This window comes from Malaclemys terrapin, chromosome 1 (assembly GCF_027887155.1).
Source record: "Malaclemys terrapin pileata isolate rMalTer1 chromosome 1, rMalTer1.hap1, whole genome shotgun sequence".
Classification (NCBI taxonomy): domain Eukaryota; kingdom Metazoa; phylum Chordata; order Testudines; family Emydidae; genus Malaclemys; species Malaclemys terrapin.
Window position 1 is genome coordinate 195,843,561 of NC_071505.1, and position 134,614 is coordinate 195,978,174.

At 42.2% G+C, this 134,614-nt stretch overlaps 1 protein-coding gene across 1 annotated transcript; it reads left to right on the forward strand.

Annotated features, from left to right (window-relative positions):
* The first annotated feature begins 27,472 nt into the window (after positions 1 to 27,472).
* On the forward strand, positions 27,473 to 97,402 carry UMODL1 (uromodulin like 1). The gene is made up of 23 exons (XM_054004838.1): positions 27,473 to 27,513; positions 29,765 to 29,985; positions 34,467 to 34,709; positions 43,605 to 43,766; positions 44,169 to 44,284; positions 45,793 to 45,985; positions 47,342 to 47,482; positions 49,669 to 49,923; positions 52,201 to 52,313; positions 55,893 to 56,112; positions 60,103 to 60,240; positions 60,834 to 61,607; positions 64,628 to 64,885; positions 65,384 to 65,496; positions 73,948 to 74,161; positions 76,295 to 76,432; positions 78,195 to 78,652; positions 79,982 to 80,124; positions 81,254 to 81,490; positions 83,082 to 83,241; positions 90,909 to 90,993; positions 92,224 to 92,431; positions 94,423 to 97,402. Exons 1-22 carry the CDS (start codon positions 27,473 to 27,475, stop codon positions 92,409 to 92,411), a joined length of 4,611 nt encoding a protein of 1,536 aa, XP_053860813.1. The 3' UTR covers positions 92,412 to 92,431; positions 94,423 to 97,402.
* Positions 97,403 to 134,614: the final 37,212 nt, after the last annotated feature.

Here is a 134,614-nt window from a genome sequence, read left to right on the forward strand (position 1 = left end):
TACCTCTAGTACTGTATATTTAGCACCTTTAAGGTGTGATCTGGAGCTCATTGAAATTAGTGGAAAGATTCATATTTGCTTTGGATCAGGATTGTAGTGAACATTGAATGACAGCAACAAAAAATAGGTGCTAGTCCATGTAATATAATAAAATAATGGCCTAGAAAATTACATCTGATAAAATGTGCACTATTATCTTGGTTTTTTGACTAAAATCAAGCCATTTCATAAGGCCCACTGCCTGCTTCTACACAATATACTATACATCAGTGTTTTGTCATTATGTTTACATCATTTTAATTTACACAAGTGTGTAAATAGACACTACTGTATATAGAAACAGCCTAACTAAATACATACAAAACAAGCTGAACTTAAAATATAAATCAATACAGGTGACTTTAAATCTTATTAAAATATGTAAAAAGAACACTGAGTATCTGTGGCACCTTAGAGACTAACAAATTTATTTGGGCATAAACTCTAAGGTGCCACAGGTACTCCTCATTCTTTTTGCTGATACAGACTAATATGGCTACCACCCTGAAACCTATTAACATATGTAGAATTTGTCTGGCCCACACAAGATTGTGCTTAGGTTTATGTAAAAAGAACAGGAGTACTTGTGGCACCTTAGAGACTAACAAATTTATTAGAGCATAAGCTTTCGTGGACTACAGCCCACTTCTTAGGTTTATGTGGCTCTCCTGTGTAATAAGGTTGGGCACCACTAGGTGCCTAACTGAAGGTATCCAAGTTGAACAAAGCCAAACTAACTAAAGTTATATCCATCTTCCATAGCTTTCAATGAGAGCAAGATCTGGCCCTTTGTCACTTCTAACACTAATAAGTAATACAGAAGCTGCAGGTAGAAAGATATCTAGTCCACATACATGTTTTAGCTTAACATACCCTCCGTAATTATTAGTATTGATACTTTTTCTAGGTGGCAAATGTTCTTAACTAGATATTGGGATCTTAGTAATTCATAAATAGTTTGGTGTTGCTCCAAAAGAACAAATTATTTCAGAAAGCTATACTACTGTAGCTTCTAGTTTACTTTGCTGTTATTCATTAGATATGAATATGGATCCAGTGGTTTCCATTTTAATAGTGAGATTAGGACTACCACAGTGGAGCCCTTGATAGTGGCATGCATGGAATCAGCAAGTTTGTTTTCTGTTTTTATCTTTCTTGGGTGGATTAGGTACTTATTTAGCTATACCAATTTGAAATATGATTCTTATAGATTTGATTGTTTAAAATAGGACTATGTGCAGCTAAATACTTTAGCATGAAAATAGTCTCATTGAGTTAGCTGGAATTGCTCAGATACTTAAGTATTTTGCTGACTTAGAGACATAATGTGATCATTTTTGTTGATGCTAACAAAACTGAGGCAAGTGATTGTAACACTTTTTTTGGTTTTTAAATTGTTCTTGGGTGCATCCATTTTCTCAAATTCATTCATTATTCAAAATTGTTTGAATAATTTCTCAGTTCTTGCTTTGTAACTTTTTTGTGAACAGTTTTGCAAATATTTAAAATGTAAGATATTTTGGTGGGATTCTTGTTTGTATTTCACATGTTTCATTGTATAGGGTCCAGACCTGCACTCCTAACTTGTCAACTGGAGTTTTTCCCTTCAACTAACTTATAATAATGTAGTCTACTTCTATTCCTATAACACAGATTTACTGGTTTCACCTTGGTTGTACACCAAAAAAATCAGACAATACATATATTGTGAAATACACAAAATCCATAGTACTGGAATGGGGGTAACAAATATTAACTAGGACTATCAAGCGATTTGCACTGTTAATAATAGAATACCATTTATTTAAATATTTTTGGATTTTTTCTACATTTTCAAATATATTGATTTAAATTACACCACAGAACTCAAAGTGTACAGTGCTCACTTTATATTATAAATATTTTTCAATTCACCTAATACAAGTACTGTAATTCTATCTCTTTATCATGAAAGTTGAACTTAAAAATGTAGAATTATGTTAAAAAACCCTGCATTCAAAAATAAAACATTGTAAAACTTTAGATCCTACAAGTCCAATCAGTCCAACTTCTTGTTCAGCCAATTGCTCAAACAAGTTTGTTTACATTTGCAGAAGATAATGCTGCCTGCTTCTTGTTTACAATGTCACCTGAAAGTGAGACCAGGTGTTTGCATGATACTTGTAGTCGGAGTCACAAGATACTTACATGCCAAATGCGCTAAAGATTCATATGTCCCTTGATGCTTCAAGCACCATTCCAGAGGACATGCATCCATGCTGATGACTGGTTCTGCTCAATAACTGTGCAAAGCAGCGTGGACTGATGCATGTTCATTTTCATCATCTGAGTCAGATGCCACCAGCAGAAGGTTGATTTTCTTTTTTGGTGGTTTGGGTTCTATAGTTTCTGCGTCAGAGTGTTGCTCTTTTAAGACTTCTGAAAGCATGTTCCACATCTCATCCCTCTCAGATTTTGGAAGGCACTTCAGATTCTTAAATCCTCGGTCGAGTACCGTAGTTATCTTTAGAAACCTCACATTGGTATCTTCTTTGCATTTTGTCAAATTTGCAAATTTGGGCAGCATTATCTCCCGTAAATGTAAACAAACTTGTTTCTCTTTCCAATTGGCTGAACAAGAAGTAAGACTGAGTGGACTTGTAGGCTCTAAAACAGGGGTTGGCAACCTTTCAGAAGTGGTTTGCTGAGTCTTCATTTATTCACTCGAATTTAAGGTTTCGCATGCCAGTAATACATTAACATTTTTAGAAGGTCTCTTTCTATAAGTCTATAATATATAACTAAACTATTGTCGTATGTAAAGTAAATAAGGTTTTTAAAATATTTAAGACGCTTCATTAAAAATTAAATTAAAATGCAGAGCGCCCTGGACCAGTGGCCAGGACCCGGGCAGTGTGAGTGTCACTGAAAATCAGCTCGCATGCTGCCTTCAGCACGTGTGCCAGAGGTTGCCTACCCCTGCTCTAAAGTTTTGCATTGTTTTGTTTGAGTTATGTAACAAAAAAAAAAAAACCTATTTGTAAGTTGCACTTTCATGATGAAGAGATTGCATTACAGTACTTGTATGAGGTGAATTGAAAAATGTGATTTCTTTTGTTTCTCATTTTTACAGTGCAAATATTTGTAATAAAAATAATAAAGTGAGCACTGTACACTTTATATTCTGTGTTGTAATTTAAACCAATATATTTGAAAATGTAGAAAATCCAAAAATTTAATAAATTTCAATTGGTATTCTACTGTTTAACAGTGCGATTAATCACGATTAATTTTTTAGAATTAATTGCCCGGGTTACTGCGATTAATCGACAGCCCTAATATTAACCTCCCTCTGTTTCTATAACAGGCGATGAAATATTCAGACTCTGTAATAATTCCTAGAAAGGGTACTGTCAGGATTTTCAGTTAGGCCACTATTTCAAGAAGTTAAGCAGCTGAACCAGAATTTTAAGGGCATGTCTAGTGTGGGAGGGGAAGAGGGGGGAACTGGATCTGATGTTTTTATTTTAAATGTCCACTTTGCTGGTTGCTGTTGCATTTATTAACAGTCTTCATAGGATATAAAACAACTTTAAAGCTCTCATACAGTATTTATACAGAGGTCAAAACCAGTGAAATTATTTTAATGTCAGGATGTTTGATGAAGATTAGTTTTGACGGACTAGTAATTACTTAAATCTCCATTTGCTATCCAAAAATATCTTCTAAATGTAGCCTGATTAGTACTTGTGGTTTGTAAGAAACAGTACAAATAGAGGGTGATTCAAGATTCGTTAAAATTATATCGAGTTAAATTTAGATGGACAAAACAGTGTGGAATAATTGAGTGATCTGAGCACAAGACTGGGAACTCAGAACTCTTGAATTCTAATCTTGGCTCTGACATTGATTCTTTCTGTGTTACACAAGTAATTTGCCTCTTTTCTCACCTTTTAAATGGGGATAGTTATACCTAGCTCAGAGTGTTATAAAGATGTATATTTGTAAACATTTTAAAGATGAAAAGTGGATATATAATTGCATTTTCAATACATGATGATATGAAATTTAACAAAATCACAGATCCAGAATGCCTCCTCCTGCAGGAAAACTTGTGTCAGAAGGCCCAAAGGGAGAGAAGAAAAATCAGCCAGGGGAATTTCATGGATTCTTCCCTGAACTGCTCCTACTTCTGTAAAGGTCTTTGTGGACCATGATATTGGAGTTCTCACCCTATTATTGGATTTCCTGTGGATTGTTGGGTATGTGTGAGGAAGAGAGCCCCCTTCTGCACATAGAAGCCATCCTGGAGGGATGGCTGCTGCTGCTCTGTTGCATCCTCTATCCCCAGTGGTACAACTTGTCAATTGACAGAGTCCACGTACGGCTATATAGTAGTAAAAAATGTAGGATACATGTTTTGCACTGAAATCAATGGAGTCATTACTGAATTACCCTGGTGTGAATTCAGAATTAGACTGCAGCGGGAGGTAATTTGGTGATACCTACTGTGTGGATTGTCAGAAATCAAGGATATGAGCAGATGATGGTTCTGCAGTGCACAGCACCTCTGCTACTTCACCCCCCTCAAATCCCCACCTCTGAACTCCAAAGAAGTGAAATGGAATGCCTGGACATCAGTGAAGATGACTGAAGTAATCTCTACTTTCAGAGTGTCAGGTTAATGCAGAAATAAATATTTCAGGGAATACTGAAAACATTTTAATGGTTATTTCCAATATCTGAGAAGTCACTCCTTGCCAAAATTATGTAGCTTATCACTTGCCAAAACATATGGAAATACTCTTGGGTCACCCATTGCTGATACAGCTATCTATGAGAAAAAGGAAGCCCGTTTGGTTTGTATAAAGTACACTCTAAATAAATTTAAGACATATCTACTAATGACTGATACTAGGTGAAATAGCTAGGGACATATATGCCATGAACAGAAAACATAATTACTAGTGTTACTATAACTATTGTAATGAATGCAGAGAGGATTTTAATTGTTCAGCCTTATACACTGTATTGTGACAAGACAGAATTTGTATCTGAATTATGTTTGTGTTTTTTTTCTGAATTGTCATAAGTGTTCAATTCCCACAGCCCCTATTAATGTCAGCTGGAGTTTGATTTCTGAGCTCTTAAGAAAATAAGGCTCAAGGTATTTTGGTTGTAGTATAAGCATAATAATAAAGACAAAAAATAAATTGTGGCATGGATTTTCCAGATACAAATGTGTACATCTTGGCTCTTTGAAATATAGAAAAAGCAAAGTAAAAAGACAATAAATTGTTAGCATAGCATAACCATAAATGAGTGAGTAAAGGCAAAGCAAGATGAGGAGGCACTGGCATCTCATTCAGAGAATATACTGATTATAAATAAGTAGCTCTCAGATACTTTAGATTAACTTTAGCTGACATTCAAAAAACTCACTTTCAAGAAAGATAGATTCATTAGAATCTTTGCTTTAGTACAATAATTAGGTTTATTTTCCTGTAAACAAGGCTTTGGAGATTACATTTCTTGGCAGAAACTACTGCTAGTGGAGCCTTAATTCTCTAGAAGGTTTATATAAGTGGATATGAGAAAGCTCCAAAGAGCTATTAGCGTTGCAGAATATTTAAAAAGTCAATGAGACATCTTCATCATTCCTTAATAACCATACATTTTGGTCTCAAAAGCATTTTGGTGTCAGAGATTCCTGAGAATTGTTATCCACTTCTGTGTAATGTAGCAAATGCATTTGTTTGAGCGAGGTTAATATACTGAAAAATGTGCAGTATGCAGTGCTTTCCCTTAGGAAGCAAAATTTTTTTTTTCCTGGAAAGATTGTGTCTGAATTTTTAGTCAAAGTGGTTTATGATACCTTCTCATCAAATAAAGAATACACGTGTTAGAAAAAAATGCAGTTAAATCATGTTTTTTCCTTATAGCGTTACACACAAAAATACCTGTGTGTTTTTAGTTAATTTCTTACCAAATAATGTCAGAAGCATTGTCATTTTTATTTAAAGTTTCACAGTTCAGAAACTAACCATGCTACATATGTACCATGGTTAGTGAATGTTGTTTTACCATTCACTCACTTCATAGATTATATTTGTTTTAGTATGAAGACTACAAAGTAGTTATTTTTAAATAAAGATTGATTACAAGTTTAGACAGTACTTCTGTTCTACATAAAAGTACGACACTGAAAAAATCAGGAACTGAAGCTTGCTGCAATGAGGTTACTGCAGAAATACTGCTCTGTAACAAGTCAAATTCTGCAATTGTGAGGCCTGTGCAGTCTCATTGTCAGCTGAGAATTTAGTCCAATGTGTTAATTGTTATTAAGTGGAAAATTCAAGTAGTATAGTAAAAATAACAGATGCCTAATTATTGATCGTTTTCTCTATATGTCACTGGCCTAATTTCTTCAGTACATTGGACAAATGATTTTGTTTGCTACCTGAATATAGAAAACCCAAAATACACCAGAAAACCCACACACAAAAATGGGGCATACAGGATGTAAATTGTCTGTCCCAATTCTGACTCCCTAAAAATTTGTACAGAGACTACATTGTAGGTCTTCTCCAAAAGGAGCTGTGTAAGGGTGTTTGAGGCAGGACTAGTGCCATGATCTGCATTTTTGTGCATCTAAAACCTTCCCCTTCATTCCCCCAGTTCTTGGCAGTAATACACAGGCACATACCCACAGATTATTTGTGCTCCCAATATAAATAATCTGCATGAGGCACCGAGGGTGCTACCAAACAGGCACACATTAATAATGATTTTTCAGCATATATCAGCCATTTTTGGAGGCCACTTACTGTATGTGAGGAGGTAGAATTTGAAATAGCTGCCTACAATTTCACCACATTAGTGATGCTGGCAGGGATAATAGCATTGGACCATGTGCTACCAAGATAACCAGAATATCTATTTGAGAACCACAGCATATACTCAGGACAAGTGGTTTTGGTTTTAAATTCAAATGTTAAAGTTTTTTATTTAAATTGCACAATTTTGGTCTCCAGGCTCCTCACAAACTGACTTCTTACACAGTTTTCCTTACCCCACTGCCATGGAACATCCTGAAATGCTTCCCTGTAGACTCCTTAGAGTAGACCCTTCCCATAGGGCCACATAGTTTAACTTCACAGGCTTTTAACTCAAGCAGATTCTGCTTCATACTAGCCACTCCAAGGCTCTACCAGCACAGGCGTATGTTGGAGCTGACTGGTGGCAAGGTTGGAGTGTGAGGTGTGCTGGCAGAAAAGTCTCTAGGGAGATCTAACCTGCAGTCTCTCCTTCTACATATATAATGCTAATCTGGAAGTGGTACAATTAGAGGAAATTCTGACATTCATCCCGCCATGACATGATAAATTACCCTTCAGAGATGATGAACTAGTCTTTGAGTAACAGTGTGTCTTTTACTGCAGTGTCACTTTTGGAGATTGGCTGACATATGTAGACTATTGTGTGTAGATTAGTTTTGAAGTGCAAGAGCTGCAGAAGAGCAGACCTGCCTATTTACATATTTTAAGTTAGAGCCTGGGAAAGGGGAATGTTGGAAACTGCTTAGGATCTAATAGAATCCAGTGCCAAAACCCTATATGTTCATGTTGCTGCTGATTCAGAAGAAAGGAAAGAAAGAAGAAAAATATCTGAATGAGCTACATTTTCTGAAGGTGTTCATATCAGATCCATGGGCCTGATTCTCCACTGCATTACCCAGTTCTGTACTGGTGTTGCTCCATTCATTCAGTGAAGCTACATCAGCATGAAATTGGAATAACATGGTGAATCAGAAATTCTGTGGGTAGAGCTGGTTGACCCTCTGAAATATTCTTGAAATATGGATTCAATCTGGAATCATTTTAATGTCCAAAATAATTCTCTCATCTTCCCTTTTCTCTTTCAGTGTTCTCTATATTAGGTTAGATGATTCAGCCCTTTGTTATTGTTTCCGCCTTTCCATTGCCTTAATTGGCTCTTTGAGACATTACATATCATATGTGATTGACAAATGCTATTTCTAGCAACATTGAGTTTGTCTATTCCTTCCCTTCCTTCCTTTTCTATATTTTCACTCCTGTTTTTTCTCCTACTTCCTTCTAATTGTTTGTCTTTTTACCCCATACTTCTTCAATTTATGATAAAATGGTAGCTCTTGGGTTTGATTTGCCCCTGTACCAAGGTCTGTGTCATCCCCTGTACCAGTGGGGGCTGCTCCAATCCCAAAGTGAGATTCACTATCATGCTTCAGCAAGGATGGCAGTTTTAAGTTACAATTGTGTATCTGCAGGAACCCTGCTGGCAGAGGATGCCCAAGGATGTATTGAATCAGCATATATGTTAGGTGCCTGGGACCCACCCCCACACCAGTTAGTGGTGCTCATTTTTCAGGTGCACTATGCAGCTGTAGGCCTGTGACGGTTTACACCCCTCATCACAGGGCAGCACAGCCTAGTGGCCAGAGTCCAGGAAATTAGCCCTTGGTTACAGGGCAGTACAGCCTACTGGCCAAAGTCCATTAGGACAAGCCCTTGGTTACAGGGCAGTGGGACCTTACTACTGGCTCAGCAGGGGTGGTCCTACCGAAACACACTGAGGCTTACCAGGGGCAAGGTACCAATCTGTCACACACACCCCCACCCGGGTCGGTTCCTACCAGCTTGGGAGTTGGGGTCACCCACGAATCCCAGGGTCCTCCGTGGGTCTCCGGGGCCATTGCTTCCCTTGGTGCCTACCCCAGTAGGGGTTTGTGCCGTCCGGAAGAAGCCTCCGTTCCAAGCAGCTCTGAGAGCATCGGCTAGTTCTCTGCAGGATCTGCCCGGTTAGGTCCTTCCCCTTCAGCCACCAGCTCAGAGTGAGCTGCGTTCCCTCCTTTTATACTCACTGAGCATTTGGAGCATGCCCAGTAAGGCCGGGGCGGGACTTCCCCTGACAGAGCTACTTGTCTGTCACTGCAGGGGCTAATGTGGGTCGGGACTGCCCCATCACAAGGCCCCTTGATGGAGTGGGTATTGTTACTTTTTCCCCACTGTCGCACCCCCCTCAAAAGTTGACTTTCCACCACTGAGGATATTCCATCTGATGCTGTACCAGCACAGATCAACAGACATTACAGCGTGCCTTGATCAAAAACTAGGCTCAACCTCATCACATCACCACCTGCCAGCTGACTGCAATTATGGTATGTAACTGCAGAGACACAGTAACCTTATAATGTGAACAGTAAAGCTTTAGCATTTAAAAATATTGTTTATGATCCCAAATCATTAACAGACCTTTGTGTAGATTTAAATATGACAAATACTTTTATATTTAAAGGAAAATATTTGAAAATCAGTTCATCCTCCCTCTATTATCTGCCCTCAATTCTGTGTTTGGGGCGGGTTCATACATTTTAAGGCAGGAAGGGACTATTATGATAGTCTGGTCTCCTGCATAACACAGGCCACAGAAGCTCTCAGAGTAATTTCTGCATCAATTCCATAACTTCTGGTTGAGCTAGAGCATATCTTTTAGAAAGATATCTAGTCTTGAGTTAAAGACTTCAAGTGATGGAGAAGCCACCACAACCCTAGGTAAATTGTTCTAATGATTAATTACCCTCACTTAAAAAATGTGCCTTACTTTTGCCTGAACTTTGACTAGCTTCATCTTCCAAACAATGGGTCTCATTATGCCTTTGTCTGTTGGAGTAAATTCAGTACCTTTTCTGCAACAGTTGATAATATTTAAAAAAAAATCAGAGGAAATGCCCCTTTCTTTTGAATATTATAATTAAGGCGGGGACAGTTTCCAGCACTGAGTAGAGAACTGGCAATTTATTCTATACAGAAAAAATGTGTTTACAATTTTCCACCAATATTCTACCCAAGAAGAGACCATATTACATATTGAGAATGCAAATGTTAATTGTATTTTTCCATTCATGTTGGCAAATTTATGGTTATGTCTCTGTTCCCACTTCTGTAATAATCATGGCTTATGTTTCCCTATATATTTGTTGAAAGATATATTTTCCCAAAATTATTTTTTAGTGGAAGTTTGTTTTGAACTTCCCCTAAATGTTTGTTACTGTAAAATTTCTTTATCTTATTTATTTTAAATACCCCTTTTCAGTTTCCATATCTTCAAATGGCTCGCAATGAACTCCTACGTTTTAGTCAACATATATTAAGAATTTTACTAGTATATCCCAACATTTTGTAGCATTTAGTATTTATATACATTCATTTAAAAATAAAAGTTTACAAGTAGTATTTGTTTGTACATACACCTCTACCTCGATATAACGCTGTCCTCGGGAGTAAAAAAATCTTACTGTGTTATAGGTGAAACCGCGTTATATTGCACTTGGTTTGATCCACTGGAGTGCGCAACCTCCCCCGCCCCCCGGAGCACTGCTTTACCGCGTTATATCCGAATTGGTGTTATATTGGGTCGTGTTATATTGGGGTAGAGGTGTATGTCTTCTTTGAGAGACAAATGTGAAGGCCCCAATTCTGCAATTGACTGCACACGGATGGACTGCTGTACCTGTGCAAAGCTCCATTGAACAACAGTCTGCCTGTGCTCTCAGCTGAAGATTGGGGCCTGGTTGTTGGTGAATTCAACAATAATGAAACTCTTTAATTTAACAGCTTTGTCCTTCCTGTGGATATATTAGCGAGAGATGGACAAGGGCCTTGTTGGTTCCTTGGACTGCACCTTTGGCATGTTTGCCCTCATTTACATTCAGATAATTCCTGCAACATTTATTGAGAATATATAGCTTAGTACTGGAAACAGTCCTTGCAGTGACCGGATGAAAATAATCATGATATAAAAAAATGCGGAGCCGTTCTGATGACTGCCACAGTGGGCATAGTATGCATTTTAAAAAATTACACACATCCTACAATGAAATGCTTCAAATAGTGATGTGTTTTGTTTTGTTTAGTCCATTTGATAACAGTAAAACCCCACATTTCCTTTTATGGTAAATTCTGTTACACTGGATCTTGCTGTTGATAGGAGAGCTGATGAAATTCAAGCTTAGCTGCTGATGAGCTCAACAGAGCCAGTCAGATTTCATTCTGTTTTTTGTTTGTTTGTTTACATGGTAACTGTCTCTTTCCCTCTCCCATACAAGCAAAGGCCATGTAGTGCAGCTGAATTTTTGCCTTTTATCTCCAAAACAAGGTGCTAATAACAGCATGAGTAGACACCAAAATTTGAAAACAAGAATTTAGAAAGCAGAGGATAATAATAGACTGCAGGATCAGCCCACTGAGATGTCAAAAGCAGCCTTTTTCTTTTGAAGTCTAAAAATATAAAGGGATTCAAATTTGCTCTTCTGCGCCTGCAAGTGAAATGAACAATTCACCCAAATGACCAAATTAGGTTATTAACTTTCAGGCTGAATTGCAGATTTCTTATACTGCCCTCTTCTATTTAAACATAACCATAGAACAGTAATTTTTTTTTTTACAGGCATAGATAAATATTTCAAACATCAAACTGTTTATAAATGTACCTTTCAAATGCCCCTTTAAAGAGAAACACTTTATATTGATCCTTAAAAATGTCAAAACAAAATAAATGTCACTGTTTTCATAACTACTATTTGTGCAATATGATTTATCTTTAATGCAGATAGCTGGAAAGAATAAACAAGTTAATAAGGAGCTGTGGGACCTGCCTTTTCACTGTGCATACAAAGGCTTGTTAAAGGCAGAGGCTTGAATGGTACTGGTAGAGAAAAGGTTTAAAGAGAGTTTACAAAAATCCAGTCCCATAACACAATGCACAGTGAGCCATTTCTACTCTCACTGACATGATTGTCCAAGAATGAAACTCAGCCCATTACTTTTATTTTATTTTATTCCCCTCCTTCCTGTCTCTTCTACCTCATTCCAGAGTTGGTTCTTCCTTATCTCAAGCTGTTAGTACTAGTCAAGGCAGTGACTTGTAATGTTTTAGGACTAAAATCAAGGTTGAAATTTAGCATTTATTAAAAAAAAAAATAAAAGCTTTGATAAGTGAAGACCAATATCATTCTATTACTTTTATTTTGAATATTAACACTTTTTTTAACCAAATCAAGGTCTCCCCGGAGTATTTATATTGTGCTATTGCATCTGAACTTGGCAGTGATATTGACAAGAAACAAACTATAAGCAAAAGTGATACTGACTAATCTATTTTTATTGTTCAAGCTAAGAGAAATGCAGAATGGGAAACTCAGCATAAGGAACTAAAAGAACATTGGATTTAAAAAAAATCTTTCAGCTCTTGTCACTTGTACTGTAACATATGTAAGACTGTCGATCAAAACATACAAAATGTGATTGTCTGTAGATTGTTAGAAACAAATTACAAAGATGACATGCTTGGGTATAAAATTTTTATCAGGTTCTATGGAATATTGTATGTACCGAAATGTATACTGGGATCTAGAGAGTCACCTGGTATTATTATTATTGTGCTCTTATAGTAGGGTCTAAGATCTGGGCCCCATTGTGCTAGGCACTGTACGAGCAATTAAGAAAGAAGATAGTTCCTGCTCCAGAGAGCTTGCAATCTAGGTCTCAAACAGGATAGAGAAAACAGACAAATGTGCATGTTTAACCAGAAGCAGGCATTCGGTTTTAAGGAGGGATTTAAAAGAGGATAATTTTGATGGGGAGTTTTCTCCATATATAAGATCAGCATGGAAGGAAACACAGAAAGTTTCTCTAGTAGCAACTGCTCTTGTGAAGGGTGATCTCTAACCAAAAAAGGAGGGTTTTAAAAAAATATAAAGTAACTGAAATTCTTTCAGTTTTGTTTGTGTTCTGTGAATCTAAATAAATAATAAATAAAAATGCGCATTCTATTAGTTATTGCCTCATCTTTTCTCCCATCAGAATACTTAGAAACTAGTTTGAGACCCCTGTAAAAATGTACCTCTAAGTGTCCAACTTCAAAAAGAGCATCACTTTCTTCCCATGCATGTCTCATTACTTCTCTTTTTTCTTGATCAAGTATGCATCATAGGCAACTCAAGGAAAGTCCTACTGTCCATTTCATTTGGTACTTTCCTATGTTTCTTTTATGGGGTACCTGCCCGTGATGCAATACAGGGTGTCATTCCAAACCAGCATTTAGTGTTTTTAAACATCTCTTTTCAACACTCTCTAGTATCATAGAGAAACTGCTTTTTTTGTGGCAGCAGTTCACCCTTTTGGGAACTGGGATAGACGTTACTTGCTTTGGGATCTGGAGAGCCAGGGGGTGGTACCTAGCTCAGGCAATGGCTCTGTGTAGCAGAGGGTGTGGAGACAGCCGCACAGCTTTCCTGGCATCAGAAGTGGAAATATGAGTACAGAGTAGATTGTGTTGAAACAGAAGGATAGTTCACCCACACTAGCGTGAAAATCATGTTCCAGTGCCGTGTATGCCAATGGAAGCTTCTTCCTTGTTGCTGAAAGTAATGCAAAGTGTACATTTTGTATGAAGTCTATAGGTTACAATTAGTAGGATGTGTGCTGTTCCATTACCTAATTGAAAATGGTCCCTATTTGAAATCTATTCTCAGATACCTGGTGAAATGAATCCTGCTTGCAGGCTAAAATGTGGTTGTGTAGTTAGGAGTGGTTTTTTTTTTTTTTTTTTTTTTTTTTTTTTTTTTTTTTAAATGCTTTGAAGTCAATGGACCCTTTATATAGGGTGACCAGATAGCAAGTGTGAAAAATCGGGATGGGGTGGGGGGTAATAAGAGCCTATATAAGAAAAAGGCCCAAATATCAGGACTGTCCCTATAAAATCAGGACATCTGGTCACCTTACCTTCATATTACAGAAGTCACCTGGTGGCAGAATGAAAGAGTGGTAGTGCCTTCTGACCAAGTCTGAATTACTCAGTTTTGGCCCTTTGGGAACACCTACTGCTATGGTTCACAAAGCGGATTAATGTAAACTTTAGAGAGGTGGAGGGCGAGGAGCAGAGAAGCCACAAAGTGTTTGGCTTTTCCATTCTAATTATGTAATCTGAATCTGAAAATGAGTGTAATTTAAAAAAAACATTTCATAAACAAATATGATTGAGCATCCAAATGCTTTTTGTAAAATAAAGAAAAATCAGTCTTTCAGATCCAGAAACGAGAACCATGGAGCTACTGGCAAATTCTCAGTGTGTTCAAATTCACGCAAAGAAATAAGTTTCTGTTTGTAGCTTGTCTGATTATTATTATTATTTTTGGCATGCAATTTATTTCTCTCTCTTCTTGCAGCTGAGGGATTTTGTTTGGTTGTTTCATTTTTATTAAAAAAAAACCCTCCCTCCTTGGTACACTAGCAATCCAGCCTTTGTCTGGGAGGGTTACAATGCCAAGGTGTTAAAAAAAGACACCCCTCTACATACTTTCCTGTAAATTGATCCAATTAATTCTCTGGAACTACTACTGGAAAAACTCTGCTGGTTTCCTTCTAACCCTCAGAAGCACTGAGACAGATCCTGTTGTCCTTAGTCATTACTCAGGCAAACCCTTCCTGAAGCTAACTGGGCTGTTGGCATGAGTAAGAAGTGAGTGCGGAGATCGGAATTTGATCCAGCCTTAATGTGCTTACCTCCATCCAGTGCTGCAGATTCTGGATGATCCTTCTTTATAAGTCTGTCTGTCATTTATTGACACTGACACTAGAGCACACAGAAAACATTTTCTTGGTAAACAGTGTGGTAGTAAAGCTTTTTGAATAATAAAGACTTTTCATACCCACCTATAGCTTGGGACAATCTGAACCTAAAGGGATTTTGAAAAATTCCCTTGGGTCTATAATATAGAACATTTTCTGCAATTAAAAAAAAATCCCTAGGTGTTAAGCTTGCTTTATTTTATTTTATTATTTAGACATTCCTTAGTTGTAAACTAGGGTCAATTGATCAAAACTGCGTGGAGGGGAATCAAGAAGTCTGGTTGTTGCATACTTTGCTTCTTATATCTTAATGGTCAGGGCAGGATTCAATGGGCCAGGTTAGGAGGACAAAAAGTGGGCTGAAAAGGAGCAGTATGTACCCTTAGCTATCATGTGTTAGAGACTATGCCACAGCAGTAGTTTGGTCACATCGCCTAGCTGCCATGGTCCTGTTGCCGTTTGGAAGGGTCTGCCACTCTTGAGCACTATGGCCCTGATTCAGCAAGGTATTTAAGCACATGCCTAACTTTAAGCATGTAAGTAGTCTCATTGACATCAAGTATGGGTGTATTTAAATGTAGGCACATGCTTAAATAGTTTGCTGAATCAAGCCCTAAATTAGAATCTGGTCCTGCACAACGGTAGGGGCAGAGTGAGGAGGGAAGTTGGGATTTAGTTGGGAATTGGTCCTGCTTTGAGCAGGGGGTTGGACTAGATGACCTCTTGAGGTCCCTTCCAACCCTGATATTCTATGATTCTAAGGCCGCTCTAGTGCCCTCTTGCCTCACTAGTGAACCTGCATAGCAGCAGGCAGGCTCTGTCCCTTGGATTGCTTTCATATTAAGAACTCTGTTGTTTTTTATCGAGAGCAAACAAAAAAGTAACAGCACTATTTCTTGTATAAGAACTTTTCAAAAGGATGTCTTCTTTCCTGCAGTATTTCCTAAGTACAGTGTGAGGTCTGAGCAATAGTCTTATTCTGCTATTAGGTTTTGTAAGGTCTGCATTTTGAGCAGGATTGTACCATCAAAGAACTACAGAAAATGAGCGCTTCAATGACCCCCAAATTACACAATCTTGGTTCACTCAGAGATATAAGATCAGTCAGATGTTCAGCATGACCTGCTCCTGACTCATGGGATTTTTTTTCTGCTGCTACCAATAAGAACTTTTTTCCTCATGAATCATTTTTATACAGCTGAGCATATTAGAGGAAAAACAAAACAACTTGCCTATGGAAATGTGGGTTGGTTTAAAAAAAGAGCAAGTAATTTAATACAGTAAGAGACTGTTCTATATGAGAGAACTTTTCTGGGTATATCACTGTCTGTCAGTTACTTCAGTCCCATTTCTGTAGTATCTGAGCACTTCAATTTCTATTGTACTTATCCTCACAACACTCCAGTCAGGTAGGTCAGTGCTATTATCCTCATTTTGCAGATGGGGAGCTGAGGCACAACAGGATTAAGGCCAGATCCGCAGTAGAAAAGGTTTGCAAGTATAACTATATCGATGTAACTATACCAGCAAACCATCCATCCTAGCGTAGACACAGCTTATACTGGCAAACAAGTGCTTTTGACGGTGTAACTTATACTGGTTCCCCGAGCAAACTAAATTATAACAGCAAAAGCACTTTTATGCCAGTATAACAAAGGCATCTGTTGGTATTGAAATGTTGCAAACAAATCACACCCCTAAATGACACTACACAGGCAAAAGGTCTAGCGTAGACTGGGCCCAAGGTCACACAGGATGTCTGTGGCAGAAGTGGGAAATGAACACAGGTCTTCCAAGTCCCAAGCTAGTGCCCTAACTCTGGGGAATGAGTGTGAAGAAGGATTCTGGAAACTTACATTTCACTGCTTATGAAATTAGGCAAAGATGTCAGGTATAAAAATTGATTTTCTGAAACAGGAAAGGAAATGGAGCAGGTCTGAATCTTGAATGATAGGCATGATTTTTTTTACTGTGGGAAGTTTACTTGTAGAAGATTAGCTTATTTATATCAACTAGCAAGATTTACTAAGCACATTAATCTCTGGTGTAATTCTGTTGACTTCAGTGGAGTTACACTACAACGGAATGACCCCAAAGGTCTGATAGTGATAATGTGCATTAAAAAGTTGGGCCCAAATTTGCAATGATATGCATCCTGTGCTATCTTATTAAAGTAAATAGAGTTGCAGAGCATATAAGTCACTCCAGCATTTGACTCTGCTGTGGTGAGTAATGGTATGTGTGGGAATACACTGTTAGCCTTTGTTTACCTCTGGCTTTTTTAAGGCCATAGGGAGGTAAAGCAGTATTGTATATTAAAAATAAGCACATATCATCTTCCTTCCATACCTGGCTTACAAAAGGAGAAAGGTTTAATTTTTCAGATGTTAACTTTGATTATTATAGATCATATTTGGTAGCATTATGCTCCTGTGAGTGACACTGCAAAGAATAAAAAAATCCACCACTTCCTGCTAAGGGTCTGATGCTGCTCCCATTGAAGTAAATAACAAAATTCAAATTGACCTCACTGGTGCAGGATGGGGTCCTACTGCTGCAGCCAAATATATTTGGTAAATTCAAACATATTTATCATTGAATAATGTCAGGCTGCTCTTGATGAAAACAAGTTCTTCCACTAGTTTTGGCTTCTCACTGGAGCTGTGTGATATTAAACTAAAAATAGAATTGAGAAGCCAGAGATGGGAAAAGAGTTATTTGGCCATTTCTCTGCCAATTTATGATTATTCCCTAGAGTACACTCACTAGTTCTTTTTGCAGGCTAATTTTTAAATGTCATCCCACAGCCTAACAGACTCCATTGTTGGAAAGGGTTTCCTGACAGTTATTTCCCTTTCTTAGTTTTGTCCTGTTACCCCATTATATTGGTCTAATTAATTCTCATTCCTTGGTGTTTACACCAGTTGGGAGTGGGGGGTGGGAAAAGGGACAAGGTGGAGGGAGGGAGGTGCTTGGTGTGGGGGTCTAAAAGAGCTTCAGAGGAGTCAGGGTAAGGGGGGCAGAGGGGAACAGGCAAGTGCAATGGGTTAATAAGTGGAGCTATTGCAAAGAGGAACAGGAAGTAGTGGAGAGAGGGAAGAAGGCACTCAGCAGTAGTTGGGACAGTAAGGACCAGGGTGCTCCCAGGACAGGTGCGAGAGGGAAAACAGAAGGAGTCAGCACCAGTATTGTCAACCCCAAGTGTCCAAAAGACATTAGATTGGCTTTAAAATGACAAGATTTAAAAAATAATAATGTGGGGGTTCTCTCCATTCACTTTCTGGTTTTGGAACCTTTAGGGGTCACATTTTTAAGCTTTCCCCCCCACAACCCTTAAGGGCTAGCAACTTACTTTTTCACACAAGGAAACCAGAGAGCCTGCTGAAATCACATAACTCCAGGAGCTGTGGTTTTAAGAAAACCACCACATACAGGAGAGCTGGCAATGTTAAAACAACGTCAAGGAGAGGAGGCAGCAAGGCTGCGGCATTCACGAAGTTAAGGGTGCAGCAGTGGAAAGGAGAGTTTCTGGGTAGGGAGAGGGAGAGAGAACACAGTCCCTCGCTAAGCTGCAGGGAGAAGACGGGTTTAACTTGAAGAGGTTGCAGGAGGATTCCCTGGTGCAGAAGGGTGACTAAAGTATTGCTGCCTCTGGTAGGGTTACCATATTTCAGCAAGAAAAAAAGAGGACGGGAGGAGCCCTGCCCTAGCCCCGCCCCTGCCCCTCCCACTTCCCGCCCCCCCCAGAACCCCCAACCCTCCCCCCGTTCCTTGTCCCCTGACTGCCCCCTCCTGGGACCCCTGCCCCTAACTGCCCCCCAGGACTCCACTCCCTATCTAAGCCTCCCTGCCTCTTGTCCCCTGACTGCCCCAACCCTTATCCACACCCCCACCCCCAGACAGACCCCTGGGACTCCCACGCCCCATCCAACCACTCCCCACCCCCTGACAGCCCCCCCCCAGAACTCCCAACCCATCTAAACCCCTCTGCTCCCTGTCCCCTGACTGCTCCGATCCATCTCCCCACCCCTGCCACCTGACAGCCCCCCCCCAGAACTCCCAAACACTCCCCCCCTGCTCCTTGTCCCCTGACTGCCCCCTCCTGGGACCCCTGCTCCTAACTGCCCTCCAGAACCCCACCCCCTACCTAAGACTCCCTGTTCCTTGTCCCCTAACTGCCCCCTCCTAAGACCCCCCCAACTGCCCCCCAGGACCCTACCCCCTACCTGTACCCTGACTGCCCAAAACTTTCTCCACTCCCCCCAAAAAGCCCCCCCCGTTTCTTGACTGCCACCTCCAGAACCTTCCTGCCCCCTGACCTCCTTACCCTGCTGCTCAGAACAGGGTGTTGGGCTCTGTGCAGCCGAGCCGGACACGTGGCTGAGCTCCCCAGCACAACAAAACCCGGTCCCTGGCCCTGCACAACAAAACCCGGTCCCTGGCCCTGCACAGTGCTGCCGGACTGGGCTGCAAGGGAGCTGCCGGCTCAGAATGCAGGGCGGATCCGGCTCCTCTACAGCTGCTCCTGAGTCCAGCCCGGGACTTCCCTGCAGCCCTCCCAGCCGCTCGCTCTGCTCTGCGGGGGGGGGGAAATCCCGGACATTGTGAGTGCTTTACAAATTCCCCCCCGACGCTATTTTTAGCACAAAAAGGAGGACATGTCCGAGTAAATCCGGACGAATGGTAACCCTACCTCTGGTCATATCTTTACCACATGGGGCTTCTGGACAGTAGTGGGTCCTGGAGGTATTTGGGGAAACTAGATTTTTAGCTTTAGTTCCTGTCTGCACTAGAACTTTTAACTAAGTTTGTGAACAGTTGCTGGCTGTAAACATGGTGTGTGTAGCCATGGCAGCTAAACAAGTGTCACCCTTGGCAGAGGCTTCAGCTGGTATGTGGTTGTCTTTGTGTGACCAGTTTGTAACACTGTTATTTCACTGTGTGGGCAGGACTCTCTCACCATGCCTTGAAAGAGCACTTTAACCATGGGCCACAGTAATATGGTGTGGTGGGCTGTGGTCCTAAAGTTCTGGGGGCTGTAGGGAATGGTGTGGTGCTTGCTGTACATCTATGATATAACACTGTTAATGCACCTATTAAGTTTGTGGTGCTCTCTGTACATTATAATTATTATGCTGTGTTTGTCACTGATCCTATGAGTTCTGGAGCTCTGCACAAGAACAAGTAGTGGAGGTTGGCAGCAGTGCTAGGTATTCTGCAGCATACGTTGTGAAGTCATAACGATGAATTATTTTCCAACAAAACAGATTTTAGTGCATACCAAAACCAGTGCAAAAATCCTCTCTGCAATTAAAAAACAAATACAGTAAAAACTTCTGAAATAAATGAGTGGAACAGACCTTAACAAGGGGAAAGAACATTCATGTCTATTTCAGCTATACATAAACACTAACCGTGGCTCTCACAGGTCAGTGTATGTGAAGCTGTGATTCCTAACTATCCCCCTGTGTGGAGGGATAGGAGTAGGAATGTGGCCCCTGATGCCCCATTAATTGTTGTGGGATGCAGGGAGCTGCTAAAATGGAGTTCTCCACTGATTGCAAAGGGTGGCGAGCCTGTGCTTATTGAACCTGTAGGTCAACCACAGTCTGCAACATCTGTGTTTTCTGTTGGAGAAGCCCCATTATATCCTGGTGCATCTCCTGCTCCTATTCCTCTGGAACTGCTGGGTCTTTCTCCTGTCTGCTCTTGCCCTATCTGGGCTGACTGAAATGTTCACCATCCAGGCCCTCTGTTCATGGTCAGATGCAGCACTGCCTTGTGAGATACTGGAGAACATGTCCTCCTGAGTCCTCTTCCTCTTTCTCCTCCTTATCATAGTTTGGTATTCAGTGTGTGTGGAGGGGAATGCCTCAAGGCCACAGCAGCTACAGCTAAAACACACAGAGGTATCATTGGATTTATGGTCATAATGGAAAGTAGAAGTGAAGTTTCAGAACATCCTTCCCTTGTTCTCCTAAAGTTTTAAACAAGAGATGCTTATTGAAACTTCAGCTTTGGAGCATGCAGTACTATTCTCCAGTCCCAGCTATGGTGAGTTTGGCCCACCAGAGGCAGGAGAGGAGAGGGAGAATGAGGAAGGAGCTGTTCGGCTGCATGAAACAATACAGTTTAAGCCCCTATTTCTATGGATACAAGTATAAGGCAATGATACTGAATACTGGCACTATTTTCCATAGGCGGTGGTGATTTCAGTTGATATTTCACTCCAGAGGGCAACAAAGACATAGAGACCACAGCTGCTGCTGGTGTCCGGAAGCCACCTGGGCCTATATGCCACTAACTTGTTTACAGCAAAGGTGCCTGCTAAAGTCATCACAGAGTGGTGTGGGAAAGTGTCCTAGCACAGAGGAGGAAATAAGGCTGTGTAGTGAGTCGGTGTGGTGCCCTGGCTCCCCAGAGGGGGAAGAGCCCATCTGGAGGCCGCAGTGGGCGGAGCCAGGGAGCTCTGAGCGGGCCCGGCGGCTGCCCTGGGCTGCAGAGGTTTCCCAGCCCCGAGTTCGGCTGGAGACGTCTGGTCTCTTCAGTGGCAGGGGCCTGACTGAGTTCTGAGGGCCAGCCTTTATACTTCCGGGTTGCCGCCTGACCCCAGCAGGGGCTGGCTCAGAGCTCCCTGGCTCCGCCCACTGCGGCCTCCGGATGGGCTCTTCCCTCTCTGGGGCGCCGGGGCACCACACCGACTCACTACAGGCTGCCAGCCCTAGAAATCTTCTGGGGAGGATTACAGAGTGCCTCCATGGAAGTTTCATTGAGATCTCTCAGGAGGATTTCAAGGTACATCCCTATGTAGGTAAACAAACTGCTCTGCTTACCCTGTAGGGGAATGAAAAGCAGATCACACCAATATCTCTGTTTGTTGTACCGCTACTTCTTCCAGTTGAAGACATTGATGAAAAATCTATACTTGTGTCCCGCTAAGCTGGGGATCAGGCGCCATCTGTACGTTTAAACATTGTAATGGAAAATGCATTCACACATTTACCTGATGTTCCTTCCCCAGCATCAGGCTCAACCATATTCAACTGCTGGGACTGACCAGACTGCAGTGGAATCCTGGCTTATGGAACTACATTCTCCTCCTCCTCGGTGTTCATGGAAGGTGTCTCTGCCTTGGGCTTCTGGGAGGTATGTATAATACTCTGCCAAGTGCTGATGGGGTCTCCTCCAAATATGGCATGAATCTCATTGTAAAAGGGGCAGGTCTGCAGCTCACCACCAGTTAGACGGTTGGGCCCCCCCATGCCTTCTGGTATTCCTGACGCAATTCCTTCACTTTCACACAGCCCTGCTGCTGATCCCTGTTGTAGCCCTTCTCCTGATTCCCCCATGCAATCTGCTATTAGACGTCCACATTTCTATTACTGGTCCATTGTTGTGCTTGCACAGCCTCGTCTCCCCAGAGACCCAGGAGATCCAGTATCTCCGGTCTATTCCAGTCAGGAGCTCATCTGGAGCACGTAGCCAGCATTGTCAGCTAGGCAGTTGCACACAACAATGGAGAGCTGCTAGGTGTGCTCACCAGGCTGGGAAATTAGGAAAAGGCACTTCAGAAATACACAGGGGTTTTAAAAGGGGTGGTGTGCCTTCCCATCTCTCTGACCCCTGGGCAGTGGAGTTCACAACTGTGATCAGAGCTGTCAGTTGTCAGACATTGTGGGAGAGCTACTGAAGGACTGGCAGGGTTGACACAGGTAACGGAGTGTCTACACTCACACTGTGTCAACCACAGTTTGTCGACCATTGCTCAATGCCACTCGGAGGTGGTGTTACTGCGTTGCTGTAACAGGGTGCTTATGTTGGCAGGAGGCAAATCTGAGTATAGACACATGCATCAATAGATTGACGCAAGGCAACTTACACTGACATAACTTTGTAGGATAAAACAGGCCTTACTCTCATGAAAGGAAGATCACAGCGAAGCCTGGCTGAAAAGTGCTGCAAGGATTTTGGGTAAGCCAAACTCTGCGAGACATGAGAGTATCTCATTAATTAACACTCATTCAAGAGCTGAGACTTATGACTTTCTTTTATATGTAACCATTTGTTTCCAATACTACTTCTTGCTCTTACTTTGAATCTCTGTGAGTTGTTAAACTTATTCTTGATTTCACTATAAGCAAATCTCAGTGCCGTGTGTGTTTGGCAGAGCGGTGATCTGAGGTGGAACTGGTAAGCTGGAGTGTGCTGCTCCCCTGGGAGCAGTGAATCAGCAAATACTGAGAGTGTCCAGTGGGCCAGAGACTGGACACTCCAGGGAGACACTTGGAGAGCTTGAGGATTGGAGCGTGCCTGTTGCTAACCTTGTAGAATGACAGCAGGGCCTGCAATGCTTAGAGGGGAGTGCTTGTGTTGTGCATGGCTGGTGGAGTTGGGGAGCTGACCTCTGGCAGGTGCTGACAAGGCTTCCTCACACATAGGGCAGGTGATAGTGACCTACCTCACAACCCTGAGTTACCCCCCAGGAAGCATCACATGCTGTCACATAGTGGCTGGATCTTTACGAGGAGATGAACCTCAGCCTCAGCTGTGACACAATTAGCTAGCCTCTGCAGGTGGTGAAAAACAGCAAGGTCACATGACTTGCAGTCAAGTGGTTTAAGTAGGCCTCTTAAGAAAGATATGAGGGCCTAGAGAGGCTATTTTTCCTCTAGGGGAGGAGGAGGAAGACTCTAGGAAGGAAGCCCTGGGAATTGTTGCTGAGCAAAGGAGAAGGGAGCAACCCAAAGGAGCCGGGGCGGGGGTGGGAGATTGAAAAGAGCCTGTAAAAGGTTGAAAACTGAGCTAGAGGGCTTTGTGAAGTGTGTCTTGGTGGAAGACAGACCTGCTCCTCAGGATGGAAGGGCTGGGCCCAGCTTGAGGCTGGGGGTGTAGACTCTTGATTTTTTTTGTGTTTCTCTTTTTGGACAGGTGTACACCCAAAAGGTGCACTCTTTGTTAAATGACTTAACTGGAGGGCCAAGACACTGTAACAGCGAAACCTGGCTATGGAGTCTTTCAAGGAGCCCCCAAAAGGGGAAACTGGGGCAGGGGTGGTGCAGAGATACCCCATCTAATGAAGGGGGTACTCTGTGTGTAGGCAGTGACCTTGTTACAGACACAATTCAACCCAGTTTGTACTAACTGGGTTAGTGAAGGGTAGATCAAAAGTCAAAATTTTCATTCCATTGGAAATTCTGAATAATTTTGGAACAAAAAAGAGAAAATTCAAAGCTTCTCTCAAAAGGGAAAATCTGAAATTATTTCATTACAAAATAATTGAAATAGTTTGTTTAAAGCCATTCAAACCAAAATTGAGCCTGGGAGCCCAAGCTCCAAGATTCCCAGCTCAGCTGTGACTTTCAGGGCTTCCAGGCTCCCAGCTTCATGGCAGTTAGCCTGGAAGCCCTGGGGTCTTTGATCCTCAGAGAGTCTACATGATGGGACAGCTGCAGACCCTGGGAATCTTGTGGTCCACAGTTCACAGGCGGTCTTCAGAATGGGGCCAATGGCTCCTAGGAACCCAGGCTCCTCAGCAGCTCTCCAGCTGAGCTAGCAAGAAACCAGTTTTGTCAGAAGTTAATTGAAATTGATACACTTCCACAAAACATTTTGGTTTCAATGAATTGGCATTTTATGATGAAAAACTGTTTAGTTTGAAAATTTCCTACCAGCTCTAGCAGTGGCTGGAGCCCCGGGCCCTTTAAATTGCCACCAGAGCCCTGGTGCCGGAGCCCTGGGGAAGCGGCGGCGGGGCTGCAGTGGTTATTTAAAGGATCCAGGGCTCCAGTAGCCGCTACCACCCCGGGCCCTTTAAATCATCCCGGGAGCCTGCTGGAGCCCTGGGGTAGCAGCAGCGGGGCTCAGGCGGTGATTTAAAGGGCCGGGGCTCAGCCGCCGCTACTGCCCCGGGCCCTTTAACTTTCCACTGGAGACCTGCCGCCACTACCCCAGAGCTCTGGCAGCAGGGCTCCGGGGACGATTTAAAGGGCCTGGGGTGGTAGCGGCAGATGGAGCCCCGGGCCCTTTAAATCACCGCCCGAGCTCCCGGCTACTGCTGCTACCCCGGGGCTCCGGCAGCAGGGCTCAGGTGGTGATTTAAAGGGCTCGGGGCTCCCACTGCTGCTACCCTCCAGGGTCCTTTAAATCGCCGCCTGAGCCCCGCTGCTGGAGCCCTGGGGTAGCGGCGGCAGGGCTCTGGTGGTGATTTAAAGGGCCAGGGGCTCCCGGCTGCCACTACTGCAGTGGAGCCCAGGGCCCTTTAAAGCTCTGCCAGAGGCCGGGGCCTCCTCTGATGGTGATTTAAAGGGCCCAGAGCTCCAGCTGCTGGAGCCCCGGGCCCTTTAAATCACCCCCAGGACTCCCAGCCGCCTCTGCAGCTGGTAGCTCTGGGGGTGATTTAAAGGGCCGGGGGCTCCCAGCTGCTGCTACCACAGCCCCAGCCCTGGGCCCTTTAAATTCTGATTTAAAGTGCCTGGGGATTTAAAGCCCCCGCCTCTTCCAGTAGAGGCCACGCCTCTTCTGGTACAGGCCCCGCCCCCTCACAAGGATTCCGGATTACCGGTAAATCCTTTAAGTTACTTTCACCCCTGCCCAGGTCTGAACACAAAATCTATAAATGCTTGTCAACTTTTAAATATTTTTATAAACAATCTTCCAAATGGTGGATGAATGTGCTTAACTTACCTCTATTAACTCACTCTCTATTGACTTGTTGCCACTAAATCAAGCACGACTCACTATAAAAACTGCAGCAATACAAAGCACACATGCTGCCTAAGGTGACCATATTTCCCAAAGGGAAAACAGGACACCGAGCAGGCTGGTTCGAGCCCCCCTGTTCATGGGGAAGGCCCCATTTGCTTGCCTGAGCCCTCCTCCCCCTTGGGGCTGTCCCCAGCTGCTTGGCCAAGGCACCTCCCCCAGGCTCTCACTGGTCACTCAAACCTTGCCGCCCCCCCCCCCCCCCCCCCCGTTAGAGGCTGTCACTATTCACTGATCACTCATACCCTGCTGGCCCCCACTCAAGGTTGTCACTGGTCACTCAAACCTTGCTGGCCCCCGGCTGGAGGCTGTCACTGGAACCCTGCCGTCCCCCCTCCGCCACTTGAACCCTTCCTCCTCTCCCCCCAGCCCAGTCCCCTCCCTGCACAGGGCTGGCATCTCCGCTCGCCCCCCACATGTTCCTCCACACTGGACCTCACTTTTTTGGCAAAAATGGGCATTTGTCCCATTTGTTCTTGCCAACTTGATCAACTTGCCTCCTGGGATAGGAAGAATCTTTGTAAAGGTAACACAGTCACCAAGCGCCATGGGAATCTCTGCAAAAAGACTTTTGAAAGATTTGTAATTGGATGCCTATTCTCAGGACATTTTTCATTTAAAATGCTAAACTACGCACAGTTCATACCCTTTGGGTAATAGACTAGATGTCCTAGCAGGTCTTTCTCAATCTCTTGATTCTAGCCACAGTTCATCAAGTACATGTCTAGCATTTAAGCATGTGAGTAGCCCTGTTGGCTTCTAAATGGTGATTCACATGCTTAACATTAGACTCGTACTTAAGTATCTTACAGGGCCTCTGTGATCTCCATAGCTGTGTTTAGGCATTATTGAAAATAGAAGTTGTATGTGTCTAAACAGTAATATCACATAAGAAACACTGGAAATGTGAACCACAGGTCCCCAGAACAAGCTATAGGACAAATCCTGGAGTCCATGTTCAGTTTGTATTAATTTTCAGGCAAAACTTCCGTTGACTTTAATGGGAATTTTGTCAGGTAAGGACTTCAGGATGGATTGGTGTCTGCTTATTTATCCTGGAGTCATTTCATCCACCACTGACATGCTGTTGTAACACACTGTTAAGTGCCTGGCCCACAGAGGACATCAGCCTTCTACTGCTGCCAGCAAGAGGCTTGAGCTGTGATCCTGAAAAGTCTTACCCGTATGCTCAACTTTAGGCATGTGAGTAACCCCAGTCAATGTGCTTACTCAATACTCATAAGCTTAAATTCAAGCATGGGCATAAATCTTTTCAGAATTGGGAGCATTAGTTCTCTACTGCAAGATGCAGAGGCTCATGCTTTAGCTACAGAAATTCTAGGTTCAGAAGTCAGAGATGGATAAGGTGACAGTTGTTACGCAGCCAACTCTGGAATACTGTGGTTGTTTAAAGCAACACTATACAACAGGGGTCTCAAACTCAATTTACCTTAGGGCCAGTGCCAGTCCTCAAATCCTCCCAGCAGGCCAATAATGTCACTGAAGATGGTGTTCACGCCACCTCCCAGCCCGTTTCCCACCCTTTTCCCTCACTCCCTTGGTCTCATGCCACCCCTGCTGACTCTACCTGGTGACTAGTGATGCTGACTCTGCCCAGCAATTAATGATGCTGCCTCCATGGCTGACTCTGCCCAGCAACTAGTGATGGTATCTCTGTCCCTCTCCCCTAGCCAATGGGAGCTGCGGGGGGCGCAGCCTGCAGCAGACAGCTGGCAGCGTGGCTGCATGGGTCTCTCCTCTGCGGCTCCACCAGCAACAGCAGGGATAGGGAACCGCTTGCAGGGAGCTGAGCTGCCTGAGGTGAATGACACGTTGCTGAGTGCAACCCTTGGGAGGGTCCCAGGAGCAGCAGGATGGAACAACGTTGGGGGGAGGGGCATGTGACTCTCTCCTGCCCGCTCCCCCGCTGCCCCTCAGCCAGCAGCCATGAGGGCCGGATGAAAGAACTTAATTAAAAGTTTCTGCAGGCTGCAGTGGGGAGGTTCTCAGGTCGCAGATGGCCCATGGGCCGGGACTTTGAGACTCCTGCTATACAACAATCTAGGTTAGTAAGTGAGGAATACCACATGTACTTGAAACTTCAGTGGAAATATGGGTTGGCAGAATGTAATTACCTACATTTGAATCTTTCCAGGCATTGCAGAACATTCTCTGTTCTTCCAAAAGTACTATGGAGTTTTTAATGACTAAGTCAGGACTTAGTTTTATTAGGGTTAGTTAAAAATTTTCTGTCAACATTTTTTTTGACAGAAAATTGAGCTTTTGGCAAAACAAATTTTTTCACGAAGAATCTACTTTCAGCAGGAAATGTTGGCTTTTTAGTGAAAAAACACCCCAATCCCAAAATATTTCTATTTGGAAATTATGCCTAATGGAAGTTGTAGTTCAGTTGCTTCATGTCCTCTTTCTCCTCTGTGGGCTGGGCTGGGCTGAGCTTCCTGGCCAGACTACCATGATGTATGGTGCTGAGGGACTCTCATAATGCACTGCCTCCTGTCTCTAAGAGGAGATACCATAGTGCATCATGGGAGGTGTTGTCCAACTAGGGATCCTGGCCTACAGAGAAGAATGGGAGCATGAGGCACCCAAACTACAACTCCCATGAGCCTTTCCAACTCAAAAGTTTTTTTTTTTTGGCTGATTTTTTTTTTATATTTGAGTTTCCACTAAAAAACTAAATTTTCAGTGGGAAGTTTAGATGAAAATGATTTTTTTTTCATTTTTGTCTCAATTTTCTAGGGAATTTTTTCCCCAGCCTGGTCTAAGTTTTTAAATCTCATGCATCAAGACAGATGGGTAGCACCAACAGCAGCTAGGTGTCCTCAATACTATGCTGGAGCTCTGGCTCAGTACTGACTCAGAGGAAATAAACTACTTATTGAATCACTCATTGCCCTTGCGTGTTCCCTGGAGGCCTACACCGATTTAACTTGAGGGGTCTAACAAGGTAATTGTTCAAAGATGTATGGTTACATTGTTGTGGCTGAGATTTAAAAACACACACATAGGAAAATTCACAGTTGTGGTCACCAAAGAAACTTTACCTGGTTCTCTTAAGCACTGGTAGTAATTGGTACTATTGCTATATGGCATTACAGTAGAACCTCCGAGTTACGAACACCTTGGGAATGGAGGTTGTTCGGAGCTCTGAAATGTTCATAACGCTGAACAAAACGTTATGGTTGTTCTTTAAATAGTTAACTGAACATTGACTTAATGCAGCTTTGAAACTTACTATGCAGATGAAAAATGCTGCTTTTAACCATCTTAATTTAAATGAAACAAGCATAGAAACAGTTTCTTTACCTTGTCAAGTCTTTTTTTCTTTTAAACTTTCCCTTTATTTTTTTATAGTTTACACAGTACTGTACTGCATTTGCTTTTTTCCCCCTCTGCTGCTGCCTGATTATATACTTCTGGTTCCAAATGAGGGGCGTGGTTGACCGGTCAGTTGGTAACTCTGGTGTTCGTAACTCTGGTGTTCTACTGTATTTATGTATTAATATATTTGTGTGGTGTAGGCATACCATAACCATAACAAACTTTCCAGGCTTCATTTTGAAATCTCAGTTATAACATTTCATTAGTGAGGATTTGTGGGGTTTTTTTTGTTTTGTTTCTTTGTTTTTTCAATAAAAGAGAACAATTTCTATGCTTGCTCATTGTGTTTGAACAGTGTGGATCCATTTGTCTTTGCAATTTATATTCCTGTTTTAGATAGTGAACAGAAAGGGGTTGTGGATGCCCGAATTTGCTTATATACAACCTGATCCTGCCCTATCGCTGCCCAGCCCTATTCTAGCTCTCACTCGGGCAGCAACATGGGTGACAGTGCGGTCACAATAAAATGAGGGAGGCACTAAAGCAGCCAGTGAGCAAGCTTAAAGTTGGGAGGGAAGCATTATTTTAACATATACAGTTATTTTTAATAACTTTGACTTCAAGAGGTAGAATTTCTGAGGCCAATAATTTCCAGGTGTGAACTATAATATAACATCAGCTCTGATTTGGCCAGAGTCAAAATTGAGTTTAAAATGAATGCTGAGGTACAGTCAACTGTGTGAGATATCGTTCCTGCCTGTCTGTTGTTCAAGGCACAAAAGGGGATTAGTGCTCAGAAGGATAGATGCGGACCAGTGCAGCAGTTTTTCTAACATCTTGTTTTGTAAATGACTACATTGGATGGTTCAAGCTGTGCACTGGTAGGCTTGGTAATTGAGATGCAAGGGTTCCATGGGGAAAGCATTAATGAGACTACACAGGTGAAATACCCATTGGATTTTCTCTTTGTTCAGAAGCCAGTTGTCATCACCCATCTGCAAAGGAGAAAAACAGAGGAAAATTTTTCCTTATTCCAAAAATCTGGATGCAATAACAACTGAGTTTTTGTTCTGTGAGAAAAAAGAAATTAGAAGAACGATGCCAATCTTTGCTGGTACAATGACCAGGATCATTGTTATTTCTTTCTTCATTCTCTGGACAGCCACAGGGCAAGGGAAAGGAAATGTCTTCACAGGTGAGTAATACACAACGCAGCTGAGAAATGTTGGGTATTTTAGTTTGGATATGATGAGATGTCTCTTTATGCTAAATGAACCAGTGATTGTTTCTGCTCTCCAGACACCCAGCTGTGTCTCATTGACCACATAAGAATCCCCCAATTAAAAAAACCTGCCATTTCCCTTTTGCCAGAAAAGAGAGGCTCAAACTGCAGCTTTATACTCAGTCATGTGCCGATTTTGATGAAAAATCCTTTCCCTTGTCTTGAGGAGTGTCTACAAATTAAAACTAGCAAACTTCTAGAGATGTATGAGGTGGCAAAGGCAAGAGTGTAGATGGCACATCTTTAACTCTCACATTCAGTTATCGGCTATGAATGGGAATAAGCCAGCCAAATAACCATGCAAATTTCTGGCTTTGGTGCACCAGTTTTAATTCCTAGTTTACTCTTAATTTCTAGACTAATTCATTATTTATTTAGATTTGAACAGCTTTTAATTTTTGGCTGGGGTTTTGTTGTTGTATTTTTTAAAAATTGCCTCGGTGGCTTTGAAATTCTCAACCAAAATATATAACCTATTTCTTAAACATAGGGTGACCAGATGTCCTGATTTTATAGGGACAGTCTTGCTATTTGGGGCTTTTTCTTATAGAGGCTCCTATTACCCACCACCCCCGTCCCGATTTTTCACACTTGCTGTCTGATCACTCTACTTAAACATGGATTTTTCTCAATAACGCTACCAAAAATCACATTTTAAATAATCCCCCTACAGAAGGGGGGACAGGCAGAAGATACAGAGATCTTTTTGTGCTTGCTTCAAAAAAATGTTTGAGGTTTTCAGATATGAGAGCCTAGAAAACAGAACCTTTAATTCAAATCTTTTCAAATTTTGGAGACAGAGCAGTTGTTTGAATCCCCTGGATGAGGACCCACCCCCTTGGGTTTAATTGTAGGTCAAATCAAAGCAATTAAGGACTTTGTCTCTGGTTCGTGTTTGGATTTAGATCTCAAGCATTCTTGCAAATTTCAGCCCAACATGACAGCAGCTGATCTTGTGAGATTTCCATAATTTGGGATGAAAATCTAGCATGAAGAACTCAGAAGTTTTTGTCACTGGTAAATTTGACAATGATCCCATATACCAGGCCTGATTTGGTCTTGACCTTGAAATCCAAACACAGCCTATTCCTAATTCAGAGTCTGAGCTGAATATTGAATAACCAACGCAGCTCCTCTTATAATAATAGTCACACAGGTGCTTTTGTTATTCTTGCTTTAGTATAATAGCTTTGTACTTTGCCTGCCCATGCTTGAGGTTGCTAAAATGAAAGCTGAAATGCTCAAAGATGACAGACCTAATGTAACAGAAGTAACTTCAGATGATTATCTGCTTTGCTAGTAATTTCAATTGAGAGTTGGTGGAAACACGTCCAGTACACTTTAATTCCTGCTGATTGGGAGCTAATGAGCAGAGAATGCCAATTTGCTGAACAGACCAAATTGTGCTAAGCCACAGTGCTCAGGAGAAACTGCTGTCCCCAGAGAACCGAGCTCTCATAGTAACAAGCCTTATTTTAAATAAGACTGCACTGTGGGCCTGAACTAGCTTCAGAGAAGGAGAAGCTGGAACTGTGCTTGCTTCTGTTAGCTTTGGTTCAGTCTCTTTAGAAGTGCATCTTTCTACACTCTCATGGGAATCCCTCAAACCTGCTTTCTTGGTTGTGGCAGTTTCAACCCGTGCCTAGTGAAATAGCCATAAAATTGAATTGCATATATCTGGCCTGACATCAGTGCTTCTTAATTATATACTTACACTTGGTTTTCACACATCTGTACCATTTTACTTTCTAGATTTCATATCCGTATATATGTTGAATGTTGCTACAAATCCAAAGCTGGTTTCGGTTGCCCTGGAAGCTTTAGATTTGTGATGATATCTTTAGACTGTCTTTTCAGCTCTGGATGTGAGGATATGTATCTTTAACCTTCCTCTTATCTCATTGTGCTATTCTGTTCAGGTTCTTATACCACACTCATTGCAGTGGGATCTGAGCACTGTTGTCGTGGCGATGGGGGTGGTTGGGGGCATGCAGAACAGCCCACACAAGCCTAACATTTTAAATTGTAACACTGCAATTCTTGAATATCACAATTTTGATCTATAAAACCCAGGAGCAGACTCTGTCTATCTATATGTATGGCCCCCTCCATCCCCGTAAAATCTGAATGCTATAATTAATTTATGCTCACAGCACCCCAGTCAGGTAGCATTATCCCTTTTTTATAGCTGGAGAACTGAGGCAGAGAGAGAGATTAAATCACAATCACACAAGTGGTCTGTGGCCAGATCCTCCACAGATGTAAGTCAATGGAGCTCCATTGAATTCTGTGAAAATACACTAACTTAAACTAGCTGAGGATCTGGCCCTGGGTTCCAACTTTCCAAAGAGACCTCTTAAAAACGAACCCACCAAATTTTCAATTACACATTTATGTGCGCACAAATACAGGACACCATTTGCTTACAAATGTGGTGAGCATGTTTTTTGGGGGGCATGTGTGTTTGAAAATGTGATGTATAAGGACCAGCATCTAAAATTTTTACACTGAATTAGTTTATCTATATTTTTTGTCATCTTTGAATCATTTGTACTGTACATATTTTGATTACATGCTTCTCTTGCTTCATTCTCTCTGTTTGGCTGCCCACAGTTCTCCGAGAGCCCCGAAAGGTGTCGTCCCACCACACTTTGATTTCTGTATCCACTTCACATTTAACTTATTAAAAGCCCCTTCCATCTTTTTCTGTGTGTAAAGTTATACCAATATAGATGTGTTTATCTGATTAGTCTTTTCACATTTCCAAACCTCACCCCTTCCATTTTTATAAAATCTCAAGAGGAAATCATGTTATCTATCACACAACCCTAAATAAAATTACTTACAATTTTACTCTAATTAAATACTATATTTCATTTGACTTGCTAGTCTACCTTTTTTTAATGCTCCATCTTGATACTTTCATTTTGGTGCATGTGATTGGGATTCACCTATTAAACTTTTCAGATAAGTCAGTTGTTTTTATTATCAAATGAAGTATTTGAATGTTTAAAATGGTTTTCTCATAATCTGAAATAAATCTGCTGAAAATACAATAGATACCAATTCCATCCTCAGGAAAGCCCTGATCCTGCCAGCATTTCTGAATGTGCAGAACTTTACTCTCATGAGTAGTCCCATTGCGTGTGTAAAGGTAAGCACATTCATAAGGGTTTTTCAGGATTGAGGACTGAAATGATCCTGTTTTATAAAATGATGTGTAATACACTGACACATATTATCATTGTATCCTTCATAACTTCTTCTTTAATATAACAAAGACTTTAGCCAAGCATCACCACTAAGCCTTTACTTGAGACAGCATAAAAACAAAACACTTCTCTCTCAAGTTATCTGTCCCTCTGATTATCAGCAAATTTTGGGTTGTGTTATTAAGGAAAACTTGTCTTTCGTTTTGTGGATCCCTCATCCAATGCAATTCATCAGCAACCTCCCACTAATCCGTGCTAGCTCACCTCTATTGCTTTCCTTCTACAGCAGGCCTGTTTAAGATTTTGAAGATGTCTGCTAAGATCAAGGCCAGGGCCTAAGCAGCAGAGATTTGAGGCTAAACTTAACACATGCCTTTATGGAGGCCATTTTACCCCGGTTAAATCTAACCTCATCTAAACTGATTTCAGGTCTCAAAAGATATGGGATCAGATTTTAGGCCTCGGTATAAATTGGCATAGCTTCACTGAAATCAGTGGAGCCGTGCAAATTTATAACAGCTGAAGGCTGATCCATAGGATTTACACTGATCCACTAAAAAATTAGAAGGGTAAAACAGAAAGTCCAGTGACATGGTCTTCTGGGAATGCTTGTCAGCGGAAAGATGTCTCCAAATGTTGTGGGGTCACTATACTCTTGTCTTCTAGTATAGTCTATCAAAGGATGTTGTTGAGGCATTGAAAATAAGATGGGATGAAGCACACAAGAGAAAAATAAAAAACCTAATGAGCTTCTCCCACCTCTGATTTCTATGTTTCCAGACACTATGAACTGTTTTTTTCCTCAGAAAATCATAGAAGTTCCGAGTCCCTTAACTCACATGTGAATTTTAGACTAATTTTGTTAATGTCCATAAAATTTATCCAAGTTATATTGCCATTGTTCTGCCCAATCTCTCAAGGCATTTATGTTTATCTGGAGCTTCTCACAAACTGCATAGTTTTTACTAACCAAAACAACTCCCACTACTAATTGCCATCAGCAAACTTCATCTGTCCACTTTCTCCAGTAACATTCTTCCTAATAATTGCCTTTCTGAGAATTAATCATTCATTAAATGGCTTTTTTTTCTAGATCATAGCCCAATTTACATCTAAACATTGAAGGAAACTCATTCTGTAGTGCTAGCCATTAACCCTGATTTTTTTTTTTTAATTTTTTAGAAAAAGGCCTCTCCTTGCTAGGCTACCATCTGTGCAACTATAGCATGACTAAAACGGTGTCTAAAATGGTTGCCTACCAAAAGTCATATGAGAAACACACTTCTTGTGGAGGATGGATTCCATGGATGGTTTGTCCTAAGACATCTTATAAAATGCAGTATCGCATCGTTGAAGTCCCTGAGATTATGAATTTTACAGATTGCTGTGAAGAGTATGAACAAGTTGGGTTCTATTGCACTTTATGTAAGAATTATAATAATTATTTAAATAAATATTCCTTTTGTTAGGTGATTCACTGTAGATCTTGACTCAAAAGGCCAAGTTCACTGCTGGTGTCAGTCCATTGAAACTGCTGCGTTGGCATAGGTCATCGGTAAATTTGGTTCAAAATGTCCATTTTGGAAACGCATTACTTTGCCACCCCTACAGCTTGTCTTTGTGTGTGTCAGGGTGGATGCACATTAGTAGAGCAGTGTGAAGTAGCTTGCCTAGTCATTGCCTGGTGCTATACCTGTTCTGTGGATGACTTCATTTTACAGGGCTATCAGTTAGGACTGCTGGAAACACGCCGATTTAATTTTACAAGGACTTATTTTAATATTTGCTTGAGTTTGGAGCGATGGCACTTCATGGCCATCTTCAAGTTGTGCTTTGAATTTTGAGTTCAAATGAACCTAAAAATTCAAAGGAAAACTTATGCAATGGCTGCCTGATGTCATGACTTCTTCACAAATCCACAAGTTGTCCCAGGTTTGCTTGAAAAGTTGGAAAATGCAGTGAACCTTTCATTGAATCTGATCAGACTTTCTGGTTTATAACAAAACTCCAAATCTGATAAGTTTCACCTGCCGGCAGACCACGTTGAACATTTTGCACAAGGCTGCTTGTTGTCAACAATAAATCCACATTTTAAAAAGCTCCCAAAGGTTACAGATACACTGAGTTTCTTAGAGACAGTGGGTGGGATTTTCAAAAGTACTTAAGGGTATGTCTACAATGCAACCTCCCAGCTCGGGAAGACAGATGTGCACTAGCAGGGCTTGAGTTAGTGTGCTAAAAGTAGCAGTGCAGATTTTGCAGCATGGGCTAGCTACCTGAGTACGGACCCAGGTGTCTGGGTGGGCTTTTACTCAGGTGGCTAGCCCAAACCGATGCCTCTGCCACAACATCCACACTGCTATTTTTAACATGCTAGATCAAAGAGAGAGCATGTCTGTCTAGCCGGGCTAGAAGGCATGCTCCCAGCTGCAGTGTAGACATACCTCTGTGACTTGAGAGCACAAGTACCATTGACTTTCAGTGGGACTTTGAAGACACAAGAAAGAACTGGTATAACTTAAGGTGTGACTTTCCTATATAGTTAAACCAGTGCAAAAGTTTGTATGGGCACTAAGTTTGGTGATAAAAGTGGCTTATTTCAGTCTAATTAACCTGTTCCTAATTGACTTTAAGTTAATTAAACTGAAATAAGCCACTTTAATACCGAAATGTGTCCACACAGCCTTTTACACTGGTTTAATTATATTGGTTTAAAAGATGATTCAGGTTCGCTTCTCGGCTCTCTATGAGCTGAAGGGTGAAAACATTATCTACTTTCTTGTGTATACAAGCCCCTATGTCTTATGTCACTTAGGTGCATTTGAAAATCCATCCCATAACATCATACATTATGCAAGTTGTTGATCATTTATTGCTTATTAAATCACTCTTTGGCAATGTAAGATTTCAGTGGAAATGACTGAAACATAAAAGTGGTGTCTGTTTTTGTTAACCCATCTTTTTCTCAAAATAATCTAAGGGAAAAAAAGCATAGTGAGACATAAATTCTGCCCTGACTTATTCCTTCATGCAATTCTGTTGACTTCAGTGTTTTGCACAGGGTGTAAATCAATGCAGAATTTGGCCACAGACTGCAATATTTCCAGACAGTATCTTCAGGCTGGTGGAAAACTACTGTTGGTTATACAAAATTTCCAGGCAGTAACTTCAGGTTGGTGGAAAACTACTGTAGATCAAATCCCTCCTTCAAGAACCACTTCTACAGTGTAAAAAATTAACCAAATAATGGCAAGGTGAAATAGCAGTCAAGGATAGTTGCTATTTATTTATATAGCACAAACCAACAAAAATCAATTTTGGCCAAGAGTTTGAAAAGTGACTAGTGATTTTTGGGTGCCTCTGTTTTGGGATGGATGCACATTTCTGAAAATCAGGCCCTTTTAAAGAGCCTCAGTTGGACGTTCCAAAATGTAGGCACCCAAAATCGCTAGTCTCTTTTGAAAAATATCTTGTGTAATTGATGTATATTTTTAAAACAAAAAGCTTCTTTAATGAACAGTTCAGATGCTGCAGTGTTAGTGCAAACATCTACCATGATATACTTAATTTTAAAAACAAAACCAATATTAAAATATATGGAAAATGCCTGCACTGGTTAGCTATACAAATTCTCAAACTTACCTTTAATTAGCACCGCGCCATTAATTAGCACACCTATACTCTGGAAATGTTTACTTATGGCATGCTATAATTTTGACTATTCTTTTTAAAGTTAATTTGGGAGTATTTTAAACTGATAACAAATTTGCATAATTTCTAGATGATTTCTGGCATTAGAATATTCAGGCATCTTACTTTGCTTTTCAGGGCATTAGTCATAAGTTCTATGAATGGTAATGCACTGTCTAGACAAAGTCTTAAATAAATGATGAAAGGAGGACATTTGGAACTGCTGGAATTACTGCACTGCATGCCATTGGACTATTGTTTTTCCCCCTGATGTTATCCACAGTGGCTTTCTCTATGTGCTTAGCCTTGGAGTGAAACCTATTCCTGGCCATTTCCCCATCTTTACTTTTTAGAAGCAATCAAAACCCTTTGCCTGGGAAGGCAGGCCTAGAGGCTTTCTCTGTTTAACATTTGGGTGGAGGGCGGGGTTAAGAGTACATGACTAGTATAGTTTCTTCAGTAACTCCTTCTCATGTTAATTGCACCCTTGTGATAATATTATACACCCAAGAAAAGATGTTAAAAGAACATTAATACGGTGGCAAAGTCAAGAACTCAGAAGTTAGGAAATGCCAGAATGAAACTTGCCTGTGCAATCTATGTTTGGCTCCCTTGTGGGTATGAGTTATAAAACAGTCTTTAATTACATGATCACTTACTATTTTTTCCGCAGAACTCCTGCCTCATTTAGTACACAAGATGGACCAGCTCTGGAGAAGAATCAGAGTTGTGTAGTAAAATAAACTGTCGTCTATGGGACTTCTGCTTTATTTGTCATTATAGAAGTTGGAAGGTGTGTAGTGAACGAGGCAAGGGACTGTGGGAAGAGAAAGGATAGTTTCATGGTTCAAGCAGTTGAATGTTGCCCTGAAGAATTGGATTCTATCCCTTCCTGTGCTGCACAGTTCCCATGAGATGCTGAGCAAGCCACTTAAGCCAGACTTTTCAAAGGTGGTCACAAATAGTGTGTTCCTTATTTTCTGGGTGCTTGACTTGAGACCCTGGGATCTGATTTATAGAAGAGCTGAATACTCAGCGCTGCAACTGTAGTCAATGGGAGCTGCGCTTTGAACGTAAGAAGTGCTGTGTAATGCTACATACTCTGAAAAATCAGGTCCTAGGCCTCTCAAATTGGGCACCCAAAAGTAGTGGATACTTTTGACTTTAATCTCTCTTTGACTTAAGTTTCCCATTTGTAAAATGGGGATATTAATATCCCACCCACCTCACAAGGGTGTTGCAAAAGTAAATTAATTAATATTTGTGATGCACTCCTGCTATAGTAATGAGCGCCATAGAAAAGCCCCTGAGGAAATCAATAGTTCTGTCTTCAGAGCAGTGTAAATAGTGTGCAGTAAATAAGCCACACATTGAACAATGACGGTAGAAGAAAACCCTGAACAGCTGCTCATTAAGTGAGTGAGCCCTATCCACTCTGTGTACTGACTGAGGCAGGAGTCCCGTGGAAAAATATTATATGGTCATGTAATTAAAGACTGTATCAGAATAGATAAATAGGCCCAAAGGGGCCGCATTAAGATTGCTCAGGCAACCTTTCTGATTTTTAAGATTGCAGCAGACTTCCACCTCCCTGGCTCCCAGTTCCCATCTCCTTGCTCAGCCAGAACCATTCCCCATCCTCAGGCCCCAATTCCCTTCCCGCCCTCCTCAAAACTCCAGTCCTAGTTTCTCCCCATGGCTCCTTATCTAATCTTCTCCTTCCACCCTGGTCTAGCTCTTGTCCTCTGGATTTGCATCAGGCAGCTTTCTCCTTCATACTTCTTGGAGGATTGGGGTGGGGTGTCACTGAAAGTACTGGATAGAGCAGGAAGGTTTGACCTGGCATGGCCCATAGCAGCCTAGAGTAGCAATTGCAGGGAAAGTCCTGCACAGCCTTGTGCTGGAGCATGCTCTTGTGCAGATGGAACCTTCAGAGACACTAGCTGTGACTCTCTACAAGTCTCTAGTGAACATGTGCAAAGTGCATTTTTCTTCAGAGGCTTACAACTTGGCCAAATTTGAGCTTTTTCCAGGGATGTCAAAAGGCACATTCCTGACACAAAGGCCCCCTGCCAAACGTCAAGTCCCTGCTCCAAAGCATGGAGGTGCTAGTCCTTCTCAAAGAAAATGTTGCCAGAATTTTTTAACATGGGAAAAGCAATGTATTTTTCCCTAACCTCATTCTCAGGAGTTACTGATCTATTTTGGCTAAAATCCCCCTCACCCCACCCCCTGCGCAAAAAACAAAAACAAAAAAAAAAACAAAAAATCAGCCCAAGGCAGACACCTGGTATGAAAATTTCATCCCAAATATTTAAAGTATGGCAAAGTCATAAGTAACTGAAAACACAGCGTCTTATAATGGAAAGTGTTGGCAACTTTAATAACAGATAATGCCAGCAGCCCTGCCTATAATAATCTGTCTTTGTTAGTCCACATTTGGGTCCCTGTGACAGTTGCAGTACTTTGATCTTATGCTATACCACCACCTCAAGCCAACTCAGGATGATAGGGTAAGGGAAGTTTTGGAGAAAACTGTATATTATGAGTCCTGATCAGGTAGAAAGACAGAGGGAGGTTAATGCTAAGCTAATTATGTCCCTTAGCATCTCTATCCCAGAGGATTCTCCTGCCTAACTAGAAATTGTGGTTATTATATGCAATAAGCTTGTAACTAAGCTTTTGGTTGCTAGGCAATGGAAACAGCATTTCTACTTTATTATTTGTGTAAAGTTATAGAAGAAGAAAAGACTATACATAATTCTATTGATGGGAGACTATTGGTTTGCTCCCGGATAGTATGATGTTGTTTTGCAGATGGCTTAGTTCTGGGTGACTGTTCCCATGATAGTTACAGTAGAGAGAATAAATTGATTTTAAAGTGTGTCTTATATGATTAGGCAGAAATGTGATGTGAGTCCATCTTTGTTTCTCTGCTGATGTAAAAATTATGACCTTTAGATTCTAGATTAATGGATGATATGGCTTTCAGCCAGAACTCAATGGCATTCCCTTTGCTTGCACATGACTCATTAATGGTTTATGCTGCAGTTTCACATGCTAAAAAAAGAACGGTGTGAAATAGCTATATTGAACCTCAGACTTGTTTAAAATGAGCCTTGGTTTCAGGATTTGATGGGTTCATAATTCTGAGTCCAAGCTCAGAAAAGTTCAATAAACATTGGCTTGTAGTAGTTTGCAGAATTGGGAAGCTTATTATTATTTGTATTACTGTAGCATATAGCACAATAGGTCCCTGTAATGGGGTGTATTGGCCTGTTAAGCTCAGAGGGAGCCTGAAAACCATGTTCCTGGAACACTGGAGTGAGCAAAGGTGCAGGAAATGGCCAAAGCCAGAAGAGAGGAAGCAGTCCTGGGGAGTTAATAGTTGGATGAAGAAAACCCAGGACACTGTTTCTTTAAGGGTGTGGGATCAGGAATTCTGTAGTGTAGGGTGGGGCAGGGCTGTGTGTCCCCTATCTCTCAGCCACTTGGGAGGAGCTCTCAGAAGGAGAGCAGTTTAATATGTTGTCTTCTCCCTCCGAACAGGGAAGACATTGGCAGGAGAAGGAAGCCAGAGCTAGAAGGTTGAGCTCCTGCTAGGAAAGGCTGGGAGTGACGTTTTGGCAAGGACACAGACTGAAACACGGGAAGAGCTCTGCATTTGGTAGAAGAGCCAGACAGGAGTATGAACTTTTGGGTTGTGGTGCAGGGATTTATTTTGCGGAGTGTTGAAGACTGTTTCTGTTATTAAGCAAACTCCGCGGGCAGGGGGACATGGTGTTAGTCACAAAAAGGACTGGGTAAAGTTCACAAAGGGCATGGAAGAGGGGAAAGAGACACAATGCTGGGAAGCCACATCTGCCCAAGAGGAGGTGCTTGGGAGGTGGCCGACCAGAGGCCAGTCCCCAGCTTTGATTGGGGGAGCTATTGTGTTACTCTCTGTACAAACGCACTGTGAGAGAGAGTCCCTGCTTCAAAGAGCTTACAATTCAAATAGGCCAGGCAGAAAAAGGTGAAAGAAAGGCTCCTTTTTCACAGATGGGGAACTGAAGTGCTTTGTCCCTGATTACACAGGAAGTCTGTGGCAGAGCTGGGAGTTAGTTCTGTAGCTCATGAGTCCCAGTACAGTGTTTTAACCAATCCTTTCTCTCAAGCTGGCAAACCTCTCTCCTCTGAGCCAGCCTCTCTCCAAAATATCTGCCCCTCCCTTGCAAAACTCCCAGTGCACTCTCTGAAGACACATGAACTAAAGCAACCCAATATTTATTGGGGGAGTAGGGCTGCTGGGGTTCACCTTGGAGGTTCGCCTTTGTTGAAGACTAATTTTCAATTGAAATGTTAAGAGTTGGTTCCCTGCCAGCCGTTTTGGAGCAAACTATAGAACTAAATCCATGTAGCTATTTCCCAGGTTGCATACAGCTGTACTAAAACACCCAAATATTTATTTTGTACATATTGAGAACAAAATACCATTAAAAAAGTCTAAGGAATTCTGGGCTCAAATCTTCAAAACTGCATGTGCAAATAACTTGCATGCCAGTTACTTGGACTGTGTAGGTAACTGAATGTATAAATGACCAGTTTGAAGTCTAAGGCCATCTCTACACTATCCCCTATATTGGCAAAACTTATGCTGCTGGGGGTGTGAAAAAAACATAAGTTTCGCCCGCAGAAGTGGTAGTGTGCACAGCGCTATGTCGGCAGGAGAGCTACTGCTGCTTGTGGAGGTGGTTTTGTTATGTCGATGGGAGAGAGCTCTCTTCTGTCGGCACAGAGTGGCTACATGGGCGATCTTATAGCGGCGCAGCTACATCGGTACAACTGTGCTGCTGTGAGTTCACTAGTGTAGACATGGCCATAGCTGGTAATATCTTTAAGCAATTACTATGACTGCACGGCCAGTTGCAGAAATTGTGCTGCAAATGATGTATGTGTAATTTTGCACATGTATGATGGACACTATCACCAACACACTGTGGGTGGAACTGGGGTCCTCCAGACCTAAAAGTCTGAGCTGCTGCAGCTTGAGCTAAAAAGCCATGTCTCCTTAGCTGTGGTTAGGCTCCTATTCTCTGTGGATTAACAAGGAGGCGGACCTGTAACACCCATCCACCAGTAGCTTACATATGTTCACTTTAAATCTTGATTAATAAAGATCACTAGCCTGTTAAAGGAGTATATTTAGTGGAGTCACAAAATCTCATTCAATATTACAGCCCACTTGACAGAAAAATCAAAATTTTACTTTTAATCGGCACACTGGGATACGAGAAATTGAAACCCCATTAAAAATTGGCAGTGTCCATTTAATTCCCTAGAAGTTCAATTATGGTGAATGTATTTTTCATCACTTGAACATCTTTGGCTACAATCACAGGAATCATTTTCATTTTCTTCTTGGCTGAAGTAAATTGTCCATGCAGTAGAATGGGACTTAATGAGACCAAAAAACATTGGGCACAGTGAATGGAGAAGAAAAGAGAAACCATAGGACCCAACATGGAAAGACTAGTGGAGATGAGCAGCAGTTGGGCCTATGTCTGACAGGAGTGTATGAAGGGAAGCAGGGCCGGCTCCAGGTACCAGCCTGGCAAGCAGGTGCTTGGGGCGGCCGCTCCGGAGAGGGGTGGCACGTCCAGGTATTCGGCGGCAATTCGGCGGACGGTTCCTCGCTCCCGCTGGGAGCAAAGGACCTCCTGCCGAATTGCCACCGCAGATCGCAATCGCAGGGTTTTTTTTTTTTTTTTTTTTTTTTTTTTTTTTTTTTTGGCTGCTTGGGGCGGCCAAAACCCTGGAGCCGGCCCTGAAGGGAAGGCTCAGAGAAGCCTGATATTAAATCATAGAAAATATTTTCAGTCTTCCTCAGAGTGGAACCAATTATTGGCATGAAGCCAGGAAAATCATGTGCATTTTACCTAGGAAGTGGTAATATTCTTCCTTAGCCACCCTCTTCTTGGCTAAATCTGTTTTAGAATTGCAACCTCATGTAACTCCCAGAAATTAAATGGTTACAAATCATGGTCTGAATTCTGCTCTCCTTTCTTAGTGTGTAACCCTATAGCTTTCAGTTGCATGGCTGTGGTGTAACTGAGAGCAGAATTTATCCCCATGAAAACTCCCATTTCCATCCCTGTGTAATATTTTAGATTATAAAAACTGAAGGAGCTGGTGGGGGTAAAACCCAGAATGTCTCACCTTTCTGCTGTTTATTGACCCTTATATTTCATTCTGTTTGGACTAGAGCTGGTCAAAAAACAGGAAAGTGACCTCATGAAAATTTCCAAGTTATTTCTGTTTTGCTGGAAATGTTCCATTTTCCATATTTTATGCAATGTTTTATTTTTTTTTCCATTTACTGCAACCTGTCTTTTCTAGTAACTCAAAATTTTGATAAAAATGTCATGGAAAAAGTCACAAAAATCAGAAAATGTTGATGATGCTGACAGTTTTTTACAGAACACTTCTTGTCTTAAGTTGCTATTCTCCCCCCCCTTTCCCTCAGGACAACCCCATAAAGAGACCCTCACCCAGGACTATGAGGAGATGTATCCCTTAGATTCAATATCACAATGTTAAAGAAACCAAATATCACATGCAATTTTGCTGTTAAATGTTTTTATTACACAGCATTGAACAGATCCAGTGAATTTGCCTCAAGACCTGGTGTTTGTCCAGAGGAGGAAATGGATTCATTAAACTATTCATGCACACTTGATACTGACTGTCCAGGACTTAAAAAATGCTGTAACTTGTCCAAAGGAACAGGCTGTGTGGATCCTATACCAGAAGGTATGTTATTGACAAATTCTAAACTCCCTCCAAAAGAAGTAAGCTTTACCTTTTCTGTTGAAGATGAGGACAAACAAAGCAATTGTTATTGTGTATCTTCATAACATAATACATTAACCTGATTTCCATCAATTCAAGGATGATTGGTTTCAATATTGAATCTGTGAGCCCCTGAAAACTGGCTTTGAAGATTTGGTGGAACCTTCTTGCTCTAATTCTTCTCCCGTCCAGTTCTGTTGTCTGGATTACATGAGAAATACCTTGATATATGATAGCTGTACATAGTACATTCACAGATACTGAGTCAAAGCCCACTACATTCAATGGGAGCCTTTCTATTGACTCCAATTTGTTCTGGATCAGACCCCAAATGCTTTTATATTTTAATTTGTTCAATTTCAGAGAGAAACCTGAAAAAATATTGGTTTAATGTAACGGTCCTTGTGAAAATGGATTTTAATGAATTAAGCAGAGTGGATCCAAGACTTTTGAATCATTCACGCCTTTTGCACGCCATGGTACGTATAGATACAAAGAACTGAAAGCTCTTATGTTCTTATTTCTCTCATTGCATTGACATTGATACTCAGTGCCAACACAGCCAAGCTACATTGGGCTGGAAAGGTTCTTGGTGCTAGGCAGGACTTTATTATCCAGCCACTTCCCCGTATCATAGCAGGATAGATTTAATTTTTCCTAATGCATTCTCAATGGGTGAATGCCAGTTTTACTCTTGCATATCTCAAGTAACAGCAATTTCACAGCTTCCTTTGACATTTCTTAAGACACTGAAAGGGAATTTAAAGTTCTTATGTTATAGGATCTAATTTTTCTTCTACTTCAGTGACATCTGCTCTGCCTCTAAGCCCCACTTAAAAGCAGAGATGGACTTGAGAGACACAATTTAGACCTGGATTTAAAGAACTCCAAAGTTGGGTGTTTTCAGATCTGGGGTTTTGGCTTGACTCGTTCTAGAAACAAGGGCCAGCTGTGAAACTGGGATCTAGAGATCAGTCAGATTCTGAATCCCCCAAATGTTGATAGTTGAACTCCAGGAGTAAACAGCAGTTGCTGTTAGAGGGAAAGATCCAATGAGCTTCTGAACAAGCTCAGTCGCTTTGTTAGGATGGTGCATGTGCAGTCGTGTCCTCACTAGGAGCTGTGAAGGACTGGAGCATGCCCAGGACATATGGAATCTTCTGATGTGTTAGCTGCTAAGCTCTAACAAGTCTCTACTGAGCATGTACAAACAGATTTTTAAGAGGTTTATAACTTGTTCAAATTTGGGTGGATTTTCACAGGGGGAACAAAAGGCATCCCTGATGCAAAAATCACCCCATTGCTAAATTTCAAGTCACTGCTCCAAAGCAAAGGGGCAATACTACTTCTCAAAGAAAAGGTTGTTAACATTTTCTTAACAGTGCGAAACAATGTTTTCCCCCTAGCCTCATCCTTGGAAACAGCTGAACCATTCTGGCAGAAACATTTAAAAAAAATCATCCTGAGGCAGATACCCAGTGTGGAAAATTTCAGCCCAAATGTTGAATTTTGGCAGAGTCATAAGACTCTGTTTTCAGTTGCTTATAAGGGAAGTATTGGGTCCTTTTAATAATAGGCAGTGCTACCAGCCCTGCCTGTAATAAGGATTTTGTTATTGAGGCTCTGTTGTTAAGTACTACACTCAAAAAGGACCTGTCTTAACAACCAGACCTTCCTTTTCTTATGTGTTCCTGGCAAATCTTTTAGGTCTGACAAAGAGTTCAACTCCTTCATTAGTCTAGCAGTTATCACACTGCATCCTTTTCTATGCAATAAGAGAAATAGAAATGTTCACTCTACACAAATTCAAACTAAAATACTGCTTGTTTTTCCTGTTTTTGAATTCTGAATTAATGCTTGTTCTGTTCTGTTCAGTTTAGTATTAATTTTTTTTAGTATAATAATCACTAGATAGGTTATACCTCATTGGTGTATAGTTGTATTGCTAAACAAATCAGATATAAAAGTTTATTCACCTCTTTTACAGATGACTGGTGCATTATGGCCCTTAAATTCCTCAGTGTACCATATCCAGACTACTCAGGCAGAAACATATGCTGGGACATTAGCATCTCAGGTTCTGATTGGATTACATCAGCCAGCTCCACTAATGAAAGTTTCTTCTTTGTTGAAAGGCATTGTGAAGCGTGTGTATGAAGTTATCAACATAGATGTTCAAGGTTTTTATTTTTTATGGTTGTCTCTCGGGGAAACTTTTTCAGTCACTCAGAATTTTAGCCCTATGATTCTCCATTGACCGTGGGAAATATAAAGTAAAACTTTGTAAATTTGGGTGTCTAAGATACCCACTCTGTGGCAAATGAAGTTTCTAGTTAGTAGTTATTTGGAAAACTGCATTTTGGTGGGGGATTCCCTTGGTCACTCAAGAAGAAATATACTTTCATAATGTAGCATATCTTTAGACTTAAAAGAAAAGCATGCCTGAATTTGTGGCACAGTAGAAGGAATTTTAAATAGGTAATAGTCTTAATGAAAACTTTCATGGGGCACTTTGAAACCAAGAATGCTTTGTATTTTGGAAACTTGTTGCAAGTGTTACTGCAGATAACTCGTATGATCAAATAAGAATATGATTTGTCTAGGTATTTGGAGTGCACACATCCCTGTGGTATATGAGCCCCTATATTTAGGCCACTTTCTTAGAGTCACCTAAATCTGATCTATCTACCAAAACATTACTATTTAAGTATTTGAAGATTTGAAACTCCAAAAATGCAGTGCGAAACACTACTTGGCATAAAAACGCAGTTTGAAAAATAATGCTTTAAAGACTCAATCCAGCTCCCTCTGAAGTCAATGGAAAGACTTCCATTGACTTCAGTGGGTTTTGGCTCATGCCCTAAAATAGTAAGAAAGTCAAAATAATTTTGGAAATCGTATCTTAAAAATAAATTATGGGAGAGTTATAATTGGATCAAAGCTGGTTCAAGGGAGGTGGTAACACTGCTGTCCCAAGTGGTATTCCCACACTCCTCTCTGTGGCCAAAATGCAGGGGCTGGGAGAGGTAACAATAAAATACATATTTTTCTTTCAAGGCAATGAGCTGGAAAGGGTGAGAGTGACAGAGACTTCATGAAGAGGGTTGTTGTGGGATGAACTCTCTTGGTGGGGAGACAGAACAGAGGAGCAGCACTGAGGAAACTAGCATTCTTGTATGACTTTTTTTGCATTTCCTTGAAAAATGCATAAAACTGATACTGGGTTGGTCCCAGTCCATGAACTGCTTCCAAAGTCAAACTACTTTCCATAATTTACATATGCAATTGCTTCATTGTGGCATTAGCTTTGAGAATAGCAAATCATTCTTTCTACAGTAAGTGCTTTGAAATTGCTTGCTGGCCAGATTTTGATCTCAGTTGTGTTGGTGCAAATCCAGAGTAACTCCGATGGATTTACATTGCTGTAATTGTGTACATAGTCTGGCCTTACCTGTGCTATAGACTGCAGGTAAAGTCCTGTGCTGCTTTCAAGATACTTGTAAGTTCTGTCCTAAAAACTGTGTTCCTCTCCTTAGATGTAAATGAATGTTCCCACGCTGAACTCAAAGCTTGTTCCAGATCAGAGCTTTGCATAAATTTAGAAGGTTATTATAACTGCACCTGTGAACATGAACATGTGGACAGGGATTCTAGGCAGCCACAGGAAGAATTTAAAGGTAGGAAGCATGGGCCTGATTTTCAGAAGTCTGAGGAATGTTCTCTAATCTACTTTAAATGGCTGTGTGTCAGCAAAGGAGTTCTGGAGCACAGTGTGCTCTCTGCCCTTTATGATGGAGTTGGGAGTGGAAGATGGCATAGGATCGGCCTGTTAACTGTTTCCCTGCTGATCATTTTAGCAAAACCATCCATGTACTTTATCCCACAATACCAAACCATTTCCCATACCAAGCCAATTGCCCAAAAGCCCCCAAATCCATCTGCCAAAGCCTCAGCTTCAACCTGCGATAACTTCTTTGATCCAGTCATGCATTATCAATACATATCTGCGGGGTCCTCGGGAAATGCAAATATGTGTAAGTACATTCTGCATACTTAAAGTCCATTTGCAGTTTCAGCTGCATACAGTATTTGTTACGGTCCTCAACTGTTGTGTAATGTTAAGCTTAAGCTGTTAAACTGTTGCTATGTAGCTGATGGGTGAAATTATTCCTTATGGCACAATTCAGAAAAGAATTTAAACATGCTTAGATCCCACTGACTTCAATGGGACTACTCATGTGCTTAAAGATAAGCACGTTGGTTAGTGTCTGTAGGATCAGGGCCTTAGCAAATTTTCTGATTTGTGTTTCCACTTATATTACTTACATTGCACTGATTTAGTCTTATGAGCTGTTGAAAATGTGGATGATGTTTAATTTGGATTTGTTTTGCTAGGAATGTCTACTTGCTTAACAATGCCCTTTTTTCCTTAATATGATACACTTTACTCCAAGTTCACTACACGATCCAGTTAGTACTAGCAATAGTTCTAGCGCTATAAGTAAATCAACAGCTAATAAATCTACTGATTCAGAATGCTATAAGAAACCTTGGATGTTAATCAATATTTCTTGATTTTAAGTTCATCACCAATTCAATTTCCTCTGTCCTGAAGGCTGTTTGAGTTACAATGTCTACAGTGCCAGCTGAGGGATAGTACTAAGAATGACCCCCAATAGATTAGCCTTTCTATTACCCAGTTTAATTCCTTCACTTGAGCAGTATTACAATCCCATTAACTATCTCCCCCTCTTTTTCTTTACAGAGGGGAAAGTTTTAAGAGGTGACCTTTTGTCTAGTTCATTGAGACTATCAGTTATTATGACTTTGACCCTCATATTTGTCCTCCACTTGAAATTTAACATAAAGTGACAGAAATTAAATCAGTCATTTTAGAGCAATAGGCGTTATGTCTTTGGCCTCTAGGATTTGTAAAAATATCTGTCTGATGGGCCACTGGCTTGAATGATTGGGAACAAGTCCTTTCCATTGAAATAGGCACCCACATTGTTTGGTTTGAAAAAAACTTTGATTCCCTTTTCCTTAGGAAGTTCAATCAATATAAAAAGAACTGAAATTGTGACTGACTGATGCCACAGTCTTCCATTCTATGTTGAGTGTCTGCATGAAAACTAGGATCCAAGCTCTGCTCTGATTTACACTGCCCTGATGGGTAGCATTTGGCTGAGGAAGTGTATTGGGAGAGCAAACTATAAAATAAATAAAGAGTACATGCATATAGAGAGACGAGGTGGGTGAGGTGATATCTTTTATGGGACCAGCTTCTGTTGGCGAGAAAGACAAACTTTTGGGCTTACACAGAGCTCTTCTTCAGGTCCTTTGTTAGCTCGAAGTTGGTCCAGTGAAGGATATTACCTCACCCACTTTTTCTCTCTAATATCCTGAGACCAACATGGCTACAATAACATGTATGCATATAGTATATATGATAATTATTCCAAAGGTATTGAATTCAGTTATTGATTCCTAATTCTGCAACCCTTATTCAAGTTGAGTGGTATTCTACTCTATGAGTAGTACTATTGAGATTGCATTTACATCTGTCATTCAAGCCAGTGTCTTATTGGACAGATATCTGTATTTATATAGATCAGTCACAAATCCTGGAGACAAAAAAAGGAAAACAAATTGTAAATGTATAGCTAATGGCTCCAGTGGGGCTACTTGTTCGAGTACGATATTACTCAATCTAAAAATGGCAGAATCTGGTCGTTTATTTTGCAATGAGCAATTTTCACTGTATTGATCAAAACAGTATATGTATATAATGGATTTGGAGTACATCATCTCTTAGAAAAAAAGTTCCTTTCACTTTTGATGATGCTCTCCTGTGCTATCATAGGCCTCTCTTCAATTGGAAACCACCGAATCGTCAGTGTTACCAGCAGCAGTTTTGAAGTATCTTGGAGTGTAAATTCTACTCTGAACCACACGTTCCAAGTACAAGTGTACAAGGGCAAAGAGTTGCTCAGAAATATGGAGACTACAGAAATGAAAATGGATGTGTCCGGGCTGGAAGCAGGTATAAAATACACAGTGAAGATCAGCTATGAATCTTGTGGAAAGAACATTGTCTCCTATCAAAATGTCAAAACTGGTAAATATCACCTTAGAAATGTTGCATTTCTCACAACATCTCTATCCTGTGATGATTCCCCATGATACCTTCAGGACCCTACCTTTAGCTTTCTTCCACTCACACATGCTCTCTTCCCCTTACCCCAATGCTAGTGTAATTCAGATAACCAGCCAGCAGGGGTTGTGTGGAGCTATGTGGCTCTTTTGTTACGCAGCTGGTAAAGGGAAGCACTTGCTTCCTGACTCAGGCAATTAGAGACATAAATCTAACCTAGAATGTGGTGTTGCCAGTTGGGCAGTGCAATCAGCTGCCATTGCTGCACTGCCCTTTTTTTCCAGTAAAGATAAATTGTGGGGGAGGTCCTGCTTTTGTCTGATTTAGAGCTGAGTTGAGAGAGGAACAAGGAAGTGAAGTGATTTACTTAGGTATAAATCAGAGGCTTCTCTGAGAATATTATAACTGACACACCTGCTTGAGTGAAGGCCAGATTTTGGTGAGCTAGTTTGCAACAGATCAGGATTGACGTACATTGGCAAGAGCTGTATAAAGAACCTTGCAGAGGCTCTGCTATATTACAGCTAGTTCCATCCACTCAGCCAATGCTGCTACCCCCTTGCTTTCATGTGCACGAAACACCCTCCTAAAGTTTAACAAGATACAATTTCTTTGTTTGAATGAGGTCAGTATTTACAGTTATATGAGTTAATGAGCCTCACAGTCCAAGGCATAAGCTGGTCCTTAGCTGGGGTGAAGAAGAAATTTCCCCCATGGTAGAGCACCGCTTAATTAGCTGCATCATCATGTGGGTGTTATACCTGGCTCTGAAGTATCCAACATCAGCCAATTTTTTACATAGGATATTAGGTGCACTATAGGTCTACTGAAGTTTTGCTGTTCCTTTGGTCTAAAATTATTTCCCGAGATCCCACATGACCTCTTAAATCCATCAGTAAAAATCAGAGCTGGCCAGAGGTAAACAATTCTGTTTCATGATGACTTCCAAAGTTTCAGAATTTGTTTTTGTTTCATATTGGAATGAGGACAAAACCTTTGGAATGTTTTCACAAAGTGTGTTGAAAAGGTCAGGTTTTTGATTCTTTTCATTCTGGTTATACGTGATCAGAGAGCCCTGGACCTCAGAAACCTTCCCAGCAAAAAGCTTTGTCAAATGTCTCTGAAAAATATTTGGGTTTCAACAAAAGAGAAAATTTAATCAGAAATGTTCCAACCTGTTCTAAGTAAAATATTTAGTTACAGCCATTGTAACGATGTTGCTAGTCACTTTTTTGTAGGATTCTTCCCTTTAATCAGATAAGGAATGACAATGGTTTGACTCTGTAAGGAGCTACCTCCCTTATCTCTTTTGGAGGAGAAAATAGAGGTTATAGTGACTGAGGAAATATACATACATCAGTCAGATATGAAGGTAAAACCACCAAAAAAAGAAAAAGGTCTCAGCTGGAGACTGAAAGTATCTATCTTATCTATGTTACAGGGTAAAGCAATTGCTACAGGCTCGCAAGCTGCTGATTTCAGATAATACACTATACATAAAAGCCATTATTGTTTGTTAGGCAGTGGAAACTATATGTACTTTGTTTTATCTTCATTTTAGGAATGCTGTTAATACCACACAGCATAATTTCCAATGACAAGTTGTGATGACCTGATAGGAACCCAGACCTGGATTTAAAAACACATTGGAGAATTTCTAGAAGCTTGTCTCAATCTTTAGAAGATCAGTAACAGAAAACTGTCTCTAGTTTCTTGGTTTAGCATTAACACTTAAGTAATATAGTGGTCCATTTACTTCATAGTAGTACTAGGTTATTGGACAGAGAATCTCACCTTCAGCACTAAGTATTTCTCCAATTATATTTTCTTTTCTAACCCCCCCTGCCCATTCTATTACTTTCTACACTGATTTTCACTGATTTGGGGGATAGATGGGTCTAAAACAAATACTTGGATACAAATTCTAGATCGAACTTCATCTAGAACTTCATCTGTTACAAAACAGATCTGAAAACTCCTAGGGGTTAAGGATTAAAATCTAAACTTTTCCAAACTTCAAAGTGTTCAGATTCAGGCCAGATCCTCAGCTGCTGTAAATCAGAGGAGCTCCATTGACTTCAATGAAGCTATGCTAATTTACACCATCAAGGTTCCACTTCTGGTCCTCAGTGTTTCAGTCTGCACCTGAACCCAGATCTGAGGTTTTGATTCAGGTACATCAGTTTTGATCAAATCATTTCCTCTTCTCCTTTACCTGTATTTTAATATTGTGTCTTATAGATGCCCAGATATTTGGTGTTACAATAAAGATCCTAAACTATAACTTCACTGAACATTTCCACAACACCAGTAGCTCAGAATATCAAGAGTTTTCAAGACTGTTGCTCACAGAGGTAACACTAAAATATATGTGTGTAATTGTTTTTAACTTGGGATTTACTTAATGTCTCAGAGAAGCTTGTACACATTTACAAAGTCTGGTAAAAATCCTCAGGCCATTTCTTTGGACCTTCACTTACAATTGAAAGAAAAGCTGTTGGCAAAATAAAAAAGCAAATCAGGGCCCTGACCTGGTTACCACTGAAGTCAATGGCAGTTTTTCCTTACAGACGAGTGAAGGAAAAACAGTGATGCAAAAGGGTCTTCTCTACTTCAGATTTTTATATTGATAAGGAATTTGCTGCAAGTTGATCTGAAGATTTTTAATGGATCTCATGTGGCATGGGCTTCTTTGTGTTATGTTTTCAGCAATTTTTCACCTATTTTCAGAGCTCTTTCTCCTTTAAGCAGAGGTGGTTGGGTCAGGATTGCTTCTAATACCTCATTAGATATTCACGTACTGCATGCCATGAATCTAAGGTGTTGTCAATTCATCAGTCATGAACTATGAAATAAATAGGCTTGAGTTTGGTTCCAGATATGAACTTCTACAAAGAGTGGGGAGTTTCAGATAGGGTATTCTGTTTTAGTTCCATCTTATAGAGATGGGACTTCATTGTGAAGTTCAGATCTAAATACAAGCCCAGAATTTCCCAAAACTAAAGGGGACTTGGGCCCATTTGTACATATAAAGTTCAAAAAAGACTGACAACAAAAAGATTGGACATTCAGGACCACATTTTCAAAGGAAGATACAACAGGTACATTTGCTTACCTAAATGGACATTTGCTCATGCAAAATGGGTAATTGCTTGCATAAGTGCAAGATGTAGGTTTCTGCCATGAATACTCCACCCTTGTGGTAGAGGGCATTTTTGTGGCTCTGTCTATCTGACTCAAATGGCAAAATATTTTCAACATCATCCCAAGCCACAGGAAAATCAGAACTCAGACCAGTCAAATAGTTTGTTCAGATTCGTGAACATTTTGAGTGAACCATAGCTCAGTTTGAGCAAACTTTACCTGCTTTATGCTTTCTTATACAGTCATAGAGTTTAAGGCTAGAAGAGACCCCAGATCATCTAGTCCAATGTTTCTCAACAACTGGTCCATGGACTGGCACTGGTCTCTGAGATCTTCCTGGCCTCCCTCCCAACACCTGCACACTAACCTCATATTGTAAACTCAAAGTGAAAATGTTCAGGATCATGCTGAAATCAAAGGCTAAAACCTGGAAAAAATTGTGCTCACGCACCTGCAAGGCAAAACTGCTAAATGTAGCACACTCTAACACTGACATTAGTGCACTAGATTCATCCCTCGGATAACTCCGTTGGCTCAGGATATGCATCAACTTAACTCATTGCTGGGAAAGCATAATATATTTGTTGTGTTGGCTTTCAGTCAGTTCATCCAAATAAAATTGATTTATATAAGCTATCCATTTTTTTAAAAAGTCAATTTTGTCTTGTCCTAGTCTCAGATTTTTTTGTAATTGGATTCCACTGCAATTGGGTTGGGATTGTGTGTTTCAGATAAACTGCAGCCTGTGAGGGTTTCAGTCAGGTCACATGGATTTGAACAGGTGAACTAGGGACAAACCAGCAGACGAGAGCTCTAGAATTGTACCATATTGGCATCAAAAGTTTAGAACACAAAGTCACTGGGACGCATACAGGCCTTGTGCAAGTGAGTTCAAGGCTAATGAAGTCAGTGAACATAAGAACATAAGAAAGGCCATACTGGGTCAGACCAAAGGTCCATCCAGCCCAGTATTCTGTCTACCGACAGTGGCCAATGCCAGGTGCCCCAGAGGTAGTGAACCTAACAGGTAATGATCAAGTGATCTCTCTCCTGCCATCCTCCTCCACAAAAAGAGGCTAGGGACACCATTCCTTACCCATCCTGGCTAATAGCCATTAATGGACTTAACCTCCATGAATTTATCTCGTTCTCTTTTAAACCCTATTATAGTCCTAGCCTTTACAACCTCCTCAGGCAAGGAGTTCCACAGGTTGACTGTGCGCTGTGTGAAGAACTTCCTTTTATTTGTTTTAAACCTGCTGCCCATTAATTTCATTTGGTGGCCCCTAGTTCTTATATTATGGGAACAAGTAAATAACTTTTCCTTAATCACTTTCTCCACAGCACTCATGATTTTATATACCTCTATCATATCCCGCCTTAGTCTCCTCTTTTCCAAGCTGAAGAGTCCTAGCCTCTTTAATCTCTCCTCATATGGGACTCGTTCCAAACCCCTAATCATTTTAGTTGCCCTTTTCTATTTTGCTCATTTGAGCCAGGGCTCAGTTTGATCTGTAGCATCATTGCTCATTAGACAAGACATTTTTCAGAAGTGCCCAAGTCCCATTTCAGAAGTCACTTAGGTGCCTTAATCTCACTGAAAGTCAATGAATCAATGAGTCTTAGGCTCCTAAGCACCTGAGTGACTTCTGGAAATGAGACAGGCTTCTAAATCACTTAGGAGCTTTACATTTTTTTTACTCTAGTTCAGTTTCATAGCAGTGAACAGCTCCTATCCTTGGGTCCAGAGGGATCAGTACAGAACTCAGGAAAAGGATAGGACGATGGATTTATGCCATCTCTGCACTCCCTGATCCCAGCACCTGCTGGGGGCTGATTTGACCTCAGATGTATATTAGACCATCTTAGAGCTGCTGTAACTGGGATCAGTCCAGTAGTTTAGCACAGAATGCTCCAACCACTCCTTCTCCCCAGCATGCCTGTGACCTGGTCCTTACTCTTGGGGGAACAAAGGAGGTTGGTTATGGATTCTGGCTATGCTGTCCCTAGCGTGACCAGACAGCAAATGTGAAAAATCGGGACAGGGAGTGGGGGGATAATAGGAGCCTATATAAGAAAAAGATCCCAAAATCGGGACTGTCCCTATAAAATTGGGAGATCTGGTCACCCTAGCTGGCCCAAAGGCACCCTGGCATTCCCCTATGCCAGGAGAATCCCTAGCTGGCCACCTAGATCAGGACTGAAGCTATTTTTTTTACCTAATTGGGGCTTAGGAGTTGGCCCAGAATCTGAAATGCTAATTGACCCATCTCCACTCTTATTACCACATATCAAATCTTTTAGGGCTTAATTCTCATTTACCCTGTGGCCCTTTGCACTGCTCTGGCAGAGCAAATAGGCCTTAAGGTGGGTATAAATGACATTAACTCCTTTACGGTGTCAGAGTGGTGCAAAAAGGGGCCCTAAAGTAAATGAGAATTAGTCTTCAGAAACCCATTAGTGCTTGACAGCAAGGGCACTTACACAGAGAGAGGTAGATATCATAGCTTTGAAATCTCTTCTTGGACACTACAAATATTCAAAATGTATTGATTCTCTGTTCTTAATTCATGTTATGGCCTTCCACTGTGTTGTGGGTGTATTAGACTCATCTGAATTGCTCATTTTTTGCTGATTTATATCACAGACTGGATGATGTTTTTCTATAAGTGATATATATAGAATATATATATATATAGAGAGAGAGAGAGCATACATGTTAAAATTTGTAATGTGCTGCTTTAATTGTGTTCTTATTGTATTATCAACATTTCTCTCACTTTTTTCAGATTGAAAACTCATTTCCACCAAATATTTCTATATTATACAAAACTGGGAAGCTGAAGGTGCAAATTGAGTCCCTGAAAGCTGGAAGTATCATTGTGAGGCTTAGAATCATTGCACAGGACCCTGAGTTTCCAATAGATGTGTCCACATTTGCTCCTATGCTTTCTTCTCTGTATAGAAGCTCAGTGTTTTTGGTTGATCAGCAGAGCGCCTCAGTAGAAGGTAGAGCTTTTTTAAACAAGTAGTATTTTCATAACCTGCAATAGCATTTACATTCTTTATCAAAAATACTTTACATAGAAAGAAGGTACAGTATTAAGCTGTCAGCAATAGTGTTGTAAGGAAAATAGTGAAATCAGACCTCCCTTCACAGGCTTCGAACTAGAATGGGCCTCTTGCAACTCTTTGCCCCTCGGCCCAAGTGGCTAGGGGAGAAGGGATGGTGGGTATCTTATGCCTCTATGGGAATCCTTCCCTCTGTTTATGGTGAGTGGGTCCTGATGTGGGAATGAGCGGAGCTTGGATTAGCCAGTTTCCCCCCTCCCTCTCTCCCTTCCTCCTCTGCTTTTTGTGGGATACTAGGAGGTTGCCATCTAGTGGATAGCTGAGCGTTGTGTGTGGATTACTATGGGTATGTGAAAGACACATCCGCTCTGGAATACCGTATATTCAAGGCTGCTGCTGTTGTGTTTGATCCAGATTTTAAAAAATGTAATCCAACATTTCTGTGATAAAAGTCCAGCCAGAGAAATTACCTGATGTCATCCCAGTGAAATGAGCTAAGGAACTGTGCATGGAATTTATGTTGCAGTAATCCTCTTTTGATCTACAGTACCCACTATTTTCTCTAATCAAATGGTTGTGGCATCAGGTTTCAAAACTGACAGAGCCCACCAGAGTTCAGACAGCTGCCAAAGGCAGCAAAATCGGTGGTTGGCTCTCTGAATAACATGTCCTATAAAAGCTTATTTAGCATGGTCAAGAAAAATACCCTTCCAACTTGCAGATCTGGGTGGATGGAATTAATGAAGAGACAAACTGTAGCTGAAGCATATATTGATCACATGTTCATCTGATACAATCTTGCAAAGTGATAATGATATGTGCCAAAATACGTCATTGGCGTGTTTGCCCTTTGCTGCACATACATTATATGGGAATTTTGAGTGTGAAGGGATGAGGGAGGGCAAAAGTTCTAAAATGTTTTAATTCAAAAATCCAGGAGAGTTCAAGTAACATTCTTACCCAGCAGCAGTTCCCCGGAATGGCACAGAGAACTACTCCACTCTCCTGTATAGCTAGAAAAAGGCTTATGTTTCTTAACTCTGGACAAACATTCATTTATCAAAAATGTCTGAAAATTAAATGCATAAAATAAAGCTGAAAACACAGGGAAATATTTGTATATCAGGCTTTCCAGCTGTATCAAAACTGCATCTCGTAACGATTCCTGAATAGCATGGCCATATCTCTAACTGGTGTAATCAGTATAGCTCCATTTCTATGAATGAATCTACACTGTTTTACATTAGCTAAGGATAAGGGCTTGATTTGACACAAAGGGAACTTGGCATCCCTGAAACAGCACAGTTGAAAAAATCAGGAGGGCTAATATAGATGAAAGTACTGGGGCCATAAGCATCTTTCTTTGGGATCATATATTATCATTATCTATTATGTCTACTGTGGAAGTGCCTAATAGATTAACCAAGAATGATTCCTCATTGTCCTAGGCATTGTACAGTCAGAGAAGTAGGCAGGCCCTGCCCCAAAGAGCTGACAATCTAAATAGATAAGATAGAAAAAGAATACAATATGTATGTACCCTTACATATGCAAATATAATGTACCAGCAAGTGAACAAAGTGATGGCCTGGAAAGAATTATTTTTATAATTGTTTGAGTGGGATGAGGATTAGTTGGATGAAAAGACTAAGGCCAAATCTACACTCAAAAATTAAGTCAACCCAGCTACATCTCTCAGGGTGTTAAAAAATCCAGACCCCTGAACAATATAATTAAACTGACCTAACCCCCACTGTAGACAGCACTAGGTCAGCAGAAGAATTCTCCCATCAACCTAGCTATTGCCTCTCAGGGAGGTGGAATAACTGTGCTGATCGGAGAACCCCTCCTGTTGTTGCAGTGAGTGTCTACACTGAATTGCTATTTCAAGTGTAGACAAGTCCTGAGGAAGGGAAAAGGGACACTGAAGTGAGGGGTAATAGCATGGGAGGAAAGGGAGGAGGGAAGTATGGAGAGCAGGTCGAATGATGCTGATCTGAAAAGACTGGGGGTGGAGTGGGAGACGGTTGGTGCAAACAGCCAATCAGCACAGGACAAAGAATTTAGCTGCGGTAACTGTTACCTCATGGACTAAGGCTCTCAGTCTTGAGGTGTAAGGGAACTGGCATACAGGGGGCACACTCAGCAAAATGACAGGAAAATCTCACTGAAAATCCTCATGAGTAATGGAATGTGTAAATTATTTTATAATTAGAGAGGAAACATCCTTCTAACAGCATAAAACTCTATCAAAAGTCACAGTGGGCCCATGCTTTGGTAAAACATTAGTGAAGATCTTGCATTCCTCATGGTGTGGTAAATTGTGGTACTTCAGCACCCTATCAATGGGGTTGGTTTTTCAACTTAAAAATGGATGTGAACTTTGGATAAATAAAATATGGCAATTAGCTCATGAGTCTGAAAGAGAGAGAAACAAAATGTCACCTGGGTGGGCAGTACCGAATGAAGCATGTGCTCAGGCACAAAGACAAATGCATGCGTGCACACACACGTTTCCTCTTCTATTTCTAGAACAGAAGTTTCCTTTGTTATAGAAAAAAATATCACAGTAATGAATAACTGTACATTTTCAGAACAGGAGCCTAAGGGTATGTCTACACTACACGGCTTTTAGCAACATGGCTGTGTCGCTACAGCCGTATCAGTAAAAGGCGCGCAGTGTAGCTGCTGTTTGTCGGCTTTCCTGCCGACAAAAAACTTCCACCCCCAATGAGCAGCGTTAGTGTTGTCTGCAGGAGAGTGCTCCTGCTGACAAAGAGCTGTTCACACTGGTGCTTGTCGTCCGCAAAACTTTTATCTTGGAGGGGGGAGGAGGGTGTTTTTTGAACACCTCTGAAAGACAAAAGTTTTGTTGTTCAGTTGCCAGTGTAGACATAACATCTTAGGCTATGTTGAGCAACTCAATTTTCCAGTCCTTTGATCAGAGTGATTTGTAGCTGGGACTACTTTTTCAGTATAGTCTTTTTTTCCAAGTGAACAAGTGCTCTGATCCTGTAAAGGTTTAGCCATGTATGAGTAATCACATTGAACTTAGGGGACTACTTACATATGTAAAGTTAATCACATGTTTACGGGTTTGATGGATTGGGGTCCAAGTGTTCATGAAAGATGTCAGAGAGAACACACTGGAGAATTAAGTCTTATATTTAGCCACATACATAGCACTGGCCGTGGTGGTGGAAGCTTTTTCCACTTTACCATAGCAGAGCTCCCTTAAAGCATTTTCTTACATACCCAATCCATGGTCTCTCTCCTGAGACTGCCTAAAAGGGTATCAGCTATGCCACTAGATTTTATGCTACTGCTTTTACAAAGACACTTTTTTTTTTTTTTAAAGAATGTGAGTTTTCATCCTTAGAACTGCCTCGTTCAAGAGTGTTCCCTGTCGGCATCACTTCTTCCAAATAAGAAAAAAATAGATCAAAAGTCTGTTTAAACCTAAGTACATTTCCAGTGGACTTGCTGATCCAGATGCATCCTTGGGTTGTAACTTCATTGGTACATGAAATCTCATGAGATGTGGTAAACTGAATTCAGTGGATTGTATGATCTGAAGTAACTTGTTTCTCTGGTGTAAATACACATTGTATTTTCTAATGTCCAATCAACTTTCTCTGGTTTAAGCTTACAGTATGTCTTATTTTAAATCTATGAAAAAAATCTAAAGAATCCCCTTTGCAAAAATCTTTTCCTGGCTAGAACACCCTTTTTTTTTTAAATTTTGATCTGCAAGGATATCAAGATCAGGCAATGTTCCGAGTCACTCAAAACTTGGATCTCAGATAAACTGTGAGGACTGAGAACTATTTAAATAAGTTCAAGAGTATTTTGTCATTATTTCTAGTTATATCTCAATTCAGCCAGAAAAGAGATTGTTTTACTGACACTTTGGTTTTGGCATTACAGACTGGGACGAATGTGCATCTCGTTCAGAGAATGACTGCTGTATGTATGCAGAGTGTATCAATTTAATGGGCTCATACATGTGCAGATGCAAGACAACCATGGATACCAATCCATCTCGGCCTGGAAGAAACTGTGAAGGTGAGCATTTAGTTTCTTTTTTCAGGAAGAGCTGGAACACATCATTTCGCCAGCTCCACTTTATTTTTATTGTCATCTACCATTTATATAGTGCAGAATGTGTGCACAGTACTTTACACATGTATATAAGGCAAGGTCCTTTCCCCAGGAGCATACAGTGTACCATCTCCTATGCTCAAGGGCCTGCATTGTGACTACCATCCTTCCAGGAAGGGAGAACCGGGTAGATCTCCCTTTGGAACCTCTCAATAGCACTCCTTAATCAGCCAGAAGGGTGGCTTTTGAGTAATGAGTTCCTGTGCATCCCAGGAGCTAAGTGCTCTCCTCACTGGTGATCCATGTCCTGCTGACCAGAAAAGAGGGAAACCAGGAATTGAATCTGCTTCCTTTGTGTAGCAAGGCAGAGCAATAAACCACACTACTAGACCCTGTTCTGAGTAGCTTATTGGGTAAATGTGTTAACGAAATACACACGTCTTGCTTACATAATACTAAAACAATCTGATATATTTTAAAATAAAATAGGGAATGTTCTAATGTTTTATTCCTTCGGTTTGAACGTCCATTTCAGTGTCATAACAATTTTGTTACAGGTGAAATTGTGAACCCAGTTACTGAAATGATGCCCCTAAATGAATCAGGCAGGCCAGAAATACCACCTGAAACAAGTACTGGACTGCATGCTTCACCAGCAATCACTGAAATAAGAACAATGACTACTCTCAGCTCCAAGAGGAGTACCATATTAAATATGCCTACTGTGCTGCCATCAAGTGGTACGCAAGCGTCAAGCAGTCATTCTTCCATCAGCAGTCCTCCAGTCACTCAGAGACAAGACATGACATCGTCAATTGGATTTGAAAGAAATAATAGCACAATTGGTATGGAGGGTCCAACAACCATCAAAACACTAGTCGTGGTGACAGAACAATGGAAAGATGTAAGTGCATCACTTGAAAACTCTATGGAAAAGACTTTAACTGGTGCACCACAGCAACTGACTACTGTTACCAGTGCGTTCAGGGATGCAACCAGTCAAGAGCAGCACACTTCACCATTGCCCATATTATCTATGGTTTCAAATACAACTTCTGCCATTGTGAGAAATAAAACTATAGGAGAGACCCACAAACCTCTCCAGGTTCCTGAAGCAAGTTCTCAGGATGGCTCCAGTACATCCCTGCCTACTACAGAAAACCCTACAATTTATACTCTAAATTCTACCCTTGATGTACATGAAGAGATGGGAAGAGTTAGCAACTCTTGGTCTGAGACACCTCCTAAAGAATCATTCTCAGTGCCACCTGTTTCCCCTGACTTCTCACCACCAGCTTTCAGTGCTACTACTTCCCCGAACACAGATTGTAGTAAGTATGCATCACAGCACTGTCCTGCATGCTCGGTAATTGTTCACAAGAAGAAGTCAGGGTTCTGAAAAATGCATAGTTGTGTATGTATTGGGGTATGGGATGGGACTGACCAAAATTTAGTTTGTCTTTCTGAAATATATATTTTCTTGTAGGCTTGGCATTATTCTTAGGTGCATTTTTCTAAATAAGCATGTCAGAACATTGCCAAAATAACTGAACCTTCCAATGTTTTGATAGTAGTTTCATCAATTTGTAACACTTTAGAAGTCTGTCCTCAAAAACAGTGAGGTGACTCATGTAACACCTTAAATGTTGCTCCATTTAACATTATGATAAACCTCTTGGTCCACAATGATCTGGGGAGGGATCCTCTCTCTTGCTATGACACTTTTTGTAGGCTGCAGCCTACAAAGACTATTGAAGTGTCTTTGCCACCTGAGGGAGTGTTTCCATGGCACAGGAGAATGTAGGATACCCATAGGTTGAGGGGCCTGTATAACTTGGTGTGTGTGGGAGAGATGGTCTGATCTTGCACTTCCCTAAAAGTTGCCAGTCAGGAAAGGGTCAGCCGGACTCCTGAAAACCCCAGCAAAGAGGGGAAGTGTGTGGAGATCTGAGAGCAACTTCGTGAAGACTTCTAATGAGGAGTGATTAGGGCAATGAGGAGGCATGATCTGCCTGGATCTAGGGAGATGTATTACAATGGTTCTTATGAATTTTCCACCTTTTTGATTCAGCATTTGGATCTGAACCAGAGTTGGGGGTTGGATAAAAATTCAGGCCTTAAATTCTAATTATGGTTGTGTCTGGATCTGAATGTCACCATCTGCAAGTATTACATTTATTTACTTAATGTATTATCGAGTTGTGCCTGACCTGATTATTTCTGGTTGGCGCAGCCACTGCTTTCACCAATGTCTCCTGCTTTTAGCTTCTAATGTCCTTTCTGAAAAGGAAATGGAGGGTCAGTGTAGGCTTCTGCTTTACTGAAGCCTCTGCAGCCTTTTAAAAGGAAATGCTCACTATGAGTGGTAGTGGGGCAGGCAATGAAGACATTGCAAGTGTCAGTCTCTTCATTAGGGCCAGGTCACTGGATTGAGCAATGTCTCCTGTGAGGCTACAGGCTGTTTTTCGCCTTCCCTTTTTAATTAACATAGTAAACTCGGAACATAAAATGCTCACAATTCACCCTTTGGATATAAACAGAGAATAAAAGTGTCTCAACCTCACAGGAGCTGGTGTTTGAAGTAGCAGTCGGGAAAGGAGTGCAAAGCACGGGGTTATTTTATAAATAAAGGGGAGACTGTACAGGCTTTCAGCACCTTCTAGTAAATAAACAAGATTTTGCAACTTGGAGGTTCTGTGTTGAGGCCTGCCACTTCCCTCTGGCTCTGCACGGGTCTCAGGGCTGGCTGTGTTCCTCCTCACTGGAGATATTGGGAAACACCTCGCTCCCTATGCTTCTGGGTCCAGGCCAACAAGCAAACTGATAATAAAAATGCTGTGGTGGCATAAAGGAGCACGTGTGCTGCTTTTACTTTGCTCAGGGAAAATGTTTATATCTAGGGTGACCAGATGTCCCGATTTTATAGGGACGGTCCTGATTTTTGGGTCTTTTTCTTATATAGGCTCCTATTACCCATTTGCTGTCTGGTCATCCTATTTATATCAGAAAAGAAAGTAGAGCCACCCTTACTCGCCAGTATGGCTGCTGCTTGCTTCTGCATTCCACCTACTGTGCTGCTACTTCATCTTCCCTAGTCTCTCCCCTACTCTGTCTTAATCACCTCTTATCCATCATCACTCACTATCCATTATTTGCCCCATTCACTTTCCCCAGCCCTTCCTCTGCTTCTGCACCTCTCCTCATTATGCACACTCCAGCACTAACCACTCACTTACCCCCTCATTTCTACCATCCATCCTTAGCTTCCCCATGGCTCCCCTCATGTCCACTATCCATTTCTCCCCTTAACTCACTGCTACCTTGGGGTTTGTCCCACTGTCTTTCTCAACATTTTTCTTCCCTCTTGATCTCTGCCTGTCTCTTTTTCCTTTTACAGTGTCTATTTCCCCCCATGTTATCCTTTCTTTTACTCCTTCTAAATCTGTCCCTTCCCTGACTCCAGCCTCCAGGCCTTTCTGCCCCATTCTCTTCCTGACACCTTCCTGTCTCCTGCTCCTTGGATCTCCTGCCTTCCCATCTCCTCCACTTCTATTTACTCTATTCAGGCTCCCTACCTCCTTGGGCCTCATTTTATCTCTTGGAAACTCTCTCCCACTTGTTCCTGGGATCCCACCCTCATCGCTCTCTGCCACTTACCACCACCAGCCCCCTCTCCCCAGTCCCTTCTAGTGCTTTGTGAAGCTGCCTAGCACAGCACACAGGATGTTGGCTGGATGGCTGCTTCTCCTACCCTTGCTGCCTCCTCTGAAGATACTGAAAGCCAAGAAAGGGGACAGCCAAGGGACTGCTGCTAGCTACTGTGACTGAGAAGAGGAAACATCATAACAGCATCTGCTGGCTCGAGGCAGGAAGTACAGGATTTTTGAGGAACCCACCCCCCTGCTCTGTGTGTCAAGGGTCCCATAGCATCTCCCTGGTGCAACATCTCTGCCCTGGAGTTTACCCATCCAAATACTCTCCTAATCTAATCTTGCTCAGCTTGCTATCGGTACAGGCTTTAGGCAATATTAGACTTGTTTTATTTGTTAAAATTTACATCCAGATATTTTAATATTGAAAATTACCTAAGTAATGGTCATGGAAGTTAGATACTTGAACATGGCTAGCCTTTCTAGGATCCGTTCCAAGGCTGCAAGATGAACTGCAGCAGACACACTGAGTAAAAATGCTTAAATTCTAATCTATCATTTAATTTTAAAGGCATTCCTAATGCATCAGAATCATTGTAGAGTAAAGTAGAGCCCGCTTCAATAGTTAGTTCTAAAAGAGATGTGGTACTTTCCCCCCTTACCCCAGAGGTTTGATTGATGATAATTTCTTTTCTTCCCAGTACCTGTCCCAGCTCAAAGGATTATTTTCTCCGATGTGACTAGCATCAGCTTTCATGTAGCCTGGTCCACAGATTCTGCACTGAATCCTGCTTTCCGATTTCTACTGCTTCAGGAAAACCAGCTAATATCAGAGGCTAAAATCCAGAGCACGAGTCTGACAGTGCCAGGGCTAAAACCTGGGATCTTGTACACCGTTGAAATAACGACAGAAGTTTGTGGGATGGAAAGTAAACCAGCACGCCAGAAAGTAAAGACTGGTAATTTCATTTAGAAACAACTCTTATGGTTGCTTCTTAAAGGGTCAGCTCTTAATGCCACTGAAATCAATGGGGGAAATGGACTTCTATTTATAAGAGAGCACATGGCCAGGACAGGGTTTGATGGACATACTAAAGATGATTTAGTGGCAGCTGTTGGATGTGTGGACAGGTAGAAAACAATGGGCTGACAACGACTGCAAATTTAATAGTGGTATAAAGTCAGCACTTGAGGCTGGCATGGAATGGTACAATTGATACAAATCATGTCTTGTGGATCTCCTCTCTTCCCATTCATAGGCTCGTGACGTCTCTGTAGCAATTACAGCAGTTGCTTCTGTGGGAAAGTAACACTGGGAAATTATTTACATTAGTTTGACCCAATTCAGCAGGTAGAAACTAGGAGGAATACCTACACCATGTGCCAGACAGCTTTCTGCAGAACACCAATGGTCTGTGAATCACATTCTTCTAAATAACTGTTTTCTGATTTTGCAGCTGTTCAAAAACTGAATGGATCAGTAAGAATAACAAATGTGAAATACACTGCAGGCTTGAACAATGCAAGTAGTGAAGAGTATCATAACTTTACACAGCTGTTTCTTGGTGAAGTAAGTTGATTTAAAATGGTCATTATTTGTACATGGGCTTCATAAAATGAGGAATATGATTGGCCGATACATGTGCCATACCTGTATCCCCATATACCTAAATGAATTGAGACCCACTGATTACATTAGAAAAAAGAGGAAGCATGGTGCAGTGGTTACAGCATGAGCCCAGGAATCAGAAGTTTGGGAGTTTATTCCTGGCTCTCTGTGCCTCAATTTCCCCATCAGTAACATGGGGATAATCAAGCAAACTTCATTCATAGGCGTGTTTTGAGGGGCTAATGAATATTTGTGAAGCACTTAGAGATCTTTGGACTGCAAGGCACTATATCAATGCAATTTAATACTGTTGTTGTCTTTTCTCAGATCCACTCATGTCTGATATAGTAGAGATTTTTATTATTCTCCTGTTTCATATCCCCTAATTTTACAACCTATTTCTCCCACCCTTTATTAAGTCAGCTTTAATATCACATTTAATTAGGGCACAGAATATCAAATTGCCTTGGAAGATCTATTTATTTCCTTTAACAGTCTTGTAATTCAGAGGGACTTCTTTTGAAGGTACCACCCTCCTTTTCTTATTTTTTGGCTAATCCATCAATTGTTTGTCTTTGTTGTTCCTTTTCACATTTATTCCACAAACACCCAGGTCCCTTTACATTGGAAAGCCAATGGACATGTTCCAGCTGTCTGTCTCCTCTCACAAGTCTACATTACTGATACATTGCTAGGGAGATTAATACTGACAATGATAAATTTGTGATGACCATTCTAGAGCTTTTCATCCAAAGACAGCAAAGCACTTTACATCCCAGAGATGGCTGTATTTCAGGGATACTTAAAGTGGCAACAGTTTAACCATGCCCAGGAAGAGTTCAGGATAGAAAGTGAAGAATGCTTTATGCAGCATGAAAACACAGGAGAATTTTGATAGAGAGAGAATGTGTAAGGTATAAAATAACTTCCCACTGTTGCTAGTTTACACCTTCCCTATGTGCAGTCAATGGGTCCCAGCTTTCTTGAAGCTGTTTAGGCCTCAGGCTGACAAATCCTAGCAATACCTGTTCAACAGCTGTAAAATGAAAATGACATGCTCATGCAAAGTAAAAATGCAGCAAGCATCTACTGACCTCCTTCTTATTCAGCATTGTTATATGTTTCAGGCTATTTTGGATATTAGAACCTTAATCAAGGCCTTGTCCCAGTCCCTGTCCCTTTCATATTTTATTAAAATGGATAAAATGAAATATTTTATCTTTATACCGCATACAATCAACTTCTCTGCTCCAGAAAATCATTGATGTAAGTAGTTTATCTTTAAAAAGATTAGGTAGCGGAATTAAAGTAAGACTGATAGCAATGTAAGCTAGGTCACACTGTTACCCAACACTCATGCTTTAGGCTTAAGTTGATCACCTGTGAAAATAAGGAAATAATTGTTCCTTCTAACAATACTACTGGCCAGGTGTATTATGGAGTCTTTCCCATCCATCTGTGAACCATTGGACATAAGCCACTGCCCGAGGCAAAATACTCTTCCTCCTGATAGAGTGTTCTGACAATTCTTGTGTTCCTATCTGTCAAAGAAGAGAGAGTCTGGAAAATCTTTACAATCTTCTTTTCAGGATGTAAGGGCCAGACCTTGATCCCATTAAAGTAAATGGGAAAAGTCCCACTGATTTTAAGAGCAGACTCAAGCCCCAGTTAAGTAAGCTTTGCCAGAAGGTTTCCTTAAATCTGTTTTATGGAATTATGTCTTCGCAATCCACATATATTTACTTATTTGTAAAAATCACCATATTTTAAAAAATGAATGTAGTGCTTCATAGAGTGCTAGATTGACAGTGCTGGAGATTGAAATCCTGTTCATGTTACAGCGTGGAGAAAAGCAAGATGTAAAAGCCTGAATTGACAGATTGCACTGTCAATGTCCAAGCTAGCTTCCCCCTGCTGTCCTGCCAATGCACTTTGTAACAAGGTGGCTTGCCCCATGGGCTGAAGAGCCTGGGGTTAAGCCAACCCTGATTACGGATGAGCCCCACCTGAGAGGAATCTGGCAAATCCAGTACGAAAAGAGCAGGATGTTGCAGTTACCCTTAGTACTCAATAAATTGGACCTCAGGAGGGGATTGTTTCAACTACCTTTGAACTGAGTGTGGTCTTAAAGGGCCCTGAAGAGGGGGAAACAGAGGCAGGGTGCTGTAGAGCAACCTTTGGCCCTGGCTTGGAGGAATTGTCACTGGGAGTGAGAGGGTAATTCTGTCTCTGGGCATGTTCCTCAGCCTCTCTGAGACTGCCAAGAAGGATGGCAGTTAGTGTCAGTTGTGGGGGTGGTTTGCGTGATGTGGACTCAAGTCTATTAGTGCTGCACTAGGTTGCACTTTTCTTCCAGTTGGCCCCATCTGAAAATGCAGTAGGTGAAGACAGCAGCAATGGGGGGCAGAGCCGGAGGTGGGAAGGATTCGTACACACCATCCTAAATAGCAATAGCCTATTCTGTTAAAATAGCCTCTTACTCATTTTATTATCAGTCTCCAGGGTTTCATTGCAATTCTAATTCTTCCCTGCTCAACAGGGCTCCCTACATATGTGTCTAGAAGTGCCCAGATTAGCTACTGCCTGTATTGCTAGCATTTTGCCCTGGATCTATTGGCAGGGTGGCTATTATCTCTAACCAGCACGCTTCAGAAATTACTACTGCCTTCCACACAGACAGCCACTCCACTCTGAACCGATTTCTGTCTCTTACCCCTCAACAGCACTAAACCTCCAGTCACGTTACTGGGGCTCCTTTAATTTCACTAGCATTTCAGCCTGGCTTCCCCTGGCTCCTCCATGAGGGCTACTTCTTAACTTTGGGTTTATCTCCCTCCTGGTTTTCTTACTTTACTAAAGGGGGTTCCCGTCTCATGTTGTAGCTGTTAGTTTGCTAGTGTTTTCCTCCTCTCTTGTAACTCTTCTTTTGGCACTAATGTGCCTTTTCCTTTTTACCTTTCAATGTACTGTACTGCAAGTGAAGGTGTAATTGTAGCACAGCTGTGCTAGCTTTCATCTAGCTAGCACAGGTAACAATAGTAGTGAAAACCCAGTGGCATGGACTTCAGGGTGGGCTAGCCGACCCAGTACATTCCCATTGTCCCCAGAGGGCTATTACTTGGATAGCTAGCCTGTGCTGAATCCTATGCCACCACATCTACGCTACTGTTGTTACCTATGGTAGCTAGATTAAAGCTATCATGGATATGCCTACCCGTGCTACAATGACACCTTCACTTGCAGTGTAGGCATATCCTTTACCTGTTCTATTTAGGAGTTCCTGGTGTTTCCTTTGTACCCTGATCTAACCAGCAGACCAAATTCAGTGATGAATCTGTTTGCATGCCACCTGAGGCATGCTGCGCATATGCTAAGAAGACTGAAGGTATTATAGCTAGATTTATTTCCTGGTAGTAAAACCTCAAAGTAGAGGGATGGATTTTCCTTTTTAATATAATTATTTCTTTTAAAAAGTCAGAGAAAGAAATTTCCTTTCCTTTTATATACCATGGAGCTCCCTCTGCCTCCCGCTTTTATCACACATTATTTTAATGGTAGGGCATTGTTAAGTCATTCAGTAATCTGAAGAGAGAGGCTAGTAGTGTCACCTAGTGGATAACTATGATGTGAACATAACTATAATGTTTTCCAGGTGCTTAGCTCTGAATAAAATAAAATAAAAAACCCCTCCATTAAAATGGAGTCCACAAAACAATGCTAATTGTGAGAAGGGAATATTGTTGAATGCTGAGGAAGGTCCAAGGGAAGATTGCAGACATACTTAATGGCTGTAATTCAGACAACAAATATGAAAGATAAAAATTTAAGGCCAAAATCTAGCCTTATCTTTCATGATGTTTCAAAGTAAAGGGGAGAAAGGCCCCACCCCACTGTTTGGCCAAGTAAGACTTTCTTGGATTTTGAGTCCAGGTCTGGTGTGGCACCCTGGATATTTCTTCCCAAGAGCAAGTAGGTGGGGAATGGGTGAAGCCTGTCTCTACCCCCAATGCATTGGAGAGCAGAGCTGGACTAATGGGAGGGGAGAATCTGCACCCTGTAAAATGTCAGTTTACTCCACTGGCCCAGGAGCAAGGGGGGAGTAGGGAAGGAATTGTGGCTGTCCTGGACAGCATAGCTGTGTGCTGCCACTTACTCGTGGCCGTGCCTTTCCCAATCTAGCCCTTAATGGAGAAATAGCCTGAACATAGCAAAGCTGCTCTTTGTCTACCTTGCAAACATTGATCTATGAAATGCTGCTCACTTGAGAGCTTGATCAAGAGCTTGATGGTCTGACATGATCTGAGAACAAATTGTGTCAAACCAACCTGATAGCTTTCTTTGACAGGGTAACAAGTCTTGTGGATGAGAGGGAAGTGGTAGATGTGGTATATCTTGACTTTAGTAAAGCTTTTGATACTGTCTCACATGACCGTCTCATAAACGAGGGAAATGCAACCTAGATGGAGCTACTATAAGGTGGGTGCAAAAGTGGTTGGAAAACCATTCCCAGAGAGTAGTTATCAGTGGTTCACAGCCATGCTGGAAGGACATAACAAGTGGGGTCCGATTCTGGGTCTGATTCTGTTCAAATATCTTCATCAATGAGTTAGATAATGGTATAGAAAGTCCACTTATAAAGTTTGCGGACGATACCAAGCTGGGAGGGGTTGCAAGTGCTTTGGAGGATAGGATTATAATTCAAAATGATCTGGACAAACTGGAGAAATGATCTGAAGTAAATAGGATGAAATTCAATAAGGACAAATGTGAAGTACTCCACTTAGGAAGGAACAATCAGTTGCACACATACAAAATGGGAAATGACTGCCTAAGAAGGACTGCAGAAAGGGATCTGGGGGTCAGAGTGGACCACAAGCTAAATATGAGCCATCAGTGTAACACTGTTGCAAAAAAAGCAAACATCATTCTGGGATGTATTAGCAGAAGTGTTGTAAGCAAGACACGAGAAGTAATTCTTCCACTCTACTCCGCGCTAATTTGGCATCAACTGAAGTACTGTGTCCAGTTCAGGGCACCACATTTCAGGAAGGATGTGGACAAATTAGAGAGAACCCAGAGAAGAGTGACAAAAATGATTAAAGGTCTAGAAAACATGAACTATGAGGGAAAATTGGAAAAAATTGGGTTTGTTTAGTCTGGAGAAGAGAAGACTGAGAGGGGACATAACAATTTTCAAGTACGTAAAAGGTTACAAGGAGGAGGGAGAAAAATTGTTCTCCTTAACCTCTGAGGATAGGACAAGAAACAATGGGCTTAAATTGCGGCAAGGGTGGTTTAGGTTGGACATTAGGAAAAACTTCCGAACTGGCAGAGTGGTTAAGCTCTGGAACAAATTGCCTAGGGAGGTTGTGAAATCTCCATTGGAGATTTTTAAGAGCAGGTTAGACAAACAGCTGTCAGGGATGATCTAGATAATACTTAGTCCTGCCACGAGTGCAGGGGACTGGACTAGATGACCTCTCGAGGTCCCTTCCAGGTCTAAGATTCTATGATATAGGAATGAGGGAATTTAAATAGAGGATCTTGCAAGCAAAGGGCAAGAATTATTATTCTGAGACTGTCTATGCCATGAGTTAGAGGGGTGATTCCCTTGCTCACATACACATACTTGAGTTACCGTGATTATAAATAGCAGTGCAGCCATGGTTGCGTGGACAGTAGCAGCAGAGGCATGGCTTAACCATGCCAAGTACAGTCCCACCTGAAACTGGTAGTTCAGTAGTTAGCCCAACTCAACCGTGCCTCCACTGCCACTACCCATGCTACTGCAACTACATTGCTAGTCATACTCGTTCTAGCTTGAGGAGAGCTAGCAGGAGTAGATGTGCACAAGCAGGGTAATCATCCCTCAAGCAATGAAACCTCAAGTTCTAAAACTTTGGATATTTCCTCCTCTTGGCGTTCTCATTTGAAGCTAATGGGAGTGATGTACGTGCATCAGGAGGACAGTGCATGTCTTAGGTTTGTCCCAGCGTTTGTCTGTCTTGTTGTCATCGAGTGTAAGCTCATTGAAGTAGGGACTGTGTCTCACTCTGTTTGCACAGCACCTAGCACAGTGGGGCTATGAGCTTCTTTCCACATTTGCTACTGTGAAATAAATAACAACGATAGACAGGATCGGCTCCAGGGATTTTGCCGCCTCAAGTGGCGGGAAAAAAAAAAGCCGCGATTGCAATTGAGATCGGCGGCATTCTGGGTTCAGCTCCACCGCGCCGGTTTCTTCTTCGGTGGTAATCGGTGGCAGGTGCTTCCCTCCGAGAGGGACCCGCCGCCGAAGAGCCCGACCTGCCTCCCCTTCCCCTTGGCCGCCCCAAGCACCTGCTTGCTGGGCTGGTGCCTGGAGCCGGCCCTGACAATAGAGAACTGATTATAACAAGGTACCTCACTGTAGAATGTGAAGCCTAATTTTAGGTATTCAGATTTGAAAATTTTGGTGTAAGTTTATTTCCAAATGTGAAAAATATCCTAGGATTCACTGACACAAATAAGTGCCACTGAGAGCTCACAGTCTGAATTCAGACATGACAAAGCAAGTGATGGTCAAAATCAGAAAAGAATACAGGCGGGGGGAAAGAAACACCAGGGATACTATTATCAGCTTCTGAAGCAAGGACGAGAGGAAAATAGGGCCCTTTATGGACAAATTCAGTGCATCTAGATATTACAGTAGTGGAATATTAGAAATGTCTGACAGGCAGATAGAAACAGCAGTTTACTCAGCAGTCAAACTTTAAAGAGAGATAAGGCTATGTCAACAGTTTACAGTGTTTCTCTCCCATATTCGTTCTGCACATCCTTTGCACATATATTGTGAAAGGTTTTTAATCTATGATAGATACATAAAATATTATCAAACTAGCTGACTTTCATATCTTTGTAGTTAAAGTTATGTGATGGATAGTGGTTTTACCAGTTTTCCTCAGCACAAAACTTACAGCCTCTCTCAGAAACTCTGTATTATTGTTGTAGGCTCCTCCTCTGGAACTCAGTGTGGTTGGGATGGGTCATCTCAATTTACATTTAAATTAGTAGAGGAAATAAATTGGATGTATTGTCTGCTCTCTCTTGTTACTGGTGTTCAAACTCTTTAACCATGTGGTAGTATCAGTAGTAAAGCATTGCATTCACATAGTGCTTTCCATCCAATGATCTCAACATGCTATTCAAAGTTAATTAATTTTCAGCCTCATAGCCTATCTAGAGCTTGAGACACAGGTCAATATTATCCTACGTGGAATATGTAGGGAAGCTAAGGCACAGAAAGGTGGAACAGCTTGTCCAAACACGTGCAGCAAATCAGCGGCACAGCCAGAAGTAGAACTATGAATTCCAGTCATGTGGACACAAGACCATCCTTCTATCCAAAGTAGTACAAAAGGTTGTTGCTATAGCCTAGTGATTGTGGAGGTTCAATAGTCACTGGGAAAGGCTGTATTTTCTCTTTTCAGCCCAAGATAAATTCCAGAACATTTGCATATCGATTAAGTGTTTATTATAATTAGTCATGATCAACTGCCCTAACTGAGGTGCTCTGAGGCTAAATATTCACATTCAGATTATTTTAGAGTTATTTTCTGACCTGGCCACAAGGCTGTCAGGGAAATGTGGGAGCCTGGGACGTATGTCCAGGTGGCATTTAGGATCTGCAGCGATAGTGCAAGACTCCCCATGGAAGACTCCTGTGAAACATTTTTGAGTTAGTCTGGGCTGAGGCTGCATGGAGATACTGAAAGCATGAGAAACTGTTTTTCTATTTCCCCTTTGATTTGATCATTGGGTACAGATGGAGGCCAGATTTACTCTTAATAATACGTAGAGGAACTTTCTGTACCAGGCTTGCCCTCCATGGAGATCCACCCTGAGGGAGGGCAGGGGGTGGTATGGCTGCTACATTCACTTAGGGTTTGTGCTGCAGGAGCATCTGTAAGATAGGGTTGAGGTTCCATAGGAGATTGTTGGCAGATACTGCTGCAGAGATGCCCACTCTGCCCATGCTGTCTCTATAGCCAAAGCCTCTTAGTATTGGGCTGCACTGTCTCTTTAAAGGCCCCTTGATGGAAGGAGCATTGAGACTGAATTGCACCAATGGAATCTCTCTCCTTGGCAGGTTAAGTGTTACCAGGGACCCCTGCCAATATCTATGCCTACCTCCTTCTGTGTATACCCTGAGCTGAATCATTCCTGTGTTTTATATTCACAGTTAAATACATATTTGAGCCAAACAGCGGTATTCGGAAAATTCAGTAGTTAAATAAAAGCCCATTTTCTGCTGTCTCTGTCCTGAACATGAAGCACGGTAGTTATGCATAATGTTTGGGCATTCTGAGTCACAGTATATAATTTAATTCATACTGTCTGCCCATCTTCACAAGCATTATATTTTGATCACAGGTACGGAAATCTCTGCCTCTTAACTGTCTTCGGGAAATGGATCTTGGTTTGATAAAAATGCTGATAACTAGTATTACTAATGGAAGCATAGTGGTAGGTTTCGATTTACTGACTGCAAAAGACTTGGATATCCACAACCTTTCCACAGATTTTCATGATGTCTTTAAAAATAGTTCCTATTTTACAGTTGACAACACCAGCCTCTCCATACGTGGTAAGGTGCAGTTTTATATCACTGTAATTTTTCAAAACTAGCAACAGGATAAAACCTGTCTTTTTGTTTGTGATTTAGAGAGTACAGCATCTGTGAGAGTGCTGGATGAAAATCCCATTATCTTTTCCTTAGAACTTCTGCCAGTTCAGCTCACGAGCTCTTTCAGAGAACTTCAAAAGATATAAGAAGAACAGGAGTACTTGTGGCACCTTAGAGACTAACAAATTTATCTTAATCTCTAAGGTGCCACAAGTACTCCTGTTCTTCTTTTTGCGGATACAGACTAACACGGCTGCTACTCTGAAACCTGTCAAAAGATATAGTGAGATATGTGGTGTAGCAGAGCTCAGATGTAGACCCTCAGTTTGGTTTAACCAGGGCCACTAGTTATTGTACAGTTTCCTTCTTCTTATAGATCATTGAAAAAGAAGATAAATAAGACCAGTCCATTGATAGACTGCAGTAGAATCCTTTTTTATAGAGCTCCTCAAATTGATGTCTCTGTATAAAATCATTTCTAATCCTTCTGCTGATGACACATCAGCAAGTTTAGTATCTATACCACAACATGCTTATCCAAATAATATTGTTCTAACCTCTCAATTAGAATTGCAGGCAGGACAGTATGGAAAACTTTACTAAAATAGATTTATTTCATCTGGTGCATTCTCCTTGCCTGCCACACTTACAATTGTTTATCAAAGAAGGCTATCGGTTTTGTCAAACATTCTGTGTCCTTTATAAAGCCATGCTGCATACTGTTCATCAAGTTATTGTTTTCCAAGGGCCAGATTCTACCAGCCTAACTCACATTTCAGTGGGACTACTTGAGAGTAGAGTGCTACTCATGTGAGTAGACGTGGCAAAATCTGTCCCAAAGTAATTAGAAAAGGTCAATCTGTTATTATTTGCCCCCATCTTTCATTTGGTTAGAATAAATGAACAACAGTCTCCTGTAACTTTCTTTGCTCCTTCCTAAAGACATCCTTCTCCAACTCTGGTTCGTACTGAGATATGTTCTGCCTAAACACTCATATTGAGTTGTTAATAACGGTCTTCAGCAATTCCACACTTCTGATACTCTCAGTTACATTTCAATCTGCACACTGCAGTAGATGGCCCTTAGTGTTTCTTCTCTGAAAGCAGTGCACCACAAGTCTACAAAAGCTGAGTGCAGGTTGGATATTTCTATATCTCTTTGGATTTTTAGTGCCCATTTTTGGCTGTGAAGACTCATTTTAAATCTCCTGCATGTAAAAACAAAATACATGTTCTCCTATGGCACAGAGTTTGATTTACATAAGGCACAGAAATCCATGCTGTTGACCAAATGGTGGTGCCTTTTCTCCACCTTCACCACAACCAGCAACATGTGTCTCATTAATAATAAAAGAATGTCCATATCATGGTAGCACTTAATTGAGAACAGGGTTATATATGCCCCCTGAAACTGGCATTAGTCTGAGGGGTTTCAGGGACAGAGTTAACACGAGCCACCTATAGTGGTATGGTTAGTGAGAGTCACAAGTGGGAAATTTGAAACCCACCTGTGGCTGTGTTTCCATTTATACACAATCCTAAGTAGAACCTGTACAAAAATTAAAATTTGTAACAAATATTTGTCCTTGAAATTCTAAATTTTTGGCCGAAGAATGGGAAAACAAATTTGATGAAACTTTCCCAAACTTTTTGGCCTGTTTTTCAACCAGCTCCAAATATTCTTTAAATTACCAACCACCCACTTCCCTCTTAAGAGTGTTGAGTCTGTAGGGTGGGAGAGTCTGTTTGGGAGTAGTCCCTTGTGACAGCTATCAGTTTTTGGGGATGGGAGAATTAATTGGGTGTGCCGAGGGGAAGGGGTCGGGGGGATCTGCCCTCCCATTATCAGCTGCCAGCAGTGCCGCTGGAGGCTCTTGCTAACTCTGACCTTCCGGCACTGAGTATTCTAGCATCAGCAGCTTCCGGACTGTGTGTGTTACTGTCTCCCAGATAAACAACATGAGAACTAGTGTCCAGGGTACCATGATGGTAGTTCCAGTTAAGGAATAATCACAATGCCAGTAATACACACTCTCTCTCTTTATTTTTTCTTCTTTTTTTTAATAAAAAACCCCAAACTCCAAACCCCAACAGATTATGATGAGTGCGAAAGAGAAGATAATGACTGTTCCCCGGATGCATCATGCCACAACACATATGGGAGCTATCAATGCAGCTGTAATGAAGGATTTGCTGATCTCGATTCAGAGAGGCCTGGGAGAAACTGTGAAGGCAATATTGTTTTTCATTACCTAGTGATTTATTTGAAATTATAATGATGGTGTCTTCATAAAATCATTTGGTTACATCCACTTCTGGTGGAACTCCACTTTGGTCCATGGACGTATACTAGGGATGACTTTGGCTCAATGTGTTCAACCACATGCTACTGAAAAATGTCTATTTTAGTGTATTTTGCATATTTCTGTTATATTTAACTGCATTTATTATACTTTTGCTTTATGATAAAAGTTTACTGTATGAACATTTAATGGGCCCAGTTCATTCTTTTTTTTTAAACAATGATTTCTCTTTTCTTATTTTCCCCCTTAAAGGTAAACAGAATTGTTGAGAGTACCAGTTATTTTCTTTCATGAGCAGTAATAGATAGAACATCAGAGATACAAGATAAGAGACTAAATCAGAATGGAAGCAGTTTATGTTATGGGTTATAGTATTGATAAATACTGATGTTATAACTCATTGATTTGTCTTTAGTTAATGCATCCAACTCATGCCACCTTTCCTCAAATAATTTATTTGTTCACCTAAAATAGGTCTTTCAGTTTCTCAGTTCTTTTGAACCACTTTTGTATGGATTGTATTTGTTTTTGTTACCATAGTGATGAACTGTGTGTATTGGCTGAAGTCTCAAGTATTGTAAATAGATGCCTACCTTTGTTAGGTTTCAGTAAATCAGGACATTTTCTTAGCACTGTGATTATAAGGATTTGGGAAAGACATTTTTGAAATAAGTCCCGGATCCTTTTTCCTGCCATGAGATCAGTAATTTTTCAATTTAGGACATTCTCAGAAGATATGAAAATAGTTTCTTAGGAAATATATATTTTTTTAAATTTGGATTGGAGAATACATGCTATTTGTGCATATAATTCAGTAAAATATTGCAAAGTAAAATCCACACTATTCAAAACAAACCCAGTATTAGTTATGTGAATGTAGATCATTACATTGGTTAAAAGATTACATTACAAAGATGGGTGCAGAGTAGGGCTGTGGGTATCATTAAAGTATCATAGGGTAATCTAACAGGTAACTCAAAAACCTGTGATAGAAAAGGGGCTGAGGGAAAGGAGTTTGGTGTTCAGTACCCAGACTATCACCCTCCTACCTTCTTTCCTCCCTCTCTCTCCCCAGTAAAAAACTACTACTGACATACATTTGCTAACTTCCTCAGTAAAGCTCCTTATATATGTCTATAGACAGTACCGACCTGCTGTAATACTATTGTGCTGAAGGGGCAACAAGAACCAGATTCTCCAAAAAACTCAGGCCAAGGTCAGATTTTCATGTGCCCAGCGCTCACAGCCGGAGCCACATTTTACAAAGAGCTCAGCTCTCATTTAGGGACAAAAATAAGGGCCTGATTTTCAAAAGTGTTCCACATCCAGTAGCTCCTATTGTGACCCTTACGGCCACTTATTTTGATGCCTAAATGGGAGGTGAGCTATTTTGAAAATCTGGCCCCCAAGAGACATTGGGAACACATACATATTGTGAGTGTGTAAATTATTGCAGCCAGAGAGAAATGGAATCTTTGGTCTTTTCTTACTGGTGTCTTTATTTTTAATTAAGAAAAAAAAGCAGTAGTGTATTTTGAGGTAATTACACATGACCAGTTAAGAAAGAAGAGCAGCAGTTTTTCTACCAATGACTGAAAGTTTCCTGATAATGTTTTTTTTCATTTGAGTATTCTTAAGAAATCAAATTTGAATCTGTAATTTACAATCCCTTTATTTTTGTCGCTCCATAGCATTTCCTCTTAGCCATGGCCCTACAACTGCACATGGCAAACATGTAGGCGGCACAGGTTTACCTGTAACACATCCACATACTTCAGCTCCTGTGTTTTCACCTGCTACAGAGGATTCAGCTGCTGCTAAAACCAAAGCTGAAGAGGATACTATGTTTTCTAGCACAGCAATGCCGCGTGCCTCCATAGCGTCTGTGTCGAATGCCCGTAGCTCACCACACGTCACTACCTCGCCACTCACTAAATCTTCCCAGGGGATGTCCATAAAGGATGCAGTGAGAGTGTTCTGTGAGATTGAGAAGATTGTCATTTCCATTCAGAAGATATTTCTGCAGCAGGAATCTATCCCAGAATCTGCACTCTATCTTGGGGAGCCTCACTGCAACGTGAGCTTCAGCAACGACACTCGTGTGATGCTGTGGACAGCGTGGGACGAATGTGGAACTAAAGTACAAAGTGTAAGTCACCTGAACAGATGAAGGAAACACCCGGCTAATGTACTTGTCATTGTAGAGTGCAGTGGCAGAGATTGAGCTTGGGGGTGCAGCCTGTTACCATCAGGGTTTCCTGAAACGGTGAACAAAGAATTCAATCCCACTTTCCCAAAGTAAAATCACCTCTGCTTCTACTTGGGGAGTAAGGAGGAGGGAAGTAAAGATTGTATCCTCAACACCAAAACCCTCATTGCACCCCCCACAATAAAACCCATTTGCTACCCTCCTGGGTTCCAACAGCCTTGAGTGTTGTTCCCTCCCCAGTTTCTTCTATTAACTTCTCACTGCCAGTACACAAATCTGTAGCATATTTAAAATTTGGGGTCTGAATGAAATACGTTTAATGTAATATGTAAATGAATAAGTAATCCAAACAAGACTGTACTGATTGGTCTAGACTCAATGGTTCCCAAACTATGGGGCAGGCCTCCCAAGGGAGGTGCGGGAATGTGTCAAGGGAAGCACGAGCCATGTGTTTTTTATTTACAGTTTTTAGTTTTTGAAGATCTCTGGCTCTCAGCCGCAGGTGGTGGGCTAGTGCAGAAGGGCTGTGCACATCTGTGGAGGTGAGTATAAAGGGGACAGCCGGAGGCCCACTGCCCCTGGGCTGAGAGCTGAAGCCCCACCACCTGGGATTGGGGTCTCCTTCCCCCTCCCCCGCCAACCCTTCACCTGGAGGCAGTGGGGCTCCGGCTGTTAGTACTAGGGTGGCAGGTCTGCAGCTGTCCGCCCCAGGGTTGTAGCAGCAGTGCAGAAGTAAGGGCGCCAATCGGGAGCTAAATCTGCTGTGAAAAGTGATAACGATCACTTTTCACATTGCCACTCTTACTTCTGTGCTGCTCCTGGCACGGCACTGCCTTCAGAGCTGGGCGCCTGGCCAGCAGCCGCTGCTCTCAGCTCTGCCTTCAGATCCTGGTGGTGGTATATGTACTTGGGAGGGGGGCATAAATGACTACAGACACAAAGAAGGGGGGCCTGATCAAATAAGTTTGAGACCCACTGGTCTAGACAGGACAATGTGGAATAAAAAGACCTGGTCATACAAATGGTATGGATGTTTTATGGAGCAGTGAACACTATGTACTAAGATAAGAACAACAAACTTGTTTTCATTTGCTAGCCCCATAATGACAAAGCTAGTAGATGCTGATGGTTTTGGTTTTCATGGCCAGTTGTATACAGAATTCCTGAGGTATTACTTAAAATTACCAGAGGTAGCTGACTAGTGGGACTAAGGTGTTCTCAGAAACATGAAGGTTGATAAAGTATCTCTCTCTCCTTTTTCTGTTCCAGAATCTGACTAAGACTATTGTGAAAACAATACTTCGGAATGACAACTCCTCTCAGGGAGTTATCCACAACTTGAAGATTGTCTGTCCAATCCATTGTGTGTTTCAGAATAATCTCTTGACTTCATCTGGATACAGTTCAGAAGGGTAAATAAAAACTCACCCAACTTCTAAGTTGTAATGTTTGGCACTGTGTGTGTGGGGGGGGGGGGGGGAGGGGGGGAATTTAGTCTTCTAAGGTATATTCTTGTGGCATGTGCGCAAGCTTGGGAAATCAGAAATTCCTGTGCTGTAATCCCAGCTGTGTCACTGGTTCCTTGTGTGGTCATGGGCAAGTCGTATTCCTCATCAGCAAAATAATTGCCTCTGGGAATAAATGAATGAACGTACAGTGCTGTGTAATTGCTATGCATTATGATGATGATAATGATGATTATTTTTAAAATCCACAAACTTACATGATGACCTTTTAAAAAAAAATGTAATGCAAATGTAGTTCTTGTGAAAGGCTCCAGGTTAGCAACACTATAGAGTGAGAGCCTCTGTTTATATCTATAGAATGGGCAGAGCACAAGAAATGACAGCCCAGACTTCTTCACATTGTCTTGCCAATGAGCCTCATCCCTTCCTCAGACGGACCACTTCTCTCTTTCTTTCCACCACACTCAGGCTGTCACCAAATCCTCTCACTTGCTTTCCTATACAGCTCCAAAACCCATCCTTTCCTCTCCATTCCTACAACAAAACTGCTCATCTGGATTTTGGTCATCTCTTGCCTTGATTACTTCAATCACCTCCTCTGGCATCCATGATTCCCCCGCACCCTCACACTCTCTTGCAGTGTGTCCAAAAAGCTGCATCAAAAAGTCTTGCTCATTTACCGTTCTGACCCCATCACTCCCTCTTCAAATCCCTTCACTGGCTTCCTCTTGTTTTTCGCATGAGGCTCAAACTTCTTGTTCAGAGCTTTGGTAATATACTCCTGTTCCCATTTTAAATCACTGTCATCACTACGCTGTCTGCTCATGTTGCCAATAACTTCCACCTTTGTAGCCTCCCAGAGTCTTCTCCATGCCTTCTTCCACACTACCCCAAGGGCCTGGATTGCAGCAAACAACCACCCTTTCCTCTTGAAATCCTAACAATATGCTGGACTACAGATTTTTCCTCCCTACTGTAGTGCACACGTGCTAGAGAAACAGGAATCATATTTGTGACCTGTAAAAACACCGTAATCAAATCTATGATCTTTAAAAGCGGCTTATTGTCTTTTCAGGGTTTATACCTTTTTTGAGGATTTACATGGATCTGGAGATTTTATAACTGAGATGCAATTGTTTGTTGGAAACTCTTCAATCCCCCAAAATTTCAGTGTCTCTGTCACTGATGATATACTGATTGAGGTGGGAATTCAAAAAGGAGACAGCAGGCTCAAGGTGGTCGTCACTGAGTGCTGGGCAACTCCAACGAGTAATTCAGTGGATCTTCTCTCATTTGGTTTTATTAACAACAGGTACAGCAGCACTCATTAGAAGTGACATAGGCATGTGCAAGCTGTCTAGCAATGTAGTCCCTGAACTTGAGGAACCTTTCCATGAGCCGAAGATGGCTATTAATACCCTATCTTTTTAATGTACTTTTTACGTGCCCTCAATGAGTCCTTGTTCTTTTCAAAGCCAAATACTTAACTTCAGACATTTTAAAAGAGAGTCTGGGAGGGCTGTTGCCTCCCCCTAATATTTGTAAAGGAGATGTTCAGTGTAGGTCTACTCTTTGATTTCTGATTGGTCCTGGAGGCGTAGGTGGCTTTGGTAGTCAATAGTGCAAAAAATCTATGGTGCAGCCATTTCTTTCTAATGCAGCCATTGCCAAAGGCATGCATGCCTTTATGGCCTTGAAGTTAGATTATTGCTGTATGCAGTACATGGGGTGATCCTTGAAGAACATTCAGAATCTTCATATGAAGTAGAGTATGGTAGCCTGATTTGTGAAGCAGAATAGGCTACTAGGACATAATTTTAAGACAGTGGTTGAACAAGTGAAACTGCGGACCTCACCTGGCTTGCAGTACCTTTGTTACTGGTGATGTGCATGAGAAAGTAGGAGAGAGCCCGAGGTGACACTCAGGTTACATCTACACTGCAATAAAAATCCTGCGGCATTGAGTCTCCGCCCAACTCAGCTGATTTGGCCTTGTAGGGCTCAGGGTGCAGGGCTAAAAATAGCAGCATAGATATTTGGGCTTGGGCTGGATCTCAGGCTGTGAGACTCACCTGCCTCCTGAGCTTTCAGCATCTGGACTCCAGTCCAAGCCCGAACATCTACTCAGCCATTTTTAGCCCTGCAGACTGAACCCTGCGAGCCCAAGTCAGCTGACTCGGGCCGGCCTTGGCCATGCCGTGGGTCTTTTATTGCAGTGGAGACGTAAATCCTCAAAGTCCAGGATTATTTTGGAGGGGTGGCAGTTTGAATGAAAATATTTAATAGTAACCTAGGCCCATCTGATATGGAAATAGTGGAGAGACCATAAAGATGGAGAACCTATGATATATGTTTACAAAGATAGCTTTAAAAGTAGAACCTCACTTTAGGAGCTGAAAAGAAAATATTTAATTTCTGAAGAATGGGATTGCTTCACCAGCACCACCCTTCCAAAAGTCAGAATTAATTCTTATATGTAGCAGGACATTTGAACCCGGATCAAATGGTTCTCTGGGCATGACTGGGTTAGTTTACTGTGTCAAACTACTGTGTTGTGTGTAAAATATTCAGTATCGTGTGACACCCACTTCATCATCTGCCTTCAGGCATCTCAGACTTCAATTTGTTTTTGTTTTTTCTCCAATGCTGAAGTTGAAGAATCTCACTAAATACTCACCTCTGAATCCCCTGTGTACTCAGGCTTTTGTGTTCAGTGGTGTTCTATCCTAGGGACAAACCAACACTCAGAACACTGCCACCAGTGTCTATACTGGAGAACACGCCACGGAATATCTAGATAAGGATTTTCAGAGGAAGCTTATAAACAGAACCACAAGGTGCTGTTACTGGGGTATAGTGCCTATAGCTCTAGTTATTTTGTGTGTCTTCCTATTCTCTTTTAGCTGCCCAGTCCCAGAGACCTACACCACCATGATTGAAAATGGAAATTCAAGAAAAGCTCAGTTTAAGCTGAAAATCTTTTCCTTTGTCAACAACTCTGTGGTTTACCTACACTGCAAAATTCGTATTTGTGTGGAAACTCCTGAAAGCACCTGTAAGATGGTAAGGGGTTTGCTCCTTACATTTAACTTTCTATGTGACATATGACCGACAGTGCTGTACTTGGAAAATGAAGGGATAATATGCTTCCGAAAGGTGATGGTATCCTTTAAACTTCTCTTCTCCATTTTCCTTCATTTTTCAACTCACAGCAGTGTGAAGTGGGGAAATAATATAGCCACATGTAAGCCTCAATCTTTTTCTCTTTCCATTCCCTATCCTTCAGCTGAAGCATGGAACATAAATAAAAAATGGTATCAAGGCTGGGAAACTGGATGGCTCTGGGGGTGACTGGGGAAAAAAAAGTGAAATGAGCAGGTGATCTCAATACAAATACTAGTGGACAAGTTCCACAGAATAAAAAACAGTCAACTAGCTGATAAGGGTGCAGTCTCATCAGAAAAGCCAAAGTTGGAATGGTCAAGGAGATGGCTCTGTCTTTTCTTGCCCCGTGATTATTTCCCCAGATCAGGGTTTGGGCACAGTCTGAGGAAGCTTACACTGTTGTTGCCCAAATTCCCTGGTTTCTAGGGCTGTCAATCCAGCACCTTTTCAAAAGCACTTAAAAAAATATAGTGAACAGTATTCTGGTAAAGTTGGGCACAGATATTATCTTCTGACTACATCCAAAAATTATCACATTGTCTCTCTTTAGTTCCAGGTATGTGAACAGCACTTATAATTTGCTGCTCGTGAAGACAAGATAAATTAGGGCTCTCTTTTTACCGTAGAATTATTATTATTATTATTATTATTTTATTTTGGCTAAAGATCTTCTCTGTGGTGACACAATGTTTTCATTAGGTATTTGTCCATTATTTAATAGTTCCCTCCTGCTCTAAATTGCTCCACTTGGTCTCAGTATAAATCAAATGACTCCTCCTAGAAGATCAGGAATGGATAGCAGGAGGAAGAAAACCTTTTCCTGTCTCCAATTATAGAGCTTTGTCCAGGTAAAAAGGAAAAGAGGGACAGGAAATTTGAGTGACAGATGGAAGGAGGGCTCTAGTTGACACTAATATAATTTTGAATATTTAAAGTACCGCAAAACTCATACTAATATATTGACACTAATATAATTTTGAATATTTAAAGTACCGCAAAACTCATATTCAGGTAAGTATTCAAACCATATAACTTCAACTCCTAATAACATAATGGAACAAATACTAAGAGATGATGGGGGGCAGAGTTGCATCTATTCATATGAGGACTGAATTTGGATCAACATCTAGAGGACAATGGAATCATGAGCATCAAGGAGCATGAATGTATGACAAACATACTTAGCTTGTATAGAGCATGTTTAATCCCCGGATCTCAGTGTCCCACAAGGATGGGGTACATGTCACTGTCCCCATTTTACAGAGAGGAAGCAGAGGCACAGAGAGAGGATATGACTTAGAATCATAGAATATCAGGGTTGGAAGGGACCTCAGGAGGTCATCTAGTCCAACCCTCTGCTCGTAGCAGGATCAATCCCCAACTAAATCATCCCAGCCAGGGCTTTGTCAAGCCTGACCTTAAAGATTCCACCACCTCCCTAGGTAACCCATTCCAGTGCTTCACCACCCTCGTGAAAAAGTTTTTCCTAATATCCAACCTAAACCTCCCTCACTGCAACTTGAGACCATTACTCCTTGTTCTGTCATCTGGTGCCACTGAGAACAGTCTAGATCCATCCTCTTTGTAACCCCCTTTCAGGTAGTTGAAAGCAGCTATCAAATCCCCCCTCATTCTTCTCTTCTGCAGACTAAACAATCCCAGTTCCCTCAGCCTCTCCTCATAAGTCATGTGCTCCAGCCCCCTAATCATTTTTGTTGCCCTCCGCTGGACTCTTTCCAGTTTTTCCACATCCTTCTTGTAGTGTGGGGCCCAAAACTGGACACAGTACTCCAGATGAGGCCTCACCAATGTCAAATAGAGGGGAATTATCACATCCCTCAATCTGCTGGCAATGCCCCTACTTATACAGCCCAAAATGCCGTTAGCCTTCTTGGCAACGAGGGCACACTGTCAACTCATATCCAGCTTCTCGTCCACTGTAACCCCTACGTCCTTTTCTGCAGAACTACTGCCTGGCCACACGGTCCCTAGTCTGTAGCAGTGCATGGGATTCTTCCGTCCTAAGTGCAGGACTCTGCACTTGTCCTTGTTGAACCTCATCAGATGTCTTTTGACCCAATCCTCTAATTTGTCTAGGTCCCTCTGTATCCTATCCGTATCCTCCAGCGCATCTACCACTCCCCCCCCCCAGTTTAGTGTCATCTGCAAACTTGCCGAGGGTGCAGTCCACGCCATCCTCCAGATCGTTAATGAAGTTATTGAACAAAAACGGTCCCAGGACCGACCCTTGGGGCACTCCGTTTGATACCAGCTGCCAACTAGACATGGAACCATTGATCCCTACCTGTTGAGCCCGACGATCTAGCCAGCTTTCTATCCACCTTATAGTCTGTTCATCCAGCCCATACTTCTTTAACTTGCTGGCAAGAATACTGTGGGAGACTGTATCAAAAGCTTTGCTAAAGTCAAGGAATAACACGTCCACTGCTCTCCTCTCATCCACAGAGCCAGTTATCACACCACAGAAAGCAATTAGGTTGGTCAGGCATGACTTGTCCTTGGTGAGTCCATGCTGACTGTTCCTGATCCCTTTCCTCTCCTTTAAGTGCTTCAAAATTGATTCCTTGAGGACCTGCTCCATGATTTTTCCATTGACTGAGGTGAGGCTGACTGGCCTGTAGTTCCCCGGATCCTCCTCCTTCCCTTTTTTAAAGATGGGCACTGCATTAGCCTTTTTCCAGTCACCCGGGACCTCCCCCGGTTGCCATGAGTTTTCAAAGATAATGGCCAATGGCTCTGCAATCACGTCCGCCAACTCCTTTAGCATCCTCGGATGCAGTGCATCTGGCCCCATGGACTTGTGCTTGTCCAGCTTTTCTAAATGGTCCTGAACCACTTCTTTCTCCACAGAGGGCTGGTCACCTCCTCCCCATGCTGTGCTGCCCAGTGCAGTAGTCTGGGAGCTGACCTTGTTGGTTGCCCAAGGTCACACAGCTGGTCAGCAGCAGAGCCTGAAATAGAACCAGGTCTCCCAATTCTCAGTCCGATGTCTTTAGCACTGTGTCCCTTTATAAAGCATAGGTAACGCCAGACAAACTAGGCTGGGCAAAGCCTTAAAAATGCATTGTAGAGAACAATCCTGCATTGGCCAACAATGGATGGACTAGGAGATCAACTAGCTTTCTTCTATCTTCAGCTTCTTTGTTTCTGTAATATCCTGCATTTAGTATAATAGTCTCAGTTTATTAGATCGCCTCATACAGGTCCAGTTTAAAGTACTGGGTATGGATGCTCTAGATGACCTAACAGAATGTCTCCATCTCCAATGTGTGTGGTTGTTTTTTTGATCCCATTGCAGAGTTAATGCATAAAAAGAATGCAGTTGATGTAATGTATCTTGATTTAGCGAAGCATTCAGTACAATGCCTCTCAAAATATTACTTGCATATTTAGTTCACATTGGCTTGAATATGAGCACTATCGCATGGATAGAAAATTGGCCAAAGGACTGCAAACAAAGGGTAAAAGTTAACATCAATGTACTGAACAAAGGCCTACTAGAAGCTACAAGGAATAGTGATAGATCTGATTTTAACATCTTTAATTGTATAGATTGGGGTAGAGAGTATGTTAATTGAGGACCATATTCTGATTTCAGTTACACTGGCTTTATGCTGATATAATTTCATTGACTTCATTGGAGTTGCTCCTGGTTTGCAAGTGAGATCAAAATTAGGCCCCAGTTTGTAGCTGATTCTAAATTAATGTCTAGCACGATACAGCAACTAATTACTGGGACCCCTTTTACATCTTTCTTGTAGGATTTAGAAACTTTATTAATTTAAAGAGGAAAACTGTATCATCCCTTATCCCAAGCAAAATGTATCCAATATGACAATGTAGTGAGTTTAGTATATTTTTATTGGATTTAAATTAAGATAATAAGCACAGAAGGGACTAGACTGCATCCGGCAAATCCAATGAGGGGAACTTTTGGGAAACCAGAGGAGTTGTTGGGGGAATGAAGCCCACAAGAAAGTAGAATAGTGACATGACAGGCACTTGAAAACCATTGGGGATGCCCAGAGCATGCGTAGGGCACTGGGAACCACTCCGAGTGCCAGAGTGAGGGTGCATGAAGGATCACAAAGAGCCACGGGGAAATTGGAGCGCAGGACTGGGTCTCCAATAGTAGACCAATCTGCTTTATTGTGGGGTTATTTGTCAGCGTGCCTGCAGGTTCCTCCATGGGAGTAAGGGGAATAAGGAGCCCTCTTTCTCCTCTGTGGGGCTCCACATGTCCAGGCCCTGTGCAGCAAGGAAGAGCAGCTGCTACAAACAGGTGGGTGGGGAGCAGGTGAAGCCTGGGCTCTTCCCCGACCATGCGTCAGCTGGCACCCAGGGGAATAGAGCTATGACAGGAAAAGGGCAAGCGCCCCATGGAGCAAGGGAAAAGCAAGGATTAAACTGTGACTCTGAGTCCAGGTTTGGTCCCTGCCCTATTCCTGTGCTGCTCCTTATGTGGGTTGGATGGCAAGGCGTCAACCAACACTACGTGACTTAAGTGAGAGAAAGACTTAGGGAAGGGTGAAAGTGAAGGCTCACAATATCCTCATACTTGACCCACCTTCTGCCTCCAGGAATATTTGCTCACTTCAGAGCTGATCTGAGGCCTGGATTATTGCCTAAAAGATTGGAACTCACCTATTCTTTCACCTCTTCTTGTCACTCCCCATTTTTTTGGTAGATGAGTCTTGGTTCTTTTAAATCTGGAACAGAAAAGAGTAGTTTGGGAGAAAAACATAGTAGGACAAAGTCAAGACAGTAACATCAGGCATAGCCAGCAGCACAATAACAAATTGGAGCAAAAAATGTTACAGCGATTTGGAACCATGAAATTGCACAGTAGCTACCTATGTAACCACATGTTCTTCTTTTAGGGCTTGTCTACACAGGAAAGTTATACCTGTTGCTATGATGTGAATTTAAACTGATATAGTTATACCTGTATAACAACCCATGTGGATACTCTAATTCTAGAACAAGAGTGGCTTTTTGGTGTTTTTGTTTGTTTCATTTATGTGGCTTTGGAAAGGTTTCAAGGTAGGCAGGAGAAAGCCACTGTTATACTGGAATAAGTGTATCAGTAAGTGGAGTTATGCCAGTATAACTACAGTGATATAAGAAGAACAGGAGTACTTGTGGCACCTTAGAGACTAACAAATTTATTAGAGCATAAGCTTTCATGGACTACAGCCCACTTCTTCGGATGCATATAGAATGGAACATATAATGAGGAGATATATATACACACATACAGAGAGCATAAACAGGTGGGAGTTGTCTTACCAACTCTGAGAGGCCAATTAATTAAGAGAAAAAAAACTTTTGAAGTGATAATCAAGCTAGCCGAGTACAGACAGTGTGATAAGAAGTGTGAGAGTACTTACAAGGGGAGATAGAGTCAACGTTTGTAATGGCTCAGCCATTCCCAGTCCTTATTCAAACCGGAGTTGATTGTGTCTAGTTTGCATATCAATTCTAGCTCTGCAGTCTCTCTTTGGAGTCTGTTTTTGAAGTTTTTCTGTTGTAATATAGCCACCCGCAGGTCTGTCACTGAATGACCAGACCGGTTAAAGTGTTCTCCCACTGGTTTTTGAGTATTTTGATTCCTGATGTCAGATTTGTGTCCATTAATTCTTTTGCGTAGAGACTGTCCGGTTTGGCCAATGTACATGGCAGAGGGGCATTGCTGGCACATGATGGCATATATCACATTGGTAGATGTGCAGGTGAACGAGCCCCTGATGGTATGGCTGATGTGATTAGGTCCTATGATGATGTCACTTGAATAGATATGTGGACAGAGTTGGCATCGGGGTTTGTTACAAGGATAGGTTCCTGGGTTAGTGGTTTTGTTCAGTGATGTGTGGTTGCTGGTGAGTATTTGCTTTAGGTTGGGGGGTTGTCTGTAAGCAAGGACAGGTCTGTCTCCCAAGATCTGTGAGAGTAAAGGATCATCTTTCAGGATAGGTTGTAGATCTCTGATGATGCGCTGGAGAGGTTTTAGTTGGGGGCTGAAGGTGACAGCTAGTGGTGTTCTGTTATTTTCTTTGTTGGGCCTGTCTTGTAGGAGGTGACTTCTGGGTACTCGTCTGGCTCTGTCAATCTGTTTTTTCACTTCAGCAGGTGGGTATTGTAGTTTTAAGAATGCTTGATAGAGATCTTGTAGGTGCTTGTCTCTATCCGAGGGATTGGAGCAAATGCGGTTATATCTTAGAGCTTGGCTGTAGACAATGGATCGTGTGGTGTGTCCTGGATGGAAGCTGGAGGCATGTAGGTAAGTGTAGCGGTCAGTAGGTTTCCGGTATAGGGTGGTATTGATGTGACCATCGCTTATTAGCACAGTAGTGTCCAGGAAATGGACCGCTTGTGTGGATTGATCTAGGCTGAGGTTGATGGTGGGATGGAAATTATTGAAATCATGGTGAAATTCCTCAAGGGCTTCTTTTCCATGGGTCCAGATGATGAAGATGTCATCAATGTAGCGCAAGTAGAGTAGGGGCGTTAGGGGACGAGAGCTAAGGAAGCGTTGTTCTAAGTCAGCCATAAAAATGTTGGCATATTGCGGGGCCATGCGGGTACCCATCACACTGTCTGTACTCGGCTAGCTTGATTATCACTTCAAAAGTTTTTTTTCTCTTAATTAATTGGCCTCTCAGAGTTGGTAAGACAACTCCCACCTGTTTATGCTCTCTGTATGTGTGTATATATATCTCCTCATTATATGTTCCATTCTATATGCATCCGAAGAAGTGGGCTGTAGTCCACGAAAGCTTATGCTCTAATAAATTTGTTAGTCTCTAAGGTGCCACAAGTACTCCTGTTCTTCTTTTTGCGGATACAGACTAACACGGCTGTTACTCTGAAACTTGTCATTATATAGTGATATAGTTATACTGGTATAACTGGTAAAACTCTTCCATGTAAACAAACCCTTACTTACCCCTACTGTCCATTTCTTCCTTTTGTTTATTAAGTTCACATGTTGCATCTCGCTTCAAACTAGACTGTAAACTTTTCAGGAGAGGGATAGTCTTATCCTGACTGAGACCTTCAGGTGGCAATACAATACAAATTATTATGATTCATAATAATAATAAATATAATGAGCAATGCTGTTAAAAAAGGATGCTGAAGGCCATGTAGTGTGCTTTGGCTTATTTTGCAGATCCTTCTTACATACCCTAAGAGTGTTGGAGAAAACTTAGTAGTACACACACCCGCATTGCTTAAAGAAAATTTTGATAGACATTCTCCTGTAGACTTTTTTAAATAGACAACACAACCTGCTTTGTCCCAAGGGCCTGTCCACAGAGGTTTCTTTTCAGTGTTCTGATAAGCTGATATTTTTTTTTCAGTACTGTTCTCTGATCTTTTTCAGTTTTGTAACAAAGGTTAGCGTTGGGAAATAAAAAAAAGCTCCAGTACTGCCTTCAATAAATCAGCATAAATTCTTCATTCTTTAGAGGAGTCATTACAAGACTTCAAATATATTACATATGTTTATATTATAAATGATCAGAGTTTTGTAATTGTTACAGAGCTGCCGAGATGTTCGATCCCTGAAAAGTGGTGAAATTATTGCCACACACAGAACATCCTGGGGGCCTCTGTGCAGAGCCACTGGTGAGTAATGAGTAGATGGCTACAAAAAAGTTAACACAAGCTAATTTTTTAACAGATTCTGTTTTACTGATGGGCGAACTTGAAAACCTTCCTTGTAAGGCATAAACCCCCGTGGCTGAGAAATAGGATGGTCAGTTGAAGCTGGGTAACAATTACTGATACTTTATGGGCCAATCTCTGCCTGTTGGGATGCAGTAATGGTGATACACTTGGGGGGGTGGGGGCATGTTCTGTGCAACTATTTGTGCTAGTGAGGAGGTAGAATTAATTGCGGAAAGTAATGGGTATTTGAACTGTAATGTTCTGAGTCTACTCAAGTCTTATACTGCAATCAGCTTTTGTACAGTGATTACACTAGATTCCTTTTAGAGCACAGTATGTTAGGCTCTGAGGGCCAAATTCAGAGATGTGCTGTGTAAGGTGATATAAGTTAGGTTTGTTATGCTCCCTTACACCCACTTTATTGATGCTGTAAGGGAGGAAAAGTTGGCACAATTTACATGTTGAACTGGAATAAGGTGTAAACTAGGGTGGAGATCAGTCTAATTTACACCGCTTCTGGGTCCTTGACAAGTTAGACGGCTTAGAAATGGATGGAGTGGCCAAAAGTCAATCAAATGGAGACTGAGTGCCGGGGGTTGGGCAGGTAGGAGTTGGTGTACAAGCTGGACCTTGCTCACTACTCTACACCCCATCTCAACATGATGCTGAATGTTCTTTTTAAGTGCAATTATTGCCTGTCATGGCATTAACTAGTACCTGCCCCCCAATAATATGAATAGTATCTCATGTGGTGTAAACATATTAATTTTACAAATATGCTTAATTACTGCAGATGAACGACAGGACTAAAATCAAAGAACGTTCTCCCTACAGGGTTATGCTGAAGCTAGGGCATTAGCTCAGAAATGTATATATAATTATTATTACTTGAACAGAAAATGCCTAGAGCCACATCCTCCATACCAATTTGAGTACATATATCCCATCACAGTCAGTAGTGGTTCTGCACAAGTATCTAAAGACAGGATTTTCTCTAATGCACAGACATTGCCATGAGAATAACCTTTCCAAGAGGACCGAATCAATGTATCAGAGTGCCATGCTCTTACCACTGCATTGGGCTACTTGATGTGTCCTAAATTGCATGCAAGTTTGTAACACTAAGTTGGCTTCTTAATGAAGGAACAGATTCCAGGGATTCAAAACTTTCCCTTGTTCTTTCTCTAGCATCTGATGCAAAAAGTGAGACGGCACCTAGGCTAGGAGTAGGGCCCATCATCCTCATCGTCATTGCTGTGTTTGTTTTTGTGCTGGGAGCGGCGGCCCTTTTGGTGTTCCAATACCAACGGAAGACGGGGAGATACAACTTCAAAATCAAGTCTGACAACTTTAGCTACCAAGTGTTCTATGATTAAATATTTCCAATTTATCACATGTAAGTACTAAACCGTGATCAATTAAGTTTTAAACTGCTCAGCCCTTTCTAAAATGGAAAATGAAATGCTAACAAATTTGTCTTCAATAACTTGAAGCATTTTTTAGTTTAGTGATGTGGACAGTAATTATATAGCCAATAGAAAACTTCCCATCCCCTTGCAGCTGTGGATCAAGGGGAGCATGGAGCCTGCAACTCCTGCACCAGAGTCATGATCCAAGTAGGTCCTACATGGCCATACCGGGGACAGGGGTGTTGCTTCCCCTTATCTTCTTGCATGGCCTCATAGCATGATGGCACAATCTAGCTCAGTGGTTCTCAACCATGGGTACGTGTACCCCTGGGCATACGCAGAGGTCTTCTAGGGGGTACATCAACTCATCTACATATTTGCCTAGTTTTACAACAGGCTACATAAAAAGCATTAGCAAAGTCAGTACTAACTAAAATTTCATACAGACAATGACTTGTTTATACTCCTCTATATACTATACACTGAGATGTAAGTACAATATTTATATTCCAATCTATTTTATAATTATATGGTAAAAAGGAGAAAGTAAGCAATTTGTCAGGAATAGTGTGCTGTGACACTTCTGTATTTTTATGTCTGATTTTGTAAGCAAGTAGTTTTTAAGTGAGGTGAAACTTGTGGGTACGCAAGACAAATCAGACTCCTGAAAGGGGTACAGTTGTCTGGAAAGGTTGAGAGCCACTGCTCTAGCTCACAGTAAATGACATGCCACCTTTGTAAAGTGCCTGTAACCATTTCCAGTGCCATGTGTCAAATACAGTATCAGAAGGAATTTTTGCCACAATATTTATAGGCAGGGTCCCGTTTGTGCCATGATTCTGTGATTGCAGAATTTACCCCATGCCACAGAATTGTGCTCCAGAATCTCAGCTTTCATTGAGGGTTGTGGGTGGGTGGTGTTTTGTTTTGTTTTCAAATTGACTTCCCAGCCCTTCTGGTTGCAAAGATAACCTTGAAAATTTGAACGGAGCGTAAACCTATGTTTATCTAAGTCTGCAAAAAGCCTGAAGCCGTGGTATGAACTGCCCCTGTTATCTCACTCGCGGTCCTGTGGACTTCATGACTATGCTGCTGGAGAATTTTGTATTTTTCCAAGATACCACAGAATTCAGCATTTTTGCTGTACAATGAATATTTCCTAGTATAAGCCATAGTTGTTGTGTGTGTATCTGAGTGTGGGAGGGTTGGAAATGAAGGGTATTTCATGGTGGTAAAATAAATAATTTCCCCAGAATTTGGGGGCAATAGTTGCAAATTTTGGACCTATCATGCCACAGAGCACACAGGGCTCCTGTTTGCAGGAGACTTCTACTGTTGTCTCTTACAAATAAGTAGTTTTCCTGGTCTGAAGCCTCATGCTTGAAAATGCAACTGGTATGTACATAGGGTGGTTCATCACTATGATAGTTATTAATGCCTTTGCAAATCATTAACATCGCTGAGATATTCACGGAATTTCTTAGGTATGTCAGATAGAAAGTAAAAGGAATACTGTAGTAAGTATCTGCTTACAAAGATCTTAACAGCAACTGTTAGACATGCTGCTTCTGATCCTCTGCTTTGTGACTGCTTTGTACTGGTCTGTGGGCATAGCCAGCCACAGAAAGAACACCCCATCAGAGAGGGATCCTCTGGTTGCCTCCCTGTGATTGGATTAAGGTGCAGGCTTGGGGGGGAGGAAATAGGGTGACTGTGATTGGGGTGGGGGTGGGCTCCATCAATTATAGGGCTTGATTCTCATTTACACCAAGGTCTCTGGCAAGTGTAACGAGGCCTTGGTGTAAATGCAATTCAGATATGTATGTATAAACAGCCTAGTCTACTCTCAGCAGTACACTGTCTAATAGCTTCCTTCTGGAAGCTAAGACAACTAAGCAGTTCTTTGCCACTCATGAATTTTTCCTGAAGACTGTTGATCCCACCTCTCCAGCATGATTTCTCTGTTCTTGTCTTCTAGCTGGAACTTGTCTCAACACACAGATGGCAACAGCTTTTCTTCGCACATCATTTTGCTCCCATTATCTCTCATGTCGGTGGTCATGATCTGTCGCAACATTGAATCCCCAAAGTGACTATATTCCTCCTGGTCTCTCTTCGCTGTCTGTTACTCACCAGAGCAGTCTAATTACAACACACAAACTATATGGTAGAGCTGCATTTTAAGTGGCTGTGATCTTCTACTTGTAGTACAATTGCAGGATATTTGATTGGGTACTCCATTGTACGAGGCAGCAATTCAGTTCTCAGCTGGATAAACTGGGACCCAAGGCCAAGAAACAGCATACCTCTCCTCTTAGTCCCATTTTACAGCAAGTGTACCACTATTTCCCCTTTTCAAAATATTTGTGAATAGAACTTCTCCTTTCCCTCCCAGCTCAATTGCTCCAGTTCCAGCTATGCCCAAGATTCTCCTGCTTAAAAATCTCTCTCAGCCACTTGCAGTTCAGCTCCTCCATTTTTGTTTTCATGGTCAATTAAAAAATGTCCTTTTTAACATTTTGATCACTATATTTTCTTCTGTTGTTGTTGTTTTGTTATCTCATGCTTTCCTGCATTGGGTTAATCTCTTTCCTGCTGCACTGAATGGCACTGAAACCTCCTAGTTTCTAAGGCGGAGAAGGAAACTTAAAAAAGAAAGGTTTAGATCATCCCTGTATAAGGAAAAATAAGCACTGAGCCAAGAAATGTGATTAGTTTGATAAGTTGTATAATCAATTGCTTGACCACATTTTGGTTTGTTATGAAATATACTCAAGAGACCAAATAGCCAATGTAAGTCAGGTTATTAATGTCATACAGGAAAAAGGTTCTATAAGTTATCAGGCTCCAAAGAGCAGTCCTGTGCATTCACCTTACGCAGAAGGTGCTCTGTGAAGGTACATCCCTACTTGTTTCCCAGTGAAAGGCACTATGTATGTCACCCGAAATTGGATTCAAGTAATCAGCTTTTTACCTTGCTTGTTTCTGATACCCTGGTGTATGCCTCTATTTTTTTTTTCTGAACACATGCATTCCAGGTCATGATGCCCTCTTACCTTTGTTCTGGATACATGCATTCCAGGTACTAAGGGCATGAGGATACCTCATATATCTGTGCTGGGACAAATAGGTTTTTGAGGGTAACACCCTTTCTGTTGCTATGAGGAAACAATATATGTCCTGATACTGACAGTTTTCCTATCTAGTTAAGCCAAAGCTTACTGCAGCTAATGTAAGATGTTATGGAATCCTTAGTATAAGTGAACAGGATTAGGTACAAGCCTGTTTGGGATATATAGCTGCTATGTTCATGCTTAATAATATGTGTACTTAATTGCTTGGAATATAGATGGTGGGTAGTATTATCAGCATAATATATATATATGTATGCTAGCCAGTGTATAGTAATCGTCAAGTTTCAAGTTGCAGTTTCCTGCTACCCATCTTGTGGAAAGCATGATGATTTCCCTGCAAAGTGCTGGCAAACAGCTTGGCCTTCCAAACCCCAGGAGACCCAAGAATAGTGGGGAAATGAGCGGGAGCGTGGGTCACCTGTAGAAGGCTAGGGCATTTGTGCAAAAGGTCCAATATGTCTCGCAAATGCTTTAGGCCAATCCCGTCTCCATGGCAAGTTGCTTCTTCAGGAACTCTCATGACATGATCTTCCCTCCACTGCCCCAATCCCTGACCTTACAGATGTTTCCACAGCATGGAGAGAGAGGCAGCATAATAACTTGTAACTAATAATGATGGTAACTTTGCATTTGGATTGCTTAAGAAATTGTACTTGTGGTGTGATTTTAGTTACCGGTACCTGTGTCACATGTTTGCTTTGATTGATTATGGTGGACATAGTCACACCACTTTAAGGTTGATGGCTATAATTATAAACAGCTGCTCCTTTTTAAACAAAAAACATTTAAAATGATCAGTAGAAAATGGACATAAACCTGAACAGACAGATCATCTAAAAGATCATAGCCTTTGCACTGATTTACTGGTACTCCTTTACATTCCTTGCAGTCCTATTTATATTCAAGAATACAATTTGTATCTTCTGAATCCAATGTTTGCTCTGTGCCCAGATTACAAGGGCAGGTTCTATGGCCTGTGTTATGCCGGATGCCAGACTAGATCATAATGCTCCCCTTCTGGCTCCAAAATCCATGGATCACCTACAGAGTAAATTATCTCTGCTTTTGACCCAAGATGTCTTACAAAGCATGCAAGTCTCCTTTGTATCGTCATTCCATAAATCATGACTGACTTGTAGAGAGACAAGGTGGGTGAGGTGATATCTTTAATTGGACCAACCTCTGTTGGTGAGAGAGACATGCTTTTGAGCCACACTGAGCTGTTTCTCAGGTCTGGGAAAGGAACTCCCAGCCTCACAGCAAAATGCAAAGTGGAACAGATTGTTTTGCATATATAGTTAGCATGTATTGTAAGAGACCATTCAAGGTAGACAATTCAATTACTGGATTGTCATCTATGTATCAGTTTCAACAGCAAGTTAGATCCTAGTTAAAAACACTGTCTGGGCTGATGACGGGGCAGTGAAGATGCAATGCTTTGCAATCTTAGTTTGATGAACCACTAACTTTTCATTGTATAGAAGTTTCTTTATTCTTAGTGAATTTGCTCTGAGCATCACAACTGTATTTGCCTTCTGCACAGAGTGAAAGAGGAAACTATTTTAATATCCATATTTTTAATAGTTTGTAGTATTCACATCCTAAATTGCTCTCAAATTACAGGGCCAGAGCTTTCGGTTTTGATTTCAGTGGAGCTATGCCGATTTACAGCTGCAGCGGATCTAGCCCACAGTTTTTAATGAAATGGGATAACTTGAATTTGACATTTAGCATGCTGAACGGAAACTATTGTTGTGAACAGACACAAATCAGATATTATGTAGCCTGTTTTGATGTCTTAATAAATGCAAGGTCTAAGCTTTATTTCCGTTTTTTTAAATTATTTAATGACTTGGTCACAAATTAAGACTTTGAGAATGTCCTGGAGCAGTGTGTGGAGTGAATGTGGCAATGTAAGTTGTATGCAGTGTACCTGTAGTCGTGTAGGTCGCAGGGTATCAGGGACACAGGGTGGGTGAGGTAATATCTTTTATTGAGCCAACTTCTTCCCGACAGTTTCTGAACAGCTGCTCCAACATCAGTTTAATGAATATCAAGCCAAAATACGTGACATGATATAATGCAAATACGTATTGCAATTACAAATTATTACATGCCCAGACTTCTGAAGGGGATATATCTTCAATACCATATGAGAGAGGCACAAAACTTTTTTGTTTTGTGTTAGGATTTTCACAGAGCCAAACACAGTGAGGTAGAGTTGTGACGCGTCCTGGGGGTACCCAAGGTTGTGAGGCACTTCATTACCACCTTCCCTGTGTGTGAGGAAGGCTTATCTGTGCCTGCTGGGGGTCAGTTTCCCAATGCCACCAGCCACGGACAACACCAGCCCTCCCCACTAAGCCTCTGCAGCCCCACTCTCTCTTTACAGGTAGCAACAGGCACACTCCAACCTTGAGCCCCCATCAGCTTCTCTCTCGCTCCATAGTGTCCAGCCCCTTGTCCACTGGACACTCGCAATATTCACAGATGTACTGCTCCTAGAGAAGCAGTGCAGTACAGCCCAGCTTACTAGTTTCACCTCAATCACTGCTCTGCTTACCAAACAGCACTTATACTTCACTATAGACATATGTAAGTGTATTTAACAAAGAATAGAGATTCAAGCAATAGCAAGTATAAGTATTGGAAACAAATGGTTCCATATACAATAAAATCATAACATGCATTCTAGAACCTAGACTTATTTAACTAGGCACTTTCATGTCTTGTAGGGCAAAGCTCACCCAAAGTGTGCACAGCTGGGCCTGGCTGTGATCCCTCCTACATGAGATAAAACATTCTGCCCACTTGTATCCTAGGTAAAGGATCCTGGGTGTCTCTTTTGCTACCCCAGGAATATCAAAACAATCCTTTGATCTTTGTTCATAAAGTGGACACCCTCTTGCTGATTGCTCCTTCTTGTGGATTTTGCCATCTCTTGTAGATTTCACAGTCTTGATTAGCTTGTGGCTCAGTAGTCAAATAGACCCCTACTGTGAAGTGGACAATACACACACTGACCAGACAGGGAGATAAGTGTCTGTTACCCTCAGCCTGAACCTCCTTGTTACCTGCCTCAGGTCTAAAGGTTTTGAGAACATAATATTCAGTATAGATCTATAACTCCTTAAATATTACCCTTACATACATTTTTTCAATGATTATAACAACCAGTGGGCTACTGACTCTCGGTAGAGACCTCACATCACCCTTTGGAGAACTAATATGCATATATATGACTCAGGGCATCCCTGTAAAGCCCAATGCACCCGCTCTGCCAGTTTGGATCAAGTGGGTCACAAGTGGATTGTCTACCGAAAAGCAGATTTGGTAATGCCCCTGCACTATGGTCTGGCAGTAGGTCCTTCCCTGAATGTGTGGATCAACCAATGGTAGGGCAGAGTGGAAATGTGTCCCATCTTCCTCCACTCTCTTGCCAACCGACTGAGTCCAGAGGGAGGGTAGAGTTTTTGAGGCAGAAGTTACAGCAAGGTCCCAATCATCCATGCTGAGATTTGCAAGGCGAGAAGCCTCAAAAGTCTCTGCAGGCTTTTTTATAATTTCTTTTCAACCACTTTGCCTTACTCTTCTTCATTGGTGGACTGGATATGACAGGCACACGAGCAGCTCCTTGTCCATCAGTCCATCTCCTATCAAGTCATCACTGGGTTTCTCTCACCTATGTGTAATTATTTTAATACACCCACTGAAAAAGCTGTAGGGCCAGATAGTTCCCCTGCTGCTCTGTAAAAGGCTCATCCAAAGACTATTGAAATCAGTGTCACTCTGCTTTGGTGTCACTGGATCGGGCCCTGAGTGTACAAGTGCGGGGAAAGGCATAAGGACCCTCCCACCCCCTTTACATTCCTGTACAACAGTGGGGCCAACTGCATCCACTGCATTGCCGGGAGGTCATGACTTCTACCCTCTCTTTGCGCAACACTTAAAAATCTTCACTAAATTTCAATTGTTAGCATTTAATCTCTTGTCAATGCATTTTTCTTCTTCTTCAATCTCCCTCTTGTGCTATGGCACATATGACTATTTGGTTGGGCTATTTAGTGGGGTGTTACAGTAGGTTCCTGCATTGCCCTTCTGTCTTTGTCAACTTAAATCCAGATATTCCCCAGGTAAGAAGATGTAGTGAAATTGATGGTCTCATCTTAGACTCCTGTGATCAATTATCCACTTCACTGCCATACAAGTCAGAACTAATATCAGTCACTGTTCAAGAACAGCTCCCGCCAAAAAACAGAGCTGCTAGCTGCCTCTTTGATGCAGTTTGGATTTTGTCCACCTTTTCCCCCCTGTTAGTAGGGCATTCTATGAGGCCTATTAGAGCTATGGCGGAAACCCATATAGAAATAACACTGGGGAATTTTGTTTTGACATCTTAAATTTTGTCCTAGGAAAATATTTGAGCCAACTGTATGTATTTCTAAATATTCCATTTTAATTGGAAATGATGGACATAGCAAGTTTTGATGTACAACCAGTGTGCCATTTTGCATATGTACATTAATAGTGTATTCTAAGGACAAGAAGTTATTTCCAACCTTGTGGGCATAGGGAATAGTTGAAATAATAGAAAACAGACCTGTCAATGAAAATATATGAGATTTGAGCTGTTTTTTAAATGTCTGTTTGGAAAATTCCCTTCTTCGCTGGGAAGGAAAACAAATAAGAGAGACCCAAAAAGTTTTACTGTAATTGATCTTAAAGCATTAAACAAAGGATGCAAAATACATTCTCGTCACAAGCTTAGAGTAAAAGAGCCACCTAATGCTTTGGTCTGGTCTGGTCTGTGCAGACAATTGTATTATGCAGGGGATCTGTCTGTGAGGGCTGTACTCAGCCATAAAACCAAATAGCACACTCATCGAAGAGGAACAGTACGTTCCAACCCTTCTTCTTTATAGACAGTCTTCTTCTACTTTCTCCTTCATCATGATCCTAATAGGCCCTCCTCATTCCTCCTTTCTGTGCTCATGATCTTAGTAGGTCTCTGTGGCCAACTTCCAACTCCCTTCCTCTGGCAGTCATATGTGTTCATATCAGGACTTATCAGGTTGCCGTGTTGTGCAAAGTGGCCAGTCTATTGAAAACATTGGGGCTTTCCCATCTGATGCACCCTTTAGTTCCTACACCCTTCCAATGGAAAGCTGAGTATGTCAAAAATATGGGTGCTTTATCACATAAATGCCTTCTCAGTCATAACTTCTAGTGATTATAAAAGTCACATGGCATTATTTCTGCACCCTGATTGGATGACTGAATCTTTAAAACAGGAGGCTAATGAATGACAGAGCCAGGAATACACTTGTAGTATGAATTTTCAAACTAATAATTTGTGCTAAAATTCCTGAAAACTTTTGGATTTGAAACAAGCAATTATCTGAATATATGCAAGTAATGAATAATGTGAACCCACAAATAGCAGCAGGACAAAAATGTTGGCGCATTTATTCACATATATTTGTAAATCTGTTCTTCATTATTCAATCAGCTCTACTGTGAAATGAGTTAGTGGTGTCAGTCTAGTTCCTAAAACCTGCTTCTATCAGGTGCTAAGCACCTTCAACTCCTATGGAGTCAGTGGGAGTGGAACGTAATTAGAACTTTTCAGGTTCGGGTGCCTAGTGAACAGATCAACCTATCTCAGAAAGCACCTTCTGGCTCCCTTACTAGAAGTCTCAGCAGAAAGGCAAAGAATTAGATAGGAATGGAGACTGACCTACCCTCTTAGTCAGACAGGTACATTGGAAGGGTAATGTGCGGAAGCTTAAACTGTGTCTGCCTGCTCAATAGATGGACTTCTGTAGAGTGCATAGAGGAGTTATAGTAGCAGAGCTGTCAGTCCAGCATCTTTCATGAACATGAACTTCATTCTGAAAGGTTTTCAAAACCAAAGAAAAGGAGAAACAGAGACAGAAAAAATTTCATACATTTAATAAAAATACTTCTCATGACCAATGCTCTGCAGGCTGCTAGCTGTGGAAGGAAAAAGAGGTGGGAAGTAGGTAGAACATTTGGAGGTGGATAAGGAAAAAAATGAGATGGGAAATGTAAATATATTAGCGACAGTGATAAATCCCTGGTACTTGCAATACCCTCATTACTTTCTTTTTATCAGCCAGTGCTCAGCAACTGCAGTGATGAGGCCTACATAAGTATTGAGACAGGTAAAATAATTAGATGGCACTGCCTGGTAAGTGGGTTTTTAAAAATAATTGTGGTGGGTGAACAAATCTCTGGGTGTGACAAGGAACTGCACATCTGGAAGGCTGAGTTGAAGTGATGCAACATAACCTGATATATTGTGGAGAAAAGTAGCAGTGTGAGCACTTTTAGTAAATTACCCTCATAGACTCATAGACTTTAAGGTCAGAAGGGACCATTATGATCATCTGGTCTGACCCCCTGCATGCTGCAGGCCGCAAGACCCTTCCCTGGACTCTACCGTTGAAGTCCCCAATCCTGTGTTTTAGTGACTTCAATCGGCTGAGACCCTCCTGCTAGTGATCCCTGCCCCATGCTGCGGAGGAAGGCGAAAAACCTCCAGAGGCTCAGCCAATCTACCCTGGAGGAAAATTCCTTCCCGACCCCAAATATGGCGATCAGTAATACCCCGAGCATATAGGCAAGAGTCTCTAGCCTGACCCTTGTTGGCCATTATGCTATTCATGTACCATTGCTTGGTTTTCCTTGGCTACTATGTTTTATCATTAAACCATTCCCTCCATAAACTTATCCAACTTAATCTTAAAACCAGACAGGTCCGTCGCCCCCACCGTTTCCCTCGGAAGGCCGTTCCAATATTTCACCCCTCTGACGGTCAGAAACCTTCGTCTAATTTCAAGCCTAAACTTCCCCCCGGCCAGTTTGTATCCATTCGTTCTCGTGTCCACATTAGTACTAAGCTGGAATAATTCCTCTCCCTCCCTTGTATTAACCCCTCTGATATATTTAAAGATAGCAATCATATCCCCCCTCAGCCTTCGCTTTGTCAGACTAAACAACCCAAGCTCCTCTAATCTCTTTTCATACGACAGGTTTTCCATTCCTCTGATCATCTTAGTCGCCCTTCTCTGCACCCGTTCCAGTTTGAGTTCATCTTTTTTAAACATGGGAGACCAGAACTGCACACAGTACTCCAAATGAGGTCTCACCAGCGCCTTATACAACCGAAGCAGGACCTCCCTATCCCTACTAGATATACCTCGCCTAATACATCCCAAGACCGCATTGGCTTTTTTCACTGCCACGTCACATTGTCGACTCATAGTCATCCTGCGGTCCACAAGGACCCCTAGGTCCTTCTCCTCTTCCGTTACTTCTAACCAATGCGTCCCCATCTTGTAACTAAAATTGTTATTATTCGTCCCCAAGTGCATCACCTTACACTTTTTACTATTAAATTTCATCCTATTTCTGATACTCCAATTCACAAGCTCATTCAAGTCTCCCTGCAGAATATCCCTATCCTCCTCCGAGTTTGCAACTCCTCCCACCTTCGTATCGTCCGCAAACTTTATCAGCCCACTCTTGCAATCGGTCCCGAGGTCAGTTATAAATAGATTAAATAAGATGGGTCCCAAAACCGAACCTTGAGGCACTCCACTAGTAACCTCCCTCCAACCCGACAATTCACCCTTTAATACGACCCGCTGCATTCTCCCCATTAACCAATTCCCTATCCACCTCTGGATTTTCATATCAATCCCCATGTTTTTCATTTTAACCAATAGTTCCTCATGGGGTACTGTATCAAACGCTTTACTGAAATCCAGGTATATTAGGTCCACCGCATTTCCCTTATCTAATAAGTCCGTTACTTTCTCAAAGAAGGAGATTAGATTCATTTGGCACGATCTGCCCTTCGTAAAACCATGCTGTAATTTATCGCATTTGCCATTAACTTCAAGGTCCTCAACTAGTTTCTCTTTCAGAATCTTCTCCAGCACCTTGCACACTACTGATGATAAACTAACAGGCCTATAGTTACCCGGGTCACTTTTTTTCCCTTTCTTGAAAATAGGAACCACATTGGCTATTCTCCAGTCTAACGGGACCACCCCCGAGTTTACAGATTCATTAAATATAGTCGCTAATGGGCCTGCTATTTCCCGCGCCAATTCCTTCAATATTCTCGGATGAAGATCGTCCGGTCCACCCGACTTAGTCCCATTAAGGCGTTCTAGTTTTGTTTCTACCTCGGATGCGGTAATCCCCCATCCTGTATGCCCCTCTGTAACGGTGCTAGTATCCCTAATACCTTCATTGGCCTCATTAAACACCGATGCAAAATATTCATTGAGATATTGCGCCATGCCTAGATTATCTTTAATCTCCTCTCCGGCTATAGTCTTCAGCGGTCCCACTTCTTCTTTCTTTGCTTTCTTCCTATTTATATGGCTGTAAAACCTCTTACTATTGCTTTTAATTCCCCTCGCTAAGTCCAACTCTTCCCGGCCTTTGGCCTTTCTCACTCTATCTCTACATTCTCTGACTTCACTAAGGTAAGTTTCCTTACTGATCCCTCCCCTCTTCCACTCTTTGTACGCTTTCTGTTTTTTCCTAATCGCCCCTTTCAGCCGGTCGCTCATCCAGCTCGGTCTAAGTCTCTTGCTTAGTAATCTTTTTCCCTTTTTGGGGATACAGGCCTCTGACAGCTCTTGCGTCTTTAACTTAAAGTAATCCCAGGCTTCTTCTGCCTTTAGGTCCCTTAATACGTTTGCCCAATCCACTTCCCTTACCAGTCCCCTTAATTTGTTAAAATTGGCCTTTTTAAAATTATAAACCCTAGTCTTTGACTTAATTCTGGTACTCTTTCCATTTAGTTTAAACCGAATTAGCTCATGATCACTGGAGCCCAAGTTGTCCCCCACTACCACTTCCTCAACAAGGTCCTCACTACTTACTAGAATCAAATCTAAAATGGCCTCCCCCCTCGTCGGCTCAGTTACCACTTGATAAAGGAATTGATCAGCAAGCACATCTAGGAACATCTGAGCCCTATTATTGCTACTAGCGTTTGTTCCCCAATCTATATCCGGGAAGTTAAAGTCCCCCATAATTACACAGTTTCTATTAGTATTTACCTCCCTTAATACATTAAACAGTTCTTTATCCATATCCTGGGTCGATCCCGGCGGTCTATAGCACACCCCACGCACTATCCCCGGAGAGGCTCTAGTAGTCCTTTTACCCAGCTTGAGTATCGCCCAGACGGACTCCGTGTTATCTATTCCATCCACTATTATTTCTTTACAGCTTATTTCACTATTGACATACAATGCCACCCCCCCACCTTTACCTTTATCCTGGTCTTTCCTAAACAGCGCATACCCCTCCATACCTGCGTTCCAGTCGTGGCTGCCATTCCACCATGTTTCAGTTATTCCTACGATATCCGGTTTCAATTCTCGGACCAAGAGCTCCAATTCCTCCATTTTATTACCTAGGCTTCTCGCATTGGTGTACAAACAGCCTAATGTATGTCGTTTAGCCTGTCTCCCATTAGTAGCACTGTATGTTGCAGGCCTCTTTGTGTCCGTCCCCCCTGTCCTTCCTATGTCCAATCTCATCTCCCTGGCTATGTCTCCTCTTATTACACTCAGCTTTTCAATACTGGAAACTGGCGTGGAGATTAACTGTGCATCTCCCAACCATCTCCCCAAACTTCCTAGTTTAAAGCTCTTTTGATAAGATGATCCAGCCTCCCTCCCAGAAGTCTATTTCCTTCCCTACTCAGGTGAAGCCCATCCCGCGAGAACAGGTGTCTGTCCCCGAAAGCCTCCCAGTGGCCATACATCCCAAAGCCCTCCTTATAGCACCACTCCCTTAGCCAACTATTTATCCTCACAATCCTATCAGCCCTTTGCTGCCCTTCCCTCGGAACAGGCAGAATCCCACTAAAGATAACCTGAGCCTCTATCTCCTTGAGAGTCTTCCCCAGCCTGGCATAATCTCCCTTGATTCTCTCTAACGAGAACCTAGCCGTGTCATTCGTTCCTACATGAAGGATTATCAAGGGGTTCTTACCTGCTCCTTTTAGGATCCTTTTCAACCGCAGGTCCACATCGCGTATCTTTGCACCCGGTAGACAGCACACCCTTCTGTTCTCCGGGTCCGCCCTGTCCTCTTTGTTTTTCTCCAAAGAAGTGTTTCTCTTCTAGGTAAAATATTTCCATGGCCATGAAGCGTATCACTTCTGGAAATAACATAGGTATTGTAGGCAGGGATGCTGTCAGAATATGAATCTTTCCAATGCTGTCAGGCAGGGCTGTCCCTACCCATACACAAAGTATGCAGCTGCGTAGGGCACCAGGAAATTTGGGACACCAATTTGGGGCTCCGGCCCAGCCCCACCCCCACTCCACCCCTTCCCCAAAGTCTCTGCCCCAGCCCTGCCCCCACTCCTCTGAGGACTGCAGCAGGGGTTGGGCCTGCCCTGCACACACCAGGTGGCGGGAAGTGGAGCGACCAGGCCCCAGCTCGCTCCGCTCCACCGGTGAGTGCTGGGGGCGGTTTTCCCCTTGCCCCCCAAGCCTCAAGGCTGGGAGCAAGGGGAGCAGAGTGGAGCGGGCTGGGGCTGGGTCGCTCCACTTCCCACCGCCCCGTGAGTGCCAGGTTGGGCCTGCCTTGCACTCACTGGGTGGCAGGAAGTGGAGCGACCCAGCCCGAACTCGCTCCGCTCTGCTGGTGAGTGCTGTGGGGTGGTTTCCCTCCTGTCCCCCTGTGGAGGCCTGGGGCCAGCTCCCTCCTCCATGGACGCCTGGGGCCCCACACACACACCCTGCGGGGGGGCTGCATAGGGCACCAAAATGGCTAGGGATGGCCCTGCTGTCAGGGACCAGAGCATGAGTGGTCAGGTGCAGAGGTTAGAGACATAGATGGTTGGGCTGGAGGAGATCAAACTGGAGTCAATAGCTGGGGCCAGAGCCATGGGTCTAGCCAAAGTCAATTGCCAGGAACTGGAGCCAAGGGTCAAGCTTGAGCCAAGACCCAGGAACAAGCAAGGAAACAGAACAGAATACAAAGTGCACAGTGCTCACTTTATATTATTTTTTATTACAAATATTTGCACTGTAAAAAATAAAAGAAACAGTATTTTTCAGTTCCCCCATTACAAGTACTGTAGTGCAATCTCTTTATCGTGAAAGTTGAACTTACAAATGTAGAATTATATACAAAAAAATAACTGCATTCAAAAATAAAACAATGTAAAACTTTAGAGCCTACAAGTTCACTCAGTCCTAGTTGTTCAGCCAACTGCTCAGACATTTTAATCCAGCCCTTGAGCTCCAGCCAGCGAGTGGGGTCTGGGGCTTGCCCTGCTCCGCATGGTTCCCAGAAGCAGCGGCATGTCCCCGCTCCGGCTTCTATGCATAGGGACAGCCAGGGGGTGCCGCACACTGGTCCTGCCCCAAGCTCTGAACCTGCAGCTCCCATTGGCCGGGAACCATGGCCAATGGGAGTTGCAGGGGCGACGCGTGCGGACAGGGCAGCACGCAGAGCAGTCTGGCTGCACTTCCGCTGCTTGAGGTAAGCACCTCTCAGAGCCTGCACCTCTGGCCCCCTCCTGCACCCCAACCCCCTGCCCCAGCCTGATCCCCCTCCCACCCTCTAAACCCCTCGGTCCCAGCCCGGAGCACCTCCTGCACCCTGAACTCGTCATTTCTGGCCCCACCCAAGACCCCACATCCCCAGCTAGAGCCCTAGGGTGACCAGACGTCCCGATTTTATCAGGACTGTCCTGATATTTGCTTGTTTGTCCCGTGTCCCGTTTGGTCAGGACACTGGACAAACAAGCAATGTTTGCCCTCCGCTCCGGCTCGTGTCCCCCGCCCGCCCCGACTCCACCCGCTCCCCCCCCATTGGATAGCTCCCCAAATCCCTGCCCTGGCCCTCACTGCCCCATTGGCGCCCTCCCCAAATCCCCGCCTCTTCCCCCAAGCACGCCGCATTCCTCCTCCCTCCCAGGCAAGCGCTGGAGGGAGGAGGCCCGGGGACAGCAGAGTGAGTCCGGCCTGGCCCTGGCCTGAGCGCAGGCATGAGGGTGGGGCGGTACCTGCAGGGGGTCAGCCCCGGGTCCGGCCTGAGGAAACGGCTCCCTACGCGCCCATAGGTGGGGGTGGGGGAGCAGCAGCTGCCCGCGTGGGGACTCTGGTTCCTCGGGGCTTCACCTCCGCCATGTGCGCCCTGGCCCTGAGGCGGAAGCGGTCGGGACCCGAGCGGGCATAAGCCAGCTCGGTGCATGCAAGCTCTCGGGCTCCGTGCAGCGTGCGCTGTAAAATCGCACAGAGCCTCCGCTGCTGCTGTGCTCCATTCCCCAGTGCATGGCTGGAGCTTGAACCCGCGTGGAAGGACAGGTCAGGTGTGAGCGGGGCTGCGAAAGCCTTGCCTCGGACCCTGACTGTGAAAGCCCCTGCTCCCCCAACTCCGGGGCCACCACTCTGACAGGATTGCATGGGGGGAGGTGGAGGCGAGGTGTGCGGGGGAGGGCGCTCCGGCTTTTTTCTTTTTCTCCACCGCCGTTTTTTTCCTCCCCCACTCCCTGCATCCCGATAGTTCAGTTGTGTCATCTGGTCACCCTATGGAGCCCTCACCCCCTCCCGTACCCCAACTCCCAATTTTGTAAGCATTCATGGCCCGCCATACAATTTCCATACCCAGATGTGGCCCTCAGGCCAAAAAATTTGCCCAGCCCTGATCTAAAGTGAGCACTGTGCATTTTATATTCTGTGTTGTAATTAAAATCAGTATATTTGAAAATGTAGAAAAACATCCAAAATATTTAATACATTTCAATTGGTATTCTATTGCTTAACAGTACAATTAAAACTGTGATTAATCACGATTAATTTTTTAAACCATGCTTAATTTTTTTGAGTTAATTGTGTGAGTTAACTGTGATTAATTGATAGCCCTAATCCCCCAAAAAATGAAAAAAAAATGAACAAGATGAAAAAAATACAAATAAAATACCGAAGATGTCATTATTTCAATTCCCGTGCACGTACGGGAGGGAGATGTATGAGACAGGAATGTGCAAGTTAAGTGCCCAATCAAGAAGCACTTAATGGACAATGGATCTTGGAAGGCTCCAATCCACATAAGAAGTCTACTTGAGGACATTCAAGGCAGCATGTGAACCAGGCTGCTACCTGTAAGTTCTGAGTCATGCATGGACATGTGACTTGCCCATGTGACCCCAAAACTCCATCTTGGAGCTGAACTTTGCCTAGGAGAGAGGAGGGGGTCTCCACCCACAAGAGAAAGTCTATTTAAACCCCTGGGAGACCCCTCCAGTTTGTCTTCAGCTGGCTCAAGAGATAGCCTCTCCACCCCCAAGGATACCTGAAAGAAACTGGAACAAAGGACAGTAACTACAGGGGGTGTGAGTGATTGCTGGACCCAGATTAGAAGGAGACTAGTCTGTAAAAGGAAGCTTATTGGAACACCTCTGAGGGTGAGGTTTTATCTGTATTCAGTTTTATTACTGTATTAGGCTTAGACTTGCACGTTTTATTTTACTCGGTGATTCACTTTGTTCTGTCTGTTACTACTTGGAACCACTTAAATCCTACTTTCTATATTTAATAAAACCACTTTTTACTTATTAATTAACCCAGAGTATATAATAATACCGAGGGGGGGGGGGGAACGGCAAACAGCTGTGCATATCTCTCTATCAGTGTTATAGAGGGCGAACAATTTATGAGTTTACTCTGTATAAGCTTTATACAGGGTAAAACGGATTTATTTGGGGTTTGGACCCCATTGGGAGTTGGGCATCTGAATGTTAAAGACAGGAACACTTCTTAAGCTGCTTTCAATTAAGCCTACAGCTGTTAGACAGGGGCGGCCCGTCCATATAGGTGAACTAGGTGGTTGCCTAGGATGCCAAATTAATGGGGCGCCAAATTCGAGGGAAAAAAATCAAATTTAAAAATAAAATAAAATGGAAACAAAATGAAAAAGATGAAAAAAATAATGAAGATGTCATTATTTCAATTCCTGTGCACGTACGGAGGAAATATGAATTATAATTCATTTCTCTACATTTCTGAGAATGTATTAATATGTCAAATCTTTATTTACTGTAAAAATAAATAATATTTTAGTGATTTTTTTTTTCAATTTGCGACATAGGGTCAAGATGACCCACCCCGCAATTTTTATAAGCAATAACTCAGCCACAATGAAACACATCCGCAAGCGGCAAGAGCTGCAATGGTAGTGACACCTAACTTGACTATACATCAAGGTTGCATAGCCAGAAATTCATGTAGAGTGGAGATATCACGAGTTGATACATGTCAAACAGTCATTTTAACACACATCGCAGGTAGATGATTAAGAATCGAGCGAATACTGTGGAAAATTGTGTTCCTTGGTGCCAAAGAATAAAGAATAATTTCTTTCAGCATTATAAATCCAAAATGTGAGTATCTTTAAGCGTTATTAAACCTTAGTGTTATGATCGGGCTGTATAATTATGAACTTTTCTTTGTTATAACTGGTTCACATGTAATAAATAAGGTCCATAAAAGAAAAGTAACAGCGTTAACACTTAATAGACTAAGAAAGTGATGATGTCACACTCCAAGCGAGTAACCGTGAGGAAGGGGATTACTTTCCAAACAACCGGTATCAGGTTATGATGTCAAAAGATCATTTTGTTTCCGCGTAAACGCTGTAACTAAAAGTTTTAATAGGTAAGTAAGTGTATGTTACTAATCATTGAACCTTTAAACAGTGAAAAGACATGTTGGGATGGCTGCAATGTGGTTGAAATGGCTCACCATGAGGGGTGTCAACCATCCTTAACGCTATAATGCTTGCAGTCGGGAGCACAGTACATAACAATATTCAAATGCCCCATGGCAGAAAGAGGAAAAAGAAAACCCTCAGGAGCTGAGTATCATAAATGAAAGGCTGAGAAGGGAAAGGCCCAAGCAAAACAGCAGGGATCCTTCCTGAAATATATAATTATAATCCAAATAAAGATGGAAGCAGTTCACAACATCCGGATGAAGGAATTTTACTTGGAGAAGAGGTTAGTTCACATCCGCATGGAAGCAGTTTGGAACAACAAGATGAATGTATATTTCTTCATCTTGATGTAAGGTAGCTCACATCCATAAAAAAGCAGTGTGGAAACTCAAGATGATGGAAACTTACTTCTAGATAAAGGCAGCTCACAGCATCAGAATGATATGGAAGTGGAGAAAATTTATTCACCTTCAGAGACACATGCAGAAATTGAAGTAAATGAAGTAGAAGGAAGAAAGGATGAGGAAGTTATAAACAAGTTACAGTATGGGGACCCAGTTTCATGGCCGAGATGTGATGACAGTGTGCGGCAAATTCTCCTGGAACATGGACCCAAACAAGTTCATGAATTTCCCTTCCCTAAGGATGGAAATAAAAGAAAATTTTCTGCTCAGCATTACAAGAGGAAACTCATTAATGGGAAAGAAATTAATTGAAACTGGTTACAATATTCAGTGTTGAAGGACTCTGTTTTACTTTTGCTGCAAGTTGTTTAGAAATCAAGCAATTGGTACATCACTTACTGAAAATGGTTTGAAGGACTGGAAAAACATATCTTCGATTCTCTGTTCACATGAAAGAAGTACAGAACATTTGGAATGTTTTCAAAATTGGAAAGAACTTGAATTATGATTGAAAAAAGGAAAAACTATCAATGAAGAAAATTTACGTGAGATCAAGGAAAAAGAAGAATTTTGGCAACAAATATAAGTGTCTGATTGCTTTAGTGAGAGTTCTCGGTGGGCAAAATTTAGCATTTCACGGCCACGGTAGAAATGAAAAATTATACACTGTAGGTAATGGAAACTTTTTAAAAATTGTTGAATACCTAGCTTTGTTTGATCCAGTCATGAAGGAGCATCTACATAAAATAACTGATCATGAAACACTGGTTCATTACTTAGGAAAAAATATTCAGAATGAACTGATTCAAATCCTACCAAATGCCATTAAAAAGAAAATTGTAGAAGCTCCCCATTCTGCAAAATACTTTTCAATAATATTGGACTGTACACCAGCTGTGAGTCATGTTGAACAAATGATGATGATCATTCGTTTTGTGGATATGGAAAAGTCTGCAGATGAAGATAATGCTGAAGTGCTCATAAAGGAACATTTTTTGGGTTTTGTACCACTGAAGGAGATGACTAGAGCATTTATGACTGAAACTATTCTACAAGAGCTTGAAACAATGTCATTATCTGTTGAAAACTTACGTGGCCAAGACTATGTTAATGGGAGTAATATGAAGGGTAAAGACAATGGTGTGCAAAGGAGAATGATGGAAATCAATCCTAGGGCCTTTTTCATTCCTTGCAGTGCGCATTCTCTGAATTTGGTTGTCAATGATGCTGCTAGATGCTGTTTGGAGGCAAGCAGTTTCTTTGACCTGGTGCAACGTGTTTGTGTGTTTTTCTCAGGCTCAACACACCATTGGGAGATTCTGACTCGCCATGTGGATTCTCTAACTGTGAAACCACTTAGACAAGATGGGAGAGTCGCATTGATGCTTTTAAGCTTCTTCGCTATGAACTTGGAAACATTTAAGATGCCCTAATTGAAATTTGTGATGATACTACCTTTATTGGATCATCTGGCAATATGGCACATTCATATGCAGAAGCTTTTGCAAACGGCCTTTCCAAGTTCAAATTTGTGAACTCACTCATTTTGTGGTATAAAATCCTTTTCAAGATTAACCTCACTAGTAAGCAGCTTCAGGAAAGGAACTTGAACATACATTCTGCTATTCAAAAAGTGCAGCAAACTAAAAATATTCTGGAGGAATTCAGAAGTGATGAAGGGTTCGAAAGAACACTGGTAGATTCTCTCGAGCTTGCTGAAGAAATAGACTTTCCGACAGAATTTGAAACAGAGCCAGTTCGCATTCGGCAAAAGAAACAGCAGTTTTTTATGAAGGATGATACACACCCATTCAGAAGCCAAAACAAAGGTTCAAAGTGAATTTCTACTTCACAGTCCTTGATATTGGTATTCGCTCGGTTGATGAAAGGTTTTAACAGATGCAGCAGCTAGAGTCAGTATTTGTCTTTCTATATGATATCCACAGCTTGCAAAAGAAAACAGCAAAACAGATAAGAGAACTTTGTATAAAACTGAAGTCGGCATTGACTCATGAAAATTCAAAAGACATTGATGCTACAGATTTGTGTAGTGAACTTCAGGCTTTTTCAAGACGACTTAAGAAACATTCCATTCCTGAAGAAGTACTGAAGTTTCTTTGTGAAAATAAACTTACAGGCAGTTTTCCAAACATTTTTATAGCTCTATGCATTCTTTTAACTTTGCCAGTTTCCATAGCTAGTGGGGAACATAGTTTCTCAAAGTTAAAATTGATAAAAACATATCTGTGTTCAACAATGGTGCAAGAGAGACTTGTTGGACTTGCCACAATGTCAATAGAGCATGAAATAGCTGAAAAACTGGATCTAAAAGAACTAGTGACTGAATTCTCAAAACTTAAAGCAAGAAAAGTCATGTTTTAAGAGCACAGAGTGTTTTGTAAATACAGGTTGAAGTTCATTGAAGAGTTTTCTTATTTCTTTCTGTATTGGATGTGGTGGTAATGGCAGTTAAAGCAGGATAGTGTAATGGGTGATTTTGGATTTGTAATAATAAAATTATAATTAACATTTTAATGCATTTTTATTTGAAATTGGACTGAAATATCATCTAGCTGTCATGTACAAATCTATTCTGAAAATGTCATGTCTCTATTTTATCTGATCTCAGAAACATTGGTTGGACAGACGGATGGATGGACAGACCGAATAATTAAGCCTCTGTTTAAAAAAAAAAAGCTTAAAAAACATTAAAAGGAAAAAAGGGGCAAAATGTTTGCCAGTTTACCTAAAACCTCAGCCTAGATCTGCCCTTGGGGCGCCGATTGCATGGTTTGCCCAGGGCGCCAGTTGCTGGCAGCTAGTCTAGGGCCACCCCTGCCTAATCCTGATATACTTAAGCAATTAGTTGAAGAAATTTCAGAACCATTAGCAATTATTTTTGAGACCTCCTGGAGAACATGGGGAGGGATAGCTCAGTGGTTTGAACATTGGCCTGCTAAATCTAGGGTTGTGAGCTCTGTCCTTGAGGGGGCCACTTAGGGATCTGGGGCAAAATCAGTACCTGGTCCTGTTAGTGAAGGCAGGGGGCTGGACTCAAGGTCCCTTCCAGTTCTAGGAGATTAAATAAATAAATTAATGGAGATACCCTAACAGGTGATGTCCCAGAGGACGGAAGAAGGACAAATATAGTATCTGTTTTTAAAGAGGGAAACAAAGAGGACCTGGAGGATTATAGAACAGTCAGCCTAACTTCGATACCTGGAAAGATACTGCAAGTAATTATTAAACAATCAACATGTAAGCACCTAGAGGATAACAGGATTATAAGGAACAGCTAGAATAGATTTGTTAAGAACAAATCATGCAAATCCAACCTAATTTCCTTCTTTGACAGGATTGTTGGCCTGGTCCTAGAGCAGCAGTTCTCAACTGGGGATCCATGGCCACCTGGGGGGTCACAAGCCCTTTCAGGGGGTCCACAGGGGCTCACGGCTAAGGCCTGGAGCCCCAACGTCCCTCTTCGGGCAACAGCCACAGAGCTGAAGCCCTGAGCCCTGGTGCCAGAGTGGTGCAACAGCCAGGAACTGTGGGGTTGCAACTCTGAGCTGTGTGCTAAATCCCCGAGCCCCAGTGCTGCTGCGGAGCAGCTGTGGGGAGCTGTGGACTGAAGCACGGACCCCGGTGCTGCGGCGGGGCTGAAGCTCTGAGCTGCGGGGCTGAAGCCCCAGTGCCATGGAGGGGCAGCAGTTGGGAGCTGCGAGCCCCAGTTCCATGGTTGGACAGCAGCCGAGAGCTGCGAGTCTGAAGCCCTGTGCCCCGGTGCTGCTGCAGGGCAGTTGCTGGGAGCTGCGAGTCTGAAGCCTGGAGCCCCAGTGCTCTTGGGAGGCTGAATCCATGGTGCTGTGGGCTGAAGCTGGGAGCTGTGCTGAAACGCAGAGGCTGTGTATCTCTGCAGGACTAACGCTGGGAGCCAGGGCTGAATCTATGAGACCAGTGACAGTGCTGAAGCTAGCCGGGGGCTGAAACCCTGGTAGGGTGACCAGATGTCCTGATTTTATAGGGACAGTCCTGATTTTTGGGTCTTTTTCTTATACAGCCTCCTAGTACCCCCGTCCCAATTTTTCACACTTGCTGTCTGGTCACCCTAAGCCCTGCACCCTGTGCGCAGAAGTCCTGCCCCCCTGTGGGGCTGAAACTCAGGCGCTGGCTTCCTGTGTGGAAGGTGGGGGCTCAGACTTCTGGGTCAGCCCCTGGGGTGGGGTCACCCAGCCTGCAGATGCTCTGGCCCAGCTCTGGCTCTGCCCCGAGAGACTTTGCCTGTGAGGGCTCACTCCTTCGTTTCTAACCTTGGCCCAGTGAGTCTGACGCCAGACTTGCAAGTTAGCTAGCTCCCTTTACTGATTGTAAAGGAGCTATTTCAACAGGAGCAGGACAAGTTCCACAGCACAGGGGAAAAAATTGTAAGTGTAAACAATAAATATCGGATATGGATAAATTTTTAATTAGACCATCAGCTTCAAAACAACAAAATCCACCGAGCGATGATAGCAAACTTCCTTCAACACGTTCAAGCACCATAATGGCTGAAGAACATCAAGGAGGTGACGTGAGTAAGAAACAAAGCCGCTATTAATCTTGCAAAATTTAGGAAATATGAAGACAGCTAGTTGAATTTTGGTTTTATTTGTGGAGATATACCTCAACTGCAGTGCGTAATTTGTGCACAAGTATTGTCCAATTAATGTTTGAAACCCTCCAAATTACAGAGGCATTTAATTACAAAACATGACATCTATAAGGATAAGCACTGTTCATGTTTTGAGCGAAAGGCCAAGGAACTGCTTGGCACTAAAGCAGTAATGAAATCCACAACTACTGTAGATAAAAAGTTTTTAAGGTCATCCTACATAGTAGTGCAGAAAATGGCTAAAACAAAACAAAAAATCACATACGATTGCTGAGATTTTGATAATGCCATGTGTTATTGAAATAACAAAGGAAGTGTATGGAAAGAAGGTGAAGGTACTGACAAAAATACTGATGTCAAATGACACTGTCAAACGACAGATTGTTTCTGTGTCAGAAGACAGTTTCTCAGTGTATTGATTGGTTGCATGACAATGATTTTGCTATATAACTAGATTAATACACAGACATTTCAAAAATATCCCATTTACTTGCCTATGTTTGGTATGTGTATGTCAGGGTTCCCTCCCCACTCTGAACTCTGGGGTACAGATGTGGGGACCCGCATGAAAGACCCCCTAAGCTTATTTCTACCAGCTTAGGTTAAAACTTCCCCAAGGCACAAATGCTTTTCTTGTCCTTGGATGGTATTGCTGCCACCACCAAGAGATTTAACAAAAATTCAGGGAGGGCCATTTGGAGCCCTATCCCCCCAAAATATCCCCCAACCCCCTTCACGTGAGCACAGACCAGACCAAACCCTTTGGTTTTTAGGACACTAAAAATCAATCAGTTTCTTAAAAGAAGAACTTTATTATAAAGAAAAAGTAAAAGAATCACACCTGCAAAATCAGGATGAAAGGTAACTTTACAGGGTAATACAAAGATGTTAAACATAGACGACTCCCCTCTGGACTCAACTTCACAGTTACAAAAAACAGGAATAAAACTACCTCTTAGCATAGGGAAAATTTCACAAGCCAAAACAAAAGGTAACTTAACGCATTTCCCTTGCCTACTTAAAATTTTTGTAATCTTAGGCTACGTCCTCACTACGGGTGTGTGTGGGGGGTCGATTTAAGATACGCAAATTCAGCTACGCGAACAGCGTAGCTGAATTTGACGTATCGGAGCCGACTTACCCCGCTGTGAGGACAGCGGCAAATCAACCTCCGCGGCTCCCCCATCGACAGTGCTTGCTCCTACCTCCGCTGGTGGAGTACAAGCGTCGATTCGGGGATCAAATGTAGCGTCCCGACGACTCGTGATAATTCGATCTCCGATTCAGGCGGGTAGTGTAGACATAGCCTGAGATGCTCATTTCAGGTATGTTTTTAGGAGATGTCTTTCCTGCCCTGCTCTCTCTCTCCATCCAGAGAGGGCACAAACAAAGAGAGCACAAACAAGACCTCCCCGCCCTGCCCCCCAGATTTGAAAGTAGCTTCCTTCCCCATTGGTCCTTCTGGTCAGGTGCCAACTAGGTTAATTGAACAGATTAACCCCTTACATGTAAGGTAATTCAGTACAGCTGCCCTGTGTATATTTATGACAGTGTGGAATAAGGAAATAAAGGGAGACTTTTTGTTTTGTAAAGAGCTCAAGGCAACAACAAAGTCAGATGACATTTTCAAACTGTTAGATGATTTTATGATTTCAGCAGAAATCGGCTGGACTAATTGCATTGGGGTTTGCACTGCTGTAGCAATGACTGGAAAGCATTCTGGTGTTGTGCAAAAAATAAAAGCCGTTGCACCTTGCGCTATTTGGACACACTGCTTTTTACATGGAGAAGCGCTTGCTGCAAAAGATGTTGAACCAGGTCTTCACGGTGTTCTGAATACTGCAGTAACACTTGTTAATTTTATTAAATCCAGGTGTTCTGCTGAACTTTGTGAGGAAGTGGGTGCAGAGCACGATTCCTTGCTCATGCATACAGAGGCAATCAGAGGTGAGATGGCTATCTCGAGGCAGAATGCTTGTCCATATATTTAATCTCAAGAAAGAGTTATGTAATTCCTAAGTTGATCCCCTTTAGTATTACCTACTTACGTGAAGCTGGATTTTCAGCCATGACATCAATGAAAACAAACTACTGAACCAGGATGAACACTGACCATAACATGTGCATGTGCTTGTCAAAGATAACCCCTCACCCCCCACATCTTGACAGAATTCTTGATCAGCACCAACAACAAGTTTCACACCGAGCAAATAAAAAAATAATATTCAGTTTATTTTTGTGCCTATATTATCCTTTTTATATATTTTGTGTATGCGTTTAACTGTATAACAATCCATTTAATACAGCTTTTAATATACAGGATAGGCAGAAAAACCGTTGTGGCACAGGTGGGCCTTGGAGTTTTTGTAGCATTGTCAGGGCGGCCTCAAAAAGAAAAAGGTTGAGAACCCCTGTCCTAGAAGATGGGAGAAAGCAGTAGGCATGTTATATCTTGATTTTAGTAAGGCTTTTGACACAGTTTCATGTGACATTCTCACTAGGGAAATGTGGTATAGATGAAACTACGAGAAGGTTGGTGCACAACTGTTGAAAGACCATACTCCGAGATTAGATATCAATGGCTAGCTGTCAAACTGGAAGGGCTTATCTAGTGAGATCCCACAGGGGTCAGTTCTGGGTCTGGTAATGTTCAAAATTTTCATGAATGACTTAGATAATGAAGTGGAGAGTGTGCCTATAAAATTGGCAGACGATGCCAAACTGAGAGGAATTGCAAGCACTTTGGAGGACAGGATTAGAATTCAAAACAACCTTGACAAATTAGAGAATTGGTCTGAATTCAACAAGATGCAAGTAAATAAAGATCAGTCCAAAATACTTCACTTTAGGAAGGAAAAATCAGATGCACAATTACAAAATGGGGAATAACTGATTAGGTGGTACTGCTGAAAAGGATCTGGGGAATATGGTGGATCATAAATTGAATATGAGTCAACAATGTGATGCAGTAGTGAAAAAGGATAATATTCTGGGGTATATTAACAGTACTGTTGTATGTAAGAAAAGGGAGGTAATTGTCCTGCTCTACTTGGCACTGGTGATGGCTCAGCAGTACAGTGTCCAGTTCTGGGCATTACACTTTAGGAAAGATGTGACACATTGGAGAGAGTGCAGAGGAGAGCAACAAAAATAATAAAAGCTTCAGAAAACATTAACTATCAGGAAAAATTGAAAAAAACCTGGGCATGTTTAAAATGAGGGGGAACCTCATAATACAGGGGTGGGCAAACTATGGCCCGTCAGGGCTTTGGATCCGGCCTGCAGGATTGCCACCCCCATGGTGTCACGGGACTGAGGCAAGCTCCCTGCCAACCCTGGCCCTGTGCCGCTCCCAGAAGCGGCCGGCACCACGTCCCTGCCACCCCGGGGGGGGGGAGGGGGCAGAGGGCTCCGTGTGGTGCCCTTGCCTGCAGGCACCGTGTGGAGGGCAGTGTACTGCAGGCAAGGGCAGCGTGCAGAGCCCTCTGCCCCCCATCCAGAACCGCAACCCCTTCGTGCACCCTGCACCCCAACTCCCTGCCCTGAGCCCCCTGCCGCACTCTGCACCTCCTACTACACCCTAACCCCCTGCCCTGAGCCCCCTCATATATCCAGCACCCCTCCTGTGCCCCAACCCCTTGCCCTAAGCCCTTTCCTGCACACCGCACCCCTCCCACATCCCACACTCCCTCCCACACTCCCTCCCGCACCCCAATCACTGCCCCAGCCCTACATTCATGGCCCTGCATACAATTTCCCCACCCAGATGTGGCCCTTGGGCCAAAAAATTTGTCCCCCCTACCCTCCGTCATAATAGCTTTCAAATATGTTAAAGGCTGCTATAAAACGATGGTGACCAATTGTTCTCTGTGTTCACTGAAGGTAGAACAATAAGTAATAGGCTTAATTTGCTGCAAGAGAGACTTAGAATAGAAGGTTTTGCTTAGTATCTAACTACAAGCTCTGGAATAGGTTGCTAAGGGGGGATTGTGGAATCCCCATCACTGGAGATTTTTAAGAACAGGTTGGACAAATACCTAGGTTTATGTGGTCCTGCCACTGCACAGGGGGCTGCACTTGATGACTTCTTAATTTCCCTTCCAGTCCTACATTTGTATGATTCTATGAATGTGCAAGCAGCTTATGACGTTATTGGTGGCATGGGTTCCTCATGACTTACATTCAGCAATGCTTAAACTCCAACCTCACCCTGGGAATGATTAATTTCTTATGCCCTAGAAGGCTTTGATCTGAAATACCAACTGCAAACAATGCTTCCTTTTATTATATACATTGGACACCTGGCATTTTCAAAGAATGAAGGTAGCACTGTCGCTCGACATTTTCTATTAATACATGTGGCTAGAAGAATCTTGTATTCCTTCTAATGCCAGCCTTAAGGGAATCATTGCTGTGCATTATATATGAGTGGCCTTCTTATGCTTGTAGCTGACATTTAATTGTGTATTTAATAGTGTTTGCTTGAAAGCAAAACAATAACACTGCTCTGCAGCCAAAATGCTTCTGAAATAAATGTAGTCAAACTTTACTAATTCTGGGTCACTGAGAACGAAAATGATGCTTAAAATTGTTGATTGGCTCTAGTTTTCAAGATATGCTATTGGGTTAGTATATATGACCCTTGACTTGGGAATGGCAGAGGATAAGCGAGTTATAAAGGGAAGGGATCTCAATTTAAACCAGAAATGACTAAAATACATCTTTGACTGGATCTATGAATAAATCTATGACTGGGTTTGGACAGTACTTGCTTTTTAGGCAAAATAATGAATGATGCAGTCTGAAGCTGGTATTGCATCATACATGATATGAATTACATCATGTTACTCCCAGAAGTCATGGATGATGCAATCATAACACAGCTTACATCACTCTGCTGAACAAATTGCCCTATATCAGCTCTAGAAATCATACAGTGTTGTGCTCTCTTATTTGTCAGTGTTTGATTTTGCAAAGGGACACATTTCTGTTTAGCCAAAGTGAGCAGAGATGCCTCGTACTTGTGTGAACAGTGCAGATAACTTCTGCTATGTTTGTGGTGAAGTGACTTTTGCATCACAAAAGCGCAGTATAACCACTATGGTTAAGAAAGCCTATCACCTTTATTTTGGCTGCAAAATTGGAGATCAGGACAAGAGGTGGGCCCCACACATATGCTGCAACACTTGTGCAACAAATCTTTGCCAGTGGTTGAACAGGAAAAGGAAATTTATGCCTTTTGCAGTGCCAATGATTTGGAGAGAGCCAACAGATCATAGCAGCAATTGTTACTTCTGCATGGTGCCTCCAGTTGGGAAAGGTGTGTCAAAGAAGAAAAAGGGGACTGTGCCTTATCCAAACATTCCATCAGCTATACGCCCAGTACCCCATGGAGAAGGACTGCCGGTTCCTGATGCACCAGAATCATTCTCACTTGAGTCAGACGAGGAAGAGGAAGAGGATGAAACTTCTGGTCCTGAACCATCAATGTCACAGGACCCACATTTTCTCCCATCCTCCTCCTCTGAACCACACCTCATAACACAAGGTGAACTGAATGACCTTGTCAGGGATTTGGAACTACCCAAGAGTAAGGCAGAGCTGTTGGGCTCTAGACTACAGCAGTGGAATCTCCTGGCAGGTGATGTTAGGGTTTCCATGTTCCATGACCGTCAAAAGGATCTTGTCCCATTCTTCTTCATGGAAGGTAATCTTGTAGCCTGCAACATCATTGATGGTGTGATGGCAGTCCTCAACATCGTTCATGATCCAGATGAGTGGAGACTGTTCATTGATTCATTGAAGACGAGTCTTAAAGCTGTTTTACTGCATAATGGCAATGTTTTGCCATCAATTCCAGTTGGTCATGCAGTCCATATGAAGGAAACCTATGACAACATGAAACAACTTTTGAGGTGCATAAACTATGACCAACATCAGTGGCAGCTTTGTGGTGATTTGAAGGTTGTTGCTCTCTTGCTTGGTCTGCAGACTGGATACACAAAGTACTGCTGTTTTCTCTGCGAATGGGATAGTCGTGCAAGAGATTCCCACTACATCAAGAAAGATTGGCCACTCCGACAGTCATTGGAGCCTGGGAGGAAAAGCGTTCAGCATCCACCACTTGTTGAATCAAGGAAGATTTTGTTACCACCCTTACACATCAAGCTGGGTCTGATGAAGAACTTTGTCAAGGCCATTGACAAAACACAAGCAACTTTCAGGTACCTCCGTGGAAAATTTCCAAGGTTAAGTGAAGCTAAGATAAAGGAAGGTGTCTTTGTTGGTCCTCAGATTCGTGAACTTCTTCGAGATGATGCATTTGACCATGCACTGCGTGGCAAGGAAAAGACAGCATGGAAAGCCTTCCAGTTAGTGGCAATAAATTTTCTCGGAAACAACAAGGCAGACAACTACAGGTTGTTGGTGGAAAACCTCCTCAAGGCATACAAAAGCCTTGGTTGCAACATGTCACTAAAGATACATTTTTTGCACTCTCATCTAGATTTTTTCCCACCGAACTGCGGAACAGTGAGCGATGAGCATGGCGAGCGATTTCACCAGGACATTGCAACAATGAAGAAACGGTATCAGGGCAAATGGAGCCCATCAATGCTTGCAGACTATTGCTGGACAGTGATAAGAGATGCTCCATTTAATGAATACAAGAGACAAGCCAAGAAGTGCTGAGTAGACACTGAATAGGACTAAACTATGAACATAATAGTTTTTTGCCTTTTGTTTCAATAATAAATTGTATTTATATAACCCTTTTGCTGATTTTTAAAGTGTTACATAAACAGGACAGGTGAAATATTATCATGTAAAGCAACCATAAACACATGAAAAGACCTAGGTTTACAATTTATGATTAAAACTCTACTATGTACACAATATACATAGACATAAAATGTAAAGACTTAAATATCTTAGAAACAGTAGCCAATCAGTTGTTTTAATTGTCATATTTAAATTCAGCACATCAAAATACATAATAAATAGCACATTTTATCTCTGAAGCAGATGACTTCTCAAAAATTGTAGACCAGTGTAAACAGACATTTTCTACTAAGCCTACTTAACAAACCCTTTAGAAATGCTTGTTTGAATTGGAATTTGGGGCTTAGTTAACCAGACTTTTTGTTTTGCAAAATAGAACATGTGTGACATAAAAAACCCCTCACCTTTGGCAGCAAGGCTAAAGCTGTGACTGTAAGGTAAAAGCTGGAGGGCCAGATGCCATCAGCTACAGCAGCAGTTTTGTGGATCTGCCAACAGAATTCTATTCCAGCGGCTTGTGATAAGTCATTGTATAGAATCCCTCTAAAAAGCAAGATTTTTCTTCTTTCTCCACCGAGGAATCTGAATAATATTAATTGTCCGTCTTTTGAATCTGGCGCCACCAATTTTGGCTCCATGTCCCCACTGCTTCCCTTTGTTTGGCCAGAAGTGCAGCATCTTTCCCTTTAATAGGAGGAAGTAATGTGTATTATGGTGGCAGATGACAGAACAAGGAGTAATGGTCTCAAGTTGCAGTGGGGGAGGTCTAGGTTGGATATTAGGAAAAACTATTTCACTAGGAGGGTGATGAAACACTGGAATAGGTTACCTAGGGAGATGGTGGAATCTCCTTCCTTAGAGGTTTTTAAGGCCCAGCTTGATTTAGTTGGGGTTGGTCCTGCTTTGAGCAGGGGGTTGGACTAGATGACCTCCTGAGGTCCCTTCCAACCCTAATCTTCTATGATTCTATGTATTCTCTTCCAGGGTTTAACAGCAGTTCTGCTTTGTGGATCAGAGAGTAAGGTATGCTTTAAGATCACTAGAACTTGTACCCTACCACATAGTTATACTGAATAGAAGAAGCAAGATGAGGACAAGGGGGTGATGGAAGGGGACTGATCCTGTGTAATCCTTCCTCACTAGACTGGTTCCATGAAAGTGAATGGGATTAATCTCATTTGTAAGGACCATTCATATGTCAAGATGTGTATACTCTGGCCCTTGTCCTGTAATCTGGGATTCTTATATGACAACAGAGATGCCACTGAAATAGAGAATTTACCATCCTTCTTTTGCCACTCAGTCATTAGGAAACATTGGAGGCAGCATGCCATCCCTGGAAAGGAAGTGACAAATATTATCTAGGCTGTCTCTGTATGAAGGTAGCAAAAAAATTCCCACTGGTTTTGCCACCACTCGAGGTAATGCTTTTGAGAGGCCTAGCATAGACAAATCTCCAGGAGCTTCCAGGTTTTTTTTACTGTGTCAATTAAATATGCCCTGAGGAGAGTTAGACAAGACAGTGGTAAGAATACTGAGTCTATCTAGTTTCTGGCTTCCTCCATTGCCACTGCCAATGGCACTGCTATTGTGGTGATTTACATTTCCAATTTTTGCCAGTGTAGAGCCACGCTGCGTCAATACACAGTGTCTAGATTTTAGAACGGTAAAAGGCTAAATGCATTTAAGGTGCATTCCACTTAAATGGTTAAAGGCAGTAGTGTCAACCATATACTAAAACTGGTTTAGTCAACCATCACTGAGTACAAAACCAGAAAGAATACCCATTCTCAGACACACACATTTAGGCATACCTATGCAGTTATTGGATATGTTATTTCATGGGACTGTATGAAAGGGGGATTATTAAAGTAGGCATGTTTAATTTGAAATGAATGTCTAATAAGAGAAGGTTCAAAAGCAAGAATGATAAAATGCATTTGTGCCTTTGATTACAATAAGTTTTCTGATCCAAAGTGTTAGGTGCTAGTTAGCAATTCAGTGTTACTTCAATGTGGATGGTTGCATGGCACATCTGACTGGCAATGACTTAAAAGCCTTTCATTTCTAGGGCAGTGCAAATTCAACCCATGTCAGCAGCCATTACCACCATCTGGAAAGGAATTTCTTGTCCTATTTGAAATGAGTTGGTAACCTCCCTCCAATCCAGTTGCTAGAGGGCAGATTTGGTTCTTGAGCTTTTGGAAGATAGGTGTTGCATGATGACAGTGTATGGCATATGAGTAGGGCCCTACCAAATTCACAGCCATGAAAAACATGTCACGGACCGTGAAATCTGATCTCCTCCCATGAAATCTGGTCTTTTGTGTGCTTTTACGCTATACTATACAGATTTCACGGGGGAGACCAGCTTTTCTCAAATTGGGGGCCCTGCCCCAAAGGGGAGTTGCTGGGGGGGTCATAAGGCTATTTTAGGGGGGTCACAGTATTGCCAACCTTACTTCTGCACTGCTGCCTTCAGAACTGGGTGTCCGGACAGCAGCGGCTGCTGACTGCAGGCCCAGCTCTGAAAGCAGCAGCGCAGAAGTAAGGGTGGCAGTACTATACCATGCCACCCTTACTTCTGCGCTGCTGCTGGTGGCGGCTCTGCCTTCAGAGGTGGGCTCCCGGCCAGCAACCCCTGCTCTCCAGCTGCCCATTTCTGAAAGTAGCACCGCTGCCAGCAGCAGCGCAGAAGTAAGGATAGCAGTATTGCACTTCCCCCTACAATAACCTTGACTATTTTTAAAATCCTATGACCCTGAAATTGACCAAAATGGACCGTGAATTTGGTAGGGCCCTATGTGTGAACTCTTTGCTGAAATATAACCTTCTTTGGAGACAGCTCTTTACAGTTTAGGCAAGTCAGCATTTTAAATATTTATTTGACTTCTTGGCACATTTTTGTCAAAAGGAGATGAGAAAGCTGCTAGAGGTGAAAAAAACTCAAAATACTTTACATAGTTCTACAATGAGTAGGGGTTACTTGAAAGAAAAAGTTTTAGTGTATGGCAGAGAAATTCCAAGTATCCCTACATCTTGAAGGTGCATTTACTGGGAGGTGTTTGATCGCTGTTGTTTTTCACAAAAAGAGACTAATAAAATCCCTACATTTTAGGGCGTTTCCAGGAAGTAAGACAGAATTCCATCTTCGACATGTTGTGTAATTTAGCTATACAGGCTCTTCTTTTGTTCAGGATCACAACCTTGGTAGTTAAGAAGTACTTAGTACCACTCCTGCAAGTCAGCATTAAGTTAAAAGTATGCCTTCCACTATATCTGCTAATGCTTAATAGCAGAGTGTAACAGTCTCGCAACTACCACCATGTTGAATTTCAATAAAATCTGTATATAAATAAGAGGAATCTAAATAAAATCAGCATTACTGCAATTTTTCTTCCAAAAGAGCCGTGAATAATACACTCTGTGCTGCAGCATTGGCCTGCTAAACCCAGGATTGTGAGTTCAATCCTTGAGGGGGCCATTTAGGGATCTGGGGCAAAAATCTGTCTGGGGATTGGTCCTGCTTTGAGCATGGGGTTGGACTAGATGACCTCCTGAGGTCCCTTCCAACCCTGATATTCTATGTTTCTTCAATCTAATACTTTGGTCTTTTCTCTTTGTTTTCTCTGTCTATCCCATGTATGGTTTGTTGTACCTTTGAGCTAATGCTTCTTGCTTTGTTAGCCGATCATTTCAGGCCATCTTCCTGGGACCCTTCCATGTGGAAAAATTGGAAAGAGTCCAGCGGAGGGCAACAAAAATGATTAGGGGTCTGGAACACATGACTTATGAGGAGAGGCTGAGGGAACTGGGATTGTTTAGTCTCCAGAAGAGAAGAAAGAGGGGGGATTTGATAGCAGCCTTCAACTACCTGAAGGGGGGTTCCAAAGAGGATGGAGCTCGGCTGTTCTCAGTGGTGGCAGATGACAGAACAAGGAGCAATGGTCTCAAGTTGCAGTGCGGGAGGTCCAGGTTGGATATTAGGAAACACTATTTCACTAGGAGGGTGGTGAAGCACTGGAATGCATTACCTAGGGAGGTGGTGGAGTCTCCTTCCTTGGAGGTTTTTAAGGCCCGGCTTGACAAAGCCCTGGCTGGGATGATTTAGTTGGGAATTGGTCCTGCTTTGAGCAGGGGGTTGGACTAGATGACCTCTTGAGGTCCCTTCCAACCCTGATATTCGATGATTCTATGATCTTCCAGCTCAATGAAAGCAATGAGAGTTATTTGTATCCCTTTTGAAAGATAGCAAAAATGAAAGAGCAACAGCTGCTATAATAGTTTTCACTGAAACATAAGGGGAAAAAAAGAAAACATTAATTTGCTTTAAAGAGCAACTACTTGATAGACCAGTATAGTTGCTTGGTAATGGGCTGTAGGAAACTTGGTTCAAAAATGAATGTAGCTCTTTTGCTCCATAGACTACTTGAACTAAGGCTTAGTGCAGAACATGCTTGCTATGGAGCTGGAAAAGAGGGGAGAGTGTGGGTAAAACTGCCATTGACTCCACATCCTGCCGGAGCAGGTGAAGTAGCAGCTCACGTTCATTACTGACCAGGGTAACTGCACCTAGGTGACAGCCATACAAACAGACGGGGAGGGAATGACAATGATGGTTTGTGCAGACTGAAGAGTGTGGGGATACTTAGAACCCTTTATGGTAAGTCTTGATTGGATCAGACAGGAAGGTAGACAGGACTCCTGGCCTTTAACAAGGCAATGGAAGGGGCCCAGGAAGTCTGTCAAGTCTCAACAGGCCTCCAGGTTCCCTGGTGGATGCAGTGTCCTGAGCAGTACACAGCCCCAGAATATGTGAAATTTACAATCTGTGTCGACAAAGCCTCTGTAATTGTTATGCCACTTGGATGCCAACTTTTTTATTCTAGGGCCAGATCCTGCAAGCAGTTACTAGAGGAGATAGTGCTTCCTACATCACTAAGCTTATTAATAGGGCACCCCACTGAGCCTTTTCAAAGGAGAACACACATGGAACTTTTTTGATCTGGCCCTACCAAAGTTGTGCCTGTCAGTAGGTGCATGTTGGGCTTCGGTGTAACCACCTGCAATGGCATGGTGGACCACTGTTCGGGAGAAGGTGTGGTGGGCTTGATGTTCAGAGTGTTAGAAGCCTCTCTGAAAGTAAAAGAGAAAAAGAAGACGCAATCAAGGCAACCCATGCTTTTGTAGTTCACTCTGACGAACAAAGACCAGTAGCAGTGGTCCAGTGTTCGGAGTAATGTCCGAAGAGTGGCTTGGACTTGGAGCCAATTGCTGAAATTATTTCAGTCTGAAATGTCTGGCAGTGCTGAAATTATTTCAGTCTCTAATGCACCCCTAACCTCTCCCATGCTCATCTCACCTTCAAAGAGATGAGCCAGCACTGAATCAGGGTCGAAAATAAAAAGTCTAAGACGTCTTCCATAGAAAGATGCTGTTTCTGCGATATATTTACTGGTGAGCCATTTCTTTGCTTTATGAATTTAAACATGACATTAATTTAAAAAATGTCTGGCAGATGTGGTTAAAAGAAATAGCAATGACTCTCTAAAGAAAGGAGTGAAAAAGATGCGTGTGGAACTACTCCTTGACATCTAAACATAAAACAACTTAACATGCCTCAAGTATTCCTGCTCCCCTTGAAGTTAATGGTGCAAAAATTCCACTGGCTTCAACAGACACAGAAGAGAGCTCCAAACCCGTGTCTATGATGTTTTAATCCTTGCCCTGCCACCGATGTATTGTTTAGCAAAATGAGGTAAATAATATTAACGGAACAGGGAAGTTGCAAGAATTAATTCACTTATGTTTGTACAGTACTCTGAAAAATATGAAGTACTGTGGTTTACTCTTCTTTAACTGCTTCTTTGCTGGTGATTTCTCTTAACCCAGAGTCTTTTTTTTTTTTTTTGGCAAAAGCTAGAGGCTGTCCAATGGCTAAAGAAGAAAGTCGTTAATGCTATGTTGTGGGATTTCTAATTACTTGACACACAGTTCCTATTTTCCTGCTAAGCAAAAGAAGACAAATGACTGTTAAAAATTAGTTTGAAACCTTGCCCAGAAATGATCAGTCTATGTCTTTACCAGCTTTATTTCCTGAAATCAGGATATGGATGTTGGCTAACCAAATTGATGTAAGTATTACATTATTTAACAGTAAATAAACTGGATATTAAGATTCCCATTTCTAACCTGGTTACTTCTTCAGTTACATTTACAATTACCAAGATTGAATACAAAAAAGGTATTTTACCTGACTAAGTACTTTACCTTTGATGGAAAATGACACACTTACTAAGAGCTTTGTCCCATAGGAAGCCTTTTCTGGGTTCCATGGCACAAAAGCTGGAAAAAGACCATAGGAAGCAGCTCCAGGCCCATTCACAACATGATAAGAATTTAATGACAGGAAAACACTGAGGGTTCTCGTATAGTTTATATTGACTCAGGTCTCAGGACTGTGCCTACACCTGATTGATACTAAAAATACAGTACCTCTAGTCAAAGTGTCATACTGCTTGATAAAAATATATTTAAAACATACATGCTAAATACGCTAAGGCAGGGATTGGCAACCTTTGGCACGCGGCCCGCCGGGGTAAGCCCCCTAGTGGGCCGGGCTGGTTTCTTTACCTGCCACATCTGCAGGTTCGGCTGATTGTGGCTCCCACTGGCAGCGGTTCGCCACTCCAGGCCCATGGGGGCTGCGGGAAGCGGTGTGGGCTGAGGGATGTGCTGGCCACGCTTTCTGCCACCCCCATGGGCCTGGAACGGTGAACCACAGCCAGTGGGAGCCGCGATCGGCCGAACCTGCGGATGCAGCAGGTAAACAAACCGGCCCGGCCCGCCAGGGGACTTACCCTGGTGTGCTGCATGCCAAAGGTTGCCGATCCCTGCACTAAGGTATAACCTGTTATAAATAAAATACAGTGCTCTCAGTGGTGACAATTTTACCATTACTAATTTAGGTAATTGGGGGGAAATGATTCTCTTTGAGAGATTTTAATGTTTAACTCCTGGTTTTGGCAGCTCTCGGAGCACATTTATTGCTGCATAACTTTTATCATATTTTCCCCTATCACAAATGTATATTCTAAATGCGCTGATGTTAGCGGTCAAAGGGGTTTGCCGATGAACACTCTAGAAACTAATCATGAGCAGTGTTCAATCTGTGATATAATGGTTATATGCAAAACACAGAAACAGCCCTTTTCCAGGAGTATTTTCCTTTGTAGCTGCCTAGTCCTCCTTAATTCTTCCCAGGGCAGGTTTGCCCTCTTGTAGGAACTTTTCTCCCAGCACGTCTTTGTGGGCCCGGCCCATTAGATTGGCAGCTGTCATCATAATGTGATATTTGCAACTGATTGCTGCATCTTCCAGCTGATAAATACTCAACTTCCTCTATGGTTTTCCCTTTCTTATTCCAAGGAGAAAGGCACATTTTCACACAACTAATAGTTAGCCTCCTCTCTAGGGCTGCCTTTAATTCTCATTCTGGCTGACCAACACAGAATAGGTTCCTTTGTCTTTTCATTATCTGAAATTATAATGATTGTTGTAACTCTAAATACTAGTAACTTTTTTTTTGTTTTTTCCTGGCACACCATAATGACAATAGCTAGATAAACTGAAAGCCAGTTTCACAATCCTGGCCCTTAACTTGTGAAAATGTCAGATACCACAGTGTGCATATATCACAGATCATATAACTCCTCTACTGAACTTGCTGCTGCTTATCCTCAAGAGGTTAGCTGCCAAATAAAGACTCAGCCATGTAGCTTTGACTCACTCAAGTAACTCTTACTTTGCTGCCATCAATGGCACTATTTGTCTGTGTAAGAGTTAGCAGTATAGGGCCCTGAAACAGAAATGAACGCAGCATTTTGTAGCAAGTGTCGTGTATTCTGTTAAAGGTAAAGCATGTCTCATACCCAAGCTTTTGGTTGTTGTACGCCGTGTAAGCCGTACCATGTCACCACTAGCTTGAAGTCTGTTATAGTCAAAAAGCAGGGGTGTGTGTGTGTTATACTATAGCCCCTTCAGCCTGTCACAAAGTGCTGCAACCCTGTCTCAGGAAGCTGCCAAGAGTGTGCCTGAAATAATGGGTGTAGAAACAATGGACTTCAATTAAATGCTCTCGAGACAGAGGAATTTAAATAATTGTTTGTTGTTCCCCTTTTTGGCTGACCCACATCACCTCGAGGAGCAACAAACCTGAAAGGCAGGAGGCACAGAGCTCTGGAGTGAGGCCCATTTAAGAGTCTGGAGGAGGACAGACTTCCAGTAAATCATTTTCCAGAGATATTCACATTGTCTGTGCAAAGTGCCAACTTGATGGCTCTGGAGCATGAAATCCATTATCTGCAGAACAAGCGCAGCATGGATGGTGGCAGTGCAAGCTCACAGCTGTCCTGCAAATGTACCTGAATCAAGTAGGAGGGAATAGCTCTGTGGGTAAGAGCTTAGTTCAGTCTCTATTCCCATGTAGTCTTAGGTCTTTCTCATGTGACTTCCAGTAACAGTGCCAATGACAAGGGTGATTTTATGATGTGAAAGATGGTCTGTAGGGAATGGACTGAGACCTTGCATAAGTCAAAATTTCTTTTTTTTTCAGTTCTGGGTGTAATTGGAAAGTGTGGTCTAGGCTGAAGTTATTGATTCCCAGTCGTTGTTATTCATTCAGGTTCTGAAACCACAGCGGTCATCTCTTTTTGCCTCACCTGGACTCTACCTTTTTATCCAAGTGCGGTCATAGCAATGCCACACCTAGACCCCTTTCCTGCCGATGCAAGGCTTATAAGGAGTAAAAATAAGCAAAGAAGGAAAGCTCTCAGTGAGCAGATCAAAATCATGTTGCGGAAAGGGCATTTTTCACTTCTGAGGCAGCACGTTGCAGGCACAAACAATGATATATTTAGGGCAAACACCTGCTGAGTTTGTAATTGGCAAGAGGTTACAATAAATACAGAGTGTGGCATTAGCAATGACAACGATGCCCACCAGAGCCAAAATAAAAAGCAAACATAGCACAACTGTTTTCCTGTCTAAATTACTGTGTGGTTTCCTCCAAAGAAAGATGATGTTATAACCTTTCCTGGCCACCTCTTTGGTTTCAGTTTTAATCTTTGTATCTTTGTAACTTGCATTATCTGCTACTTTCTAATATGGTTTTCAGAAGGTTGTTACACAAAAGTAGTTCTTCAATAAGATTCCTTTGCCATAAAACAATAGTCCACAAGATACATGTCAATGGCCCAGTTTTCAGTAGCTAGAGGCCTGGATGTGTGTGCAAAAAGGTGTATGCAAATGCTCACCTACAATTTTGTATACCTGTCTAAATATCCCTTTGCATCTGCAGTCATGATTAATGCATATGAAAATGTATATGCCTGCAGCAGGGCCTCTATTCTTTAAAGAATTAGAATAGGTTAGCTGTTAGATGCCCTAGAGGTACTGCATGTTGGCTATTTAGAGAGGTTTGAGAAATATACGTTTTCTGTTTTATTTTATTTAATGTTTCTCCAACATTTTACTGCTTGAGAACAGAGGACCTCCGTTTTCAGCAATGCACTGTCGCAGGCTATATGGAGCACAGGGACAGGCAGTTCGAGCTTCTACCTTATTCCATCTAAGTTCTTCAACACTGCTCTGGAGGCACCAGTTAGCTAACCATACCCCTCCCAGTGAAGTTGGATGCTCAGCATTAAAAGGTCCTGGGGGTTCTACTTAGAGTGGAATAAAGCATTTAAATTCCACGCTACTTTTTGCTTTATTTGATGCCAGTTCCCTTGAGCCTGCCCTCACTAAGGACCTGATTCAGCACCTATTTAAATCAGTGGATGACTTTCAACTGACTTCTGTGGACATTGGGTCAGGTTCTAAAGGATGGTCTGATTGCATTTTGTGTGGCATTGACCTGTCTGGCCTAAGATTACAATGCCAATCATGGTTCACTTGATCCAAGCTAGGGAGGCCTCCACTGCCTACTTCAGAGAAGTTTCTGTCTCAGAAACACTACAACATTAGGTTGGCTTAACAGGAGCACTCAGGGCTGTGAAAAATTTCACGTCCCGTGTGATGTAATTAAGTCAACCTAAGCCCCAAGTGTAGATGCCGTCAGGGTGATGGAAGAATTCCACTTCTCGGATTTACTATAGCTCTTCCATTATTGTAATAAGTGTCTGCGCTACAGCAGTGAGCATGTCTAATGTAGACATACCCTCAGATACTTATAGATATAAATCAGCCATTTGGTCCTTGCTTTACACATGTGTAGATCTTTGGTCTCCCAGTGCTACAGCAGCAGTTTTCTTGAAGTAAGGGCAGGGACTACTTTCTCCTACCCCCAGTTTAATTTCTTTTGAGATGTCGCATATTTGACCTCTGTATTTTGGACCCATCGTACAGGCGGCTGAAGGGATGAGCCTGAGGTATTTGTGCAGTGTTTCACTCAACCTTACTGGTTATGCAGCAGTATTTGTGTTTATATGTGAATATATCTACATATAACAAAACATTTCCATTTCCATTGTTTGTACTTGTCTTGTTCTTGCTTGTTCTGGTTACTTTTTTTGGTTTGAGACCTCCCTTGAGCTAATTACTCTCCAGGTGTGCAAATTCTGCACTGAGCTTTTAGAGAAGGGGCCTTACAATTCTGCTTCTCTGAAGATATCACGCGGGCCAAATTATTAGTCTTCCACCCACATCTTGTCAGAGACCTTGTCTAGACCAGGAATGAGGTCAAGGTTAGGGCAGAGTTGGCTAAGGACAAGCTTAGATGTTCATTAACTCTGACCTAGCCTTGCTCTCTTTTTCTAATCCAGACAAATGCAAAGTTTGGCAGGGAGTTTTATCTTTTACACATTGATATATTTCTGGTTCTACCTTTTGGAAGCACTGATTTTGCTTTGTGACTGGCTAATTTTTCTTCGGGGAGCCTTCTCCCCTCTGTGCAATAATGAAATGACTGAAGGCTCCAAGGGCAGTGATTAGTGATGGGTAGCACGAGACCACCATGGGACTGGCTCAGACTCCAACTCACTATCCCTGCCCTCAGAGAATAAAACCTTTAGCTGTTGGCGAGTTACTTCCTCTTGGCTCACATTAGGGAGCACAAGACAAGGTAGAGAAACCTGCAATATACCCCCAGAGGCAGAATTATAAGGCAAGTTAATACATCCAATGAGTCATTGTTCTATAAATACTTGATGTGAAAGTCTCTATAAAAAGAGTTAAAGAAAAAGGGCATCGCCCAAGGGACATCGACACTGCCATAAAACCCCCTTAGCACTGAGTCTCAGAGTCTGTATCAGCGGACGTGGGCTGCAAGGCTAAACGTTACAGCGTCAACATTTGAGCTAAGGTTGGACCCTCCCACCATGCAGGGTCTCAGAGCCCAAGCCCCTGCCTGAGCCTGAACGTCTACTCTGCCCTTTTATAACCCTGTAGCCTGAGCCCCATGAGCCTGAGTCACCTGGGCCGGACCAGCCATGGCTGTGCCATGGGTCTTTTATCACAGTGTCGACATACCCCAGTGACCCCAGAAGGGCTGGCTACAGCAACCACACCCAGATGTCTGTTACAGGTTTTATGTGAATTAAGGACTCTCCCTTGGCCTGAGTGGAGACTTGCAGAGACAAGCTCTGCTGAACATTGGTTATAAGAACGGTCATGCTGGGTCAGGCCAAAGGTCCATCTAGCCCAGTATCCTGTCTGCCAACAGTGGCCCCAGAGGGAATGAACAGAACAGATAATCATCAAGTGATGCATCCCCTGTCACCCATTCCCAGCTTCTGGCAAACGACCTGTCGGAGGGTAGACATACACTAGCCTGTCGGAGAGGTTACTTGGCATTGCGGAGTAGCTGGACAAAAGAATGGCTACTGCCTAGGACCCCTCTGAACTAGTCATGCCAGTTCAGAAAAGCTGACATAGCCAGCTCCAGACACCTGCTCCTCCCAGCCCCCAGTATACGGGCACCCTGGAGTGGGCTGGGTCAGTGACCGAAGAGCAATGCCATCTGCCTATTCCCAGCAAGCAGAGTGGTCCCAGGGCAGCCTTTTAGCTTGTGTAATTTAGAGCCAGCCCTAAGTTAGTCCAGGGGCTTTTGACTCCCAAATTAGGAAAGCAGTAAAGTGACTTAGTCACCTTTCCCAATGCCCCTGCCCCAAATACTGCCCTGAGCATAGCTTGGCCTGATTGGGGTTTTGGCCCTGTCGTGGCTTTGAAGCTGTTCGCTTTGCCAGCTGTTAAAGGGATGTTTTCTCCTTGCTCTGAATTGTAAAAGGATTGTGTTTGTTTGAAGGCCTCATCCTCACTCTGTCCCAAAGAGAGAGGGACACAGAGAAGCAGAGACTTTGGTTAAGCGAGGGGGAGGAAATAGTTTTGGGAAGGCAGGAGAGTTTGGGAAGCCAACCAAAT

Bases quoted from the DNA above. Each gene is read 5' to 3' on its own strand.
- UMODL1 (XM_054004838.1), top strand. From the start codon at position 27,473: ATGGGCCGGGACTTTGAGACTCCTGCTATACAACAATCTAG. The intron at 61,608-64,627 runs GTAAGTATGCAT...TTTTCTTCCCAG, and splicing joins TTCCCCGAACACAGATTGTA to TACCTGTCCCAGCTCAAAGG. The intron at 90,994-92,223 runs GTGAGTAATGAG...TTCTTTCTCTAG, and splicing joins GCCTCTGTGCAGAGCCACTG to CATCTGATGCAAAAAGTGAG.